A 144,179-nucleotide genomic window follows, 5' to 3' on the forward strand; every position below is an offset into this window, starting at 1 on the left:
TTTAGCGGCGTACAGTAATTTATTTATTTTTTGTTTTTTAGTATACACTATAGGACTATAACAGACCTGGGACACCTTTGGGCACTCCAAAGAGAATAGTAATGTGGCGTACATAGTGCCCCCGCACCCTCCTGTCAAGATCTGTTCTGAACCACATTCCTGTCTGAATAATGTGTCTGGGTTTCAGGTAGACTGAAACTCATACACATGATTCAAAACCCGGACTGTCCGGGTGAATCCTGGACAGAGGAGGCCTTAAAGTGGTGTTGCCACCAAAAAATATTTTTTTTTTTAAATTCTTAAAAAAAAAATGTTACTCACCTCACCAATACCTGTTGCTAGGGGGTCCCTCGTAGTCTGCCTTCTTCCTTGGTGACGTCACTTCCCCTCGCACGGCACAGTCATCTGGGACCTGTCACGTGTCCCAGGTGACTGCGCGGCGTATCACGGCGCCCTGCGCCGTTCGCGCTTGCGCAGTGGGTGCCTGGCTGTGAAGCCACAGCTGGGTGCCCACAGTACGAATGACGGCACCACGAGCGGAGCGGGGAACGAGGGGGGGGCTTCGTTCCCCCGCATTGCTGGACCCTAGGACAGGTAAGTGTCCGATTATTAAAAATCAGCAGCTGCAGTATTTGTAGCTGCTGACTTTTAATATTTTTTTTTTTAGGGGCACCCCACTTTAAAGTGAAACTTCCCTTTTGGGTGGAGCTCCACTTTAATATTAATATATATATATATATATATATATATATATATATATATACATATACATATACACCTGAGTATATGTGTACAATTCCACCAGGACTCTCGAGCTCGTTGCTGATGTTTTTACCTTGGATGTATTGACTGATATGGATTATTAATCTTTTCTGATATAAAGCTTGTATTATTTCCATACTGGTGTGCATCTATATACCTATGGTTCATGTTATATGCTGGTTGCAGTAGTTCCTCTGTTCCTGATTACTTTAATAGGATGACTGGTTGGTTTCCTTGGATGGGAATCCCCTCTGCTCACACCTGTCCTGGGTGGAGGCACTGCCCACTAAGTACCGGTTCACACAGGGGTGACACGACTCACAGACGTGACCTGCACACGACTTCAGCAGCGACTTGCAAAACAACTTCTGTATAGAAGTCAATGCAAGTCACCTGAAGTCGCCCTAAAAAATAGTACAGGAACCTTTTTCTAAGTCGGAGCGACTTGAGTCGCTCCTATTAGAACGGTTCCATAGTACAGAACGGAGCGCGACTTGTCAGGCGGCTAAGTCACCTGACAAGTCGCTCCTGTGTGAACCGACACTAAGGATGAGCTCCGGCGTGTTCGCATACAGCACGTGCAGAGCCCGCCAGGAAGTCGGCACTGCGCTAATCATGAGACATTGCCCGCTGGGCGGCTGCAGGGATCAGGACAATGTCTCACTGCCTGTGATTAGCACAGTGCCAACTTCCTGGCGGGCTCTGAACATGCAGTATGTGAACACGTCTGAGCTCATCCTTACTGCCCACTTTATTATCAATCCCACTCTTGCACATAGTAAAGGTTCTGGCTCTTTTATTTGCCTACTGGTTTAGTGCAATATCCCCAACCCCCCAGAAGAGGGCTACACCTACAATGCCCTCAGCTGAACCTCTGAGAATAATAAAGCTAGGAAGGGCCAGGCAACTAGCATAGTCAGAAGGAACTCAGCCATTCCCTCCACATCAGCCGGACAGCCAGGCACTCTGCATTTCCCTTCTCCTTCCAGCACCTCGGGCTTCTCAGGAGTTAAAAAGTTTGTTTGGAAGAATCACATGACCGGCTGGCCCCTCCCCCGCACCTCAGGTGATGATACGGAGTGACGTGTGGCGGGGTGTGGCTACGCAGTGCGGCTCCGTCTCCCCAGCAAGATACAGGCTGTCGCCGTCATGTCTGACAACAATAACGGGGAAGAGCCCGCGTTGCACGGTGAGTTGGACGCGCCACCCGCCCGCTCCGCCGCCTCCGGTAATGGCGGCTGTGTGAGGCGGAGGCGCGAAATTCTTTTCCGTTTGGCCTCCGTGCGGGAGCGAGACGGGGCGGGGCGTCTGAGACAAACATCGCTTTGTGCCAATCGGGGGTTGAGTGACAAACGTGTGGGCGGGGATTGGAGAAAGAATGTAACGTGCTAACCAATCAGCTGGCGGGGAGGGTGCTGTGGGTTTGGCTGTGTTTTTAGAAGGAGGCACACAGTATTGTTATTGTCATATAGAGGGACTGATACCCGTCTAGAGCAGGGGTGGGCAATCTGCGGCCCTCCAGCTGTTGTGGAACTACATTTCACATGAGGTATTGCAAGGCTGGAAGTTAGAATTACTCCCAGAGGCATGATGGGACTTGTAGTTCTGCAACAGCTGGAGGGCCCCAGGTTACCAACCCCATCCATAGATCACAGGATAGGGAAATGTCCCCCCCCATAGAGGAGCCTGATAGACTGTACCTCATATATTACACCCACCATAGAGGTCCCCATAGACTGTATACTATGGATTATAGGGTAGGGAGGTCCCCATGGAAGACTGCATGCTATGGATTATAGGGTAGGGAGACCCCCATAGACTTCATGCTATGGATTATAGGGTAGGGAGACCCCCCATAGACTGCATGCTATGGATTATAGGGTAGGGAGACCCCCATAGACTTCATGCTATGGATTATAGGGTAGGGAGACCCCCATAGACTGCATGCTATGGATTATAGGGTAGGGAGACCCCCATAGACTGCATGCTATGGATTATAGGGTAGGGAGACCCCCATAGACTTCATGCTATGGATTATAGGGTAGGGAGTAGAGATGCGCATCTTCACTGATCTCACGATTCAATTTGATTGTCTGGTCAACGATTCGATTCCGCGATGCATCACGATTACTGACAATGTTTTCCATCCAAAAAAAAAAATCAAACATGTAGAAGATCTCCTCATATTTTTTTTTTTTTTTTTTTTAAAGCAGATAAAAAAAAAAAGACACCCCCTGTATATAGCGGGGCAAGAACATGGAAGAGTCCAGGATATGAGGGAGGGGTAGAAACTGAAGGATGGAAGAATCCATGAATAAGAAAGGAAGGATGAAAGAGTCTGGGGATGGAGGAATCCATGGATAGAGAATGGAAGGCCAGGGGAGTCTGGAGATGGGAACTGAAGGATGGAGATGGAGGAGTCAATGGATAGGATCAGAAGTATGGAAGAGTTCAAAGATAAAAATGGGGGGGGGGGGGGACTGAATGATGGAAGTATCAAAGGGAGGATGTTAAGATGGTCATCATGAATTCCTGCAGGTGAGGAACATCAGAGGTAGAGGATCCCCTGTGCTGTGTACATGGCAGGGTTATGGGGGGGGGGGGTCTCCTCCTGGAGTACAGGGTTGGGGATGTCATTGTGCTTTCTGTATAAACATATTTTATAAAAGTGGAATTCCACCCAAATGTGAAACTTCCGCTGTAAGGAGTTCTGACCCCATTACATGCCACAACTGGCATATTATTTTTTTGGGAGGGTGGTTTACCTAGTTTTGACAGGTATCCAGTTCCCACTTCCACTTGGGCGCCTCCCTGCAATCTTCTGGGACACATCACAGGTCCCAGAAGATTGGCCGGACAGCGCAGTAAGACACGCATACCCGGCTGGGAAGCTGCAAGCTGCCACAGCCGGATGCCCACAGTAGTATTGCCAGCGCCGTGGACAGGTGGGGAAGAGAAGGGGGGGTTTGGATGGCCACTTCGCTGGACCATGGGACAGGTGAGTGTCATTTTAGTAAAAGTCTGAAGATACGCTTTTTGTAGCTGCTGACTTTTAATTTACAATAAATTGACTGGAACTCCGCGTTGAATTAAAAATCTCACTCCAGTAATCTGGTGCACTACACCGTACAGGCATTCACACACACACTGCTGACAAACAGCCCTGCGAAGTTCCTTGTACTGTCTCTGCTGATAGTTCCCTGGCTTCCTCGTTTGCACCTTCCAGCACACTAGGAGTTAACACAGTGGAATGTCCAAATGGGGAAGCCGGGGAACTGTCGGCACGGAGCGTGTACCAGGTGTAATTCGAGTACAAACACATTTCTACTCTATTTACTGCTTTTAAAATACCTTTGTCTTAATGAATCCCGATTTACAATCCATTAAGCATTAAGTGCCCCGCCGTATGCGTTTTTTTTTTTTTTTTTTTTTTATAAATATGAAGCTTCGTACCGCATTTCTCAGTGTGCATACATGCTGCTTATGTGACTGCCCGGGCCCACATCTCTGCTGACGTCAGTGGGGAATTCTCAGCCCCACCCACCTCTCATCTGTTAGCTACAGCCAGCGGGCGGGGCTGAGAATTCCCAACTGACGTCAGGCTCATCCACCTTACCAACTGCTCAGTGTCTGCTACCCCTCTCTGCCAATCCCTCCACTGGTTGCCACTCGCCCAACAAATTTAATTCAAAATACTGGAAGCAAAGCTATCCGCAGCTCTTCTCTGAGCTACATCACTAATCTGGTCTCAAATACCAACCAAACCATCCCCTCCGTTCCTCCTAAGCCCTCCTGCTCTCTAGTTCCCTCATCACTTCCTCTCATGCTCGCCTCCAGGACTTCCCCAGAAATTCTCCCATTCTATGGAACTCCTTACCCAAATCTGTCCAACTATCTCCCACTCTATCCACCTTTAGGCAATCCTTGAGTACCCAACTGTTTAAGCTGGCCATACATTACACAATTTTCTTATTCAGTTTACTTTAGATTTACCTTTTGACTTGTAGTGAAAAAAACCTGCCTGATTTGCATCTAAATTGAAAGTGTTAAGGTTTGACCTCATATTATATGGTTTTGGTAAATCTAGAAGAAAATTTGTATAATGTATGGCCAGCCTTCAAGAAGCCTATCCTGCCTCTACCCAGTAAGTGAACTTTTATTTCCTCCGTTGCTGAAGGCTCTTACAGCTGCTGTGCTATAAAATCGACCTACTGTACATGACTTCTAGGGATGGACATACCTTTTCTCTTCTCTCCTGGGAGAGATGGCAATGTTAAAACAGGAATGTCATTATACCAACACCAGTATTTGTTCTATCAACAATCATGTGGGTAATGTTGCGCTTTCTTATAATGAAGCCCAGCATTGTTTGTAAACGGAATGCCTTGGATGAAGATTATATATTTGGTAGATAAAAATGAGTTCTAAACAACTGCAGGTAACCGAGCTCTAATTGCTGCGGCTCAAGTTGCAGGAACAAAAAAAAAAAAATAGTTCCTGCACTACTTTTCTGCATCTTCCTTGCAATATGAATGCCATGGACTGCAATTATAAAATCACAAATGTTACAAGGAAGTCGTTTCTTTGCTTTGTGACTTTGGCTGTGGTTTATAAGAGTTTTGCAAGTTAAATAATGTGTCACAATCTATATTGTTATAACTGGCCAAAGTCACAAAAATTAAAGTCGCACAACTTTGGGGTTGCAGCAGTGTAAAACCAAGCCTTGAAGCGGTGCTCTCCCCCCCCCCCCCCCCAGTCAGCAGCTACACATACTGTAGCTGGTGACTTTTAATATTAGGACACTTGCCTGTCCTGAAATCCGGCGATGTTGGCACCCCAGCCGATGGTTTCCATCAGGTCTTGGGTGATGCTGCAGCCATAGCCTGTAAGGGAAACCAGCAGTGAAGCATTGTGGCTTCAGTCGATTCCCTACTGTGCGCGAAGCGCGCTGAGCTTTCTGACTGTCCAGGCAGCAAGGAAGGACGAGGCGGGCTGAATATCTGACATACCTTGCCGCGGCGAGGTCCGACGGAAAGCGAGTACTTTTCTGAAGGTAAGGGTTGCATTTAGCGGTGAACGGTTATCGTAACATTGGGACCACAGGCAAATCATATCTATGCAGGGCAAAGTGACAGAATGTGTGTAAAGCGTATTCAGCCAGTACTTCTGGTTATGAGGGGACCTACCATGATGCAAGCACTGTTGGGCCCCATTCACACCTGAGCGTTTTTTAGTTTGAAGCCTAAAGCTACAAAACGCTGGAGGGAAAAAAAATCTATTCTCAATGGAGATGGTTCACATCTCCACTCCAAGTCACCTGAAGCTCAAACAAGTTCTGGACCCTTTCTTGTCACTCGAATCAGGCAGATTTGGGTGTTTTTCCTCTTTTTACATTGGTGGCCTTTTTCCCTGCACAAAATTGTGGTAAAACGCAGCAAAATCGTGCGATTTTCTGCCTGAAAACGCTATGCTCAGGTGTGAATGGGGCCTTACAGTATGGAGGGGGGAGATTCGTATGGTTCCCAATATTGACTGATAACTGATGACACCGGGTGTGTTGATGGTGGCTGCGATGGAGAAGGAGAAATAGGGGAGCACTAGAGAGGGAAGTATCAGTGGTTTTGGGGGGAACCTTTACACAGACACTAAAATGTTGCCCTGAATGTGGAAATTTACAGAGTTTCCAATGCACCATGGTATAGTAAACCCCAGGTCCCCGATGCACTGCTCTTTGCTGTGAATGGCCCTAGAAGCCCATTGATTTCCTACCTTGAAATGCCGCAATCAGCACTTTCCTGAAAAATCTGCTGTGTGTGGTTGTGAGCAGGAAATAAATGCTCATTGTGTCCAATTATGTAATCCCTGTGTGTTTATACAGCTTGCTTTGTAGGTGCTGCTATCTGTGTATATTTGGATGTATGCTTTCTAGGAGCGGTGCTTGGCTTGTAGCATGTAATAAAGAAAGGTGAATGGCCTCATGTGTAGGCGTTGGGAGGTGGGAGGTTTGTGTATTAGGAGTGGACTGAAAATCCCTATCGGGGGGCCAGTTTATTGGAGGCATATAAATTAATGAGAAGCCAAATCTTTATTCTTTGTTTAGTACAAAGTGGTAAAGGGTTAAATCCCTTTTTGGGTTTTTATTGCTGCCTACATCCCTGATGGGGAGTTCCAGTTTAAGTGCATTTTTGAGTCCCTTATCTGTATTCTTATTTGACAAGAAATCCCAGACCCCCTGAAGCTGGCTATATACATATTCCTCCATCCACACAATGGAGGGTGATGGATGCAGCTGATTGGGACATTTTGCAGCATGACCCTTCGTCGGGAAGGGGACGTGTGGTTTATCATATAGATAGTGTCAGCTTTGGTTGGTGGTTCCTGGCGCTTTTAGGCTTAATGTACACGGGACGTTTTTACAACCTCTCCTGAACGATTTAAGTTGACAGATAGTAACCCACGTTTAAAACATCTGTTTTGCCGCGTTTACATGCCACGTTTGCATTTTGGAAGCATTTGAAGAAAAAAAATATTTTTTAAATAGCCAAAAATGAAAAAATGCCTGTAAACGAAGCACGGCTAAATGAAAGTTACCGCGTAGCGCTTGGCGCTAGAAATGCCTCTAGACTCAGCGTCTGAACTCATTTTTTATTTTTTTTTGCCTTCCAAAAAAGGCCTCTAAACTCAACTGCCTAGAAACAACCCTGTGTACATGTACTGATAAGATAACAGAGGAGTGTTCAGGGGCAGCTGAAAAAAATGCCCAACTACTCCTAAATGTCAGTTTTTCAGCAGCAGTGTACATGATGCCTTAAAGTGCTGTGTTTTTTTTTTGTTGTTTTTGTTTTAACTTTATTGAAATATCACAATATGACATTTTCATTAAAGCGTTACTAAGAACCTGCATTCACTATATCTGGTCTCCCACATTACAAAGAACATGGAAATGCAATTATTTTAGTAACTATAAAAAGCAGTCCTGTGATTTCTATCAGTTCCTGGTGAAGCTTGTAGGAGGAGATTTCATAATGCACTGGCTGCAGGGCTCCTGACCCTGTGTCTGGACAGTGCTGATTGGCCCTGTGCTGATCACATGCACCCTCCCCAAGAAAAAAACAAACATCTCTAGCAATATACACCGAACTGAGCATGTGCAGCCTGACTACAAAGGCTCTGTTTTATCAGGACTTGTCCAGGGGGACAGTGCAGGCAGGGGGAGATCTGTACATACAAGATCAAGCAGCCTTTTTACACCATGCAGAGGTTTAACCCCTTAGGTTCAACAGTGAGTATAACGAGCATTTTTTATGCATACACAGACTGATTTTACTGTTGTGGGTTTAGTAACACTTTCATTTTCATGCACCTCAGCTGAGCTGCTGTGTATATAAAAACGCAGCCTTCTGCTGAGCTTCAGTGCAGGACAGATAAATGCAGATGTTGCAGATTTTCATACCGCACCGCAGCTCATCGAAGGCTGCATTTAAATGTACAAAGGGCACCAGTTTTTATCTGTGTGCCCTTGTGGAGGTCAGCGTTTACTTGTACTCCATAGTACGAACGAACCTTGAGGCAAATTTACAGTGGGGACGGAAAGTATTCAGACCCCCTTAGTTTTCACTCTTTGTTATATTGCAGCCATTTGCTAAAATCATTTACTTGAATTTTTTTTCCTCATTAATGTACACACAGCACCCCATATTGACAGAAAAAACACAGAATTGTTGACATTTCTGCAGATTTATTAAAAAAGAAAAACTGAAATGACATGTTGTGAAGCCACTGCTTCGTTATTTTAGCTGTGTGCTTAGGGTCATTGTCTTGTTGGAAGGTAAACCTTGGCTCAGTCTGAGGTCCTGAGCACTCTGGAGAAGGTTTTCGTCCAGGATATCCCTGTACTTGGCCGCATTCATCTTTTGATTGCAACCAGTCGTCCTGTCCCTGCAGCTGAAAAACACCCCCACAGCATGATGCTGCCACCACCATGTTTCACTGTTGGGACTGTATTGGACAGGTGATGAGCAGTGCCTGGTTTTCTCCACACATACCGCTTATAATTAAGGCCAAAAAGTTCTATCTTGGTCTCGTCGGACAAGAGAATCTTATTTTTCACCATCTTGGAGTCCTTCAGGTGTTATTTAGCAAACTCCATGTGGGCTTTCATGTGTCTTGCACTGAGGAGAGGCTTCCGTCGAGCCATAAAACTCCGACTGGTGGAGGGCTGCAGTGATGGTTGACTTTCTACAATTTTCTCCCATCTCTTAACTGTATCTCTGGAACTCCGCCACAGTGATCTTTGGGTTCTTCTTTACCTCTCTCACCAAGGCTCTTCTCCCCCGATAGCTCAGTTTGGCCAGACAGCCAGCTCTAGGAAGGGTTCTGGTTGTCCCAAAAGTCTTCTATTTAAGGATTATGGAGGCCACTGTGCTCTTAGGAACCTTTAAGTACAGCAGAATTTTTTCTGTAACCTTGGCCAGATCTGTGCCTTGCCACAATTCTGTCTCTGAGCTCTTCAGGCAGTTCCTTTGACCTCATGATTCTCATTTGCTCTGACATGCACTGTGAGCTGTAAGGTCTTATATAGACAGGTGTGTGGCTTTCCTAATCAAGTCCAATCAGTATAATCAAACACAGCTGGACTCAAATGAAGGTGTAGAACCATCTCAAGGATGATCAGAAGAAATGGACAGCACCTGAGTTAAATATGAGTGGCACAGCAAAGGGTCTGAATACTTAGGCCCATGTGATATTTCAGTTTTTCTTTTTTAATAAATCTGAAAAAATGTCAACAATTCTGTGTTTTTCTGTCAATATGGGGTGCTATGTGTACATTAAGGCCCCTTTCACACATGCGGACATTATGTCCGTATTTCATCCATCCGTTTGCGGATGAAATACGGACATGCATGCATTCCTATGGGATAGCGGGTTTCTGCGGATGAACATCTGCAGACACCCGCTATCATCCGCCTCCGCAATTGTCCGATTCTGCAGACGGAGGAAAATCCTATATTTTTTTTTTTTATCCGTCTGCAGAGCGGATCGGATGAACACGGACAGACGGTCTGTGTTCATCCGATCCCCCATAGAGGAGAGCGGAGAGCTGACCGGGTCGGTCCCTGCACAGTGTGCTGGGACCGCCCTGTTATCCACCGGCTCAGCGGAGGCAACGGAGCGATCCCCGCTGAGCAAGCGGATCATCACGGGGCGGATCATTACTGACCCGTCCCATGTGAAAGGGGCCTAATGAGGAAAAAAATGAACTTAAAGGAGTTATAATGGTAAAAGTTGTTTCACCTTAATGCATTAATTGACAATACCGGCTCCCCCAGCCCCCCCCATTTTTACTTACCTGACCCCTCGAAAGTCCCGCGCTCGCCCCCAACATCCTCTTTGCTGGTCACCCTGGCCGTTATTCATATCCAATGACACGGTGCGCCGGGGCCAAGTGATACAGTGAGTGGCTACGGCCACCAGCTGTATCACGGGAGCGCGCCCGCAAGCACTCCACATCATGCGAGGGAGCTCGCATGAAGTTGTGGAGTCCTTGTGGGAGAGAGCCGAGACAGCTGCCGAGGGACCGCAGAAGAGCAGGTTCGGGGCCACGCTGCAAAACGAGCTGTAGTTTTACAGCACCACATATGAACAGGTCACACAGTTCTCTGCAATGATCGCAGCATATGTGTGGTTGTGTGCTAGAAATTACACCTCAAAGGGACATGGTGTGAATAACCCCCCGAACTAGTGCGGAAAACTAATGTGTTGTGTGCATTTCCCGCACTACGTTCAAAATGCATGAGGTTGCAATCTGCAGCAGGTGTCAATGTTAAGTTAAGGTCACCTAAAATGCAGTGCGTTTGCCTGCCCTGGATCGCTTGGTACAAAAGTACCGTGAGATCTGGTTGTAGTGTGTTTTCACAAGTAGTGCATTCTCTACTTTTTGGTGTAATGCAGTGCGATTTAAACCCATTCAAAAGGAATGGACTTGAATCGCACTGCACTGAATAACATGTAAATTTATTCCTGTGCAATTCATAATGTGAACCAGGCCTTGAGCCAATTCACACTATAGTCAAGCATTTCAGCATCTGCGCTGAGACGTGTTGAAGTGCGTTATTCCACGTTGATGTGTTACATTTCTGATGCATTTTCAGAGTGTCTTTACTTTTTTTTGAGCTGTGATATCTTGTGACGTGTTGCACTTCCTGTGACATAACTTCCTTCATGATTGCTGGTAGTGTAGAAAAAACATAAAGGGGTGTGTGTGATTGTGTATATATACATATACAATTTTTAATAATATTTTTATTGGTATATAAACAGATAAATGCAGAGATGGCACAAAGCTGGTCAATGGCAACACTCACAGATATTGCAGTGTCAAAGGTCAGACAATATGCCATCTAATAATCAGGACCTTCTGGAATGTCAACTGACAACTCTGTACCATCAGAAACAATGACGTAGCAAGTGTACCTATCACTCATGTCTGATGGAAGCAGTGACATTACTGGTCTAGGAGGCTCTTTGTAGCCTCTGTATTGATGTAAAACTCCTTTTACGTCGGCTTTGTTTGGGTTCTAAATATGAATGGCTGGCATTTTGTGTAAAACTGACCCCCTTTTTTTTTCGTGGCACTTTAAGCTGCTTTCGCTTACGTCTGTGTTTTTCCTTTGTATCTGCTGCTGGTTGCTTGGTAAACGTGTCTCATTATTAAAGCGTTTTGTAGATCCCAGCGGGTCCCATGGCTTGTACAATGAGCTCCTGGGTCTGGTACATTAATGAGCGGATTAGGAGAGGTTGTGGGGTGGGTGTCACCAGGTTAGCGGTGTGCGTGCTGCTCTGCACGATGGATCAGCTGGATGTAGCTCTGTACACACCCCGAGGTCTCTGCAGGCTGCCCTCTCCCCCTCCTTCTCTCATCCATTCACAGCAGAGGAATGGCAGTCTGGGAGTATTTCAGGACAGAGATTTACATGGAAAAGCAGGACAGATTATGTGGAAATAGCTTCTGTCTGGAAGTCAAGGAATGGTTGACGGCTGACCTAGGGCTCATGGCTGTTGCTGAGCGGATGGAGACAAGTGATGGGAAGTGTTTACCATCAAGGGGGGGAAAAATTTTATGTAAATTATAGTTAACAATTTTCACACTGAATTTAATTTACAAATCCTGGTACGATGTCTCCACTGTGACCTGCAGTTAGGCCCCTGCTGGAGTTCCGTATAATTTGTTTTATATAAAGTCACATGCAAAGCTTACTTATATTAAATCCCTATAGACACAAGATGAAATTTCAAACCAGGCTGACAGTTAAGATGTTTCTTATTACCCATGTAATGTTCAGGTACCAGGCATGGGAGATGGGTGCAGGATCTTCATAGGTAAATGCATATAGTTGGAGTATCTTTCCTTGGGCAGTGATGTATAGAGAGGGTACTTAAATCAAGCAATCACACTAGGGCATGGTAAATGTAATATTTGACAGTGCATCCAGAAAGTATTCACAGCGCTTCACCTTTTCCACATTTTTGTTATGTTCCAGCCTCTTCCAAAATGGATTAAATTCATTATTTTCCTCCAAAATTCTACAAACAATACCCCTTAATGAAAACGTGAAAGAAGTTTGTTTTGAAATCTTTGCACATTAATTTGAAACAAATCACATGTACATAAGTATTCACAGCCTTTGCTCAATACTTTGCTTAAGCACCGTTGGCATCAATTGCAGCTTCAAGTCTTTTTCAGTTTGATGCTACAAGCTTGGCACACCTATTTTTGGGCAGTTTCTCCCATTCTTCTTTGCAGGACCTCTCGCACTCCATCAGGTTGGATGGGGGGTGTTCATGGACAGCCATTTTCAGATCTCTCCAGTGATCACATATTAGCACCTGAAGAAGCCAGTAACCACCACCTGCATATGGATACTTTGACCAGTATTAATGATTATACGTTTACTCTTTGTTTTTTATGCACCCATGATTGTTTTGTCATATTATCCATGTAATAAAATTTGTATTTTTTTTCAAGTATAATTGTATCTCTAAATGTACTTGGGAACCGTTACAATCCTGAATTCCAATCTCCTTATATCTACTCTACCTATACAAGGATGATGTGCCAGATCTCTTGAGGTTACTCAACCCACACCCTACCACAATCTCTCCAGAGATGTTCAATCAGGTCCAAGTCTGGGCTCTGGCATGGCCACTCGTGGACATTCACAGATTCATCTTATTGTTATCTTGGCTGTGTGCTTAGGATCGTTGTCCTGTTGGAAGATGAACCTTTGCCCCAGTCTGAGGTCCAGAGCGCTCTGGAGCAGGTTTTCATCAAGGATGTCTCTGTAAATTACTGCATTCATCTTTTCCTCAATCCTGACTTGTCTTCCAGTTCCTACTGCTGAAAACCATCCCCACAGCATAATGTTGTCACCACCATGCTTCACTGTAGGGTTGGTATTGGCCAGGTAATGACTAGTGCCTGGTTTCCACCACACAATACGCTTGCCGTTCAGGCCAGAGTCCAACCTTTGTTTCATAAGACCAGAGAATTTTGTTTCTCGTGGCCTGAGAGTCCTTCAGGTGCCTCTTGGCAAACTGCAGGCGGGCTGTTATGTGCCTTCTACTGATGAATGACTTCCATCTGGCCACTCTACCATACAGGCCTGATTGGTGAAGTACTGCAGAGATGGTTGTTTTTCTGGAAGGTTCTCCTCTCTCCACAGATGAATGATGGAACTCTGTCAGAGTGACCACTGGATTCTTGGTCACCTCCCTGACCGCTCACTTTGACTGGGAAGAGTCCTAGTGGATCCAAACTCCTTCCATTTATGGATGATGGCAACCACTGTGCTCATTGGGACCTTCAATTCTGCAGATGTTTTTCTGTACCCTTCCCCAGATCTGTGTCTCAAGAAAAATCTGTCTTGGTGGTCTGCAGACAATTCCTTGCACTTTGTGGCTTGGTTTGTGCTCTGACATGCATTGTTAACTGTGGGATCTTATATAGACGGGTGTGTGCCTTTCAAAATCACGTCCAATCAACTGAATTTACCACAGGTGGACTCCAATCAAGTTGTAGAAACATCTCAAGGATGATCAGTGGAAACAGGATGCACCTGAGCTCAATTTTGTGTGTCATGGCAAAGGCTGTGAATACTTGTATGTGTGATTATTATTTTTTCCTTCTTTATATATATATATATATATATATATAATATAATATAATATAATGTTTTTTTTTTTTTTTTTTTTCTTCATACGGCTACTTTCCCACTGAGTTGCTTTACAGATACATTGCTAAAAATAGCTCCTGCATAGCGTCTGTAAAGAGTCTCTCCAGTGTGAAAGCCTGAGTGCTTTCACACTGGAGTGGTGTCCTTGCAGGACATTAAAAAAAAAGGCCTGCAAGCAGCATCTTTGCAGCGCTGTAGGAGCGGTGTATACATCAATGGGGTAGCCCTGGCACAGTGCTTTTCAGGGAGTGGTTTTAACCCTTTTTTCGGCTGCTAGAGGGGGTTAAAACCACCCCGCTAGCAGCCGAATGGCGCCGCTAACACGATGGTAAAGCGGCGCTAAAAATAGTGCCGCTTTGCCTCCGACACCTGCCCCTGTATGCAAGTAGCCTAAATTTGCAAGGATTTCATACAAACTTTTTTCACCATTGTCATTCTGGGGTATTAATTTAAAAATAGGTGCGCTAATTAATATTTGAAATAGTGCAAAAAGTACATACTGTCCTCAAACCTAAATGAAGGTATAAATGTTTTTTTAATTTATATGAATTTTTATCACTAGTATTTATACCTTCATTTAGGTTTGAGGACAGTATGCGTACTTTTTTGCACTGTTCCAAATATTATTGATTAGTGCACATACTTTTAAATTATCGGGCCCGGACCTTTTTGGTTGCAGCATTTATTTGATTAATAGCAAGTCAAAGTCACTATTTTTTATTCAGTTTGCCCCTCCTAGGTCATAGGATAAGTGCAGGATTTTCCCTTAAGACTCATTCTCTACCTTGTGGTGACAGAGCTGGAATCTTGAACAGCCATGCATTCTGCACCAGCGCTGTCATGTTTGAAGTAGGGGAAGGGACACACTGCATCCTTCACCCATATATACCAGACATTTTCTTCACTCCTGGCAGATGAACAAAGTAGATTTGTTCACGTGTGGCTAGGGGACAGTAAAACCAGACAGGTGAGCTGTGGTTTTACCACCCCTCAATCACCTGCTTGAACCTGGTCATGCAACCACTCAGGGCTGTATATATGTGCTAGCCACATTTGGCAAGTCTTCCTGCCAAATGTAACCAATGCAAGCCTGTGGGTTCCGCACTGTGACCACCCTGCATTGCACACAATTCTGCACGGTAGTGCAGCAATTATAGGGTTAAATTTAAGCCGTGAGCAGTCAACATAATGCCTCTTCACCATCTAGCAAATGTCCTCTAAAGGGCAGTCTTTCGAGTCAGTCTTCAGAATGCACGGCATGTTGAATGAGCCTTAAAGTGGTGTTCCAGGGGAAAAAAAATTTAAAATTAAAAGCCAGCAGCTACACATACTGCAGCTGGCTTTTAATAAATGGACACTTACCTGTCCTGCAGTCCCTCGATGTCAGCACCGCAGCTGATGTTTCTATCAGCTGTCGGGTGCTGCCACCGCCATTGCGTGTAAGGGAACCTGGCAGTGTAGCCTTTTGGCTTCACGCCGGGAACCCTACTGCGCATGTGCGAGGCCCCGCTCCTCTCTCCTATTAGCCCGGCGGCCAGGGGAGGAAGAGGAGGGAGCCCCACGGTGACGTTGCGGTCGGACTCCCGGAAGTGAGAAAGGATACCTGTCAGACAGATATCCTGTCCCCCCTCCCCCCCCCCCCCCCCCCCCGAAAGGTGCCAATTGTGACACCGGAGGGGGGGGGGGGGAGAGGAATCCAATTAGCGAAAGTTCAATTTTTAGGGTGGAGCTCCGCTTTAAAGTGGTTGTAAACCCTTCCATATACCCAGTGAATGGACTATCTCGGGTGATACAGAGATGAAACAAATCCTCCTACATAAGTTGTACCTATTTTATCTGCAGTCTTCTCTTCTCTATATCCTTTAAAAATGCTGACATTAAAAGCTTGTCTTCAGAGTTCAGAAAAAAGGGGACAGAGCTGAAGTTACACTCTGCAGAGCTCAGTGAGGAGAGTTCTGAGAGATGATTGGAGGGAAGAGACACTCCCCTCCACACAGCATACAGGGACAGAGCTGAGTTGGAGGTCCCTCCCCTGTGTCCATTTTTCTAGGTGTCAGGAAAACTTGTCAGCAGTGATTCATGCTAATGGCAGAAGAAAGAAGCCACAGACAGAAATTACACTTAGTGCTCTGAATTGAGACAACTGCACATAAAGGTATTAATATGCTTTGTTCATATTTCATGAGGGAGCAAAGGAAAGGTATGTGGAGCTGCTGGGGCCTTATTGAACAGCATCTTTTGCATTGTATTTTATGAACAATACAAAGACTTGCATTGAGTGGTAAGGCCCTTTCACTTGTGGGCTCTCTGCTCTTCAGCAGAGGATTTTCTCACAGATCTGCCTAATGGAAAGAATGTGTGACATTTGTGGTGTTCCGTTTTTTGTTTGTGTTTTGACAGCAGACTGGTGGACTCGCGATGACTCCATGGGCTGCCGGATGTAAACGGATATCCATTTATATCGGGCTACCGCCTATCCATTATCTTTAGGTGCAGAAAATCTTTTTCTTGACCTTTTTAGTAGGTGGATGTAAACTGACAAGTCTGGCAGACCTGATGGTAAAGCCTGTGTAAAAGGGGCATTAGGGGTGATTTACAATAGCAGATGAAATGCTGCCTAGATTTACTATTTACACTGGATGTCAGCATCAGGAGCCAAAAGCTATCTGTACTGAAAACGGATGTATCATGGAAAAACTATTACAGCTGTGCTGACATCTGTGTTCAGTCTTTCATTCATGTGTTTGTAGTTACCATCATCTAAGCATATCCTGTTCAATGCATGCTTTGGTGTTTGTAATGGGTTTGTTACAGGCTGAAAACAAGTGGCAGATGCAGACTGTAAAGATTGCACCTACATATGATGAGTAAATAAAATGATTGCTGGCAAAGAAAGTCGATAGCTGTGAGAGGTGGGAAAATGGCAGGATGGATCAGGAGGTGAGGACATGAAGGCCCCTTTCCCACTTGTGCAACCTGAAAGTAGCACGACTTTCATGCAATGCGTGTGTAATCCTGAGGTCTATGGACCTCAAGTGACTTCAAAGTCGGACCAAAGCAGTGCAGGAATTACTTTGAAGACGCACAGATATGAACAGTACCCATTGGAAATCATGGGGTACAACATGTCACGTGACTTTGCAGTCCCAAGTTGCACAAGTGTGAAAGGGGCTTGAGTGTGAAATCGTGCGAGTTCAGCTGAACACATGGAAGGGCAATGTACATCACAAACAAAAGATTTCCCAGGACCATTGCCTGCCAGCCTGAAAAACAAACAATTTATGCTACAAACAGAGGGTTTTGTTTGCACACATTTGAAAATATATGCGTAAGCCGCAGTGCCTACTCCAAGGGACCTCAGTTATATCGGGGTGGTTGCCACTTTTTTGTACAGTTGGATTAATTGGGGGCAGGGGCACACTGAATGCCTTCGCTGCCATTGTGCTCTTGCTGGGTGTCACATGTGTCCCTGTGCCTTTTTAAGGAGAGGTGGGCTCCCTTCATGCCTTTAATCTATCCATTATTATATGTGTTCCTACTATGGAGGCTCTGAAAATGTTAGCATTAGGACTGTAGCATATACATATACAAGGGGCATTCAAGTCAAACTGGGACTTTTAATTTTCCAGGTATAAAAAGAGCTGCTAACATGGCGGTACTACATGCAGTAGTAAGTAGCAAATGTGTCCTATTACTGATAATAGGCAGCGCACATGTCACGGGCCAGGCCAGAGACTGGTAATCAAGATGGCATGGTGATAAAGTTTCTTGTGCAAGAAGGCATAAAACATAAGTAAAGTGATGGCAAGTGTTTTCTGGGACAAACGTGGCATTATTTATGTGGATTTTCTACTCCGTGGTGCCACTATCAACAGTGAATATTGCTGTCATGTTCTGAGTGATGTGCATACACGCCTGTGTAAAGAATGGCCTGGTTTGATCTCTAAGGGCTTCCTGTTTCTTCAGGACAACGCGCAAGCTCATACTGCTCATTACACTATGTGCGCATTACAGAAAGTTGACTGGGAGGTATTGCCACATTACAGCCCCGACCTCGCTCCGAGAAATTTCTACCTGTTTGGACCCCTAAGAGTTCCTCGGAGTCATCATTTTGGCACTGATGACAAAGCGAAGCAGGCTGTCCTAGGATTGTTCAGGCGTAATGAAAAATCTTTCCAGGCATTAGTTCAACGCTGGGATAAGTGTATAAATGTAGCAGGGGAGTATGTAGAAAAATGCATTTTCCACTTTTCTTATTATATAAACTCAAAATTCTCAGTTTGACTTGAACACCCTCGTATTTGCAAACGTGTTTTGAACAGGGCCAATTTTCTTGTCATTCAGGCAGGCTGGTAAGTGGACGGGGAAATCTTTTGTTTGTGATTCACCTAAACCATTGTGTTAAAACTGAGTTGCACCCCTCTGAAACGTGGGCACTTTGTGTGGATGGGGGAATCTATTAAAAAAAATTATATTCAACCCGCTGGCTGAACAAAAAAAAAAAAAAAGTTACTGCCATGGGCAGCCTAATTCTCCCATTCCCCCCCCCCCCCCCCGTTTACTCTTAAAAGGGTTGTGTTTTTTCACCTGATGAAACACATGTCCGTGACCGCCCACCCCCAACCCCCGTTTTTCTTACTACCTGAACCCTCGAACTTGTCCCACGTGGACGCGCTCTCTTTCTGCCCGGGGGTTCTCGGCTCTTGATCACTGCCGACACGAGGGCGGGACCGAGTCCTGCATTCGGCCTCTATGGATGTCGAAAATGCTGGATTCGGGAGTGCGTCTGCAAGGTAACCCCCCTGGGAGAGCGCTTCTCCTAGGGGGTTATCGGATGTGGGGAGGAGCCTCTGGATCCTCTGAACACTGCCTGACTTGTATAATAATGAATAGGTTCAGTTTGCCAGGTTTAATGAGCTGTAACCAGCTGGAAAATGAGGACATACAAATAGCATAAATGTTACAAAGAACTCTTCCTGTTCATACAAGGAACTTGCCTGTGTGCTATTATTATTATTATATTTGCGCTTTTAGGATATAATTGTATCTGTACATTCTTCCTGTCATGTGTCTTGGGATTGTTTGCATTATCCATCTGACATCCTTCCAAGGGTAAATAGACGGATCCTTTCACTTCACATCTATGCCTGGAGGGTGTGGATGTAGAACACAGCCAAGGTATACAAAGTCAAGCATCCCATGCTGGTGTATGTATTCAAACCAGCCTGGTAGAGTTTTTTTTTTTTTTTTTTCATTTATTTAACCACTACGTCGCAATGTACTTCCTGGTTTTTGGGCATGCATGCGTGCACCCCCTGCTGACTTGTGCTGTTATTGGACATAGCATGAGTTTGTCAACAGGTTACAGCGAATGGTTATGGCTGTATACCTGCTGATCAGCTATGGCCAATCACAGAACAGACCTCCTGTGTTTGTAAACAGACTTTGGCTGGATATCTCCCTGCCATTCAAAAACGAAAGCAAGGAGAGAAACCCAACCAGATCTGTGAGTGAAAGCAGCGTTCAATAATACTACTTAGGCACATGATGGATTGCCCTCCTGATCACCCCTTTCACCCAGCCAGTGCCATTAGTACAGTGTCAGTGTACTGTATTATCACTGTATTAGTGACACTAGCCATGCCAGTGTCACTTGGCTCCAGATTACCTGCCACACTATGACAGTCACACTAGAAGTCGCTGTCATTTCTATTATAGTGTCTGTACGGATCAGTATCTTAATTAGAACTATACCCCCAATAGTATGGTGTCCTCAAATGTTTTATAATCGAAAAAAATAATAGTTTTACAGGAGCCGGCCGGCAAGTGGTTAACTGTATAATGCTTTACTGTATAATGAAAAAAAAAAACAGTGGTGAGAAAATGCCACCAAAAGAAAGCTCTATTTGTGTTTTAAAAAAATAGTTTAAACTTCATTTACCTACCATGTTGCATGACCGTGAAATTGCCAGTTAACCACTTGCCGGCCGGCTCCTGTACTTATGTCGGCAGAATGGCATGGCTGGCCAAAGTAACGTACCTGTATGTTACTTTGAATTTCCCGCCTTAAACGCGTGCGGCCCGTTGGCACGAGCTCCATGCCTGTGGGACCCACGGACTCTGTCCACCAGGTGCCTGCGATCGTGTCACGGAGCTGAAGAAGGGTGAGATGGCGATGTAAACACAGCATCTCTCCATTCTGCCTAGTGACAGGACGTCTGCGCCCTGTCATTGGGAGCAGCAATCGGTGTTGTGTCATTGCTAGCCCATCACCCCCCACAGTTAGAATCACTCCCCAGGACACACTTAACCCCTCCCCATCCCCCTAGTGGTTGACCCCTTCACTGCCAGTGACATTTTTACAGTAATCAATGCAATTTTATTGCATTGCCCGCTGTATTAATGCCAGTGGTCCCATAAAATGTGTCAAAATTGTCCGATGTGTCCACCATAATGTCGCTGTCATGATAAAAATCGCTGATCGTCGCCATTACTAGTAAAAAAAATTATAAAAATGCCATAAATGTATCCCATTTGTTGTAAACGCTATAACTTGCGCAAATCAATCAGTAAGCGCTTATTGCGATTTTTTGGTTAAAAAAAAAAAAAAAAAAAATGTTGCAGAATATGTATTGGCTTAAACTGAGGAGAATTTTTTTTATAATAAATATATATATATATATATAATATAATTTTTGGTGATATTTATTATAGTAAAAAATAATGCTTTTTTTTTTCAAAATTTTCGGTGTTCTTTGTTTATAGCGCAAAAAATAAATACTGCAGGGGTGATCAAATATCACCAAAAGAAAGCTCTATTTGTGGGGGGAAAAAGGACATCAATTTTGTTTGGGAGCCACGTCGCACGACCGCGCAATTGTCAGTTAAAGCGACACAGTGCCGAATCACAAACAGTGCTCTGGTCTTTGGCCAGCAAAATGGTCCTAGGCTTAAGTGGTTAAAGTAGTGCAGTGCTGAGTTGCAAAAATGGTCAGGTAATGAAAGGGGTAATTGCATCCGCGATCAGCAGATCATGGGTGCAAAGCAGAGCTCTTGCAGACAGTCTGTGTAAGCTGTCTGCTCATACCTCATATGATCAGGCAGTTGCACACCAACAGGAAGCATCAGTGAACTACCTTGAGCGCTCAACAGCAACCTGGTAGTTCATTGAGAACTACAAGCTGACAGCCACAAAGGTTGTCAGTGTCTAGTTTTCACATTCATAAAACGCGGTCAATTAAAGACATAGCCAGGTGGGTGAAGCCCTGCACGGCCGTGTTTCCTTTAAATTGTGACAGTGAGCAGGGGGAGATGATCTCCTGCTTGCTGTCAAAATGGGGGATTGGGGGTGGTGCATGCGGAGGCTGCTGCACCTGTAAAATGTTACTTGTTACATCCTGACTATGGGTGTAATAATGTTACGAAAGTTGAATTTGTCTTTTTTAAGTGCTAGGTATTCCAGCACTTAAAATGTGTATCTAAAGGCAAATGCCTTTTTATATTGTGGAGGGTTTAATAATACTTTAATCGTATTTTTATACTTTATTCTTATAAAAGCTTAAATATGTTAATGTTGTTTCCAAACTATTTTCAATCTGAAACTTTTTATAAAAAAAAATACCTGGTGATCCTTCTATGAAGGTCCTTATTTAGCATCTTCATATTATGGAGTTACAAGTTGCATCCTCACTCTGTCACATAAGCCCCTGCAGGAAACTTCAAGAGTCCGTGCGTACACACGCTGTGCAGGCACAGCCCAACCGTATCACCATCAGGAAACCAGTCCAGAGCGATGATGTGCGGCTCACACGAATGCTAGTAGATGGGAAGTGGCTTAAAGGGGCAGCAGTAGATTAGTAGCACCGAGATAAAAAAAAAGGGGGGTAAAAACAGTACTTTCCATTGAGCTGTAGTTTAACAGCCCCCAGACTGTCCACCTGAAGAAGTGGATACAGCTGCTCAGAGCTGTACCCATGCCACAGCAAAAATATAAAAATGCCTGTAGCCAAATGCAACCACTCCATAATTCACTCGGTTGTGGTGTGGTGGTTCGGCCTGTTGACATATTTCCTCCACACGTCTGTGAAACGCTCTCTAAAAAGCAGTCTGACACAGGTCGCTTTTCATAGAGGTGAGAAGGGCTGCCACATGTGAGGACACGCCCCTAAAGTTTATCATGCACTGCTGTCCTCTGCACTTAACTTCTCTTATCTGCCAAGTATGATTTTCTGGCATGTTTGGAAACTCAGTTTGTGCAGCGTTTTCCATTTCTGATGGCTTTTGTACATCAAATGAACTTAATGATCATGTGTTGTATTCTGAATCTTTGTTGATTCTGGGAAAAAGTGTGTGTGTGTGTGTGTGTGTGTGTGTGTATATATATATATATATATATATATATATATATATATATATATATATATATATATATATATATATATATATATATATATATATATATATATAATTAGGGCTGCAACTAACGATTATTTTCATAATTGATTTGTTTTCCGATTTATTATTTTGATTAATAACCTTTGAAAAAGTGTTGTTTATAATTTTAGTTTAATATGTAATGTTTAAAAAATAAAAATAAAAAATAAATAAAAAAAGAAGCAATTTATTCTTAAATATTTGTATGCAGTGGCAAATATAAATAACCAACTATTCCCCTCTGAGAATTACAGACAGAAGAGATGTACTGTATATACTATTAGGAGGATGAATCTGGTAAATATCATCAGACTCGGGGATCAAATGTTTTTATTTACAGAAACAAAGTTGAAGACTGTTTTTTGCAGATTTTCAAACAGAACTGTAACATATTATATGCTGGCCATACAAAAACAATTTCTTCCTTCAAAAAAAATATAATTTTAAGACCCCTTTCACACTAGAGGCGTTTTTCAGGCGCTACAGCGCTAAAAATAGTGTCTGCATAACTCCTGAAAAAAGCCTCAGCTGCAAACCCAGTGTGAAAGCCCGAGTGCTTTCACACTGGGGTGCTGCGCTGGTAGGGCATCACAAAGTCCTGCCAGCAGCTTCTTTGCAGCGGTGAATACACCACTCCTCCCACTGCTTCTTCCCATTGAAAACAATGGGGCAGCGCTGCTATACCGCTGGCAAAGTGCCGCTGCTGCGACGTTTTGCGGGCAGATTTAACCCTTTTTCAGCTGCTAGCGGGGGTTAAAACCTCCAGAGAGCGGCGCTAAGACGATGGTAACGAGGTGCTAAAAATAGTGCCGCTTTACCGCCAACGCCCAGGTGCTTTCAGTGTAGAAGCACTCTTCGAACGTTCGTTCGATTTTCTAATTGTTAGTGGTGTCAAATTGACTTTCGTTTTCAACCACAGTAAAGGGAAAATTTAGAAATGATAGAAAACTTTGCAGTAGCACCGTGTTTTCCATGAAGGTTGTACTGGTCAGCAACAAAGTTTAGGTAGGTGCAATATGTCAAGTAACATCCACAAGAAAGGCAGGGCCCAAGGTTTCCCTGCAAGACATTGCCCAAAGCATTAGACCGTACCAGGCCACCTTCTTCCATGGCTCTGTGGTCCATTTTTGATGCTCCTATACCCATTCTAGGCACTTTTGACTGTGGACATGGGTCAGCATGAGCACCCTGATTGGTCTGTGGCTACGCAGCCCCATGCACAACAAACTGGGATGCCCATTTTTTTTTTTCTGCTTTCAACTTCAATGACAGCATGTATACTTGCTGCCTAATATATCCCACTGACTTTCACATGCCGTTTGTAATGAGTTAATCAATGTTGTTCACTTAACCTGCCAGTGGTTATAAAGTTAAGGATCGGTGTGTGTGTGTATGTGTATGTGTGTGTATATGTCAAAAGTATTGGGACATCCCAGTCTTAGTTCATAGGGTTCAATTTGGTGTCGGTTCACCCTTTGCCACTATAACAGCTTCAACTCTTCTGGGAAGGCTTTCCACAAGGATTAGGGGTGTGTTTATGGGATTGTTTGACCATTCTTCCAGAAGCGCATTTGTGAGGTCAGGCACTGATGTTGGACGAGAAGGCCTGGCTCGCAGTCTCCGTTCTAATTCATCCCAAAAGGTGTTCTATTGGGTTGGAGGTCAGGACTCTTTGCAGGTCAGTCAAGTTCCTTCACCCCAAACTCACTCATCCATGACTTTATAGACCTTGCTTTGTGCACTGGGCCAAATCATTTGATGGAGGGGGAGTTGTGGGGTTGTTTTTTGTATTCTGCTGGAAGGGAAGGCAGAATACAATGAACAGTATTCCTGGTTTCTAGCCAGTGGTACTGATCATTCTGAAAAAACCCGGAGGGGCTGATTGTACACAAGTTGATCAATGGATCAACTTGTTTACAAACAGCTAGCCTATACATACACTCTATTACCAAAAGTATTGTGATGCCTGCCTTTACATGAACTTTAATGGCATCCCAGTCTTAGTCCGTAGGGTTCACTATTGATTTGGCGCAGCTTCAACTCTTCCGGGAAGGCTGTCCACAAGATTTAGGAGTGTGTCTATGGAAATGTTTGACCAGTTCCTCCACCCCAAACTCGCTTATCCATGTCTTTATGGCCCTTGTTTGTACACTGGTGCTCAGTCATGTTGGAACAGGGAAGGGCCTTCCCCAAACTGTTTCCACAAAGTCGGTGGCATGAAATTGTCCTAAATGTCTTGGTATGCCGATGCCCTAAGGGTTCCCTTCACTGAAACTAAGGGGCCAAGCCCAACCCCTGAAAAACAGGCCCACACCATAATCCCCCCCTCCGCCAAATGATTTGGACCAGTACACAAAGCAAGGTCCATAAAGGTATGGATGAGTGAGTTTGGGGTGAAGGAACTTGACTGACCTGCAAAGAGTCCTGACCTCCAACCCAATAGAACACCTTTTGGGATGAATTAGAACGGAGACTGCGAGCCAGGCCTTCTCGTCCAACATCAGTGCCTGACCTCACAAATGCGCTTCTGGAAGAATGGTAAAACAATCCCATAAACACACCCCTAATTTTTGTGGACAGCCTTCCCAGAAGAGTTGAAGCTGTTATAGTGGCAAAGGGTGAACCGATGCCAAATTGAACCCTATGGACTAAGACTGGGATGCCATTAACGTTTATGTGCGTGTAAATGCAGGTGTCCCAATACTTTTGACATGTGTGTGTATAATTATAGTGTGTGTCAACATAAATTTGACTATGGCTAATTCTCAAAATAACAACATCATTTGGTAATGCTGCCTTGTGTGCTCTTTAATCCTGTAAAGTGTGAATTTAAGTGATCGGTGTACTTTAAATAGCACATCACTTTTCTCGGGTGTTGTGCTTCCCCTGGGCCTGACTTGTGAGGGTTAAATCATACATGTCACTTTGCCATGTCATGTGCTGGATAGGTGAAGCACGGTTCCTGTAAGCAATAAGTGTTGAATTTGATGATGTAAGTAATTGTTGGTTTCCTTCTGAGGATCATTCCATTGTGTGGCACTCATACACGTGTGCCTGTGGTGTGGGCTTGTCCTAGATGTGTCACAGGACTGAGCTGCTAAGCGGAGGATCTTGTGAGTTTGTTACTGGGCGCTCGTACAAAAAGGTTTCATCTGTCACGTAATCCGTGTGCTGTGGGCTGTTTATCTGGCACCCAGGCTGGCTCTCTCCTCTCTGTTCTGTCTGATTAGGTTGTGAGGACACTTCTCAGTTTCATCCTGGCTAACGAGTGCAGTTCACTTCTTCTAACAGGTTCCTGGGTGGAGCTTCAAATGAACAGCAACGGGAATAATGTAGACAGCAACAGGAATGGAGGCCTGGAACATGTGCCATCCTCCTCCTCTATCCACAATGGAGACATGGAGAAGATCCTCCTGGATGCCCAGCATGAGTCCGGACAGAGCAGTTCTCGAAGCAGCTCACAGTGTGAAAGGTGAGACTTTGTGAAGAACTTTACTTATGTTATTAAAGGGCTCCTGTATCCTGTAGCAAAGTTTCCTTTAGAGGAACATTGTACTGTAGACTGTCATTGCTGATCTCTTCTTGTCACTAGTTGCCTGGCTGTCATTCTAATCCAGCAGCTATAATGCCAAAGTTTGCCTTTACACTGATGGGAAATTTGGCTATTTTGGCAGGGACCTGATGAATTTCAATTGGTGTGTGTCCATTTCTACTTCTATTGAAGGGGCATGCTGGAGAACTTTTCTGGATCAGTGGCTGCAACCACTGATCAGTGTATTCTGACAGCAATGGGTCCCGCTGTCAGAATACAAAGTCCCGGCTGGGGTGATTTCTCCATCCACTTATTTTTTATTTATTTTTTCTCTCCCTTAGGGGGTATTGTTGGATTTTTCTCTCATACACAAGCTGCGTATGGTTAGGTTTACTTTAAAGTGTTAGTTCACCCTTACAGAAAAAATGTAAAGGTGAACTAACACCGTACACCCTCCTGATCTCCACTAGGTCTCCGCTGTACTTACCTCTGGTGAGTTAGCCATATATGGCTTGATTGTTATTTATTTAGCCTAGGATTCCCTCATCCCTCAAACAGTGTGAACAGTGGAATCTCCACTCACAGCCATGCCTGCCTGAATACAGTGGTACTACCGAACAATGACTTCATCTGTTAAGATGCAGTCGCTGTTTGGCTGAAAAATTTTAACCTGGCTGAATCCAATTTTTGAATCAACTTTTGTGAGTTGTCAGGTAGTGCTTGCAGGGCCACCCACATCCCTAATTTCAGCTGATCCAGTAGGAATCTGCTGAAATTCAAGCCATCTTTGGCCAGTCCAACCGGTTTGTGTGGGGAAACCTTAGAAGCCTTAGAAATGGTTGCTATATAAGTTCAGATAGTCAGTCATTGTGTAATGGGATTTTTCCTTTTGTCTATGAAGATTAATGACAAATTGGGCCAACCTGGCTGGTGATTGACCAGTGTGTGTCTGTCTTAAAGCATATCTAAATCCTAAAACAAAATGTTTGACCCTTCTTCCAGAAGAGCATTTGTGAGGTCAGGCACGGGCGTTGGATGAAAAGGCCTGGCTCGCAGCCTCTCCGCTTGAATTCATCCCAAATGTGTTGTATCGGAGGTCGGCACTCTGTGCAGGTCAGACAAGGTCCTCCACCCCAAGCCTGCTCATCCATTTCTTTATGGACCATGCTTTATGCACTGGTGTGCAGCCATGTTGTAATGGGCCATCCCCAAACTGTTCCCACAAAGTTGGGTGCATGAAATTGTCTAAAACGTCTTGGTATGCTGATCCCTTGACTGAAACTAAGGGGCCAAGCCCAACCCCTAAAAAAACAAACAAAACAAAAAAAAACCTACACCATAATCCCCCCCTCCACCATATGATTTGGACCAGTGCACAAAGCAAGGCACATAGACATGGATGAGGGAGTTTGGGGTGGAAATTAATAAAAGCTGAGCAATGTAGGCACCCCTGTCAATGTTAAATGTTGTTTTTTTCTCAACCCTCTAACTGCCTCTTTTGCTGGAGAAGCTTGGTCTGTTATAGGAAGTTAAAAAATAACAGACAAACTGGGCGGATCACCAGGTGAAAAAAAGATGATAAAATGCCTAAATAAAGAAACAAAATGTAACTGTCATTTTTTAGGGGTCGATAACCTGCCGTATAGCACATTTTTGCGTTTGGGTTTATTTACGTATCTCCCTTTGTGCTGGGAGCGTGCCACATGAAGCATTCCCAGCACCGAAACCTGGGTTACATTGAGAGCCCTGGGGCCCCATACTAGCGGTCAGGATCCGGAGCTCCCAATTCCATGTCACCTGATTGCTGTGATGGCCTCTGAACCACATGTCATTTTTAAAACTAAGAACACTGGGGAGCTAACAAAGTTGTAAATGTCAGTCTGGCCTATTTCATCCTGGTCATATGATATGTTTTGTGACTGATTAACTCTCTTGCTGCCAGTCTTTTTTTTTTTTTTTTTTTTTTGTACACATGGTAAAATGCACATTTTTAAAACCTAAAGATTACCTAAAAACACACACACACACACACACACACACACACACACACACACACACACACACACACACGTGTGTAACATAGGTTACATACCCTGGCAGAATTTGATTTCTTGGCCATTTTTCAGAGGTTATGAATGATAACACAAAAACATTTCTTTCACTCATTGTTATTGTTTGGCTGAAGCCATTTATTTTCAATCAACTGTATTTACTCCTTTTTAAATCATAATGGCAAAATACCTTGGTGATTTTGGCCTGATAACATGAACCTAAGTTGACACAAAGGGATTTGAATGGCTATTAAAGGTAACCATCCTTACTTGTGATCCGTTTACTTGTAATTACTTAGTGCGTGTGTATAAAAGGTCAATGCGTTTTTGGGCTCCTGACAGACCCTTGCATCTAGTGCTGCACTAATGTTTCTGGATTCTGAGTCATGGGGAAAGCAAAAGCATGGTCAAAGAATCTGTGGGAAAAGGTAGTTGAACTGTATAAAAGGAGAAAGGGATCTAAAAAGTTATCCAAGGAATAGGGGCAGCAAAGTGGTGTAGTGGGTAGCACTCTCACCTAGCTGGTTCGAATCCCAGCCACAACACTACCTGCCTGGAGTTTGCATGTTCTCCCTGTGCCTGCGTGGGTTTCCTCTAAGTACTCCGGTTTCCTCCCACACTCCAAAGACATGCAGGTAGGTTAATTGGCTTCTGTCCAAAATTGGCGCTAATATATGAATGGGGACCTTGGATTGTGGGCTCCTTGAGGGTAGGGACTGATGTGAGTGTGCAATGTACAAGGGTAGGAACAATTGTAGGCACTCACTCGGGTTGAACTGGATGGACTGGTGTCTTTATTCAACCTTACTAACTAGGTAACTATGAATTATGAATGCCGATCAGCAGTGTTCAAACTAATCAAGAAGTGGAAAATGAGGGGTTCTGTTGAAACCAAACCACGGTCAGGTAGACCAACTAAAATTTCAGCCACAACTGCCAGTAAAATTGTGCAAGATGTAAAGAAAAACCCACAAATAACTTCAGGTGAAATACAGGACTCTGAAAACATGTGGTGTGGCTATTTCAAGATTCACAATAAGGAGGCACTTAAAGAAAGATGGGCTACATGGTCGAGTCACTAGAAGAAAGCCATTACTACGCAAATGCCACAAAGTATCCTGCTTACAATCCGCCTAATGGCACAGAGACAATCCTCAAACCTTCTAGCATAAAGTAATTTGGAGTGATGAGACCAAAATTTAGCTTTTTGGCCACAACCATACCATACACTACATTTGGAGAGGAGTCAACAAGACCTATGATGAAAGGTACACCATTCCTACTGTGAAACACGGAGGTGGATCGCTGATGTTTTGGGGATGTGTGAGCTACAAAGGCACAGGAAATTGGTAAAAATTGATGGCAAGATAAATGCAGTATGTTTTCAAAAGATACTGGATGAATATTTGCATCCATCAGCCAGGAAGCTGCGCATGGGATGTACTTGGATATTCCAACATGATAATGATCTAAAACACAAGGCCAAGTCGACCTGTCATTGGCCACAGCAGAATAAAGTGACGGTTCTGGAGTGGCCATCTCAGTCTCCTGACCTCAATATCATTGAGCCACTCTGGGGAGATCTCCAACGTGCCGTTCATGCAGCACAAGAATTTACAGGAACTGGAGGCCTTTTGCCAAGGGGAATGGGCAGCTTTACCATCTGAGAAGATGAAGAGCATCATCCAAAAATACCACAAAAGACTTAAAGCTGTCATTGAAGTTAAAGGGGGCAATACACAGTATTAAGAACGGGGTATGTAAACTTTTGATCAGGGTCATTTGGGTAGTTTCTGTTGTGATTATGATTTAAAAAGAGTAAACACAGTTGATTGATAATAAATGGCTTCAGCAAAACACTAACCATGAGTGAAAGAAAAGTTTTTGTGTTATCATTCATATTCTCTGAAAAGTGGCCAAGATATCATAAATTTTGCCAGGGTATGTACACTTATGAGCACAACTGTATATTTTCTCAAAATGGAGGCCCGAAAGAATGTCACATGATAATTGTGCTACTTTTTACCAAAACGATATTTTCAGTAAAAAATACATTTGAATGAATTTTTGTGCACACAACACAATAAAATCAAAACTTTTATGAGAAATTTACGCTCATGGCTGCTATTACTTACATACCACTGCTGCAACCAATATATTAGTTATGTTTGTGTGTGACAGTAAAAGGGTTAAAGGCAGAATCCACCAAAAAAACAGCATTTCTGTTATAAATGGTGGTGGGCTGTATTTTTCACTAGAAAGCCCTAGTGCAGGGATATGCAATTAACGGACCTCCAGCTGTTGCAAAACTACAAGTCCCATCACGCCTCTGCCTCTGGGTGTCATGCTTGTGGCTGTCAGAGTCTTGCTATGCCTCATGGGACTCGTAGTTCTGCAACAGCTGGAGGTCCGCTAATTGCATATCCCTGACGTAGTGGTTAAGCGTCCCAGGTTTCTTTACAGCTTATTTATAACGTTATCCACTTGCTGACCCTCCTCAGTACATATACTGCGTCGGGTCGGCATGTGCAGGCACAATCATGTACATGTATGTCATTGTGCCTGCTCCAGTTTCCTGCGTCTGGTTCGTCACAGCAGATTGCGGATCCCGGTACTCGGGCCTGGTGATCATAATGTCAACAAAGCTGTTATGAATGAATTCATAACAGCTGTGTTTCCTATACTGTGATTGGCCCACCACTATCACATGGTATCTGGCCCAATCACAGCACTCTGTACCATGTGATTAGTTGTAGCCAATCACAGATCACTAGTGATACCACCTTTTTATGAATGGTTAACCCAATGATCTTCATTGTAACAGCAAAGTGTAAAATAAATCCCTAATCACCCCCTCAGAGTAGTACAGAGTTACTATGGTGACACTGAACTACTCTGATTAAAGTATGTAAAAAAAATGAAAGGGAAAAAAGTGTGTGTGGTGTGGTGTGTTTTTTTTTTTTTTTTATTTTTTTTTTTTCTCTTTTCTTTTTTTTTTTTTGAGGACATAAACTTCCTCCGCTGATATTTACCTATAGATAAGCCTACAATGAGGCTTTATAGGTAGTGTAAATATCTCCTAAATGTATACCATTTTTAGGAGATATTTACTGTAGATGGAGCCAGTGACATCAATGGTGCATGCACTCTGAAGGAACGGCCACCGGTGCCAGTGGCCAGTTAAAGTAGCGCAGTGCTGAATAGCAAAAATGGCCTGGTCATGAAGGGGGTAAAACCTTCTGGAGCTGAGGTGATTAAAGGAAACCCATATTTAGAAACCTATGGTGGCTGCAGTTGCTGATCACCTCCTGAAAATGCTACTGCTGCACGATACAGACTTTGTGAACTTATCAGACTTGTATACTGTATATACTAAGCTATATTTACTTGAATAATGCCCTATATCATTACATAGCATTTTTGATGGCAATTATGGGATTTTATGTACTTGCTCTGATGAAATACAGAATTCATCATGCCAGAATGGCCACCTTCTTCTTTTTTTTTTTTGTCATCAGGAGGTGGTTGACCCTTCCTGGTTCTTGGGACGGGCCTTGTAAAGACGCACTGCCTGGACTGCACTGTGCTGTATAACATGATTTAGGGGAACAGGATTTTATTTTTATTTTTTTTTAATTTATTTTTTTGGGTTAACAAACACTTTGACATGTTTGTTCTTTAGCACTGATATTGCAAACAGGAAAGCTGACTTTGTATACAAAAATGTCCTGTATTCCTCAGGATAACATAGGCACATTATAGCTATTGTATACATTACAGAGACCCCCTCTAAATTGCTCTGGTAGGGGGATGGAACTGGGAGCTCAGACTCGGACATTATTCCTGGTCTCTACTAATAGATCAGTTTTCATATGAACTTCATTTCCCCAGTAATCCAAGGGCCTAGAAGCTATCGGTGCTCTATTCCTAGATTGGCGGTTTCTTCCTGCAGAAAGAGCTGGAGAGGAAGAGATGAGTATATTTGTGTCCTCTTGTGTCAGAAAATGGGTTACAGGAAAGATAAGACTGGACAACCGGCAGAGGATGAGTGTATATGACAAGGGTGGCTGGTAGGGTAGGAGTTAAGCAGCTACTATCCGATAAATATACCAACAAGTACAGAATTTTTCATTAAAACAGACATCCTAATAGGGTAGTTGTCTCTTTGCTATGTAAATCCTAAATGTTGCATAGTGTCATTATCTGGACAAGGGTGCTTTAAAGTGATTCTACAGGAAAGTTGTTGTTTGTTTTTAAAAAAAAAAATAAAAAAAAATGTTCTACTTCCCTGATCTCTGCAAAAGACACTGGCGCTCCTGGCCTTTATCCCTTCTGACTATGAGGGCACTCGAGCAGGCTCGCTCCCAAGCCGAGTTCTGTGTCTATTCATACACTGAGCATGGCTTGGCCTCGCCCCTGTGCTTTCTCCTCATTGGCTCATTGTCTGTGATTGACAGCAGCAGAAGCCAATGGTTCTTGCTGCTGTGTGAACCAATGAGGAGAGAGAGACCCAGGAGAGATGATGGTCTCATTAACATCGCTGGATTGAGATGGAGCCCAGGTAAGTATTGGGGGGGGGGGGGGTGTCCCCAGAATAGTAGTAGATCAGAATGTTTCCAATGGGACGCTAGTTCTGGTGACCTGTGGGTCCCCAGGGGATTCCCGTAATTTGCAGGGATTTCCTTATACTTCCTGTTTTGGCTCTGTGACAGGAAGTGAAGGGAATTCTTCCTATTGGGACACAGATGGGAAAGATATAAACCGTTTTATAAACATCCCATACTCTATCCAAAATTTAAAAAAAGGTTTGCCTATAGTTCTACTTTAATTCCAGTGTTTCATGCCTCCGTGTTTCATGGTCGGACCTAATTGATTATTATTCTCCAGCGTCTTTCTGTCATTGTTTGTGTCTATTTTTCAGGCAGGCAATTAATCAGTTTTTTTGTTTGAACTTTGTCATGCAGCCCCTCACCTGAAGAAGGACAAATCACCTTTGATGTCGAGATGCACACAAGTAAAGACAGCTTCCAGGTATTTGTCTTTCATAAAACTCACAGAACGATGTAAACACAGCAACACATGTCACTGAGAAGCAAGATCTAAATCTAGGTCTGAGCACAGGATGTACTCGCTCGTCATTGTCATCACTCTCCTAATTAGTAATATATATATAGAAGTGTAGAGTCTGGCGGGGCAACCAAGGTTTATGTCTATACTTGTGTTTGACAGCCCTTGCCAAGCAGATTTAAGTACACTACTTTATGGTGGCCATAGAGATTACATGACAACCCACTGATCTGTATGGGCCACCTGCCAACAGTGCCGGCTATGGTTCATATGGTGGTATAACTGCCTTACAGGTTAAAGAAACTTGAATTATTGCAATATTTTTAATTGGTAAGTCAGCGTTGGATATGTTGGCAGTTCACCCCTCTTCGTAGTCCTTTTATCTATCATACGCCGCGATACGCCAACCATTTTATGCAGCTCTTTACATACACTCACTGGCCACTTTATTAGGTACACCTGGTTAGTACCGGGTTGGACCCCATTTTTGTCTTCAGAACTGCCATAATTCTTCTTGGCATAGATTCAACGAGGTGTTGGAAACATTCCTCAGAGATTTTGGTCCATGGTGACATGATAGCATCACGCAGTTCCTGTAGATTTGTTGACTGCACATCCATGATGCACATCTCCTGTTCCACCACATCCCCAAAGGTGCTCTATTGGATTGAGATCTGGTGACTGTGGAGATCATTGGAGTACAGTGACCTCATTGTCATGTTCAAGAAACCAGTGGTGCGATTATTTGAGCTTTGTGACATGGTGCATTATCCTGCTGGAAGGAGCCATCAGAAGATGGGTACACTGTAGACATAAAAGGATGGACATGGTCAGCAACAATACTCAGGTAGGCCGTGGCATTTAAATGATGCACACTTGGTACTAAGGGGCCCAAAGTGTGCCAAGAAAATAACACGATTACACCACCACCACCATCCTGAACTGTTGATACAAGGCAGGATGGATCCATGCTTTTATGTTTATGCCAAATTCTGACCCTACCATCTGAATGTCACAGCTGAAATCAACTCATCAGACCAGGCAACGGTTTTCCAACCTTCAACCTTGTTCAATTTTGGTGAGCCTGTGCAAACTGTAGCCTCAGTTTTCTGTCCTTAACTGGCAGGAGTGGCACGAGGTGTCTTCTGCTGCTGTAGCCCATCTGCTTCAAGGTTTGATGTTGGTATTCTGCATAACTTGGCTGTAATGAGTGGTTATTTAAGTTACTGTTGCCTTTCTATAATCTCAAACCAGTCTGCCCATTCTCCTCTGACATTAACAAGGCATTTTTCTCCACACAACTGCCACTCACTGGATATTCTCTTTTTCTGACCATTCTCTGTAAATCCTAGAGATGGTTGTGTGTGAAAAGCCCAGTAGATCAGCAGTTTTTGAAATATAAATGCCACTTTCAAAGTCGCTTAAATCCCCATTCTGATGCTCAGTTTCGACTTCAGCAAGTGATCTTCCCCCATGTCTAGATGCCTGATTGCATTAAGTTGCTAACATGTAATTGGCTGATTAGCAATTTGTGTTACCAAGCAAGTGAAAATGTGTACCTAATAAAGTGGCCGGTGAGTGTATAATACATTCACATCAGTCCCTGCCTTCAAGGCGCTTACAATCTAGGTCCCTAGCTCACATTCATATATACACATACTAGGGCCAATTTAGACAGGAGCTAATTAACCTACCAGCGTGTCTTTGGAGTGTGGGAGGAAACCAGAGTACACGGAGGAAACCCACACAGACACAGGGAGAAGATTTAAACTCCAGGCAGGTAGTGCCATGGTTGGGATTTGAACGGACGACCCTCGTGCTGCAAGTACTAACCACGTAGCCACTGTGCTACCTAGATGTGTATGATGACCCCATATGAACATTCTTGTTTAGATTTATCCTGGTCTGTGGGCAGCAAGATCACATCTGCACCACCCCAGCCTGTAGTTTCTTGGGCAAGTGTAATGGTCTTTAGAACGACAGGCTTGTTTAACTCCTTCCCACCTGCCCTGTAGCCAAATGACAGCTACTTGCTGGGAGGGCGTCTTTATTTATTTTTTTAATTTTTTTTTTCAAAATTTTCTAACTTTTTGTTTAACCACTTCAGCCCCGGACCATTTTGCTGGCTTAAGACCAGACCACTTTTTGCGATTCGGCACTGCATCGATTTAACTGACACTTACGCGGACGTGCGATGTGGCTCCCAAACATAATGAGGTCCCTTTTTCCCCACAAATAGAGCTTTCTTTTGGTGATATTTGATCACCCCTGCGGCTTTTATTTTTTGCGCTATAAACAAAAAATAGAGCGACAATTTAGAAAAAAACACATTATTTTTTACTTTTTGCTATAATAAATACCCCCCAAAAATATATAAAAAAAACATTTTTTTTTCTTCAGCTTAGGCCGATACGTATTCTACATATTTTTGGTAAAAAAGGTTGGTTTGCGCGAAATGTGTTTACAAAATAGGGGATAGTTTTATGGCATTTTTATTAATGACTTTTTTTTTTACTAGTAATGGCAGTGATCAGCGATTTTTTTTTTTATTTTTTTATTTTTTTTTTTTTTTTATTTTTTTTTTTGTGACTGCAACATTATGGCGGACACATCGGATATTTTTGGGACCATTGTCATTTATACAGCAATCCGTGCTATACAAATGCACTGATTCCTGTGTAAATGACACTGGCAGTGAAAGGGTTAATCAGGAGGTGGCAGTGTAGGGGTTAAGTGTGTCTTAGGGGCGTGTTACTATCCGTGGGGGGCTGGGCTGTGTGTTAATGAACACTGATCTCTGCTCCAATCACTTGGAGCAGAGATCAGTGTCACTTGTTGCTAGGCAGAACGGGGAGATGCTGTTTACATCGTCATCTCCCCGTGAGACGATCGCGGGTATCCCCGCGGTGATCGAGTCCGCGGCACCCGCGACCAGACCCACGGAGGTCCCGACCAGCAAATGCGGCAGCGCGCACGTGATGGCAGGGCGGCAAATACAAATGGACGTACCTGTACGCCAGTTTGCCTGCCTGTGCCATTCTGCCGACGTACATCGTCGTGCGCTGGTCGGGAAGTGGTTAAGAAAAATTAAACTGTAATTTAAATACCACCAAAAAAAAAGCTCTATTCGTTTGAAAAAAATTATAAAATTTTAATTTGGGTATGTTGCATGACTGTGCAATTGTCAAAGTGTGACAGCGCTGAAAGCTGTAAATTGGCCTGGGCAGGAAGGGGGTAAAAGTGCCCAGTAGGCAAGTGGTTAATATGTGCACAGTGAGTATCTTGCACAAAGTGCTGTAACCCAATGCTTACTGATATAATTTGTCTGTGAGAGATGAATTCTGATTGGTTGAAAGGCATTTTCTTTATTTTACTCATGTTATATGCAATAGCATATCTTGTAGTTCACAAGCCAGTCACATCAGTCCCTCCATTGCCAAAAAGCTTATGGTGTATTTTTCCTACTAGTCACACGCAATCTGTAGTGAATTATGGGTGGAAGCCAATATGTTGTTGGAATGTGAAAGGAAACAATTGGCTCCTTTGTTGGAGTTAAACCCAGTCCTCCTGTGTTGCAGCGTACTAGTGCTAACCTAGCCCATGGGACACTTGCTTGTTGCCTTATGGATTTATCTGGATCGTGTTTGCGTATCAGGCTCAGGTTTGCGTCCAGAAATGAACTCCATAATTAACCACTTCAGGACCGCCGTATTGCCAATGTACCTCAGCACAATGGCACAGGCAGGCACAATCACGTAGATGTACGTGATTGCCTTCCAGCGGGTGGGGGTCCGATCGGGCCCCCTCCCGTTGGATACGACGGTCCGGTTCGCTCCAGGAGCGCTCCGTGATGAGGGGATGGCCGTTGGTTTTCGGCCACCCCTTCTGGATCGCTCCTGGCCAATGAGAAGCTTCCTCCCACTGTGTATTGTTTACACAGGAAGGAGGAAGTGATGTCATTCTCCTCGGGGCGGTCTTTTTGACCGGACTACGAGGAGAAGACTAATAGTAAGTGTGCACCAACACTACACTGACATGTAGGTACACACAGGCACACAAGCCCCCCCTCCCCCCCCAGTCACAGTGTCACTGATTGCATTGATCATTTCTTTACTGATCAATGCATTCAGTGTCAGTTGTGACAGTAAAAACTGTCAGGACAGTTAGTGTTAGGTCCAGGGTAGCCCCCTATCACCCCCCAATAAAGATTTAACCCCCTGATTGCCCCTAGAGTTAACCCTTTCATCCCCTTTTGCCAGTGTCACTAAGCGATCATTTTTCTGATCGCTGCATGTGTCGCTAGGTAGCTAGTTATTTTTTTAGGTTCACCGCCAGGTTTTTATAGCGCTAGGTACCCCGATATACTACCCAATAATGGTTTTAACCCCCTGATTGCCACTAGTTAACCCTTTCACCCCCTTTTGCCAGTGTCACTAAGCGATCATTTTTCTGATCGCTGCATCAGTGTCGCTAGTGTCGCTAGGTAGCTAGTTATTTTTTTAGATTCACCGCCAGGTTTTTATAGCGCTAGGTACCCCGATATACTACCCAATAATGGTTTTAACCCCCTGATTGCTGCTAGTTAACCCTTTCACCCCCTTTCACCAGCGATCACAGTATAAGTGTCACTGGTGACGCTGGTTAGCCAGTTAGTTATTTAGGTTCCCCGTCAGGTTTTTATATAGCGCCAGGGACCCCCATATACTACCTAATAAAAATTTGAACCCCCTGATTGCCCCTAGTTAACCCTTTCACCACTGATCACCGTATAAGTGTTACGGGTGACTCTGGTTAGTTTGTTTTTTATAGCATCAGGGCACCCACCATTTATTACCCAATAAAGGTTTAACCCCCTGATCACCCGGCGGGTGATATCAATTAGGTTTTAGGGTCAGGGTCTGCGTCGCCCCAGGCAGCGCTAGGTTAGTGCCAGTACCGCTAACACCCACACGCAAAGCATACACCTCCCGTAGTGCTATAGAATCTGTACAGATCAATATCTGATCTGATCAGATCTATACTAGCGTCCCCAGCAGTTTAGGGTTCCAAAAAAACGCATCGTTAGCGGGATCAGCCCAGATACCTGCTAGCACCTGCGTTTTGCCCCTCTGCCCAGCCCACCCAAGTGCAGTATCGATCGATCACTGTCACTTACAAAACACTAAACACATAACTGCAGCGATCGCAGAGTCAGGCCTGATCCCTGCCATCGCTAACAGGTTTTTTGGTAGCATTTTATATTTAAATCCGGAAGGCAGTGCTTGGTTTTCGGGGTCCCGTACGTGGCTAGGCTCCCAAAAAGTCCCCCACATGTGGTATCCCCGTACTCGGGAGAAGCAGCAGAATTTATTTTGGGGTGTAATTTGACTTCTGCCCATAGCATGTGTGAGCAATATATCATTTAGTGACAACTTTGTGCAAAAAAAAAAAAAGTTTGTAATATTCCCGCAACTTGTGGCAAAATATAAAATATTCCATGGACTCAACATGCCTCTCAGTAAATAGCTTGGGGTGTCTACTTTCCAAAATGGGGTCATTTTGGGGGGTTTTGTGCTATTTTGGCATTTTATGGCCTTCGAAACTGTGATAGGTAGTGAGGAGTTAAATCAAAAATTTGCACCCTTAGAAATCCTGAAGGTGGTGATTGGTTTTCGGGGTGCCGTGCGCGACTAGACTCCCAAAAAGTCCCACACATGTGGTATCCCCATACTCGGGAGAAGTAGCGGAATATATTTTGGGGTGCAATTCCACATATAACCATGGCATGTGTGAGCAATATATCATTTAGTGACAACTTTTTTGTAAAAAAAAATGTTTTTTTTTTTTTGTCATTATTCAATCCCTTAGGACAAAAAAAATAAATATTCAATGGGCTCAACATACCCATCAGCAATTTCCTTGGGGTGTCTACTTTCCAAAATGGGGTCATTTGGGGGGGATTTGTACTGCCCTGCCATTTTAGCACCTCAAGAAATGAGATAGGCAGTCATAAATTAAAAGCTGTGTAAATTCCAGAAAATGTACTCTAGTTTGTAGACGCTATAACTTTTGCGCAAACCAAAAAATATACGCTTATTGACATTTTTTTTACTAAAGACATGTGGCTGAATAAATTTTGCCCTCAATGTATGACTAAAATTTAGTTTATTCGATTTTTCTTATAACAAAAAGAAGAAAATATCTTTTTTTTTTTTCAAAATTTTCGCTCTTTTTCCATTTATATCGCAAAAAAAAAAAATCGCAGAGGCAATCAAATACCATCAAAAGAAAGCTCTTTTGTGGGAAGAAAAGGACGCAAATTTCGTTTGGGTGCAATATTGCATGACCGCGCAATTACCAGTTAAAGCAGCGCAGTGCGAAATTGGAAAAAGACCTCTGGTCCTTAAGGTGTTTATTGGTCCGGGGCTGAAGTGGTTAATAAAGCTCTGCTGCGCAGTACAGTTTGGTGTTGCTGAAGAAGAATTACAGGAGGCTGAGCTATTTATGAAATGTTTACTGGGTCAGGTCCTGGGTGGTGTTGCTCCCTTGCTTTACTTTGCAGCAGGACTGTAATGTGTTGCAATTCTCTGAAAGCAGTTTTCATAAGCTGGCCCTTTAATACCTGAAGGCAGTTATTTTTGTCTGCTATGACATCAATGCTCACTGAGCTGGACGATTATATGTATCTAGTTTGTAGGTTTTCACAAGCGAACAGGAACAGTGGTGTTTGTTATGTATGTACTGAGGCTCTTTAGTTTATGGCTAAAATTACCTTATGCATTCCTTAACCACTTTCGGACCGGCTCACAACGATGTACATTGGCACTTTGAAGAGGGATATCATTGTTATGGCAGCAGCTAGCTACTGTAACCCCAGTATCCCCTTCTTCAGTGAACAGTCCGGTTTCAGGTAAAAGTGGTCTCAGCGGCGGATTCACTGCAAGATCACTTGGCGGCGGGACAGGGTCATGTCTCTGTCCCCCCCCCCCAGGCTCAGGTGTCCTCTGCCCCTTACCGGAGGCGATCGCGTCGTTCTCCCTGTTAGGTATGGAGATGAGTGAGGGGATCAGACTTTTCAGAAAATGTAAATTCCCTAGCAGAGCACACATCGTAGCCCTTTCCTCTTTTGGGTGTGTCTAATTTTAATGTGTGCACTGACCCAGCTCCTCCCTACACCTCTCTATATAACTTTTTTTTTTGTAGCTGCCAGGGAGAAGTAAAGGGTAATACTATAGAATTTCACTTGAATATGAGTGACCGCTTTAAAAACTTGTACACACGATCAGATTCTGGGCCGAATTTTCGTCCGTTTTATTGTTGCATGCTAGTCTCATATCGAAAGTGAAGAGGTTACTAAACATACAAAAATTCTCGTACGACAGATTACAACTTCAGAAGTGATGTGATGTGTTGTTTTATATGTATTCTTTTGTTTCCAAGCATGAGCAGTTTTGCTCTTACGATTTTTTTTGCGGACGAAAACTGTACCAATTAAATGAAATTGGACGTTGTGTTCAGGTACGGTTTTAAAATTTTAATGTTTGCACAGCTTTTGTCGTCTGAAAATTCGAAATTGGCTGTCGAAAGCACCATCCTAACGATCTGAAAATCAGCAGATCGTTCATCGGACAAAATTTAACTTCCACATTTTTTTTTTTTTTTTATCACTTGTACGGGCCTTTAGTCTACTGGGCTACTGACATCGCATCCAAGATGACTGCTCTCAGCAGCAGTGTATATAAGGGAGGCTTTTACTAGTAAATTACATCCATAAAATGTTACATGCACACATAATCTTTGGGAAAATTTGTTTTGTTGTGGAATTGGAGATCTTTCTAAAGTCATAGACGCCAAACGGGCCTTTAAGGATGCTAAGGAATAATGCATTTGAAACCAACCAATATACTAAAATCTATGTTTTTCTTTATACAATAAATAATCAGATTAAATGTGATAAAAAGATTTACTACACAAAATAGGAAAAACAGAGACATTGTAAATAAACATCCATCCCTGTATCTCTTTCTCTAAATTACCACCATACTTTCTCAGATATCTAAAGCCTTTAAGAGGCTCATTTACATGAAGCTCCATGGTGGCGTGGGATCAGCATTCTCTCGATTGTCTTACTTCCTCAGAAGGGCAAGGGATGGTTAATCTCTAATAAGAAAATCGGGCGAACATTTTCGTACGAGAAACAATCAATTCTGACCTTCCGAATGAAAATTTTCAAAGGCACAAGCTGCAAAATTTCTTGTACATGAACAGAACTCCTTTTATGTTTTAATGTGTACTGTTTTCATACAAGAAAAATCAGATACAAAAGACTGCTGATGATCGAACACCATAAACAATATAATCTACGTACAATGTTCCTATGTCAAAACAAAAAATGCCTTTTATTGTACGGGATTTTCCATCCAATCAGTAGCACCCTTAGGTTCGACCAGCTGCAAACAATTGAGGAAAACCAGACGACCGCGTGTCCAATTTACTTATGGTGTGTACCCTATTTAAGAGGATTTTTTCCTTCCCACCACACTCAAAATGAAATGAGAGTTTTTTTGCTGCAGTTGGCCTTTAACCTCTTGGCGCCGACAGAATGCTGTATGCGGCCTCTGGGCGGGTGAGCCTCAACTCCAAGTGACCGCATATATGTGGCCCAGTGTAAACAACTTGCCATGTTGGGAGCGCGCCTCCTTGCACGCTTCTAGCACAGTAGGTGGTGGGGATCAGTAAGCATAGATATGGGTAGGCCCTGACAGCACAGCTCTCATTGACTCTTCGTTATAAAGCAGGGAAGACACCGACAACAAATTATTGTATCCGATTTATAAGATCAACTAGAAACGCCTCTTGTTTTGATGGATGGAAATGCTGAGTACTCTAGTTCAGTCCAGATTCAAGTATAAACCATATTAAAAATAATTAGGGCTAATGGATTTCAGCTCCTAATGCTTTTATAGACCAAGTTCAGAGACTGAGCGCAGGACCTGCCCTGTGAAACACAGTACAGTCACTTCCATAATACAGATGCGTAATTAAATTGGTGACTCCAAATATTTTCAAAGCCATTCTAATTATTGACCACTTTTACGCAGTAGTAGAACCTGCTCTGTGACACTTACTCAGCCCCAGGCTGCAATGAACCTTGTGTACTTCTTAATGCTAAATAGCATATTAACATATGCATCTTACAATCAGGTATGTGTGTGTATATAATATATATTACACCAATCAGACATAACATTATGACAACTGACAGGTTAACTGAATAACGTTGATTATCTTATTACAATGGCATCTGTAACTTGAGATATATTAGACAGAATGTAAACCTGTTGTTCCCTAAGTTGATGAGTTGAAAGCAGAAACAAATGGGAATCTGAGTTGATTTGTTGTGTAAGGGGCTGTGTGGGTGTTTTAAATTGTCATACAAATCTACAGTGGGGACGGAAAGTATTTAGACCCCTTTACATTTTTCACTCTTAAATGATTTTAGCAAATGGCTGCAATATAACTAAGTTAATTTTTTTTCCCCTAATTAATGTACACACAGCACCTCATATTGACAGAAAAACGAAGAATTGTTGACATTTTTGCAGCTTTATTAAAAAAGAAAAACTGAAATATCACATGGTCCTAAGTATTCAGACCCTTTGCTGTGACACTCATATATTTAACTCAGGTGCTGTCCATTTCTTCTGATCATCCTTGAGGCTGGGTTCACACTGAAGCGATGCGGGAACGCCGCAAAGCCGCGGCGTTTTCCCGCATCGCATGCCTCCCGCCGGCAGTTCACACTGCCCTATGCGGACTGCTGGGAGTGTCAGTGAAATGTTAATGACACCCCCAGATCAGTTTGCATATCGCAGTGCGATCTGCAAACTCGGACAGGAATCGGATCGCATGGTGTGAACACCCATGCGATCCGATTCTGCTGCGGACCAAAAAAAGGGTCCTGTGCGAGTTTGCGGCGGATGCGATGCGAATTCAGCCATACTATCTGTATGGCTGAACTCGCATCGCACAGAGATCGGATGTGATTTGCACTGCAGTGCGGTGCGAATCACATCCAGTTCTCGCTGCCGCAGCGGTGTGAACCCAGCCTGAGATGGTTCTACACCTTCATATGAGTCCAGCTGTGTTTGATTATACTGATTGGACTTGATTAGGAAAGCCACACACTTGTCTATATAAGACCTTACAGCTCACAGTGCATGTCAGAGCAAATGAGAAACGGGAGGTCAAAGGAACTGTGTGAAGAGCTCAGAGACAGAATTGTGGCAAGGCACAGATCTAGCCAAGGTTACAAAACAAATTCTGCTGCACTTAAGATTCCTAAGAGTACATTGGCCTCCATAATCCTTAAATGGAAGATGTTTGGGATGACCAGAACCCTTCCTAGAGCTGGCCGTCCATGGAAGAAAGTTGTAGAAAGTCAACCATCACTGCAGCCCTCCACCAGTCGGGACTTTATGGCAGAGTGGTCCGACGGAAGCCTCTCCTCAGTGCAAGGCACATGAAAGCCCACATGGAGTTTGCTAAAAAAAAAAAAAAAAAAAAACACCTGAAGGACTCCAAGATGGTGGACTCAGTCTGGCGCCCCTCTGTTTCCATTTCTCCAAGATGGTGATAAATAAGATTCTCTGGTCTGTTGAGACCAAGATAGAACTTTTTGGCCTTAATTCTAAGCAGTATGTGTGGAGAAAACCAGGCAATGCTCATCACCTGTCCAATACTGTCCCAACAGTGAAGCATGGTGGTGGCAGCATCATGCTGTGGGGGTGTTTTTCAGCTGCAGGGACAGGGCGACTGGTTGCAATCAAGGGAAAGATGAATGCTGCCAAGTAAAAGGATATCCTGGATGAAAACCTCCAGAGTGCTCAGGACCTCAGACTGCGCCAAAGGTTTACCTTCCATCAAGACAATGACCCTAAGCACACAGCTAAAATAACGAAGGTGTGGCTTCACAAAAACTCAGTGACTGTTCTTGAATGGCCCAGCCACAGCCCTGACTTAAACGCAATTGAGCATCTCTGGAGAGACCTAAAAATGGCTGTCCACCAACGTTTACCATCCAACCTGACAGAACTGGAGAGGATCTGTAAGGAGGAATGGCAGAGGATCCCCAAATCCAGTTGTGAAAAACATGTTTCATCTTTCCCAAAAAGACTCATGGCTGTATTAGATCAAAAGGGTCCTTCTAATAAATACTGAGCAAAAGGTCTGAGTACTTAGGACCATGTAATATTTCAGTTTTTCTTTTTTAATAAAGCTGCAAAAATGTCAACAATTCTGTGTTTTTCTGTCAATATGGGGTGCTGTGTGAACATTAATGAGGAAAAAAATGAACTTAAATTATTTTAGCAAATGGCTGCAATATAACAGAGTGAAAAATGTAAGTGGGTCTGAATACTTTCCGTCTACACTGTATATTTTAAATCAAATCTTTATTTTTTAGGCAATTACATGGTGTGGCAATCACGGGCTGTGTCACACCCCTCCAGCCTGTGTCTTAGAATAAGAGGGAGGCGAAGCCTACATTAATCTACATCTAATATCCCACCCCCATAGTGGGCATAGAGGGAGGGAGTGAGCTGTCATTTAGCACTGTGTATACGCCCACATGTGACTCACATGGGATGCTCAGATGTTATAGGGAGGAATTGTTTAGCATAGAAACTCACTGAAAACCCTGAGCATGTGCAGCTGCAAAATCCCTAGCTGAATTGGGGACTTGGACAGAAGGAGGAGATGGAGAACATGAAAAAATATTGTTTTTGCGAAATACAGAAAACAAATATCATAGTGACTATGAACTGCATGTAATACACCATTTATTATTAGGTTTTTTTTTTCATTTATTTTTTATATGTGGCTTTAGTGACAAACTTAACCACTTCTAGTCCAGGGCAATTCTGACATTCCTCTCCTACATGCAAAAAAACATCCTTTTTTTTTTTTTTGCTAGAAAACTCCCCCAAGTATCCCCCAAACATTAAATATAAGAGACCCTAGAGAGTAAAATGGTGGGCATTGCATATTTGTATGTGTCAGAATATTTGTGCAGCGGTTTTCCAAATGCAAATAAAAAAAAAAAAAAATACACTTTGAATTTTAACCACTTGCCGACCGCCTCACGCCGATGTACGTCGGCAGAATGGCACGGGCAGGCATAAGCACGTAGATGTACGTGATTTGCCTCCCGCGGGTCGGGGGCCCGATCGGGCCCCCGCCCGGTGCCTGCGGCGGTCGGTTTTCGTTCGGGAGCGATCCCGGACGAGGGGACGGCCATTCATTCATGGCCACCCCCTCGCGATCGCTCCCGACGAATGGAAATCCCCGGTGACATCACTTCCTCTCCTGTAATGTAAACACAGGAGAGGAAGTGATGTATTCTCTCCTCCGTGTCGGTATTTTTCGTTCCGACACGGAGGAGAGCGGATCAGTGAGTTGCACCAACACATCCCACACACAGTAGAACATGCCAGGCACACTCACACCCCCCCTTTACCCCCCGATCACCCCCCCAATTACCCCTGCCCCCCAGTCACAGTGACACCAATGTCATTTTTTTTTTTTTTTTTTTTTTTTTGCATTGGTGTCATTTGTGACTGTAATAACTGTTAGGGCAGTTAGGGTTAGCCCCCTTTAGTTCTAATGTACCCCCCTAACCCCCCCAATAAAGGTTTAACCCCGTGATCACCCCCCGTCGCCAGTGTCACTAAGGCTGGGTTCACATTGCAGCGGTTTATGAGAACGAATGTGATTCGCACCGCACTGCAGTGCAAATCACATCCGATCTCTGTGCGATTCGAGTTCAGCCATTCGCCGCACCCGCCGCACCCGCCACACCCGCCGCACCCGCCGCAAATTCGCACGGGACCCTTTTTTTGGCCCGCAGCAGAATCGGATCGCATGGGTGTTCACACCATGCGATCCGAGTTTGCAGATCGCACTGCGATATGCGAACTGATCTGGGGGTGTCAGTAACATTTCACTGACACTCCCAGCAGTTCGCATAGGGCAGTGTGAACTGCCGCCGGGAGGCATGCGATGCGGGAACCCGCCGCGGATTCGCGGCGTTTCCGCATCGCTCCAGTGTGAACCCAGCCTAATAAGCGATCATTTTTCTGATCGCCGTATTAGTGTCACAGGTGACGCTAGTTAGGCAGGTAGGTATTTAGGTTCGCCGCAGCTTTTTATAGCGCTAGGGACCCCCATATACTACCGCATAAAGCCCCCTGATTGCCCCCTAGTTAACCCTTTCACCAGTGATCACCATATAACTGTTACAGGTGACGCTGGTTGGTTAGTTATTTTTTTATAGTTTCAGGGCACCCGCCATTTATTACCTAATAAAGGTTTAACCCCCTGATCACCCGGCAGGTGTCATTTGTGACTAATAACTGTTAGGGCAGTTAGGGTTAGCCCCCTTTAGTTCTAAGGTACCCCCCTAACCCCCCCAATAAAGGTTTAACCCCGTGATCACCCCCCGTCGCCAGTGTCACTAAGGCTGGGTTCACATTGCAGCGGTTTATGAGAACGGATGTGATTCGCACCGCACTGCAGTGCAAATCACATCCGATCTCTGTGCGATTCGAGTTCAGCTATACAGATAGTATGGCTGAATTCGTGTCGCACCCGCCGCACCCGCCGCAAACTCGCACGGGACCCTTTTTTTGGTCCGCAGCAGAATCGGATCGCATGGGTGTTCACACCATGCGATCCAAGTTTGCAGATCGCACTGCGATATGCGAACTGATCTGGGGGTGTCATTAACATTTCACTGACACTCCCAGCAGTTCGCATAGGGCAGTGTGAACTGCCGCCGGGAGGCATGCGATGCGGGAACCCGCCGCGCATTCGTGGCGTTCCCGCATCGCTCCAGTGTGAACCCAGCCTAATAAGCGATCGTTTTTCTGATCGCTGTATTAGTGTCACAGGTGACGCTAGTTAGGCAGGTAGGTATTTAGGTTCGCCGCAGCTTTTTATAGCGCCAGGGACCCCCATATACTACCGCATAAAGCCCCCTGATTGCCCCCTAGTTAACCCTTTCACCAGTGATCACCATATAACTGTTACAGGTGACGCTGGTTGGTTAGTTATTTTTTTATAGTTTCAGGGCACCCGCCATTTATTACCTAGTCTCACTAGTGTACCCCTAAATTTAGGGGTGTCTACTTTCTAAAATGGGGTCATTTGGGGGGGGGGGTTTGTGCCATCTTGGCATTTTATGGCCTTCAAAACTGTAACGCCCTTAGAAAGCCTGAAGGCGGTGCTTGGTTTTTGGGGCCCCGTACGCGGCTAGGCTCCCAAAAAGTCCCACATATGTGGTATCCCCGTACTCAGGAGAAGCAGCAGAATTTATTTTGGGGTGTCATTTCACATATGCCCATGGCATGCGTGAGCAATATATCATTTAGTGACAACTTTGTGAAAAAAAAAAAAAGTTTGTAATTTTCCCGCAACTTGTGGCAAAATATAAAATATTCCATGGACTCAACATGCCTCTCAGCAAATAGCTTGGGGTGTCTACTTTCTAAAATGGGGTCATTTGTGGGGGTTTTGTGCCATCTTGGCATTTTATGGCCTTCAAAACTGTAATAGGTAGTGAGAAGTGAACTCAAAAAATTACGCCCTTAGAAAGCCTGAAGGCGGTGCTTGGTTTTCGGGGCCCCGTACGCGGCTAGGCTCCCAAAAAGTCCCACATATGTGGTATCCCCGTACTCAGGAGAAGCAGCAGAATTTATTTTGGGGTGTCATTTCACATATGCCCATGGCATGCATGAGCAATATATCATTTAGTGACAACTTTGTGAAAAAAAAAAAAAAAAAAAAAAAGTTTGTAATTTTCCCGCAACTTGTGGCAAAATATAAAATATTCCATGGACTCAACATGCCTCTCAGCAAATAGCTTGGGGTGTCTACTTTCTAAAATGGGGTCATTTGTGGGGGTTTTGTGCCATCTTGGCATTTTATGGCCTTCAAAACTGTAATAGGTAGTGAGGCGTGAAATCAAAAATTTACGCCCTTAGAAAGCCTGAAGGCGGTGCTTGGTTTTCGGGGCCCTGTACGCGGCTAGGCTCCCAAAAAGTCCCACATATGTGGTATCCCCGTACTCAGGAGAAGCAGCAGAATTTATTTTGGGGTGTCATTTCACATACGCCCATAGCATGTGTGAGCAATATATCATTTAGTGACAACTTTGTGTAAAAAAAAAAAAAAAAATTTTTTTTTTGTCATTATTCAATCGCTTGAGGCAAAAAAATAAAATATTCAATGGGCTCAACATGCCTCTTATCAATTTCCTTAGGGGGTCTACTTTCCAAAATGGGGTCATTTGGGGGGGTTTTGTACTGCCCTGTCATTTTAGCACCTCAAGAAATGAGATAGGCAGTCGTAAACTAAAAGCTGCGTAAATTCCAGAAAACGTACCTTAGTTTGTAGATGTGACAACTTTTGCGCAAACCAATAAATATACAATTATTGACTTTTTTTTTACCAAAGACATGTGGCTGAATACATTTTGTCCTAAATGTATGACTAAAATTGAGTTTATTGGATTTTTCTAATAACAAAAAGTAGAAAATATCATTTTTTTTCAAAATTTGCGGTCTTTTTACGTTTATATCGCAAAAAATAAAAATCGCAGAGGCAATCAAATACCATCAAAAGAAAGCTCTATTTGTGGGAAGAAAAGGACGCAAATTTTGTTTGGGTACAACATTGCATGACCGCGCAATTACCAGTTAAAGCAGCGCAGTGCCAAAGTGTAAAAAGACCTCTGGTCATTTACCAGCAAAATGGTCCGGTCTGAAAGTGGTTAATGCACAAACACAATATAATACCCAATTATTTGGTAAAATATAAAAGATGATGATATGTCAAGTAAACGGATCTCAAACATGTCATGCTTTAAAATTGCACCTTCCATGGAACAGAGCAAAATTACGTTACCTAAAAATCTCCATAGGCAATACTTTAAAAGCCTTTACAGGTTACCAGTTTAGAGTTACACAGGAGGTCTGATACCTCACAGCCAGGTAAGCAAAGAACCAAATGTGATGAAATGCTCATCGCGTCCGGTTTCTGACATCATGCAGTGAGAGGAACAACATCCATTCTTCTCACTGTGTGCCCAGAGCCAGATGCCACCGGTCGCATTCTTACTGTGCTCCCAGATCGCATGGCCTCGGACCCCCTCCACCACTCGTAACAGCTACGATTACTTTTACTACTTTGGGTGTCACCGGCCCTAAAAAATAAATAATATATCTAGAGCAGCCTTTCTCAACCTTTTCAACACAGAGGAACCCTTGAAATAGTTCTCCGATCTCGGGGAAACCCCTGCTAAAAATTAGAAGTCTACAACTCATGATACATTAGTGTGATGGTCACTGGGAAGAATTACCCCCTTACAGATGGCTAAAAAGATCAATGGTGTCAGTGGGAACTTATCTGAGAGACAGAAATTGCCCAATGCTGAAGGAACCCTGGAGTTCCACGGAACCCTGGTTGAGAATCACTGCTCTAGAGCATTGCTGCAGCTCGGACCTTTCCATCCGAGGATGTTTTTAAACAAGCAGCGCACAGGAAGTGGTTAAGGATCTGCTACTGTCAGCTTGGTGCCAGATACTGTGTACCCTCAGAGGTCCCCTTTATTACCCCTAGATGTTAACCCCTTCCCAGCCAGTGTCATTAGTACAGTGACAGTGTGTAATATTAGCACTGATCACTGTATAAATGTCTCTATTGATGTTAGTGTACCCCCCAGCCAGCATCCGCTAGTGTCAAATTGCCACCACACTATCACAGTCCCACTACAAGTTGCTGATCACCGCCATTATCAGCATAAAAAAATGAAATTAAAATTCCAGTATCTACACCAGACACTATAACTTTCATGCAAACCAAATTGCCTACTTACTGGGATATTATTTTTTCTAGCAAAGCCATGTAGCAGAATACATTGTTGTTTTTTTATGTATTTATTTTTAAACGTGTTGCATACGTTTTATAGCAGAACATTGAATATTTTTTAAAATTTTCGTTCTTTTTATTTATTTATTTTGTCACAAAAAATTAAACCCAGTGGTGATCAAATCCCACCAGAAGTCAAGTGGTTAATCTGATGTAAGGTCATTGCATTTTTCAGTTAGCAATCCCATTAGATTTATATTTTGATTTCTGGATTGCAGTAACAAAAGCATGATGAAATCCTCTTAGCTTGTTGCTCTAGTGTTTTTCTGTCCAGGACTAGAACACCTTTTCACAATGATTCAGCAACTAGAGCCTGTTTATTGTTTTCATGCATGGACAAGGAATGCAGATGGTTTCCCAAAAAGGTATTACAGCACAAATCTGAACCAATGTGATGTACACTAGCTGTGTCTATTCATTTCATCATGCAGCATTTATCTAAACATACCTTCTTCTTTTTTTTTTTTTTCACTAATTACACAACTAGAACATGTCCCAGAATTTTTTGTGTCCTTTTTAGCCATTTCCTGTAGCAAAATCAGCCTCTTATTACACCCTGTGACCGTACCAGGCTTGTAAAGCTCTTGCAGCTGTTCAGAGCTCAGTTGCTATTGATGTAGGCAGGTCTCCAGAACTACACCTCCCAAGAGCGGCCCCTGGGAGTCAAGGCAGCAGGATTGTTTTACAGTGAGAAAAACCAATGCATGCTTCTAGAGCAGGACGGAAAGGCGTAGGTGTTAGAATTTGGTAGTCTAGCAGGCAACAAAGCTGGCTGGGATTTCATTGCAGCAAAAGCACTATGTTGCAGGCTCAGACAGGAAGTTATTGGGACTAGATTTCTGGCAGATTAACAGGCATTTTCTGTAATTTGCAGCATTTTTACACAATAAAACGTGTTTGTGTGTGTGTGTGCTGCAGAGATTATTTTTTATTTTATTTTTTTTATCCATTTCACTCTGACATACACATTAAAGTGGTTGTAAACCCCTACCTATACCAAGTGACTAACCTCGGGTGATACACAGAGATGAAACAAATCCTCCTACATAAGTTGTACATGTTTATCTATTTTTAGCATTTTTTTTTTTCTGTGCATCTTTTTAAAACTTGGATATGAAAAGGATTTTTCAGCCTCACAAAGCAGGGGTTGGGGAGCTGCAGTTACACACTGCACAAGATTGCTGGGAGCTGATTGGGGGGAAGGGACAACTTCACACAGCACACATTGAGGTTCTCAATCATCAGCTGTGTGCTGGAGATCCCACCTATGTCACCTTTTTACCTCTTGGTGTCAGGAAAACTCATCAGAAGTGACTCATGCTGATAAGAGGAAATAGATAGAGATAAATTACATTTAGTGCTTTGGAAAGAGGCAAGCAAGCACTATAGGTAGAGCGAGCGGGCACTCCAAAATTAGGTGTACCGATGAGCTAATCCTCCACTGTGCAGCTATTTTATTTATAAAAAAAAAAGCTTCTTGGGGTCCCCGTGTTCAGTGGGTCGCAGTCCCAGGCAGTGTTAATTTCGTCACAAACGTTTTCGTCAAAGATTTCATCAGTGGCATTTTTACAGTGATGAAAATGAAACTAAGTCCCCTTTCACACTGGAGGCGTTTTTCATGCGCTTTAGCGCTAAAAATATCGCCTGGAAAAAAAGCCTCATCTGAAAACCAAATCATTACCAATGACTAAGCACACGTGAAACGCGTCTGCCCAGCATTCTGATTCTTGTAGTTTTGAGATATCCTAATAAAAAGGATTTTGATCTCCAGTGGTGTGCGGCCATTTCTTCTATTCACAGTATAGAGGCACGTGGCATAATCTTGTGCTAACCTAACCCATCATTTCTAGACTCCCACCCGAACTTCCTGGATGACCACAGTCTTTCAGGGCATTATGGAAATAGTGCTCCTGATAAGCTGACTAGTTTTTATTTTGTAAGAATTGTCAACCCAACCTGACTAAAGGCTGGTACACACTACAGGTTGAAAAAAAAAAAAACTGGCGGCTCTGAACCGCAGTACTAGCGATCCACTGAGCTGTTGTGATGGGTTGACTGTCAGCCGGATTTTATTGAACCAGTTGATGTCTCCTGACATTTGGCCCATATGTACTAGGCATAAGACAGTCCAGTTTTTGGATGATTGGCCAAGCATGTGTACAGCTAAATCTGTTCAGATCTGTAAGTTTGGCACAATAACTGAACTAATGGATTGTGCACAAGACCCGAAGCATAGTTGGATGAGGACTGTACAGAGTCATAAGCTGTAAGCGTAGGTCAGTCAGTCAAGAGTTTTCTGTAATCATTTGTGTCCTGATAATCAACACATTGAGGCAAATCAAACTCTGGGGGCCTAATCTGGAGCAGCTGTGTATGGCAACCAATCGACTTCCATCTTTTTGATATATAGATAGAAGCTGATTGGTTGCCATCAGAGCTCCTCTAGAGTCTGTCTACTCCAGTTTTGATAAATTCCCCTCATTTTATCTAAAATTGCATATTATACTAAATGTCCTTGTTTGGACTTCTGAGCAGATCTCTAGGATTCTATTTGCTCTCTGACCTATTTATGTCCGTTTTTTATTTTTTTTATTTTTTTTAGTCAGAGGAAGAAGATGAAGATGTAGAAAAAGAAGAGGAAGCTCTAAAGAAAAGTGCAGACTGGGTATCTGACTGGTCAAGTAGACCTGAAAATATTCCTCCCAAGTAAGTTGTGTTTTTTTTGACAGTTCTCAGACTCCTGGGATGTATGACATAATTTTCCTAGGCACAAATCCAAGAAGTGACTGAAGAAATATGAAAAAAGGTTTAAAACTGAAAATGTGATCTACTTTCCTATCCATTTGCTAATGCTAAAATCATGAGGATTAAATGATCCACAATGTTGATTGAGAGAGTGAAGTTCCACTTTAAAAAAAGTATATGGGTAAATGAATGTGTGATTCAGTTTTAGCTAAATCTAACATTAACGTGGAGGTTAAAATGAACATGTGCTCTAGAATTTGTGAGCTGAGCTGCTGAGAGTGCTGTCGTAAAGCTGAATTGGGCCTTTTCTTTAAAAAAGGTCTTCCAGTAGATAAAGGTCTCCTCCACATGAGCCATGTTTGCCCACAAGTAGATGCCACAGGTCTTCTGTGTATCACCTTGTAGGTAGTCCCATTCATGTCAAATGGAATGTTGTGGCTGCACAGACACAGGCGCTGCCCCCAATATGACAGTCGTGCGGGTACACTGCCCCAAACGCACACTGCCCAGATGGGTGTCAAATTGAGGACCAGCCTGTGTCTGTGCATCCTGACAAGGATTGCCTACAGGGGGATGCAGGGAACACTCGTGCATCCCTGTGTGGGTAAGCACTACCCTCGCACAGGGCATGCTATAGTACACCCCTGTGAACAAGGCCTTATGCCATATTGTACTAGTATGCTCAGCATATTAGCACATTATGGTAGACTTGCCTTCTTACTCTCGGCTATCACAGGTGCTTCCTCTTCTCTGAGTCTTTCTTCTAGGTTACTCTTGCGCATGAGAGTCAAATCCTCATGGCTCAGAGCGGTTCTGTAAATGCATGCTCAGTATACCTTAATGCTGACAGGCAAGTGGAAGGAGTTAAAGGGTAAGTTCAGCTTTTACAAAAAAAATCTGTAAGGTGAACTTACACAAGAAAGCCCCCAGTCCTGCTGACCTGGATCTCGCTGATCTCCCATTCTGAGCCCCGGTATAGCCATGTCAGGGGTCCGGGTCTTGGAATTCCCCACAGCAGAATCTCCAAAACATACCCTGTCAGGAGGGACATTTCAGAGCATTCTAATTGGTCAGAGCCAACCAATCAGAACCCGCGTAGCCCGTCCTGTCAGTGGGGAAGATGTGTGAATGCCGAGAAGGATTTCTTAGCCCTGGTCCTGTGGCACGGCCATAGCTCCAAGTCAGGGGGGGGGGGGGTTGAGGAGGGGTCCTGTGTAAGTTCAATTTACAGATTTTTCTGTAAAGGTGAACTTACACTTTAAAAAACTCCATTCAGCATTTTTTAATTCCACTTTTTAATTACTTGAGTACTTCTGCTGTGATCTTTGCTCTTTCTTGATGCACAGTGTCTGTGTCTACAGAGGTCAGTGAGGGCTGTAAATCTCAATTCCTTTAATGTCCCTCATCTGGGCCAGAGATTCAGTTGAAAAAATATCAGGGCATGAGCCTGGACAGAAAGGTTTTGACTAGCAATTCTGCACTTTAGTCAGCGATATCTCGCTGGATAAGGACGGGGGGGGGGGGGGGGGCAGTGATATAGATGTGGAGTTACACTTTTAGAACTCTCCCACACCTGTATACTAGAGCTATTTTTACATTTCAACTTTGGGCCCATTAATAAGGCAAAAACTTTGTCAATGCTGAAGTATTACATATATATCATTTTTGGCACTAGCAGCAAATTTGAAAAAATAAATAAAATAAGTTGACCCTTGTTTTATTTTTTTTTATTTTTTTAACCACTTTCAATACAGGGCACTTTCACCCCCTTCCTGCCCAGGCCAATTTTCACCTTTCAGCATTTTGTATGACAATTGCGCGGTCATGCGACGCAATACCCGTAAAACTTTTATCATTTTTTTCCCTACAAATAGTTTTCATTTGGTGGTATTTAACCGCCACTGGGTTTTTTATTTGTTGTTAAACAATTAAAAAAAGACAGACGATTTTGAAAAAAAACGTTTTTTTTTCTTTTTTGTTTTGGTTATAAAATTTTGGAAATATGTTTTCTACTTCACTGACGGCACTGATGAGGTGGCACTGGTTAGGAGACACTAATATGCAGTGCTGTTAGACGGCAACGACGAGCACTGATATCCCTGGTGGGCAGTAGTTGGCATCAGGGCCGGACTGGGAATAAAAACCAGCCCTGGAAACAATTTCATACCAGCCCCACAGCATTATTATTCCAGCCCAACAGCATAACGTCATTATTTCCTTGTTCATGAAAACAAAAACCATACATTTTACAGCACATTTGATAAAGAGTGTATTATATATAGATATTAAATCCCACAGGGCTTTTATAATATATATATATATATATATATATATATATATATATATATATATATATATATATATATATATATATATATATATATATAATATATTTATGCAAATTCCAGTTAAAAGTGGTAAGTGGTCAATCATCCTGGGGGGACCCCAAGAACTCAGAACGTGGGGGGAGACCACCTTCCACAGAAAGAATACACTAAGGTAAGGGGGAAACCCTTTATATCAGTGCCCCCTTACATTATCGTATTCACCCCCCCTCAGACTGGCCTGGCGGTGCTGTCAGTCGGCTCCAGCTTGGTGGCTATGGTTTTATCCTATAGTCTCCCCTCCACAGACCACACAAGTCTGACTTCTCCCATGACCCCCATCCTGGCAGCACTCCTACTCTTGACTCCTCTCCAGAATCCCTCAGAGACTGCAGACATGATACAGGAGATGGTCAGAGACTGCAGACTTGATGCAAGAGCTCAATGCAGCCTCGCCAGTGCCCATCAATGCAGCCTCATTTTGCCCACCAAATGCAGATTTACTCTGCCCTTGAATGTAGTCTCACTGTGCCCACAAATGCGGCCTCGCTGTGCCCACCATTGCAGACTCGCTGTGCCCACCATTGCAGACTCGCTGTGCCCACCAATGAAGCCTCACTGTGCCCATCAAATGCAGCTTTACTGTGCCATGAATGCAGTCTCACTGTGCCCATGTCCCAGTCTGCAGTCCCTGTCTGTGGGAAGGTGTGTTGTTGATGCTCGGTACGGTACCTTGCATGCCAGCAGGATATCCATGATGGCCAGCAGCAGGCAGGGTCTGTTCTTGTTTTGGATGGGGACGGTGCTCCTTCCAGAGGATCTGTTTGCTGTGAGATGGAGTGGTCCCTGGCCACCTGCACCTTCAGCCGTCCTCATTTTCCGGCCCCAGTCAGCCTGTCCTCTGGTCCTGGGGAAGTGGAGAGCACTGGGTGGGAGCTGGAGAGAAGGGGGAGTAGAGAGTACTGGCGGGGTTGGAGAACACATGGGTGGGGAGCTCTGGGGGGAACTTGCGAGCACTGGGGGGGGGGGGCAAAAAGATCATAGAGAGCACGGTAGGCTGAGAGCACTGGGGGGGGGCTAAAAGTGTGGGGTGGCGAAGAACACTGGGGGGGGGGGCAGAAAAACAGGGTTGGAGAGTACTGGGGGGGGGGGGGGTAAAAAGAGCGGGGGGGAGCGGAGAGCAATGGGGGGGGGAGCTTGAGAGCCCCAGTGGGGGCAAGAAAGAACAGGGGTGGAAAGAATGGGGGACTGGAGAGCACTATGGGGGGTGGAGAACACTGGCAGTGTTGGAGAGCACATGGGTGGGGGCAAAATGCAGGGGGGAGTTGAGAGTAAAGGGGTGGGGAGTGGAGAGTGCTGGGGGGAGCCAAAAAGAACAGGGGTGGAGAGCACGGGGGGGGGGGGGGGCAGGAGAGCGATGGGTGGGGCTTGAGAGCACCAGGGGGCCAGAAAGAACATAACAGGTGTGGGGAGAATGGGGGCCTGGAGAGCACTGGGGTGGGGGCTGGAGAGTAATGGGGAGAGCTGGAGAGCACTGGGAGTGAGAGAGAACACGGGGGAGAGCACTGGGGGGGGGGGGTGGAGAGCACTGGGGGGAGAGAGCACTAGGGGGGAGGGTGGCAGAGCACGGGGGGGAAGAGCACTGAGAGGAGAGCAGGGGTGGCAGGAGAGTGTGGTGGGGGAGCAGAGCACGGGGGGGCAGGGAGCACAAGGTGAACTGGGGGGCAGTAAAATAAGTTGGATAGGAGGATCGAGGGGGTGGGGGCTGCATATAGAGGAAATGATCTTTCTATATTCCTCCATGCAGCCGCTGAATGCTTGATTCTCTTCCTCTCCCTCCTGCAAAAATTCAGCGGCTGCATGGAGGAATATAGAAAGATCATTTCCTCTATATGCAGCCCCCCTCGATCCTCCTATCCAGGCACACAGAGTGGGCTGTACAGGCGGCATCTCCTCCTATGGATAACAGGGCGGGCTGGCTGTGTGTTCGGCCGCCGCGATGTAATACAGTCCTGCCCCCCCCAGATCTGCTCGTGTGATGGGTGTTGATTCTATCTACTATCACACGAGTAGGTCTGGGGGGGCAGAACTGTGTTACATCACGGCGGCCGAACACACAGCCAGCCCGCACTGTGTTATCCATATAGGAGGAGAGTGGGGAGCAATGCAGCCGCAAACAAAAGCGGCCCCAGGGCAGGCGGCCTACCGGGAAATCTCCCGGTAGGCCAGTCCGGCCCTGGTTGGCATCCTTGATGGGTCTGCACTGATAATCTATGCGCTGATTATCAGCACAGACCCCCCCTGTCAGAAGAGCTGCAGATCGGCTCTCCTCGACCCGCACCCTGTCAGCGCGAATAGAGGAAAAGCAGATAAATGGCCTGTCCTGGTTATGATGTGACCTAGTAAAGAGCCTACGTCAAAGGCTCTTTACCGAGATTGGAGATGCGGTGTGTCAGAGCGACACACTGCACTACCAATCGCTGTACTGTACGCCCTCGGGGTGAGCGCAAGCGACTTATCTTGCTAGACATCATATGAAGCCCAGTCAGGATAACTGATCCCCCGCCCCGCCGTCATTCTGCTATAAGCCGGGTGGGATGTGGTTAAACAATACATTTTTCTTTTATATAAAACGTGCACACATTAGTCTGCCTTTTAACCCCTTAATAATGGCACTATAGTTATGCATGAAGTTTGTGTAACAATGTGTTTTTTTTTTTTTTTTTTTTTTTTTTTTCTTTCTCCTATTTCTCTATTAGGGAATTTAATTTCCGCCACCCCAAGCGCTCAGTGTCTTTGAGCATGAGAAAGACTGGCGCCATGAAGAAAGGGGGCATTTTCTCTGCAGAGTTCCTGAAAGTGTTTATACCTTCTTTATTCATCTCTCATATTCTGGCTCTGGGCCTGGGGTAAGTCCGAGAGACTAAATTGTGTTCTAAATATCTGTGTCATAGAGCTTTAGGCTTACAGCAATAGGCAAATGCAGCTTTGATTTGACATCAGTGTAAAGCATTTTCTGAGATCATTCTTTACAGGTGCACTTGACCTCCTTCTTACCTACTTCAAGCTGCTTTTGTATTTTCTTATAGTCTTAGATGGATAGAGAAGTAGTACTGAGGTGAACAAAAGTCTGCCAATATTGGCCATAGCTTGTCAATAATGAATGAATAGTGTTAAGATTATTACTATATTTGTATAAGAAACACTGATTCGTAATGTGTTACCATTCATACTGCAGTGTAAATGTTGTTTAACCACCTCCTCCCGGCCTATAATAATATGGCCAGACAGGATCACAATTTTCCTAAGAGCATGTCATATGAGGTCTTTCCATTGTTGCACACCCTGCACACACTAGGGGCCGCACAGCGACGTAATCTGTGGTGAGCACAGCACAAGACAGATCATTGTACTGGGTCGGTGTGTTGTTTTCAGTGAAGTTTATATTGGCTAGCAGTTTAAACCTCCTACTGATTCATGCATACATAATTTCTACCCTATGTTCATCCCTGTTGGGTGATGAGAAAATAAGTGATCATAAAGAATGATAAACAGTTTAACCATTTTCAGACCGGACCATTTTGCTGGTCAAAGACCAGACCACTTTTTGCGATTCGGGGCACTGCGTCGCTTTAACTGACAATTGCGCGGTCGTGTGACGTGGCTCCCAAACAAAATTGACGTCCTTTTTTTTCCCACAAATAGAGCTTCTTTTGGTGGTATTTGTCACCCCTGCGGATTTTATTTTTTGCGTATAAACAAAAATAGAGCGACAATTTTGAAAATAACGCATTATTTTTTACTTTTTGTTATAATATCCCCCAAAAATATATAAAAAACATTTTTTTCCCTCAGTTTAGGCCGATACGTATTCTTCTACATATTTTTGGTAAAAAAAATCGCAATAAGCGTTTATTGATTGGTTTGCGCAAAAGTTATAGCGTTTACAAAATAGGGATAGTTTTATAGCATTTTTATTAATAATTTTTTATTATTTTTTTTTTTTTACTAGTAATGCGGCGTTCAGCGTTTTTTTTTTTTTTTTTTTTTTTTTTTTATTGTGACTGCGACATTGTGGGGGACCCATCGGACATTTTTGGGACCATTGTCATTTATACAGTAATCACTGCTATATAAATGCAGTGATTCCTGTGTAAATGACACTGGCAGTGAAAGGGTTAACCAGTGGGTGGCAGTGTAGGGGTCAAGTGTTCCTAGGGGTGTGGTTACTAACTGTGGGGGGGTTGGGCTTTCATTTAGTGAACACTGATCTCTGTTCCAATCACATGGAGCAGAGATCAGCGTCACTAGTTGCTAAGCAGAATGGGCAAATGCTGTTTTACAACGGCATTTCTCCGTTCAGCCACCCCGTGAAACGATCGTGGGTATGCCCGCGGCGATCGAGTCCGCGGTACCCGCGACCAGACTCACGGGGGGCCCGACCGGCATGCAATCTTGCCGCCGGCGGCGCGCTCCCGATGGCAGGGCGGCATTGAAGATTGATGTACATGTACACCAATATGCCTGCCCGTGCCATTCGTCGACGTACATCGTCGTGCGCTGGTCGGGAAGTGGGTTAAGCTTAAATTTAAAATTGTACAATAAAGATGTTAGGTCTTATGTACTAGCTTACCCTTTCGTTCATTTAGTTTTAGTAGTAACATTTGTAGAAGTGCACAGTTGGGGGTTCTCACTTTGTGCAACCTTTGCCATTATTCTCTGAGTTGGTGGCGTATTATTACCTTTTTAGCTTTGTTCATAAAATTTGAAAAAATGTATGCTCTTTTTGCTCTAAATAGCCAATCAGAAGAATATTCTTATACCAATACTGTTGGGAAAAGAATGGTGGAATTCAGTACTTCCTATGTGCAAAAGGCTGTAGTATAATTTGCTGCTATATTGAAACCATCACTTAGAGCTACTGATAGTAATGTGATCATTGACTGTCATTGATCACGGACATTCATGTAATTCATTGGTAAATCAATTTCTTAACATGTATTTAAAAACCAAAAATCTAATATATTGCAGCTTACCATTCCTTTAAGTGGATAGTTTCCTTTATTTATTTTATTCCCTTTTGCTTTCATTCAATGATCCTGCCAGTAACACACTTGCTGTCCTAGTATGATAGACACTGCTAATGGTACTGAATCTATGGGACAGCATTGTCACCCTAGGACAGGAATTGTGTAAAAGACTACATAACACCTCCTCCTCCCCTCATATCTATAACATGGCAGTTCAGAGGTGAACTTGGCAGTAACTATAGACCTGTTCATTTAACGTCTACAGTTGAGAAGATACTGGATAGTTTAGTAAAAGACCACATAGATGGGTTCTTGCTAGAAATAGACATTAAGCAACAGGCAGCATGGATTCATGAAAGACAGAAGTTGTCAGACAAATCTGATTTCTTTTTATGAAGAGGTAAGTAAAACCTTAGATAAGAGAGGTGGATGTGGACGTGGTATACTTAGATTTTGCAAATGCACTTGGCACAGTTCCCCACACATATCGTGTAAGTTAAAGATTGTAATTGGTTAGAAAACTGGCTAAAAGACCAAATTCAGAGTAGTAGTTAAAGTGGTTGTAAACCCTTACAAACCACTTTGACCTACAGGTAAGCCTAGATTAAGGCTTACCTGTAGGTCCAAGAAATATCTCCTAAACCTATACGGTTTAGGAGATATTTACAAAAAGACAGCCACCGCTGTCTTACGGCGCATGTGCCGTAGACAGCGGAGCGCAGGCGCACTGGGCAGGCCGCAGATCGCAGCGGTATGCCCCGAGTGTCGGCTCCCGTGCGCATTTGCGGAAGTGACGCCATCGCTGCTCCGGCGAATCACAGTGCAGGAGCAGCGAGACCCAGAAGTCACTCTGGGATCCATGGCAGCGGCGGACATAAAGACAGAGGACCGCTTCAGGGGCTTCATTCTCAGGTAAGTTATTCATAATGAGCTAGTATGCTATGCATACTAGCTCATTATGCCTTTGCCGTGCAGGTTGCTTTTTTTTTCCCCATGGGTTTACAACCAATTTTATGATTCTTACTCTGACTGGCCTAAGGTTATCAGTGGTGTGCCCACAAGGTTCAGTGTTAGGACCCTTTCAGTCTTTGCCGATGACACCGAGTTATGCAGTGGAATAACGTCCTTACAGAATTTCTCCAACTTTTGCCGACCTCAATGCACTGTTTAATAGGGCAACTATGTTGCAAATGATGTTTAAAGTGGTGCTAAAGGCAGTTTTTTTTATTTTATTTTTTATTTTAATGCATTCTAAGCATTAAATAAAAAATCTTCTGTATGCAGCTGCCCCAATAATACTTGCCTGAGCCCCATATCAATCCAGCGATGTTGCAAGAGGGCCACGAAGTCCGAAGACTCCCCCTCTTCATTGGCTGAGACAGCAGCAGGCACCATTGGCTCCTGCTGATGTCAATCAAAGTCAGTAAGCCAATGAGAAGAGGGGGTGTGGCTGAGACCTGTCTCCATGTCTGAATGGACGCACGCAACAGCGGTTCGCCTTGGGTGCCCCCATAGCAAGCTGTTTGCTGTGGGGGCAGGAGGGAGGGGCCAGGAGTGCCAGCAAGGGACCTGAGGAGGATCCTGTGAGCCGTCATAGCTATACATCGGCTCCTTTTAATCAGGATAGCAGGCACGCAGCCGCTGCTCGGGAGTGCCGATGCTCATGACCGGCTGTCTCGATGACCGCCGGCATGAGAGACAGAACAGGGAAGTTTGTGTGTAAACACTCAAATCCCTGTTTTGTTCTGCGAAGAGATGCAGATAGTGAGTTCCTAATAGCTAGGAACCACGGTCATCTGTCATCTCCTATAGCCAGTCCCCTCCCCCTACAGTTAGAACACACAGTCAGGGAACACAGTTAACCCCTTGATCTCCCCTTAGTCTTAACACCTTCCCTGCCAGAGACATTTATACAGTAATCAGTGCATTTTTATAGCACTGTTTGCTGTATAATTGTCAATCGTCACCAAAAATGTGTGAAATGTGTCTGCCATAATGTAGCAGTCATGATAAAAATCGCAGATTGCCGTCATTACTAGTAAAGAAATAATAATAAAAATGCCATGAATCTATCCCCTATTTTGTAGACGCTCTAACTTTTGCACAATCCAATCAATATACGCTTATTGCGTTTTTTTTTTATTACCAAAAATATGTAGAAGGATACATATTGGACTAAACTGAGAGAAAAAAATTTCCCTTTTTTTTTTTTCTAAAAAAAAAAAAATGGGGATATTTATTATAGCAAAAAGTACAAAATGGTGTGTGTGTGTGTGTGTGTGTGTGTGTTTTTTTTTTTTTAATTGTCGCTCTTTTTTTGTTTATGGCGCAAAAAATAAAAACCGCAGAGATAAAATACCACCAAAAGAAAGTTCAGTTTGTGGGAAAAAAGGGCGTCAATTTTGTTTGGGTACAGCGTTGCATGACCGTGCAATTGTCAGTTAAAGCGATGCAGTGCTGTATCGCAAAAAGTGCTCTGGTCATTGAGCAGCCAAATCTTCCGGGGCTGAAGTGGTTAATATCACTTTAATGTTGATAAATGTAAAGTGATGTACTTGGGGGCTAAGAATATGCATGCATCATACATACTAGGGGGAGTACAACTGGGAGAATCCATGGTGGAGAAGGATCTAGGTGTTCTGGTAGATAATCTTAATAATGGCATTGCATGCCAAGCTGTGGTTTCCAAAGCAAGCAAAATTATTTCTTGTATTGTGAGGTATGGACTCCAGAGAGAGAGATAATTTTGCCCCTGTACAAATCCATTAGTAAGACCTCATCTGGAATATGCAGTTCAGTTTTGGGCACCAGTCCACAAAAAGGATATCGGAACTGGAGAAAGTGCAGAGAAGGGCAACCAAACTGATCAGAGGCATGGAGGAGCTCATCTATGATGACAGATAGGAGGAACTGAATTTATTCTCTCTTGAGAAGAGATGGGGGGGGGGGGGGGGGGATGATATGATCAACATGTACATAAGGCAGGGCTCGACAAAACCCGGGCGCCCGGTCGCATTTGCGACTAGAATTCCAGACCTGGCGCCTGGGGCAGCACAGCTGGGGGTATGCTGTCTCCGCGGCCCCCCCCCCCGGCGCGATCGCGTCGGGCCGCGCCGCCGCCGGCCGGTAATTTAGCCCCCGGCTTTGAGGCCTTCTACGATCCTATGGTTCCTTCTGTAATCTGGTGCCCTCTTGTGGTGGCCGTTGGAATTACAACCAGCAATGCTAATGGATGCAATGCTAATTTTCCCTGCCTGCCAGCCTATCTTCCTTCCCTTTACTCAGAACCCCTAAAAATTATATATATATTTTATTCTAACACCCTAGAGAATAAAATGGTGGTCGTTGCAATACTGTCTGTCACACCGTATTTGCACAGCGGACTTACAAGCGCACTTTTTTGGGGAAAATGTATTTAATAAAAAAAAAAAATAAGACAACAGTAAAGTTAGCCCAATTTTTTTTAATATTGTGAAAGATAATGTTGCGTAGAGTAAATCGATACCAAACATGTCATGCTTCAAAATTGTGCCCGCTCATCGAATGGCGACAAACTTTTACCCTTTAAAATCTCCATAGGCGACATTTAAAAAATTCTACAGGTTGCACTTTTTAAGTTACAGAGGAGGTCTCTTTTTTTATTTTTTTATTTTTTTTTTTAACTTTTATTTTTATTTTTTTCACTGTTCTTTAAAAAAAAAAAAATGTGTCACTTTTGTTCCTATTACAAGGAATGTAAAAATCCCTTGTAATAGAAAAAAGCATGACAGGTCCTCTTGTATATGAGATCTGGGGGTCAGAGAGACCTCACATCTCAATTTACACTAAAATGCAATTTAAAAAAAAAATTGTCATTTGAAAAAAATAAATAAAATGTCCCTCTAAGAGCTATGGGGGGCAATGACTTGGAGACAGGTGGGGGGCTGGGGGCGCTATCTTCCCCTCACTTGTCTCCATGTCAGGCCAGGGACAGGTCCAGATCGCCGTCACGGACCCGGCTCCTAACTTTTTTAGCTGGCTCCTAGATTCCAAGCAAATTTGTCAACCCCTGACATAAGGGGTCCATATAGTGAACTTGGTTTTGAGTTCTTCACCTTAAGGTCATCACAGAGGACAAGGGGGCACTCTTAATACAGAAATAATGTATAAATGTATAATGAATAATAATATATAATGCGTGTATGTTTGTGTGTGTTTGTTTTTTCTATGTTAGTTGAACTGGATGGACTTGTGTCTCTAACCAGATTAACTATATAACTATGGTTTACACTTTAAATACTTTATCAGACTGATTTGTATATTTTATTTTTGGATTATCATAATGAAATAAAGTTTTTTTTTTTTTTAGTTTTAATAGGTCTTCAAAGTCTCTTGTGATTTGAGAGATTGAGATTTAGAGATTGAGTACATTCTTGCTTCAGTTAGGGCCAGTTCACACCAGTGCATTGTTATGCCGTGTACACATGGTCAAATATTCGGAAAATATTCGTTGGGAGCATTTTGTCGGAAATTCTGACCGTGTGTAGGCTCCATCGGACATTTTCCATCAGAGTTTCCAACACACAAAATTTGTGATCTGGATCTCAAATTTTCAGACAACAATATCCGTTGTGGGAATTTCCCACATCGTGTGTACACATTTCCAACTCACAAAGTTCTATGCATGCTTGGAATCAAGCAGAAGTGCCGCACTGGCTATTGAACTTTTCTTGGCTCGTCGTCCGAACGGTTTTCCCAATTGTAGTCTGTCGGAAATTAGTCTGTCGGAAATTAGTCTGTCGGATAGATGTGAAAAATTTTCTTTCTAGGTCAGTCGGATTTATTATTTATGAAAAACGATCAGAATAGCCCACACACGATCAGATTGTCCGTCGAATAAATCCCTTCGGACCTAGTCTGCCGGAAAGTCCGGACGTGTGTACGTGGCATTGGTGTTTTAAAGCATTGTCTTAAAATGTAAAACCACACACGTGCTTTTTGCATACGTTTTCATCCCTGGTCATCTGGAGGAAAAACTGAAATGTGGCTCTAAAAAGGTGTGGTGCATATTTAGTGCTTTTCCATTGACTGAAATACGCACCAAAAATCCAGATTATTTAAAACGTACCACAGAGATGTAAACAGATAGAACTTAACCACTAGAGATCCGCGCTATAGCCGAATGACGGCTACAGCGCGGACCTGCTTTGCCGGGACTACGTCTATTGACGTCGTCCATTGCATGAGTGGCCTGCGCGCCCCCTGTGATCGGCGAGTCTGAGACTCGCCTGATCACGGATCTGAGCAAGGGGTCGATCCCGACCCCTTACCATGTGATCATTTGTCAGCCAATGACATCTAATCATGTGACAAAACAGAGCCGGTAATCTGCTATTTTTCCTCCTCGCGCTGACAGCGCGAGGAGAGAAAAAAAGAGCCGATCACCGGCCGCTGTGATCGGGACATTAGTCCCGATCACGGCCAACTTATCAGTGCCCCCCTGCCAGTACCAGCCAGTTATTAATAAAAGTGCCACCCAGCAGTGCCACCCATCAGTGCCCCTAGTGCCATACATCAGTGCCACCTATCAGTACCCATAATCTGCCTCAACAACAGTGCTGCACCTCAGTGCCACCTATCAGTGCCCATCAGTCCCATCTATCAGTGGTACCTATCAGTGCCTCTTAGTGCCACATATCAGTGCCAACTTATCTGTGCCGCCTTATCTGTGCCCATCAGTGCCGCCTTATCTGTGCCCATCAGTACTGCCTTATCTGTGCCTATTAGTGTCGCCTTAACCACTTGCCGACCACCGCACGACGTTGTACGTCCTATTTTTGAAGAGGGATATCTCGGTAACGGCAGCAGCTGCTGCCACAACCGAGATATCCATCTCTTCAGGCGGCGGTCGGCTGTACGATAATGGTGGTCTCTGCGGCGGATTCGCTGCGAGATCACCCCTATCGGCGGCGGGAGAGGTGCCACCCCCCCTCCCGCCGCCCTCCCGCACCTTCCGCCGCTTACCGGAGCTGTCGGTAGCGGCTGAGGCCATCGGGTCCTTTCATCTGCTGGGCATAGAGACAAGTGAGGCTAAGATGGCCCCCACTCGTCTCTATACCATAGGAGGGCGGAAGCCGCCCATACCTCTTAAAGGTATCTTTTTTTTAAATGTCAGATTTTCTTTTTTTTTTTTTTTTGCATTTTAGCCCAAATATGAGATCTGAGGACTTTTTGACCCCAGATCTCATATTTAAGAGGACCTGTCATGCTTTTTTCTATTACAAGGGATGTTTACATTCCTTGTAATAGGAATAAAAGTGATCCATTTTTTTTTTTTTTTAAAACAGTGTAAAAATAAATAAAATCAATTAAAATAAATAAGAAAAAAATAATTTTTTTTAAAAAACACCCCGTCGCGACGAGCTTGCGCACAGAAGCGAGCGCATACGTGAGTAGCGCCCGCCTATGAAAACGGTGGTCAAACCACACATGTGAGGTATCGCCGCGATTGGTAGAGCGAGAGCAATAATTCTAGCCCTAGACCTCCTCTGTAACGCAAAAAATGCAACCTGTAGAATTTTTTAAATGTCGCTTATGGAGATTTTTGAGGCTAAAAGTTTGACGCCATTCCACGAGCGGGCGCAATTTTGAAGCGTGACATGTTGGGTATCAATTTACTCGGCGTACCATTATCTTTCACAATATAAAAAAAAATGGGCTAATTTTACTGTTGTCTTATTTTTTTTATTCAAAAAAGTGAATTTTTTCCAAAAAAAGTGCGCTTGTAAGACCGCTGCGCAAATACGGTGTGAAAAAAAGTATTTCAATGACCGCCATTTTATTCTCTAAGGTGTTAGAAAAAAAACAATATAAAATGTTTGGGGGGTTCTAAGTAATTTTCTAGCAAAAAAAACTGTTTTAAACATGTAAACACCAAGTCTGAAAAAGAGGCCTGGTCCTTAAGTGGTTAACTGTGCCTATCAGTGCCCACCAGTGCCACCTATCAGTGCCCACCAGTGCCGCCTCATCAGTGCATTTCAAGGAGAAAAATGACCTGTTTGCAAAATTTTATAACAAACTATTAAACATGATTTTTTTATTTTATTTTTATTTTGCATCTTTTTTTGTTTGTTTAGCAAAAAATAAAACTCCCAGCTGTAATTAAATACCACCAAAAAGCTCTATTTGTGGGAAAAAAATGATAAAAATTTCATTTGGGTACAGTGTTGTATTGCCGCGCAATTGTCATTTAAAGTGCATCAGCGCTGAAAATTGGTCTAGGCAGGAGGGGGGTTTAAGTGCCCAGTAAGCAAGTGGTTAAAGGTGCTTTTTAGTACGGCAAACACACACCAGTTATGAAACAAGCCATTGGTATTAAATGCTGATGTGTTTTTTAAGTTATTCTTATTGTGTAACTAATTTTATGTTTTATATATTTTTAGTATATACATTGGAAAGAGGCTGACCCTCCCATCTGCCAGTTCCTATTGATGGAGCATGATGTGGAATTGAACCTGTGACCCTGTGAAGATGTGTTCCTGTCACATTTGTGCATTCGAACTTTGCACCATGTTAAGCATGACTCAAAGCACCCTCTTCCTTTCACCCATCTTTCAAACCGGGGGGGAAACTTTTTTTTTTTTTTTTTTTTTTTTTTTTTTTTTTAGCCATCTTGTAGGTTCAGAGCACCAGTCCATAATGTGAAGATCCCAACAGAGAATAACTTGTTTCCTGATACTTCTCTGCAGAGCCAAAAACACAGCTTTCCCTGGGGAGAAAAAAAAATGGTTCTGATTCAGGCCAGCAAAGATTTTTTCTGTCCATACCTGGATGAATACAACAGAGATTCTGCAGTTCGTGTTTGGATGAAGCTAGCAGTTCTCTTGCCGTTGCCATCTGAATCCTACAGAGCTTTCACTCTTACTGTTTAGGTGATGATCAGAAGCACTAATTGTCATTGGATGGATAAGGCTGTCTGTGCCCTCCCTGCCCTAGCTTGGAGTAATTCAATTTCTGGTGTCTTAGTGTGGGCAGCAGTGCTCTAAGGTTGCAGGCCGCCAACGTTGCTTGAGGTCTATGACTGAATGAAGCCACCAGAGTTTTTGCTTGATGTCACTGTCTGGATGACAACACCAGTGCTTGACGTAACTGTGCCGATTAAGTTTGTCTTTTCCTTGTCATTAGATGAAGCTGGTCACTGGGGAGCTGGTGGTAGTTGTGTGGATGAAGATTAAAGTGCTTTCCCTGACATTAGGTGAAGCCACCCAACTTAAAAATGTACACATCCCTTTGTTGGAGAGTAAATGCATGGCCTTTGCCACATACAGGAGCTCTGGATCTACAAATAACAACCCACTAACTTTCTAATTGAGAAAATCCATGAATACCTTCAGCCTGCTGAAGGTTGAGCATTCATCCAGTCCCACCTCCACGTGGTGCAAAAAGTAGTCCAGTGGTAAACCATATTAGGGACTGTATTGTGGAGACTTTGAAAAATATATACTTGCTACCGATTATTTTTTTTTTATTTTTTTTTTTTTTATTTTTTTTAGATTCCATCTCAGTATTGCCACAAAAATATTTGGGATTTGATACAGAGAAGGTTTTACAACAATGGTATCTCCATTTGAAAGATTTAGCGCCAGATATAAAATGCATCTTTATGTAATCCAGGTATTACATCCTAGTGAACTGTACTGAACGTGAGCATCTCATGCCTGATAGAATCCATTACCTCTTCGGGTTTAGTACAGTACCCATGCACTGCCCTCTGTGTACATAATGATGTATACCACCATTGTAGTATGTGAAGATTATAATCAAATGTAGCATATCCTTGATATCGGAATCCGCTGGGATCGTCTCCCTGTAACATGAATAACAGCACCTCGTTAAACAGAGGACTCTTAACACTCTTTAAGAAGAACATTAATTCAGGCTGTGGACCTGAACAGAACACTGCACAATCCATCACTGACTTGTCCTTGCATTATGAGCTCAAGGACAGAGTATTACCTTAACACGATCTATACTATCCTCATCACTCCTCTGCCTGTCTCCAAGCTGGAAATCTGCCCAATTTCCTCTTTATGTCTGTATTTTTTTTTTTTTAGTTTGTTTGTGTCTTAATGTAAAATGTGAATTTGTAATGCTATAAGATCCTGAAGAGCCTTCAATGCTAGGATATCCATCTTTTCAGGATCATATCTACTGCTTATGACACAGATGTCAATTTTTTTTTTCTATGGGAATGGATATCAAGTGTGCATATAATGCATGCTTGCAAGTGAGACCCCTATGTACATGTCATAAACAAAAAAATGGAGGTTCAAAGAGAAGCTGAAGACCTCAACATATGTTTTGGAGAACTGCATATCTGGCCTGGGCTAATTTTATAAATGCTTGAAGAAGATTAAATACTGAAAGCGGCACAGGTGCTGGTAAGAATGGGCTAGTCAAAAAGCTTATGGAAGGCTTCATCGTGAAGGTGCTTGGTGTACTTGTGTCTATATGATCCGCTTAATAAATTAGGCCCTTTAGAACTATCAAAACTAAACATAAATGTTTGGCTAGGGAGTTAGAATAATAATAATAAAAAATAAATAAAATAAAGAACAAGAGCACTTATAATCTACTTTTGTGGGCTTAATGAGTTTAAGTTTATGCTGCCTAAGCATATCCAAATAGTAGAAAAGTTGGTTTAGAATTGGCCAGCCTTTTAATGCCCCAAAACCTTGTATTCTACACCAAGTTCTCGCTCCTGTCCACCTTAGCATGTATGAGAAGGTAGGATCTTTTGTCAGGCCAATAAATTTCCATGATGATGTAAAAAAAGTCACCCTGTAACCAATCTGTTACTGTAGCAGAAAGATGTATTCACAACATGCTTTGGCCAGGTGTAGACTGGCCAAATCTAACTAGTTTTTCTGCTGTGTGAGGTGCTTTGATATGTGCTGTAAATAATTAAGCCCCCAACGTGTAAGTGCACTTATTGCAAATATTATTTGCAAAAATCAGTTGCTTTTAAAGGGGATGTTTTGGACATCCCTCCCTTTATCTGTAATATCAGAGAGGGTCCATACCTTACACAGCTTCTGGACTTTAATTGCAGTAATAAGGGTATGTTCACACCGGCTGATGTGCGGTCTGGCCAATATCAGCACAGTGATGATGCGCTGATCTTGGCACAGCCCACTATTCCTTCCTTCTTTTTTTTTTTTTTTTTTTGCTGGCCGCGTGGTGTGAGGCAGTGGATTGCCTTGCACTTTACTATGCTAAAAAAAAGTACTGCACGCAGTACGTGTTTTCACCGCCGCACACCACTGCAAGGCAGTCATGTGAACTGGGCAGATAGAGACAAGGAAATTTTCTTCGTCATGTGGTCATACTGCACTAGAAATAGCTACCCAACGCAGTCCTACTACATATGGTGTGAATGTACCCCAAGACTTGAGTACATGGGCATTTATTTATAATAGAATGACTTTTCTCCCCTTACTATGAGAATACAGCTTGAAACAACTCACAAAGAAGGCAGAATAGCCGCACAAGGAACTTGTAAGGTTCTCAGAAAAGTCTGAAGTCGCAATACACCTCATAGTGTGCTGTTTGGTGATTTACAAAAGCCCATATGTAGATTCAGCCTTTTGGGGAAATTGGGTATCACAATGCGGCCACATAGTAAGATGTGTGTTAGAACTGCTGTATTTTTAGTTTTATTTTCTGGCTTAATGAGCCAAGAGCTGCAAGCAAAAGCAGAATCTGGGCTTCTCAGTTTTGTATTCCCCCTATGTCTAACGGAGGAGCTCAGCGTCAATGCCTAAGGCTATAAACATTTATTTCTAAGTTGTCACTTGAACCAGGTATACAATACATTTTTTGACAAGACTGTCCAGGTAATGTGCAGTTAATAGAACTTTCCAGGTTTTTTTTATAGAGAACATAGAAACCAAGAAGAGCAGAAAAAGACCAAGAGGTTCATCAAGTCGGCCCCCTTTTTAAATACAGTACAGATTTTTTTTTTTTTTTTTTTTTTTAACTTTTTGTCTGAGAAAAGATTTTTTCCCAATTGTTTTTAAATTCACTTGCCGTTTACTGACTCCCCGTCTGTTCCAAGCATCAGCTACTGTTTTAGGCCAGGTTCACACTGGTACAACACGACTGTTGTACAACTGTCGATCCTACTTTGCCCTGCGATATTGGTCCTCCTTCCATCCAACTTGAATTAACAGGATACAATTTTGCTCTGACTTTGAGATAGTCTGACTTGTCCTTTTTGATCAAGTAAAACAATCTCAGTGTGACATAAATGTATTTTCCTGCTGCTGTAATCACCATGTCTGATGTCACAAGTCTGCTGGTTAGGACAAGTATCCAACTTTGATCCGACTTCAATGATACCATTGATACCAATGGAACCATTTGATTTGTACTCGTGATGCAACATGTGCTCCCAAAGTTGGCATGTATGTTGCACCAGTGTGAACCAGACTTTAGTAGAATAATTCTTTGCAAGTTTAGTGTTTAGGTTGTTGAAATGGCAACCAAGGAGCTGAGATCGCTAATTACTAAACCCTAAGGAAGAAATGGGGTAGATTTACTAAAACTAGAGCACACTGAATCTGGTGCAACTGTGACTAGTAACCAATCGGCTTCTTATTTCAGCTTGTTCAGTTAAGCTTTGATAATGAAACCTGGCAGCTGATTGGTTACTAGTCACAGCTGCACCAGATTCTGTGTGCAGCAGTTTTAGTAAATCTCTCCCATTGAGTTCTGTACCGTGGTAATTATTTAGGGATTGCTTACACCAAAACCAAGAAACAGTTTCACTGGAAGAAAGTAAATGAAAGAAACTTTGATTCTGCTTTTTATTTTATTGCTTGGCATGCGCTGAGACTGTCAGAAAATGTGTGCTCAACTAAAGATGTTAGTTATAGATTTATCATCTTAAAATCATCCACAAACCGAAAATGTTAATTTTTGGTGGTGGTATTTAAAAATTGTTTTCCACGCTGGGGTTCTTCAGATTCCTGCTTGTTGCAGCGAGGAGGGGGTTTGTCACCCTGCACTGCCTTTGTTTTACTGTGTGCAGAGTGTACCTGTGAGCACAATTTGTCAACTCCTATGTATTGTTAGTAAGACCATTTGAGCAGCGGCAGAACCATTGTTACAGGCAAGCTCTAAAGTCTCATGCAGGGTTCACACAAACAACTTCTTTAAATTGTAATACATAGACTTTTACTATCATTATATAGAATGCTAAAACAGAAGAGAAAGTAATTTTCAGTCTTTGATATTGAGCTGGAGGAAATGATCAGAATATACCCATTTATAAGTTGTTGGTAAGTCTTTTATACACTGTTAAATACCTTTTTATATAGGATAGGTTGTTATGCAGTAGAGGACCATTCGACACATTCCAGCCCATATACAACAAAGCTCACCATACGATTTACGCTTTACACCCTGCAGTAATGATATCAGGTCATACCAACATTTTGTAGTGTTATAAAATAGTTTTAAACCTTCTGGGGACTCTGAGGTTCTCCGTATCCTTTAATGGTAATCCAAAACACATCAGACCTGTTAAAGAATTACCTGTTAACAGGATTAGGCTCCCTTGGTTTGCCAGCAGCCCACTCCATTGTGTGGCATGCGTTTACAACAGACCATCTCCTGCTTTGTGGCCATATTCTGGGGGTTGTGGACTGTCTGTCAACAAATGACGCTCAGTCTCGGTAAGAGGCGCTAATTTAGTAGATCTAATAGCGAGAAGCGAAGCAACACAAGACTCCCAGAGGATTTAGGATTGAGCTTCATTCTTAATAGAGAGCAGCGAAGGAACTCAAGATCCCCAGAGGATTTAGGATTGAGCTTCATTCTATAGTGACTAATATGATGAGTCGCAATAATTGTAACCCTTTCACTGTAATTGACTCTCGGGTACAAATGCAGATGGTCCTCATCATGTAGGTTCATAACCCAGTGTTATATTTATAAGTGCTTATGTGTTCTATATTTGCAGGAAACCGTAACACATGTTTACATGCAAGAAATAAAGGGGCCTCATGTATCTAAGTTTCCCAGATATTATCTGGGTTGCCTACAGAAACCAGTCAGCTTGTCTTTTGACTTACTAACCTGCCCCACAAACAATGAAAAGCTGATTGGTCGCATGCAGGCAACAACGCGCTTCTTTTCTCAGACACTTCCAACATGTGGCCCAAAATGGCTGCTACAAGGATGCGCAGAAGTTTACCTTCCTCAGCAGCCCACTGATGTGGAAGCAGAAGATTTTGATGTTGACAGCACTCTCTTATAATTTCAATGTTTTACAGTGGCAAATGTAATGATATTTAGTTATGTAAAAGAGCACCTGTTCCCTAAACCTTGTGATGGTGTCATTTTGTGGGCTAGAACAATATGAGAATGCATTCTATCAGTTAAATAATAGTGCTGGCTGTGGTTCTACATAAGCTGATACGACTGCATTCCTGGGAGTATTGTGTTAGGCCTTAAAGTTGCCACCTCCTCTAAGACAACAAGTGCTCTGTATATGAACCAGTGTGATGGCGCATACTCTAAAGTAGCCCTAAAACCCAGTTACCGGGAAATGCCTAAATTGTAGCTGTTAATCATTTTGTACCATTAAAACTCTCACTAAAGCCATGGCTCGGTTTGATTTTATTTCAAAGACAATACATTGGGAAGAGCTGTATATTATTATATATAATATTGTTAGACCCTAGTTCTTTTAACCCCACCCCCCCCCCCCCCCCCACCACTCTGGTCCTCGGGAGTCAAAACCTGTGTAAGCTTCAGGTTGGACAATGTTCGAGCTTACCCAGGGTTGATGACGACAACCCCTCCCTTATCGCAGACTCTTTGGGTCTGGTAATTGACTGCAAAGGCCTGAACACTGCGTCTTGGAGGTGGGCCATACCTAGAAGCATTGGGTTTTTCACGAAGGCTTTTACAGGGCAGTGGGAAATGCAAGGAAGCAGAGTATAGGTATGGTAGGAGCTAGAAATAGTGAATTTAAAAAAATGGCACAGGATTACCTAGGGTTTTAGTTCACTCAGGCTTGAAACACATCTAAAGGCCCGTACACATGATACAAAAGTTGGAATTAAAATTGATGGTGCTTTTGACAGCCAATTCCGGCTTTTCAGACAAAAGCTGGATGTGCAGACTATAATATTTTTGTCGTACGTGAACTCGATGTCTGATTTTTGTTTTAATTAGTACGGTTTTCGTATGAAAAAAATCGTAAGCGCAAGACTACGCATGCTCAGAAACTAAAGAACCCATACAAAACTAGTCATTACGTCACTTCTGAAGTTGTATTCTGTTGTGAATTTTCATATAGTGAGTAACCTCTTCACTTTCAACATGATACTAGCATGTAACAAAAAACGATGAACGGTCATTCGGACATCTGATTGTGTGTTTGAGGTTTTAATGCATTTTTCCATGGAAATAAATGAAAGCACGTTGTATCACATGACTATGCACAATGACGTGTGTTGACATGCAGTGAAAGTTCAATTTACTCACTGATCAATTGCCATAACTAAATTCTATAGAGTGTTTTTTGTTTTTTAGCACAAACTTCAAACAAACCTATTGATATGAACTTCTGATTTATTTTATTTTTTTAATCTTTATATTTGTTCTAGGTAAGAATGCATTACTAACCCTGGGCTAATATGTTGGTTTAGCCCAGGGTTTTTCAACTAGGGTTACTCCAGAGGTTGCTAGGGGTTCCTTGAGCAGTGGGCAATTTCTGCCTCTCAGATAAGTTCCCACTGACACCATTGGTCTTTTTAGCGATCTGTAAGGGGGTAATTCTTCTCTATGACCACAAGTGTAAGGAGCATTCTTCCCACTGACCATCATCCTAATGTAAAATGAGTTGTAGATATAGCAATTTTAGCAGGCGTTCCTTCTGACTGGAATACTATTTCAGGCAGGGCAAAAGGGCCAGCTGCCCTGGGCCCCATCATTTTTGGGGGGCCCAAAGCAACTGCCTCATACTTGCCATCTATAACAGTTTAAATTCCCTTGTCCCAGGAAGTTCTAGTCCCTTTCTGTGTCCCGATATCTTAGTATGAAGTTCTGTTACTAATGCTGCGCTTTTGCCATGTACCGATGACTCACCTGCAGACCCTGTGTTTACATGTAAATAACATGCATTGATATGTAAATAGTGGCTGCATTAGTATGTAAATAGCTGCAGAGCGGTGGCATTCATATGTATATCATGCCCCCTGTGGTCAAATCCACAATCACCTCTGCTTGAATGCTGCCCACTGGGGAGGGAAAGGGGCATGCTTGAAAGTCCTACCTACAACTGTGGTCATTAGCCCTAACATCAACCTGTTCTGCAAAGGTAAGCAAATTGGAGGTGGAACCCTTTTTCAAAATAACATGGTGCCACAGCCTTGTGAATTTTGGTGCATGTGAATACACATATCTCAGCAGATGTGCAAGGGTGTTATTAACAATGGCACTGCTGTGTATCTGCTAAAGGGCAGCATGTTTCTGTGGTGTCAGGAAAGCGATTTTGCATGCATTCCCAACACACATAAATGTGTCGGTTACCTTGGTGGTCAGTGTAAATCTCATTACATTGGGGCTTGGTGTACAATTCTTACATTCACACTAGTGGCCAGTGTGAAGGTCCCCCTTACATTGGTGGTCAGTGAAAATCTCTCCTTGCATTAATGACCTGTTCTTTTGTGGCTAGGTTTTTGGCTCTTAGGGCTGATTTAATTACCATAATCATGCAAGACTTTATGGCTGCAAACTACTAGGTTATTTACTGACTCTGGCTGCAGAGGACACCACTAGGTTATTTACTGACTGGCTGCAAAGGACACCTGCATACTTCTGTGACCTCTCCTGCAGATTCAGACATTTTGCAACAGCAAAACCACTTCTAAACCAGAGACACTTATTCTGAGTCCCCCCTGCCCTTGACGGATAAGCTTGCCTCAGAGGAGTCACAGTTAACTGCTGTTATTCCCAAACTAAAAAATTGATTGGCTGTTGATGCAGTGTGCACCATTCTGAAACCAGAGCATCAGCTTGTTGCCTCTACCAGTGCTATCTCCAGCCTTTGCATCTGCTTTTCTAACTATCTCTCAATGGAGTTGGGAAACATCTGAGTAATTTGCTCTCCATAAGCACTTGGTAACCTTATATCCTTTTGGTAAAGATTCTGTGCACAGGGGTCTTTTTTTCCGCCTGTGGATCCAGCTGTTCTACATCTTAAAATGCTTACTGTACTAGTTGAGGATGCTATGTTTTTCAAGATCCAACCGATATGCAGTTGGAAGCTTATTCTAGAGGAGTGGTCTCCAAACTGCAGCCCTTTGTTTGCCTTTATTCAAGCCTTGGGGCACTATTCCATCCACTGACACCAACAATGGGGCATAATTTCTCTCTCTGACACCAATAATCAGACATTACTTCTCCCACTGACACTGATAGAGCACAAGTCCTTCTATTGATACCGACGATGGGGCACAGTTCCTCCCACTGTCACCAACAAAGGGACACAGTTCCTCCCACTGACACTAACGATGGAGCAGAATTCCTTCCATTAATACCAACGATGGGCACTATTCCTCTAATGACACCAACAATGGGGCACGAGTCCTCCAACTAACACCAAAGACATGGCATTGTTTACTCCTAGTAGGTGCCAGGACATCATCTACTCCCACTGGCCCTAGTCCGGACCCCCTAAGCTCTGGGGGACAGTACACTGGCCTTTTGTTTAAAAAGTTTGGAGAGCCCTGGCAGGTCTTGCTTATTCTGGCTGTACTTTACTTTGTCAAACAATGTCTGATCCCTTCAAGTGAGTGTAAAGTCTTGTTTTAAAAAAAAACAAACATGTTATACTTACCTCCTCTGTGCAGTTGGTTTTGCACAGAGCAGCCCAAATCCTCTACTCTGGTCCTATTTTGCTGCTACCTCCTATCAAGTGCCCCCACAGTCAGCAGCTTCCTATGGGGCACCTTAGCCGAGTCACAGCTCTGTGTGTCCATTCAGACACGGAGCCCTGCCCCCTGTCTCCCCTAAATGGCTGACTGCCTTTGATAGCCGCGGGAGCTAATGGCGCTGCTGCTGTGTCTCAGCCAATCAGGAGGAGTGTCCTGGATGGCTTCGACATGTAAGGTAAGTAATTAGGGGTTGCTGGGGAGGCTGATACACACAAAAGGTTTTTTTATCTTAATGCATAGAATGCATTAAGATTAGGGTTGAGCGGACACCTGGATGTTCGCGTTCTACCGAACTTCGCAAAAAAGTCTGAGTTCGGGACCCGAACTTGACACCCGAACCCCATTGAAGTCAATGGGGACCCAAACTTTTGAGGACTAAAATGGCTCTAAAAAAGTAATGGAACGGGATAGAGGGCTGAAAATGGCAGCAAAATGTTGTTAAGAGCATGGCAAGTGTTCTGCAAACAAATGTGGATAGGGAAATGACTTAAAATAACATAAAATACATAAAAATTAAAAATAATATGCTGGAGTCCCCCTTCTCAGAAGAAGAGGTACAGGAAGTCATTAATAACCTCAAATCAGGTTCTGCTCCAGGCCCCAATGATCTCCCTAACCCCTATTACAAGACATTTACCACCACTCTGACTCCACATTTGACACAATTTTTTAAAGCAAAGACACAGGGAACTCCACTTGATCCTCACCTAAACACAGCCTACATTGCAGTAAGACCGAAACTGAATAAAAACCTGGAAGAAATCAGTAATTATAGACCCATCTCCCTCATCAATAGCGACTTAAAAATCCTTACCAAACTCCTTGGAAATCGTCTAGCTTCCTTTATTAAACGATATGTTCATAAGGATCAAGTGGGGTTCATCCCGGGCAGACAGGGCCCTGCTCAAATCAGAAGAGCCATAGACATAGTCTCCATCCTCCAGAAAAACTAGCCAGGAGGTCCAAAACAATCAGGCATGCTTTTATCACTGGAACTTCAAAAGGCCTTTGATTCGGTGTCTCTTGGCCATACATCTTTACAATCCTTGAATGTTGGAACTTTGGCGACAAGTTTATGGGCCTGATCCGAACTATTTCTTCAAATCCTAAAGCCTATATTAGGCTTCAAGGCTACTTCTCCAAACCAATACATATAGCCAAAGGCACCAGACAAGGCTGTCCTTTATCTCCACTAATCTTTGCAATAGCAATTGAGACACTCGCCATTTCCATTCACCCGGACCCCAACATACAAGGAGTTCAATGTGGCTCTCAGGTTCACAAATGTGGCCTGTTTGCAGATGACAAAGACTGATGCCTAGTCACGGATTCCTATCTTGGGGGGAAAAAGACACATGGTCATTTCCGTCCCTCTCCTTACATTCACACCTAGGGGTTGGTGGTTAAGTTCCTCCTCTCGGGCACAGCTAGCTCCCATTGGGGGTGTCCAGGGAGGAGGTACACCTCCGACTATTAACAGGAATACCAACCCTTTACTCTAACACTACCATGTCTGTCAAATGATTTTACGTTTTACATCTCTGACGTGTTACACTCGATTCATCTTGTTGGGCTGCCTGTAACCTTTCTATGTTTTGACTGAATCGATATTCTGAATGTCACTTTCAAATGTATTAGTTGAAGGCTGGCCGCAGTGTATTTGTAGGAGGAGCCTGAGAGGGCTATTTAAACCTCCTCCTCTGTCAGGGCCAGTGTCAGTAGGTTTTTCTGGGTTCCTTCATCCCTGGGTCCACTGGCTTGTGGAGGCCACCCTGCCGTCGGCAGTTGCTTCTCCCGGGGCTTCAGGCACTGAAGACTCGTCAGATCAATGCCCTTTACACAGGCTCTCCTGAGATATTTTCCATTGCCATTGTATTGTGGAAATCTCCCCTTACTTTAGGACTCCTTGCATTTAGCTCCACGAGGGAGCCTCCCACCTGGGGATCGCCCGCCAGCTGCATCATTCCCACAAGGGGCCCGCACGCCTGGTGGGTCTCGGTATACACTGGCTGATGGAAGATTTGGTGATTTGTGGGATGCAGCACTGTAGGAGTTTTTCTCCCGTTGTGGGGAGAGGGGGGTCGGCTGGCTCCGCCCGCCGATTCTCCTGGTGAGGGGAGGTGGAGATAGTCGGCCGCCGCCGGCTCCCCCTCTCCCATCGCAGGTACGGAGCACCCGCTGTTTCTCCTCGTGGGGGGAGGGGGAGGTAATCAGCCGCGCCGACTCCCCCTCCCCCCTCACATATGCGGTGTACCCGCCGATTCTCCTGGCAGGGGGAGGGGGAGGTAATCGGCCACGCCGGCTCCCCCTCCCCCCCTCACATATGCGGTGTACCCACCGATTCTCCTGGCGGGGGGAGGGGGAGGTAATCGGCCACGCCGGCTCCCCCTCCCCCCCCCTCACATATGCAGTGTACCCGCCGATTCTCCGGCTATACAATGGAAAATCAAATAGTGCGCTGTTCCAGTAAACGTACCAATGTTCTGTGTGGCTACAAGGAATGACATCTACTGCCTAGCCATTGGTATTTCTGAGTGGGTTTGTGAAACAGGCAACAATGCTGCTTTCCAAAGGTGCCACCTGTGCTCTTTTATCTACAGTGTTACTGGCCAACATTTATACAGCTCTGTGTCATTTTCCAGGAGCAAAACAGCTCAGGAACAGATCATGACGCTACATAATCCTGATGTAACGTGTCCTCCTTATTACTCCACTTACAGGCAGCTTCTTAAAATTGCAGCTGTGACATTTTGTTGCGCCAATAATGAGGGTATATGGTTGGGCTGTTCCAGTAATGGTGGGATTATTTGCAATACCATGATAGTCCCATAGTCTACAACGAAATCATACTTCTAAAAGCAGCTATCGCTCGAGACACGATACAGTGTGTTGATTTTGTGAGCCATCAACGGTCTGATATGCAGTATATAAAGAGACTGTTCTTTTGTAATTAAAAAATATGGAGGTATGCAATGATGACCGTTTTCTTAACCGCTTGCTTACTGGGCACTGTTACCCCCTCCCCTTGGGCCACATGGTGGGTCACCCCCCTTCCCCGAGTTCCACGTGGTGGGTCCCCCCCCCTTCTGAGCTCCATGTGGTGGGCCTCCTGAGCTCCACGTGGTGGGCCTCCCCCCGCCTGTGCTCCACGTGGTGGGCCTCTCCACCCGCCTGAGCTCCATGTGGTGGGCCTCCCCACCCGCCTGAACTCCACGTGGCGGGTTGCCCCACCCACCTGAGCTCCATGTGGCGGGTCTCCCCACCCGCCTGAGCTCCACGTGGCGGGTCTCCCCACCCGCCTGAGCTCCACGTGACATTTCTGTCACATCGCTCAGTCTAGCATTTTTGTCGCAGGGTTTCTGTCGCAGCGTTTCTGTTTCAGCATTCTGTCTCAGCGTATCTGTCTCAGCGTTCTATCCAGCTTTTCCGTCACAGCGTTCTGTGCGGCATTTCCGTCACCGGCGTCCTGTGCGGCATTTCCGTCACGGCGTTCTGCGCGGCATTTCCGTCACAGCGTTCTGCGCTGCATTTCCGTCACAGCGTTCTGTGCAGCATCTCCTGTCAGCGGTCTGTCCAGCAGGTTTCCTCCTCCCCCCCCCCCTCCTGAGCACCACGTAGTGTGCCTCCTGAGCTCCACGTGGTAGGTCCCCCCCCGCCTGTGCTCCACGTGGCGGGTTTCCTCCTCCCCACCCCCCGGAGCTCCACGTGGCGGGTCTCCCCACCCGCCTGAGCTCCACGTGGCGGGTCTCCCCACCCGCCTGAGCTCCACGTGGCGGGTCTCCCCACCCGCCTGAGCTCCACGTGGCGGGTCCCCCCCGCCTTAGCTCCACGTGACATTTCTGTCGCAGCGCTCAGTCTAGCATTTCTGTCACGGCGTTCTGTCGCAGTGTTTCTGTCGCAGCGTTCTGTCTCAGCGTTCTGCGCTGCATTTCCGTCACAGCGTTTCTGTGCAGCATCTCCTGTCAGCGGTCATTTCTGTCATAGCTGTCTGTCCAGCTTTTCAGTCATAGCGTTTCTGTTCAGCATGTCTGGCATAGCGTTTCTGCCCCTGGATACCTGTGATAGCGTTCTGCCCCGGCATGTCTGTCGTAGCTTTTTGCCCCAGGACTTCCGTCATAGCGTTCTGCCCTTGGACTTCTGTCTGCCCCTGGACTGCTGTCATAGCGTTTTGCCCCTGGACTGCTGTGGCGTTTTTGAACCAGGATTTCTGTCTGTGCATTCTGTCTCAGTGTGTTTTCGGGCTTTGCATTTCTGGCCAGGATTCTGCTGTTGCGTCGCTGTCGCAGGTTTTCTGTTATAGCATCTCTGGCCCAGGATTTCTGTCATTTCATTTATGCCTCAGCGTTTCAGTCTTGGTTGTAGCTGTCATTGCGTTTTGCCTGTTTCTGTCACTACGTTTCTGCTTCAGCATTAAGTTTCAGCGTTTTTCTGTCATGGTGTTTTTATCATGGCATGTTGTGTTCTGTCTCAGCGTTTTTCTGTCTCAGCGTTTTTCTGTCTTTGTGTTGCTGCCAGCATGCCTGTCATGGTATTTCAGACTTGGTGTTCAGTCTCAGAGTTTCTCAGAGGGGCGTTGTTCACTCATGGCATACTCTGGTAGTCGTTCGTCTTTGTTGATTGTCATGTCCCATCGTGTCTGTGTCATGTTTGTACTTGGGTCAGGTAGCTAGGGCTCACACGTCAGGATCTGTCACGTCTACAGATCCATACGGGCTGAGGTTTCGTTTATTAATTGATTGTTGTCCTCAATCTTCTCGCCCGTTTACCATACGTCATACGTTGCATGTTCATTCACCATACGACTACCCACCACGGCCTGTGGGTACACTAGCCCTGAGTTTTCAGTTAATTACCTACCTCTGCACTGCAGGTTACTCGGGCTCACTTACCACTTACATGTTGGGTGGGGGGGGTCCGTCCGTCAGGTTCTTTTAAGTGCGGTGGTCTTGACTTTTTCTGCTCATGTTTCATTCTTAGTTAGGCAGGGGGTATTGTTGATCTCATATCTGGTTGTCTGCCATTTCTCTAGTTTGTGTTTCAGGTTGGGCCGTCTTGGCATCTATACTGATATCCATGCTTGCTATCACTTCCTTCAGCCCCGCCGTTGGGGGCTAGTTGATTGGTGCTGGTGTCTTTTCACCACTGGGCTCACCCTTGGGTCAGAAGCAGTCAATAATTTTTTCCTTCAGTTGATGTCCTGTTGTGTTGAGGCCCTGGTTACCGCCCAGGGATGTATAGTCTCTCTCAGGGTATTTGCTAAGCCACGTCCCCGTGACGGTCCTTGGGGGTAGGTTGGGCAAATGTCACAATGGTTTTGGATTCCACTCTTGGCTCTGATCTTGTTTGAACTTATTGCCTGGAGTTTCACTTAGGGACATCAGTCCAGTCGTCTGTTCCGATCCCCAGCTTGTTCCAAGTAGGGGGGGCTTGGGCATGTCTGTATCATGCCATGGGGACTATTTCCCTGGGAGGGAGTTTTGCCCTCCTTGGTTCAGGATTCTGTCCCAGCTGTTGGGTTCAGGCTGTAGCATGACCCGATTGTATCCGGTGGGACCGGGTCCTGCGTCCGGTATGGTTTCTCCAGGTTGACCGTATTATTGCCATGGTGCATGGGCCTTATCCTCTTACTCCGTCACATCCATCAGGTTTCCAGCTTTTCACACTCCTGCTAGTGGTCTTTTTGCCACTCACCCTCTTGGGGGGGGGGGTGTATGTCTCTGGGCTATTGCACTAATGCTCATTGGGGTATTTCGCGATCTTTTGCAGGGGTTTCCTCGGACCAGGCCTTGTTCCATTCCCCTCTCGTATCCTCTCATTTCACAAGCAGTTCATTCTCGGGTCTGGGTGTCGCGGGCATCTGGCTCAATTCAATCTTTCAGGGGATGTTCAGTTGGGTTTAGGGTAGTGTCACAGGTTCGATAGGGGGTTCCTTCTCATCGCCAAGTCAGGAGTCGGTGTGTTCTTTTGCCATTGCGAACACTTTCCAGTTACTTGCTGGATACGTACTGCTGCCGTCCGAGAGCACACCTTTATCCGTGATGGTTCTTTACCTTCCCTTCTTCACCTAAATTTGTGTCTTTTTGCCCTCTTCTCAGGCATACTGACCAGCTAGGCCAAGGCACACCTCAGGCCTTGGTTCTTAGGAGTATCACATTTCCCGCTTGAAGACTCTGACTACAAGTTGAAGGCTGGCCTGCCTGTATTTGTAGGAGGAGCCTGAGAGGGCTATTTAAACCTCCTCCTCTGTCAGGGCCAGTGTCGGTAGGTTTTTCTGGGTTCCCACCCACCCGTTCCCCAGTTTCATACATTCTCATAGTATTTTGTTCTTATTCTTACATTCAGGGTATGCCCTCTTCTCAGGCATACTGACCAGCTAGGCCAAGGCACACCTCAGGCCTTGGTTCTTAGGAGTATCGCATTTCCCGCTTGAAGACTCTGACTACAATTCTTGTTGTGATACAAAATAAAATACTTTGAAATAAAAAAAAATAAAAAATAATCTAGGACCTCCTAGGTCCATATGGAGTAGGAGGTTGAGATGACGGTGGATGTGGCGGTGTAGGTGGAAGCAGCGGTGGAGGAGAACGAGGTAGCCAACACTGGTTTTTAATTTAATTTTTTTTTTTTAATTGGGGGTACGGTACACCCCAAAAGAGTGAGAAAGATCAAAAATACAACAATGGCTGGGTAAGGCCGGTATACATGTCTATTCTGCACAAGGTACGGACAAGTCCTGTGAGATCCATGCTTGGTTCATTTTAATAAATGTGAGCTTGTCCACACTGGCTCTGGACATGCGGCTGCGCTTGTCTGTGATAACGCCCCCGCCGTGCTAAATACACGTTGAGATAATACACTGTTTGCAGGGCAGGCCAGCACCTCCGAGGCGTAAAGGGCAAGCTCAGGCCATGTGCCCAATTTGGAGACCCAGACATTGAAGGGGGCAGACCTGTCATTCAGTACGTGTAGGCGTGTGCACACATACTGCTCCACCATGTTGGTGAAATGCTGCCTCCTGCTAACACGTTCCATATCAGCTGGTGGTGCTGGTTCTTGTGTTGTGCTGACAAAGCTTTTCCACAACCCTGCCTTCTGAGGTGCTGGTGGTGCCCCAGCTGCGTTGGCGACCTCTTCCTCCTCCTCTGCCTTCGCCTTGTGCTTCTACTGTGCCCCCGCTGTCAGGTGGGAATGCCACCAGCAGCACGTCTACCAGTATCCACTTGTACTCGCGCATATTACGATCACGCTCCAGTGAGGGAATTGAGGACGGTACGTTGTCGTTGTGACGGGGATCCTGCAGCGGGGCCACCCAGTAATCAGCACCAGTTATAATGTGGGCAACTCGGTCGTTGCGGAGACACTGCAGCATGTAATCGCTCATGTGTGCCAGGCTGCCCAGAGGCAACGAAAAGCTGTCCTCTGTGGGAGGTGTATCATCTGTGTCCTCTGTATCACCCCAGCCACGTACCAGTGATGGACAAGAGCTGGTCTGGGTGCCACCCTGCTGTGAACATGGTTCCTCCATCTCCTCCTCCTCACCCTCCACCTCGTCATCCTCCAGAACTGTGCCCTTGTTGGACAATTGTGTACCTGGTGTTGTGTTGTGCGTCAAACCGGATAGGCCCAGAGCTGCTATGATATTTCGCTCCATTATCACACACCACCAGGCCGGGCTTGAAGCTCACTGCCACCAACCACTCATCAGTCTGTTGTTCCATGTCCCTCCACAAATACTGCGCGGTGTGTTTTTTTTCCCCCAAACGGGAACGTTTTAAAACTGCCTGCTGTCGTTTACCCCTGGCTATGCTGAAGTTGGTGGTGAAGGTGTTATGCTGACCGGAGGAGGAGGCGGTAGAGGATGAGGAAGTGGAGTAGGAGGAGTTAGCAACAGGAGGCAAATGCCCTGCATTCCTCGGTGGTGGAAGGACATGCGCCAAACTGCTATCCGCCTCAGGCCCAGACACCATTGCATTTACCCAGTGTGCTGTTAGGAAGATATAGCTTCCCTGACTGCTTTCTGGTCCACGCATCCGTAGTTAGGTGGACCTTGCCACAGATGGCGTTGCGCAGTGCACACCTGATTTTGTCCTCCACTTGGCTGTCCAGGGAAGGGATGGCTCGCCTGGAAAAGTAGTGGCGGCTGGGCACGGTGTACTGTGGGACAGTCAATGCCATCAGGCTTTTAAAACTTTATGTCTCCACCAGACGGAATGACAGCATTTCAAAGGCCAGGAATTTTGAAATGATGGCATTCAGGGCCAGGGATCGCGGGTGGGTCGGAGTGTACTTCCTCTTCCGCTTCAGTGTTTGGGAGATAGAGAGCTGAACACTTCCATGGGACATTGTGGAGATGGTTGGTGACCCACGTGGTAGTGTTGCTGGCAGATCCTCTGTTTTCGGCTTGGCAGGTGCCACTGTCACTACAGAGGTGGATGAAGAGGCCGAGACTGCAGCAGAAGAGGAAGCAGGAAGAGCCAGAGACCTTTCTTGGTTTTTGAGGTGTCTACTCCACTGCAGCTCGTGCTTTGCACTTAGATGCCTGGTCATGCAGGTTGTGTTCAGGTTGAGAATGTTTATGCCTCGCTTCAGGCTCTGATTGCACAGTGTGCAAACCACTCGTGTCTTGTCATCAGCACATTGTCTGAAGAATTGCCATGCTAGGACCTGGACCTGGCTTTGGTGTGCTCTGTCCCTTGCTGCATTGGGCAGTAGCAGGCGTACTGTCTAGAGGCGATTCAGTTCGCATTGTGCGCTATACAAGTATTTCATTCATTCATTCATTCATTCATGTACACTCCGCTTTTGCACCCTGCTCCCTCTTTTGCTGTGCTGGTGGCTCTGCAACCACCGCCTCTTCCTCTGAACTACACAGGTCACCTGCATGACGTTGATTCCATGTGAGGTCGAGGACCTCATCGTCCTCCACATCATCTTCCACCCAGTCTTCACCTCTGTCCTCCTTGTCGGTCTGCACAATTGCGAAAGCAGCAGCAGTTGGCACCTGTGTTTCATCATCATCCGAGACGTGTTGCGTGTACTCATCTTCAAACATAAGTGGTTGGGCATCAGTGCACTCAATCTCTTCCACTTCTGGGGCAGGGCTAGGTGGATGGCCCTGGGAAACCCTGTTAACAGAGTCATCAAAAGCAGCAGAGACTGCTGCATGATTTGGGGCTGAGACTGCTTTGCTGATTTACAAGGGGGTGAGGTGAAAGACTGATGGACATCGGCTGCAGGTGCCAACTCTGATCTTTCAGCAGTAGACTGGGCGGGAGACAATGTGAATGAACTGGAAGCACTGTCAGCAACCCAATCTACTATTGCCTGTACTTGTCCTGGCCTCAACATTCGTAGAGCCGCATTAGGCCTGACCAAATACCGCTGCAGGCTCTGTCGCCTACTCGCACCTGAGGAAGGTGTTTCACTTGTGCGTGTAGCTGGCACAGATCAACCACGTCCTCTCCCTGCAACAGGAGCTCCACCAGCCGCACCACGACCGGGGCCACATCCGTTATTTGACGTTCTCATATTTCTCAAATTTAGGATCTTGCCCTAAATGGGTGTTTTTTGAATAGCAGAATAGAAGAACAGTATCTAAAGGGCATACACATATTAAGAAAATGCTATTCCAAAAAAATTATTTTGTCCTAAATGTTTTTTTTTGGAATAGCAGAATAGATGAACAGTATCAAAAGTGTGTATCTCACACGTACAGATATGCTGGAAACACTGCAAAATATCAGTTTTTGCCATAAATGGGTGATTTTAGAATAGCAGAATAGAGCAACAGTAGCTAAACGGTGTCTCTCACACGTACAGATATGCAGAAAATGCACCGCAGCCCCATCAGCTGCACACCAATGCAGCCTCATCAGCTGCACACCAACGCAGCCTCATCAGCTGCACACCAGCGCCGCCTCATCAGAATAAAAATAATACTTATTTGAAATTTTTTATAACAGACATTAATTACCACCAAAAGAAAGCTCTATCTGTCTCATGACAATTGTCGTTCAAAGGGTGACAGCTCTGAAAATTAAAAAATTGGCCTGGGCACGAAAGGGGTGAAAGTGTCTGATATTAAATTGGATAAAGCAACAATAAGCTCTCCCATTAGGATCTATGTTCAACATTTACAAACTGGAGTTGAATGGTACTTTAGTTTGCTGAAAGCTCTGCAAATGTGTTGTAAAATCTTGCTGTGCACAGTGCTCTTATACAAGCTGAAGCCCATGTGAAAAAAGCCTAAATGACATGCCTTTTTATGTAAGTGTATGAAGGATGCAAGAAGCACCACACCTAAAACTGGACAGGTGTGAACGGGGCCTAAGGAATGAATTCGGGGGAGCAAATGAATGACAGGATCCTCACCGTCTTGCCACTATGCACTGTGCTTTGTGAATGAATAGTAGTAGTACAAGGTCTTTGAATGGCAAATGGGGCAAGTGAATGGTGCAACTCTTCACTCAAGCAGTGCCTGTTGTAAAGCCATAGCAGCAGTGTGCAGGAAATTAGTTTTATTTTCATTACTCTCACAAGTGGGCTGACGATCCACTGTATGGAGTAACAGGTACTCTTTATAGAGGCATCGGGGTCTAGTATATTGCAATGTCGCCTCTGCTTCCTACAGCCAGTATATATAAAAGTACACATAGCACATGCTGCTCTGGTCATGATTTTACAACTTGGAACCCAGACATACCCTGAGGACTTCCAGGTTCATTCAGCCAAGCAATGTTCTGGATTCCCTGCAGCCAGGGCAGCCATCAGAAATTTTGGACCCCTTATACAACTTTAGGCCAGACATGTTGCTTTATCATTTTGTACTTTAAAGTGCGCCTGTTCGCATGTTCAGTTAATGACTTTTCCAGTGCACCAATTAAGACAAATTGGTTTGTTAAAAGAAGTTTAAACATATTTAAACAGATTTACTGGCTGGATCACCATATGAAAATAAAGGCAAAAAAGCCTAAATGAAGAAAATGAATGTAGCCACCAAATCTAGAAATAAATAACAACATGAAACAATAAATACTACAAGGACCACACTTTACTCTGACAGCTGACTCAATTTAACATGATGCAATTACAATAACATCACAAACGGCTCGTAGTGGAGGAAGGACACCACTAGTGGAATACTAGGAGCCTGTTTACACCCCACTATATGCTACTGACCCCAGGAGGGACTAAGATTAAATCGTCCATACCAGGCAGTGAAATACTTTAATACACGCCTTTCACCCCTGCAGGTGTAAGGCATTCTGGTGAGTGCAAATATGAGAGGGGAGCATGGAAAAGTCACTTATATACCTCTGGCACTAGAATTCATGATAGACTGTCACCATTTTTTGAGTTTGCACCAGTCACTTTTGGAAGTTAATTTTTGATATATGGACACTAACTATTTTATTATTTTTATTGTATAGTCTTTGGACTTTTTTACTCATCAACTAAAAAATTTCTTATGCAAAATAATTTTTTTATCCACTTACATACTTTTTACTACTGTTATATATTTTTTACTGTTTTTTGCTTGATACGTTATAGCCAATTTATATAATATAATATTTATATTATATAATTTATAATATATTTATATTTGTTCCCCTGAACTACCTGGGATACTTCCACCACCGCCAATTTACATTTTATGATAGTTTGGCTTCATAGAAGAGCACCACTTTCCATTTCTTTGATTTTATATATTGCTGAGAAGCACAGTACAAATCACACAAGGGGTGCAAATACACATAGTAGCCAGAGGTGACAGTAAAGAGCTCGATGTCTGAGCTCAGTGACACGAGAACAGCAGAAGCTGTGAAATAGTTTCTGTAATGCAGAGCACGGCTCCCCTTCACCCGCCCTGCCTTCTTCTGGCCTGGGCCGGTCGCTTACAGTTGTGACGGCTGTACCCCCCTGAGGGCGTCCCTGCATGCAGCCATGCTAGGCTCACAGAGGAGCCACTAGGGAGAATTGGGAGGGGGCTCTGCAGTGTTCTCCCTATAGGATCCTTGCTGGGTTACCATCAAAAGCATCTGATTAGAGTGTTGTGTAAAGGCCCCTAGGGACCTGGTGCTCATCCTCTGGCCCAGGTGCCTCTGCAGTCTCTTACCAACTCCTGTACCATGTCTGCAGTCCCTGATCATTTCCTGTATCATGTCTGCAGTCTCTGACCATCTCCCATATCATGTCTGCAGTCTCTGACCATCTCCCATATCATGTCTGCAGTCTCTGACCATCTCCCATATCATGTCTGCAGTCTCTGACCATCTCCCATATCATGTCTGCAGTCTCTGACCATCTCCCATATCATGTCTGCAGTCTCTGACCATCTCCTTTATCATGTCTGCAGTCTCTGACCATCTCCTTTATCATGTCTGCAGTCTCTACCCATCTCCCGTATCATGTCTGCAGTCTCTCACCATCTCCCGTATCATGTCTGCAGTCCCTGACCATCTACTCCAATACATTTAAATTATCTGACCGTCTTCTTTTGCACAAAGAATGTTATGTGTAGCCCTTTGTCGCTATCAGGGGCCACAGATGAGAACCTTTATACCTACTATTAGTTGTTGTAGGACACCAATGCTCTTGTCTGGTACAAAATTTCTTCATTACCTCATAATTGTTGCAAGCTCCAAGGCCCAGAGTGTTGTTCTTCACTTGTACTTTGATGTGTTCTGTGGATCCTTGTTCCTGAGCTCCGAGACCCTTGAATAAAACATCGGCATTAGTTAAACAGATCATCACTTGATAAGACGGCTGTACCCCAAAAGGAATCCTGTCATTGGAAACAGCCGGAGTGATACCAGCCGACTGTAAAATCATCCGTTCTAGACTATTCCTGAATAATACAGCTGGCCTGGCCAGAGATGTTACCAACTGTGTCTACAGTTCCCCTATGGGAATCACCCCTTCCTTCTCTTCGCAGAGGCAGAAGGGGATTGACAGACACCCATAAAACAGGAAGTGAGAAGAAATCTCCCACATGGGGGTCACCAACAGGAAGAAAACCCTTTGCTGCACTATGTAAAACAAATAGGATGGACTGGAGACAGATTTCAACTCTATAAAAGGCATAATGGGGGGAGGGGGGGAGGGAATGGGGGTGAAGTTGACGCTTGATATCTGGCCTCCTCTGACATATTACTCTCACCTTGCCCTTGGACCAACCCATCTTCTCCAGCATCTTCTGCCCGAACTTGGAGTCGTCATTGGTCCAGGTGCTGTTCCTGGGGTCCACCGACCACTTCTGCTTCCTGCGGGCTGGAGAGAGAACTAAGACTATCAGACACTATGTGTGTATGAGAATATATATAATTATATTATTTTTTATATATATATATATATATATATATATATATATATATATATATATATATATATATATATATATATATATTCTGATATATGTATATGTTTGTTTTAATTTTTATCTTTGGCACATTTTATTAATTGCATATGTCTATAACAGCTGCTGTTGTGCATTGAACTTATTTTGTCCATTAGAGTGCTTGGATCAGTGAAACTTGGTGCTACTGATACACATTATATATATATAATGTGTATCAGTAGTACCAAGTTTCACTGATCCAAGCACTCTAATGGACAAAATAAGTTCAATGCACAACAGCAGCTGTTATAGACATATGCAATTAATAAAATGTGGCAAAGATAAAAATCAAAACACACACACACACACACACACACACACACACACACACACACACACACACACACACACACACACACACACACACACACACTAAAACCTTGGCTTGAGAGTGTTTTGCAAGACAAGAATATTTTTTAATACATTTTGACTTGATATACAAGCGATGTCTTGATACAGGTAGCGTCATGGCACAACTGAGTATAAAACAGAGGCACCCCTAAGTGTAGCAATACGGTTACATTTAATGAAGGTACAACATTTAGCAACTCGCATGGTTGATAATTAAATCAAGCACATCTAAGTATGCAGGCATCCGGGGTAAAGCTGTTCACCATCACCGTTACCCTTCCACCCTGCACTCCATGAGCGCAGATTGCCCTATTGCAGGGTATTCTTCCCGGTCATGATTGCAGACTGACAGCGGTGAGAGCCGGTGATGTGGAAAGCAGTTTATGTGGACAGCTTTACCCCGGATGCCTGCATACTTAGATGTGCCTCTTTTAATCATCAACCATGTGAGTTGCTAAATGTTGTTAATCTTCATTAAGTGTAACCATATTACTACACTTAGAGGTGCCTCGCTTCTCTTTTATACTCTGTAGCTCCTGCTAAATTTTACTTCTAATCCCCTTGTGGAGGCTTTCATTTTGTGTATGGACATTTTATGGTTACACAACCTATCACATTGCTATATTTTTATTATATGGACTATAAACTGAAGGACTCATGAATAAATGGTCGTGGAACTAATTATCTGAGTTCCCATTATTTCTTATGGGGAAATTTGCTTTGATATACAAGTGCTGAAGATTACAAGCTGAATTATGATCTAGATATATATAGCTTAGCTGTAAAATAGATGAGCTGTAAATAATATTTTTCCTGGGTTTCTATGAGTGGTGTTAAGCATCTGTCCAAAAATTATGAGATAGGTAGAGTAATAGAATCTGTACTAGACACTATAGTGCGCCCAAGTGGATTTAAGGGATCTTTGTGTATTTTAGGTAATATGTATATAATAGGGGTCACGGGATGTTCAGGTATTAGATACTTTTTAGTGTCATGATCAATAATTTGTTCTTTTACAGCACGTGATTACCTTTTTAATCCTATCTTGAATAAGTAAGACAGGGTTGTTATGTGATTGGACATAAGTTTTAGTATCTGTCAACTGTCTCAATATTTCTCTCTCATACAGTTGTGCTCATAAGTTTACATACCCTGGCAGAATTTGTGATTTCTTGGCCATTTTTCAGAGAACATGAATGATAACACAAAAACCTTTCATTCACTCACGGTTAGTGTTTGGCTGAAGCCATTTTCTATCAATCAACTCTGTTTACTCTTTTTAAATCATAATGGCAACAGAAACTACCCAAATGACCCTGATCAAAACTTTACATACCCTAGTACTTAAAGTGGTTGTAAACCCTCAAGTTAAACTTTAGCTCATTGTAATCTTCATTGCTAATGCTACTGATCACTGCCTGTGAAAGTTGACTTACTTGTATCATCTTGTGATAATCCGCCCTGCAATCTTTTATGATGTCACAGGCACATGCTCAGTTCAGCATTTGATTAACGGCGTGCTATGTGTGCCGTTTCTGTAACAGCATGCCAGGTCTGTCATTTCCCCTGAAAACGGCACAGCTAGGAGGGATCGCGATACTCTGCATTCCTCAGCTTCCTGGTTCTCCCCCCTTGTGACTGTGAGACGTCACACAGGGGGAGTGAACCAGTGTATCTTGTATCTCAGCTCATACAGGAAAGCATCTGCAGCTGTTATACTGAGAGGAAGGGCGGAAATGATATCCACAGCAGAGACAGGAATCCATACCTGGCGCAGCCGATACTATATAATTTATAAAACGTAAAAAAGGAAATTGCAAAGCAGCTTTTACTAAGATTACAATGTGAAAGGCATGTTAATACTTTGTTCTATGATAATAATCTAACAAAAATAAAAATAAAGCCAAGTTTACTTCCTCTTTAATACCATGTATTACCCCCCTTAATATCAATGACAGATTGAAGTCTTTTGTGGTCTTTGTGGATGAGGCTCTTTATTTTGTATGAACTGCACATTTGAGATCTCCCCAAAGTGGCTAAATGATATTGAGGTCAGGAGAATGAGATGACAACTCCAGAACCTTCACTTTATTCTGCTGTAGCCAATGACAGGTCGACTTGGCCTTGTGTTCTGGATCAATGTAATGTCATCAATGTCCAAATACGTCCCATGGCTGATGAATGCAAATGTTTCTCCAGTATTTTTTGACATATTCCATTCATCTTACCAACAATTTTTACTAAATTTCCTGTACCTTTGTAGTTCACACATCACCAAAACATCAGCGATCCACCTCCGTGTTTCACAGTAGGAATGGTGTACCTTTCATCATAGGCCTTGTTGATTCCTCTCCAAATGAAGCATTTATGGTTGTGGCCAAAAAGCTCAATTTTGGTCTCATCACTCCAAATGACTTTGTGCCAGAAGGTTTGAGGCTTGTCTCTGTGCAGTTTGGCGTATTGTAAGCGGGATACTTTGTGGCATTTATATGGTGATGGCTTTCTTCTGGCAACTTGACCATGCAGCCCATCTTTCTTCAAGTGCCTTCTTATTGTGCATCTTGAAACAGCCACACCACATGTTTTCAGAGAGTCCTGTATTTCACCTGAAGTTATTTATGGGTTTTTCTTTGCATCCCGAACAATTTTGGAAGGGGCTCTGTAGTTTGGAAATCCTTCAGAGTCTTGGGTGGGACAGGATCTCCAACCCTGTGTCTGGGTCTTGTGGACAGCCAGCCACCCTGTGTACATGGCATAACTTTTTTGTGGGAGGTGATTTCACCACTACAGTTAAAAAAAAGATCATATATGCCGGAGCATGGGGGCAGCAGGGGCGGAGGAGCGATTTTGCTCCTAATGCCACGTACATACGGTCGAAATTCCGACGGAGGGCTTGCCCGTGGAAAAGTTTGACCGTGTGTAGGTGGCATAACTTTTTTGTGGGAGGATGCCCCCATGCTTCGGCATATATAAATGGTGCATGTATGCCCATCATTAGAAGTGGGTGGATGAAGGGAGGTATTCTAATGGTGGGCATACCCGCCGATCAATCTCTTTTTGACACACATTGTGGGAAAAATAATTGTATTTTATTTTTTGCACAAAGTTGTCACTAAATGATATATTGCTCAAACATGCCATGGGCATATGTGGTATTACACCCCTAAATACATTCTGTTGCTTCTCCTGAGTATGGGGATACTACATGTGTTGGACTTTTTGGGAGCCAACTGCGTATGGGACCCCAAAAACCAAGCACCACCTTCATGCTTTCTAAGGGTGTAAATTTTTTATTTCACTCCTCACTGCCAATCAGTTTTGGAGGCCATGGAATGCCCACATGGCACAAACCCCCTCCCAAATGACCCCATTTTGGAAAGTAGATATATGGCTCACACATGCAAAATATTCAATGGGCTCAACATGCCCCTCAGCAAATAGCTTGGGGTATCTACTTTCCAAAATGGGGTCATTTGGGGGGGTTTTGTGCTATTTTGGTATTTTATGGCCTTCGAAACTGTGATAGGTAGTAAGGAGTGAAATCAAAAATGTTCACCCTTAGAAATCCTGAAGGCGGTGCTTGGTTTTCGGGGTGCCGTACGCAGCTAGGCTACCAAAAAGTCCCACACATGTGGTATCCCTGTACTCAAGAGAAGCAGCAAAATGTATTTTGGGGTGCAATTCCACATATAACCATGGCATGTTTGAGCAATATATCATTTAGTGACAACTTTTTGTAAAAAAATTATTTTTATTTTTTGTCATTATTCAATCCCTTGGGACAAAAAAAAATATTCAATGGGCTCAACATGCCCCTCAGCAATTTCCTTGGGGTGTCTACTTTCCAAAAATGGGGTAATTTGGGGGGTTTTGTACTGCCCAGCCATTTTAGCACCTCAAGAAATGAGATAGACAGTCATAAATTAAAAGCTGTGTAAATTCCAGAAAATGTACTCTAGTTTGTAGACGCTATAACTTTTGCGCAAACCAATAAATATAGGCTTATTGACATTTTTTTTTACTAAAGACATGAGGCTGAATACATTTTGGCCTCAATGTATGACTAAAATTGAGTTTATTCGATTTTTCTTATAACAAAAAGTAGAAAATATCTTTTTTTTTCTTGAAATTTTTGGTCTTTTTCCATTTATATCGCAAAAAATAAGTCGCAGAGGCAATCAAATACCATCAAAAGAAAGCTCTATTTGTGGGAAGAAAAGGACGCAAATTTAGTTTGGGTACAACATTACATGACCGCGCAATTACCAGTTAAAGCAGTGCCGTGCGAAATTGTAATAAGACCTCTGGTCCTTAGGCTGACAATTGGTCTGGGTCTTAAGTGGTTAAGATGACGATCTTGCCTAGAATCTTGTATTATTTCCAAACACTACCCATTCTAATACCCACAAATTTCTTTTGCTCGCTACATGCCTTACATAGAAACTTTTTATGGGCATCCAAAAAAACACGTATAAGTTTAACTCTACTCACCAGAGACAAACACAATTGGGGAATGGGATTTCCCAACTTTAAAAATTATTACATGGCCACGCACCTTACCAGAATTATAGACTGGACCTGTCATGCAAACAATAAAGACTGGGTAGCATTAGAAAACAGCGTTGACAATGTACCAGTGTCACACTCACCATGGATCCCATGGGATTAATGGCCCTAAACGGATAAAACAACATCCTCTTATAGGGACGACTCTTAAAATCCTACAGACAGTGATCCAAACAACGAGCCTGACAACCTCTCCTAGCCCGTTAACGCCAATAACGGCTAACCCTGATTTTCCACCCGGCATAAATGCACTAGCTCATCATTTCACATATAGAAACTTACCACTATTAGCGGTACACTGTCTTGCAAACAAAAAAATTAAATCAATCACAAGCTTACAAGAGGAATTAGGCACACCATCCTTAGACCACTGGTCATACCGACAAATACATGACTACATCATGAGCCCACGGAGACATAAAAATTTTGCAACACCTTTAACATCATCTGAGACTATCTGCTTCTTGGCTAACACAAATACGAAAAATACTTCCCTAACATATACTTGGTTGCAGGCCTCAAACCTCCAAGAACCAAATAAAAATAAGATATTCTGGGAAACAGCTGTAAACATTTCCTTTACGAAGGATCAGTGGCTGCAGGCATGTATATTTGCTCATAAGTGTGCAATTAGTACACGCTTACAAGAAACATCGTTCAAGCTATTAACAAATTGGTACAATACACCAACCAAATTACATAAATGGTACCCCACTGTTCCGGATCTTTGCTGGCGTTGTAACCAAGACAAGGGCACATTACAATACATTTGGTGGGACTGCAATCTAATCCAACCTTTCTGGAATCAAGTAATTAAACATACAAAACAAATTACAGACATCCGGATTCAATTAACCGCAGCATGTTGTTCATTACATGTCACCAACTGTGCGATGAAGTGCCACTGCCCCTTCAACCAAAGAAAGACTAACAGAGGTACACCATCTTTACAAGATGGAAGAGATTAGGGCAATAGCGCATGAAAATATAGACAAGTTCAAAAATACCTGGCAACCTTGGATCATTTTCAGGTATTCTTCAACATTTGACTCTCTAATACAGACCTAAAGAAGGACCAAACATAGGTACCCAACCTATTACTGGCTCTCTTCCACTCTCCTGACCCTACCCCCCCCCCCCCCCCCCCACCCTTTATTTTTTCTCTTTCTCAATGTGTCATCCTTTAAAGGGTTGACACTCTATCTCTATCTTTCACCTCTATTACTGGTTCTATAGGGCTACTTAGGCTCACTTAAAGCATTTATAGATGATATTCTAAATATATGATTGATCACTAGTAGTTATATTGGGAAACATCCCATAAGGTGAGACATCCACCATTGAAACCTTCATAGTACAAATTGTTTTGTTTTATACTAATGATACATATATTCTGTAAGGTTTATACAAATGCTTTATGGATTGTATCCATGCTTACTTTTGAAATGAACTTTTAAATGTTAAAAAATTTTTTTTATGTCAAACAAGGGGTCCGCTAGCAGGCGGAACAGACGCATTAGTCTTCCCAGGGGATCAGTTCTCACTGATTTATGCATTTCCTCCAGCTCTGCTACTTCCGCGCCTTCTCCGCAGGATTAAGCAGGAACAGAATGAGGTGATTCTGGTGGCCCCAGCGGGTCCCAGAAGATCTGAATTTATAGAGATCATAAGGAGGGCAGTTGAAGTCCTTTGGCCATTATAGCCACACCTTCTTGCATAGGGTCTGGTATTTTATCCTACTTTACGGAAAAGGCGTTTAGAAGGTTTGACTGTTGAATCCCACTCTATAAAAGGTCGTGGGTGATCTCCTTCAGTAGTGTCTACTTTGACTAATGCCAGGAAGCCGGCTTCCAGAATCACTTACTATAGAATCTGGAAGGCATAGGTTTCTTGGTATGGATCCAGGGGTTGGTACCCCAGGAGGTATGTCAATAGGCAGGATTCCTGCATATGGCATCTGAAATGAAGCTGGCCTTGATTTTTATCAAGAGCCAGATCCAGGCCGATGTCGATGTCTTTTCCTACAGCCTCTTGCTTCCCACTCTTGGTGCATAGCTTATTCAGGGGGTAACGAGGTTTATTCTCCCTATCAGGGCACCTCTAAATCCTTAGGATTTAAGATTGGTCTTGTTGACTTTGTTAAATCAGCCGTTTGAACCTTACGAGAAATTCTCTTGGTTCTTTGACGAGAAAGATCTTTTGCTTGCCATTTCTTCTGCTAGAAGAGTATTGGAACTAACGGCTCTGTCTTGAGCCATATTTCATTGTGTATAAGGACAAGGTGATTTGATGTCCTCATGCTGAATTCTTACCAAAAGGGGTAACCGGTTTTCATTTAAACCAAGATATTATTCTTCCTCCTTTCTCCCCAGAAGCCTTAATCTGGGGAAGAGAAAGCACTACAGTCTCTTGATATAGTAAGAGCGATCAGAATCTATTTAAGGGCGTCTCCCCATCCCAATTCCCTCCCACGTCCTCAGTACCCATCAGCGTAAGATCCTGCAATTTATCTGGGGATCGTCTCGCCCTCGTATTAATAAACAAGTCCTGTTCGCCAACAAGAGTGATGGGGGCCTCTCGGTCCCGAATATAAGGGACTACTACGTGGCTGCTGCCATTGCTCCGCTCTCTCACCTCCACGAGACGTATCAACTCCCGCTCTGGGCGACTATTGATCTGCTAGAGACTGACCCCGTCCCAATCTCTTCATTACCGTGGCTCCCACCTATACATCGCCCTAAGATTACAGGGCCTTGTCTGATTCATACGCTACGTGTGTGGGACTCGGTGAAGTACTCGGCGGGGCTGGCTTCTCCCCATCTTCCGCTGTTGCGACTTTTACGTTGTCCACTTTTCCCTCCGGGCCTTGATGACTCAGCGCAATTCAAGTGGTGGACCATGAATGGCTTCAGCGACGTACACTCCTTGCTTACTCCCACTAAGATCTTACCGTATGCTGTTTTGCGCTCATCACATGACATACCTCTAAGAGAACATTTCAGGTATCTACAGATCCGTCATTTTCTCCAAAGTCTCCTTAAATCTCAGGACGCCCCATACAGGTTGACGCCTTTTGAGAGCATCTGCAGATCCAGACCCCACTCTCCTGGTCTGATATCTATGATATACTCCGCTCTAATATCTAAGAGAAGGCCCCCAGTGCGGTCTTATCATTTGCAGTGGGAGAGAGAGTTGGGGAAGAAGCTGGATCCGGAGGATTGGCAGGTAATGACCCTAGCCTTATCCAACTGCTCGCGCAACGTAGTGATTCTGGAAAATGCTTATAAGGTGTTATACCGGTGGTATTATACCCCGACGCGCCTGGCTCGCTTTGTCCCTACCTGTTCCCCTCTTTGTTTTAGGGAATGTGCCCAAGAGGGCACTATGGCCCATATTTGGTGGACGTGCCCTCGGGTGTGCAGACTATGGGTCAGGGTGTATGCATTGCTCCGTAGCCTACTTAGAGTAAATCTTAAAAAAGACCCGTTTGAGGCACTCCTTGGCAAACCAATTACTGCGCTGTTACGCCCGGAGCGCCAATTGGCGCAACATCTCTTTACTGCAACTAAGTTGACAATAGCCAGAGCATGGAGAACCCCAGCCCTGAGTTTCGAGGCAGTCAAGAATCGACTGAATGATGTTATGGTCAATGAAAAATTGTCTTCTGTTCTTACTGACACTCATACTAAGTTCCTACGTGTCTGGCAGCCCTGGGTCGCATATCATTATTCTCCTAGATTTGATGTCGCTCTATTGTCCATGTAAGGACCGGTGGTGCACACCCTGCGAACCTATTCTCTTCCCCCCATCCCCTCCCTCTTCTTCATCCCCCTTTCCTCCCCCCCTTTTTTCTTTCTTTGACCCTCACTACTTCTCCCCTGCTTCTCATTCTTCAACCTCTCTTAATCTACTCTTGATTCTTAGTATATCTTCCTCTCTTCTTCTTTCTTTTGTCTTACCATTTAACAGTGGATGATTACCATGGGCTGTCAATGCATTATACGACACGCTTCTGTTGCAGTCATGTGAACGCCCGGGTCCACCCGGACACAGTATATGTTGGCATCACTTGGGCAACAGCCTGCTTTACTCATTATTATATTGTAACGCACCTGAACTGTAATTTGTATAAAGCCTATTGTATTGAAATGTACACTTGTTAATTAATAATAATAAAAACTTTTGTAAAAGAATCTATTTAAGGGCGACCGCTCAGGTCCGCAAAACACAGGCTTTGTTTGTACTGCCAGAGGGTCCAAGATATGGACAGGCAGCGTCAAGATCCACTATTTTCCAAATGGATTTGTCAGGTGGTTGATCAAGCTTCAGCTTAAAGAAGAAGATTCTTCCTTCTCATATTAGGGGCACACTCATCCAGAGCGATTAGTGCCTCTTGGGTGGTACATCATCAGGCCTCTATGGCTCTATGGATCTGTAAGACCGCAACATTGGTCTTTGGTTCAGATGTTTATCTGATTATTATTTTTTTTTATCAATATTAAAAGTCATGAGGAGATTGCCTTTGGGCACAGCACACACTGCAGGCTGCAGTATGAGTTCTCTGGCCTCCTCTTTCCTTGATTCTGTCTCCCCCTTCAGTTGCCATTGCTATGGGACATCCCCCATAGTTATTACTATGGCGCTGTGTCCCCTGATGTAAGAAAAGAAAATAGGATTTTTAAAACAGCTTACCTGTAAAATCCTTTTCTTTGATGCACATCAGGGGACACAGAGGTTCCTCCCTTCTTCTTATACACATTGATTGCTTGGCTACAAAACTGAGGACTCCCAGTAATGGGAGGGGTTATATGGGGAAAGTTCATGCCTTAAGGGGTGTGCCAGTGTCCAGCACCTGATGTTCTGATATAACTATGGTGCTGTGTCCCCTGATGTACATCAAAGAAAAGGATTTTACAGGTAAACTATTTTTGTATGTCTTGCACAATGCTCTCACTGTGCACACAGCACTAATAATGTTTTCATTATATGCTTACATTCTTTTGAGTCCTGATTAGAATTAGTCTGCCTATGTTACGCCCCTTGTTACCATAAAAGTCCAATTTTAATACTAATGTGATACCTACATAATCATGTGTATAAAAACCTTCAATTGCATCATAATAAGTAGAACAGTTATTTGGAAAGATGTAGAGTGTATCTTTTGTGTCTGTTTCCTACTGCAGTAGTTATTAATTTGGAACCACTAATCAATATGCGGATAGGAGTTGCCTATCTATAAAATGTCCAGAAGGGAAGAAGAACGGTGATTCTATGACAATCAGTGCCACATCCAGTATTGAGAACAGAGAAAAAGATCTCCCCTAAGGTGGACTTTAAAGGCACATAGAGATATAGTTAAAAGAGTGTATTTGTAGTACAAATATATTAAGGTTTAGGCATGAGCACTAAAAATGGTACATATACAAATATAAAGCAATGGAATGTTTAAACAATTTTGGATGTTGTCAACATGTTTACAACGCATATGAAGTCCTCTTTGCAAGCAATGCGTTTCGGGGTATAATCTTTTTCCTTCAGGGGTGTGTGAACAGGAAAATTTATCTATAAAGTAGTTAAAGAGGGAGTCCGCCGGGAGTCCGCGTTTTTTTTTTTTTTTTAAAGTCAGCAACTACAAATACTGCAGCTGCTGACTTTTAAAATAGTGACACTTACCTGTCCAGCGCGCCCGCGATGTCGGCACCCGAAGCCGATCTCTCGATCATCTCTCGGGTGCTGCCGCCGCCATCTTGGGTATGGGAATCAGGAAGTGGAGCCTTTCGGCTTCATTTACCGGTTCCCTACTGCGCATGCACGAGTCGCGCTGCGCAATAAGGATGGACCCGCTGCCTCTGGGATCTGTGTGTTTCCCAGCAGGCAGCGGGTGACTTTCGGAAAGGGGCGTACTCTACGCCCCTTTCCGCAGAGAGCTATCCCGGAAGTGGGTGCAGATACCTGTACTGTACAGGTACCTGCACCCCCCTCCCCCCTGAAAGGTGACAATTGTGGCGCCGGAGGGGGGGGAGGATTCCAATGAGTGGAAAGTCCACTTTAGGGTGGACCTCCGCTTTAAGGAACAATAAACTGTAAAGTGCTGGCCTGGGTCCCCTCTGGTCTGCCAGATAATGCAGCCTGTCATAGTACCACAGCCTGGGGACATAAATGTCATCTGCAGCTCCTGAGCTCAGGCAAATCTGGACCTTCCCACGCTCCCTCAGATATGTACTCCTCATGATCCCAATTTTGGCCTTCAAATAGGTGATGTCTGCCGTAGGGACCACAGGCTTCACAAAAGCAAGCAGTTTCTTCAGCGCTGCCTTCCTCTTTCTTAGGTTCTTATAAAAGGGGTGGTTCACCTGCCACAGGCAGGGCAGCTCCCTGAACAGATCAATGAAGATGGGGACAAATTCATGGTCTTTGAAGGGATCCATATGTCAGGCTAAACTCCCTTCTCTTTTGGCGCAGTAGGGAGAGCACATGGCGGAGACGCAGCAGGTGCATGCTAATTACAGCAACGAGGAGGACAGGGAAAGCCCGGAGCCAGAAACTTCCCGATCCCGGAGGAGAAGATTTAAGGCCTCAAATATGTCTTTTGTAGACAAGTTGGAGATGGTGGACATATTGAAGAGGAACGACTATGATGGGAAGTATGGGCCTTCCCCAAACCCAAATATCAGAAAGGCCAAGATCATGGCTAAAGTTGTGAAGAGTCTGCAGAAGAATTTTGGGGTACGACGAGCCAAGGATCAACTGAGAAAACCATGGTCAGACCTGAAACTGAGGGAGCACGATTAGTACAGAAAGATCAAGCGAGTTCTTCAAAAAAGTAAGTATTTTTCGTGTGTTCATATTATTATTATTGCTTGCAATACTGCTCCATGTGCTTTTCTTTACTGAAAGAAAAACTTCAATTGTTCATCGTAAACATCATTCGTTCGCCCACTTCAAATACGATGTTTTGGAAAGTTGTAGTTAACTACATTTTGTTTATGCCTATTTCTAGTCAAAGGAAGTTTGTTGTGTAGATGTGTTTGTAACTAGAATGAAATGCAAACTTGATTCAGTGTAAAGGAGAGGACACTCATAGCTGTTTACACATCTGTACTCAGGAGCACTAGTGTGGGACACCAGAGCACCCTTTTTATTAGGGTGTCCCCACACACATGCTCCAGTGGATACTATAGGGGTGTCTCCATCTGTGAAACTTGCACAAAACAGGTAAGTATTCCAGCTTTAGAAAGTCTTGAGTCAAAAATAATGTTTTCAGCTTTGAACTCTGCAAAAAAAAAAAACAATTGTACGACACTTCCAAGCAATGTTTCATATTCCTATTTCTGCTCTCAAATATCAGTGTGCTAAGTATTCCTTTTTTACATTCTTATAGGGGAGAGAAGACACGGGACGTCTCGGGACTAAGGATGAGCCGAACACCCCCCCCCCCCATCCTCCCATACGGTTTGCACCAGAACATGTGAACAGGCAAAAAACACTGTTAAAGTCTATGGGACACGAACATGAATAATCAAAAGTGCTAATTTTAAAGGCTTATATGCATGGTATTGTCATAAATATAAGTCGCGAAGACCCAAAATTGTTTGCTGTTTGGCGAACAGCCAATCTTCGACTCGAACATGAGTTCAACTCCAACATAAAACTCATCCCTGCTTAGGACACCAGGGACCCCTCACCTCCCAAAGAAGGGGAAATACCAACACCAGAAGCAGAGGAGGAGGAGGAGGAAAGAGAGGTTGTTGAAATTGGCATCACAACAGGTGAGTGTCTGAGACCACAGCTTCAGGTAATAGATGGATGCCTGCATTTTTATAATACCTGATGTGTTTTTTGGTTTATTTTTAGGTGATGTGGATGTTGTGGAAGAACCACATTTTACCAGTGAATGTGCCCAGATCCTCATCGGGGAGATAATGGGATGCAATTGCGATTTAGATAATCTCAAGAAAAACATCAATAAGGTTCAACAAAAAATGAAGAACATCATTGATGTTTAGGGAGAATCTGAAACACACAAAACTAGCATAAATTTTATCTTTTAAAAAACAGTTTTATATTTTGACAAAAGCCAAATTTAGAAGATGCACACAGTGCATCAACATGTGCTATCTCCCATCATGGGGTATCAATGTATGCGTTTTGTAGGTGCAACCCCTTCCTCGCTATCAAAGTGGCTGAGATGAAGGGGTTGCACCCCCAAAACACGTACATTGATCCCCCATGATAGGAGATCACACAATCCCAATTTGTGTGCATCTTCCAAATTTGGCTTTTACAGGGGTGACACCCCATCTGATGAAGGCAATATCAACACAGTTTGGACCTACTCAAGTCTGATAATTGTCTTCACGTTTCAAAGTTGAACTTTGTAAGTTCATGAGTTCTGTATGTTATGCTTTGAAACATGCCTGTTTTCTAAAAAATGGATAGTTATGTTAATGTTAACAAAAATTATGTTATACACCAAATATGTTGGTTTGTTGTAAAACCCTTTATAAACGCACATGTGAATGTGCTTTGAGTAAAAAAAGTTTTATTATCATTAACAATGTGTGGCTTCCTTTTTCAATGTGCAAAAGCAGTTTTTGTAGTAAAGTCGTTTTCTGTGACAATGGGTGTTATTTACTAAAGGCCAATCCACTTTGCACTCCAAGTGCAGTTTCAAATGCACTTTTGCAGTGCACTTGTAGTGCATAGTGAATTGGCCTTTAGTAAATAACACCCACAGTGCTTTATAATTTGCCCCAATCACGCCATTTTTAGGACTCCACACATTTCTGTCCTGGTGATAAAAAAGGGGAATATTTATGTCAGTAATGCACTACATACGCTAACAACAAAAACAAGGTGTGTGTGTAGCAGACACACAACATAATAATATTATCTGAAGAAGACTGTCACCTTATATTGCCCAGAAATTTGTTTTGCACTGTTGAAGAAAAATGCCCAAAAAAAATAAAAATAAAAACCTAGGAGACACCTAAAACAAACCCAAGCAGTAAATGATAACAAATATTATTGCAGTTTGAAAGATATATTTATAAAAGAATGCCAGACATTGTTTGGCATATCAATGGCCCCCTACCCGCAAAGTACTCCATGTATCTGACCTCGCTGGCACTTTGGGGGGGCAAGCCAGGACGGTCTGCTTCAAGTGCCGTCAGGTTGGAAAGTTCAAGAAAGTCTGCCTCAGGCCCAAATGGGGCCGCATAGTTTGGTGAGCATTTTTAAATTGTGCAAAATGCAGCAGGAAAGCACTATATGGTTCAGTTTATATTCCGCTATGTGGCTGGGTGTCAAAAATAGGCGGAACTGGCTAGCCATTATCCCGAAAGTGTTCTCCACCACTCTTCTGGCTCTGGCCAGCCAGTAATTAAAAACCCTCTGGTCCGGGGTGAGGGTCCTCATAGGGAATGGCCACATAAGATGGTCCCCCAGCACAAACGCTTCATCCGCGACGAAGATAAAGGGGAGTCCTTACATATTCTCCTCTGGAGGTGGAAAGCGCTGAAGAACACATACTCTCCAAAATGCTTTCGCAATTTTGGCGAGAAAGGTACCAATCTGGTAATCTTGGTGGACATGTCTGATAGCTCAATGCTACTGGGCGAAAATATTCCGAATGGCCTCCACCCTCCTTAAAGAACCTCTTGACCCAGAACATGCTCTGGCGTTATTGAATCTCCTACCCAAAGACTGCACTAGGGCACAGAAACATTTGCTCCTCCAACTCATGACTGTGGCAAACCAAACATTGATACATAGTAAAATTGAAGACATCATCCTCAATAGCATCTGAAAATATGGCGGCCTTGGGTAGACCACTATCTACCACAAGATTTAAAAAAAATATTATCTGGAATTATAGTCCACCTTGTATCCATTAGAGATCTAAACAAAATGGTTTAGTTTATATTCCGCCATGTGGATGGGTGTCAAAAACAGGCGGAACCGGCTAGCCATTATCCCAAAAGCGTTCTCCACCACTCTTCTGGCTCTGGCCAGAATTAAGGTACAGTAGTGAACATTTAAATTTTGAACATATGATGATCACAGTCAACAGAGTACTATAAAACAAAGTTGCTCTTTGCAGTAACAAAGGAATATTCATCAAGAACTAAAGGCAGATGTGGATAAAGTGAACACCGTTTAGGGAGAAAGACATCTATGTTAACTATAACCAAACGGGCCTAGGCCCTTAACTTGTTTGGTATTCTATTAGGGTGGTACTCCGCGTAACAATACTGGCCTTCAGGGAAGCAAATGTCTGGAAGGCTTTGACTGTTTTATTTGGGGATTTTAAGTCCCATGACGTTGAGTGTCAGTGTGTTCAAGGGGGCCATGGGTGGGGTTGAGAAAGGTAGTAATGACCAGAGACAGGAACCTTGTTAGCCCACCGACTGAGAAAGGGAAAAAGAGAAGCAGAATATAGTAAGGATGAGGAGAAGGAGAGAGAGAGGATTCAGGATGTAGTGTGTAGGGCAAACCATTGAAGGCTGAAAGCCCACCAGGGCTATTCGTAAATGCCCGACTAGGTAGTGCACCAGCTTCCAGATCATCAAGCTAGGCAAGAGGTGGGTGGACTGTAGAGTGGGGGAGCAGGGACAGCTCCACGCTGCCGAGCAGGAGGATACAAGGAATCAACAACTCTAAATAGATCTTTCAATTCCTTTAAGGGCAATAAAAAACTCATAACGAATAATGATAGGATAACTAGCAAACATTTCAAACATCAACTTACAATGTCCAAATTTTCCAAATAGTTTAGAGGGGGATCTGGGGGGGGGGATGGGTAAAAGGGTGGAGGGGAAAAAGGAAGAGGAGGAATAGGGGAGGGTATGGAAGAGGGAGGAAGGGGGAAGGAAAAGAAGGGGGGAAATTGGGGGTAGGAGATATTAACATAAAGGGAGGGAAAGGGGAAGAGGAGGGAAAAAGGAAAAGAGGGAAAGGGAAAGAAGAAGAAAACTTAGGGGGACAGGCATGGATCGAGTCCTGCGGGAACGCATGGGAACGGAGTTCCTGTACTTTTTCCACAACAGGAACTCAGTTCCCGTTAGCAGCCGTGTCCTGCAAGACTTTGAAGTATGCGAGCTGTGTGGCAGGTGCTACCCCAGCAGCTGCTGACACAGCTCGCAATGGTAAGTGCCACACACCTGACCATTCAGGCATTGCCAGTAGGGGGCCCCATGACAGCTTCCGCTTCGATCTACCTGTCAATCACAGCTAGCTGATGGGTAGATCAGGTCCCTTCTGCTAAGAGATTGTATTTAGTCAGACCTCTCGTGATGTGCTCCTCCCCGCCGGCCCCTCCTGATTTTCTGTCTCCTCAACTTCCCCCCCCCCAGTCTCCTGCATACATGCTCTGTGTGTCCCGCTGAATCCCCCCCTCATCTATCTTCAGTGCCATATGATGAGAGAACCCAGAGGAGGAGCACAGCTCACAGGACATGCAGGGAGAGAGGTGAGTTGAGGGAGGAACATCAGTTTGGGGTGGTAAGCTGAGCACAATACCTGGCAAAGTTTAATGCCAGGAGGGAAGTTTATGTGGAAATATGTGAAGGGTTGGAATAGCAGCGAGTGTGTGTTGGAGCCCTGCAGAGTTTGCAGCCCCCCAAGCTAACATACATCTCCTAAGCAGGAACACATCCCTATCTCCCCAAGCATTTTGTCCAGATAATGTGCAGTTCATTTATGACCTTTCCATTTAACCCTGTGTTATCCAAACTCTGTTCAATGAAAAGTGTAAACTCACCACATAAACACTATATATACAAAATACAATTCCCCAATAAAGATCAGAACATGATGTTCACATTTGCATGGAAGCACAATTGAATGAATGCTGATTATTCAGAGAATTACCGTATTTATGTTTATTGAGGATTGTTTTTTTAATGTACTAATGATTAAGCTTCATACACACTATATGAAAATTGGATGAAAAATACCACTTTTGAAGCGTTGGTGCATATGAGCATATCATTTTTTATTTTTATTTTTTGGTGGGGGAGGTAGGTGGAGCATGTTAGCATGTTAAAGGCAGGTATACATCAGATTATATAGTTCAACCAAACAATTTCAACCCTTAGATGGGGTTCTAGGTTTGCAGGGATCAGGGTGGTAAGTACTGGGATGCAATAAACCAAGTCTCAGAGTGAGACAGAACTTAAAGCTGTAACCAATGTTCAAACAGCTTGTAATAGGTTGCGATCAGATTCCCATTGCAGGGACTGGAGATAAGAAAAAAAGGGGAGATATTGAGCTGTCAACGTGGCGGACGAGATTTGGGGCTGGAGAAGGCGTCCTCAGAGATACACAATGGAGTTCCTTTGCGGACCGATGACCGGCCCGGCAGTTTACACTTGGCATATGGGTGTTTGGCAGACCAGGCGGGAGTACGTGGTAGAGTGGTCTCAGATTGTTGGGTCAGGTGGAGAATCACAAGATGTTGGAGGGATTCAGGGTGGTGCAAGAATGCTGCGATGATAGGCATTTTGATCTGCCCAAGCCACTTGGTCCCTGTGGGGTACCCTCTACTCTGCCTTGTAGGATCGTGGATTCAATTCGGCATCACCTACTTGCTGCTATTGGGTTAGAGGCTTAGTCCCCACATGGAAAGTGACTGCGATCCACCTTACTAACATCTTTTTCCATTCCAGCATAATCGCTTCCCGGCCTTTTGGCCATGATCAAGTGTCATGTCAACTTTAGCCCTTAGGGGTGTCCCTGTTTCCCAGCTGGGACGTTGTTAGGCATTTTGATCTTCCCAAGCCACTTGGTCCCTGTGGGGTACCCTCTGCTCGGCCTTGTAGAATCGTCAATTCAATTTGGCTTCACATACTTGCTGCTATTGGATTAGAGGCTTAGTCCCCACATGGAACGAGACTGCAATCCACCCTACTAACATCTTTTTACATTCCAGCATTAACGCTTCTCGGCCTTTTGGCCATGATCAAGTGTCACGTCGAATTTGGCCCTTAGGGGTGTCCCTGTTTCCCAGCTGGGATGTTGATAGGCATTTTGATCTGCCCAAGCCGTTTTGTCCCTGTGGGGTACCCTCTGCTTGGCCTTGTAGGATCGTCGCTTCAATTCGGCTTCACCTACTTGCTGCTATTGGGTTAGAGGCTTAGTCCCCACATGGAACCTGATTGTGATCCAACCTACTAACATCTTTTTCCATTCCAGCATTATTGCTTCTCTGCCTTCTGGCCATGATCAAGTGTTGCATCAACGTTAGCCCTTAGGGGTGTCCCTTTTGCCCAGTTGGGACATTGATAGGCATTTTGATCTGCCCAAGCCACTTGGTCCCTATGGGGTACACTCTGCTCAGCCTTGTAGGACTGTCAATTAAATTCGGCATCACCTACTTGCTGCTATTGGGTTAGAGGCTTAGTCCCCACATGGAACGAGACTGCGATACACCCTACTAACATCTTTTTCTATTCCAGCATTATCGCTTCTCTGCCTTTTGGCCATGATCAAGTGTCGCATCGACCTTAGCCCTTAGGGGTGTCCCTGTTTCCCAGCTGGGATGTTGATAGGCATTTTGATCTGCCCAAGCCACTTGATCCCTGTGGGGTACCCTTTGCTTGGCATTGTAGTATCGCCGATTAAATTCGGCTTCATCTACTTGCTGCTATTGTGTTAGAGGCTTAGTCCCTACATGGAACGTGATTGTGATCCACCCTACTAACCTCTTTTTACATTCCAACATTAACGCTTCTCAGCCTTTTGGCCATGACCAAGTGTCATGTCGACTTTAGCCATTAGGGGTGTCCCTGTTTCCCAGCTGAGACGTTGATAGGCATTTTGATCTGCCCAAGTCACTTGGTCCCTGTGGGGTATACTTTGCTCGGCCTTGTAGGATCGTCAATTCAATTCGGCTTTACCTACTTGCTGCTATTGTGTTAGAGGCTTAGTCCCTACATGGAACGTGATTGTGATCCACCCTACTAACATCTTTTTCCATTCCAGCATTTTTCCTTCTCGGCCTTTTGGCCATGATCAAGTTTTATGTTGACTTAAGCCATTAGGGTTGTCCCTGTTTCCCAGCTGGGTTGTTGATAGGCATTTTGATTTGCCCAAGCCACTTGGTCCATGTGGGGTACCCTCTGCTCGGCTTTGTATGATCGTCGATTAAATTCGGCTTCACTTACTTGCTGCTCTTGGGTTAGAGGCTTAGTCCCCTCATGGAACAAGACTGCGATCCACCCTACTAACATCTTTTTCCATTCCAGCATTATCGCTTCTCGGCCATGGCTGGCTTAGCCCTTCCTCCTCTGGGCTGGCCGCTGTTATGGCTATTTTTATATCTCACTTAAATGATTAACGATACAAGAAATAAGTGATTAAACCTTTGTCTACATAAGAATAAAAAAATGAACGATAACAGTGCGAAAAGATAAACAATTACCTTTATTTATACAGAAAAGAAACTTTAGAATAATTAGAACTTATCATATAACTTAAGTGATGTTACAAGTACAGTGTGGCTTAGGCTGCCAAGATGATTTAGGTCATATGACTTACAACAGACATACACTTTCAATATATATATCAATATTTCAAGATAAGGCCTAAGAAAGAAATAATTTGATATAGAAAAGAGACATACGAAAGAAAGAAAGAAAGAAAGAGAGAGAGAGAGAGAGAGAGAGAGAGAGAGATACGTTACACGGATTTCCGGTCGCCCTCCATGGTCTAGAAAATCAAGAGAGATATAAGCTAATTCTTGCCCTATTTTATATGCATTCTCGGCCAATCAGAAGATGGAACGCACCCATTGGCTCTGAGTTTGCATCAACCTCTGATTGGCCGATTCTCAAGTCTACATGCTGATTGGTTCAGGATGGCTCACACTCTGATTGGTTATAATTTCAAGCCCAGTTAAGCATCAAACTTCCGATGCCTTTATGAGCAACTTCCTTTGATCTCTGACCCTGCCAGTTCCGACATAAGACCGGTTTAATTATCTCTGGATTTACAACCGTCAGCCCTCTTTGATACAACATAAATTAGCATTTCAAGGACTTGTGGCACAGGAAGAGGCACTATATCTGAAATGGCCATCTCTATGAACAATAGGGTAACTTAGATACTATACAAACAGCAGACCAACAGGTTTGTGTGTTTGAGATACCAAGAACAGTAAATATTCTAGTATACATGTTACACATATATATATATATCCAAAACAGGGCATAGTAAGTTAATTGGTCCTCACAATGGCTTTCTTTTAAGCTCTTTGATATAAATATTATATTTCAAAATCGCCCCCACAGTTCCCCCTGAAGTTCATTCTTGAAATGATATCCTCCTTCAGTGATTTTGTACCCATCCACAACAGCCCAGAAGCCCCAATCCTTCCCCACCACCACGGCCTCCTCTTTCTTTCTTGAACACGCCGGAACTCCTCCATGTAGGCTTGAAACAGCCAAAAGAAATCCTGGTGCCCTTGAGACTTCACATCCAAACCATGAGTGTCTGTACTGCAATGTTTCATCGCCCCTCTGCCTTGGAAGAGCGGAACTCCAACATTGAGAGCGGGATCCTGACATATCTGGTCCTGTAACAGTTTCTCCAATTGGATCGGACCACGAGACAGCACTTTTCAGCATGGTGAAGGGCAGTTCAGGAGAGTCCTATTTGTTGCACATTTGTCTCAAGAGATGACTTGTCTCAAGGTTGTCTTCCGGTGGTGGTTGGGCGAGCCTCCGGACAGTCGTGCATGAATGCAAAAAAACAACAAAAAAAGGTAGAATGTCAGTGTACAGATAGTGGAGGAATGCCAGACAGGAGAAGCGGGTTGGCCATTGAGACTTAATACTTATAAGGGGTGCAATGTGGACGAGTATAGTGGGCTCCCCACAGGGAACAGAGTCCAAGCAACAGCCAGTATCATCCATGGCCCTTGATGGTAGGGATAGTCAACACTGCCTGTTATTGACAGGTCCCTGGGTTCACCACACCTGCTCGCAGGGCTTCAGGTTAAAGCAGGAAGTAGAATTACATTAAAGAGGGATTCTGCCAAAAAAAAATATTAAAAGCCAGCAGCTATAAATACTACAGCTGCTGACTTTTAATAAATGGACACTCACCTGTCCCGGGTTCCAGCGATGCCGGCAGCCGAGGCCGATCGACCGCTCGGGCCTCGGCGGCTGCTGCCGCCATTCTAGGTGAGGGAATCAGGAAGTGAAGCAAATCGGCTTCACTTCCCGGTTCCCTACTGCGCATGCGCGAGCCGCGCCGCGCAATAGGAAATCTCCGCGCTGGCACTGGGACCCGTGTGTGTCCCAGCAGACAGAGCGGCAGGGCAGGAAATGGCGTAGACTCCCACGGGAGTCTATGCCCGGAAGTGGGTGAAAATACCTGTCTTTGACAGGTATCTCCACCCCCTCCCCCCTGAAAGGTGTCAATTGTGACACCGGAGGGGGGGGGGTTCCGATCAGCGGAGGTTCCACTTTAGGGTGGAATCACGCTTTAAGTAAGGCAGAAATGGTAAAGCCTTCCAATTCACAGCTCATCTCTGCTATTCAAACAAGAGTTCCAGAAGACTAATACATTTACTTTTAAAGATATAGAAGAACATTATCAGCTAATTGACTGGTACCATCACTGAAAGTAATTAAAGATAAGAATATGAAATAAAGAAAGTAGGAACAAGAAAGAAGAGGAAAAAAATAAAAGAAAAAAGAATAAAAAAAACACATACAGGTTTAATGCTACTTTAACCCAGATGTCAAAGAACATTGAATCTGCATTCATAAAAAAACAAACGAACAATATATAACTGTCCTGAAAAATTATTACAAAGTGCCCTGAAAAATGATACATTGCCGCTGTTACCGCAGCAACTTGGCAAAAAATTTAAAATAAAGAGGAACAAAAGAATAAAAAGAAGTAACTCCTCTCCCATATTAGTGATCAACAGGTGAACCGGATCACTGTCACTAAAAACTTACAAGTCGGGTACAAAAAATATTTAAAAAAAGAAGAAAATAAAACAATGGTTGCCAAAAAACTTTTAGAATTTAGTCAACCCGACTGCACTTTGTTGCTCAAATTTTCTTAGAGGCTTTTTCCCAAAATAACAAAAAGAGAAAAAATATAGTTCAAGGGTCCTCTTTTAAATGCGCACAATACTCTACATCGGTCTCTTAATAGCTACCCACATTAGGACAGCAACAGGGTGGAGTTTACTAAAAGCTGTGGCCCTAATAAACTTTTCCCATTAAGAAACCTTAGTTGGAGATATTTAAATTAACCTCTCTTGATTGTGAGCTCATCCAAATCGTCCACTTCACTCCTAAGAAATCCTGATTTCCAGCTCTCTTGTTACCTCCTCCCATGCTCAACATCAAGATCGCTCCAGAACCTCTGGAACTCCACCATCCCCATATGTCCAGTCAGCTCCTACCCTGAGCACCACTAGGTGATCCCTGAAAAAACTTTTATTACGGGAAACCTACCCCGCCTCCACCTAAAATGTTACCTCAGCCAGCTCCATATTCCCAGCCGCTATTTTTTGTACCACCCTCTTCTCCTTAGATCATAAACCCCTTGAGCAGGGCCCTTCTATTTAGGACCTGCACAGACTGTTGGCACTATCTAAATTCTGTTGCCCAAGCCACCCAACTACCCAACTTTTAACTCCTCCCGAATCCCAATGGACGTTTCAATAGGGGATGTCCGGTTTTTTTTTTTTTTTTATAAAAACCTTTTCTCTGGGGTAATAGGGGTTCGTCCTTGTGTCCCTGCTATATCTATTACCAGGACAGGGGAAGATGTGCAATAGACTTCCAGAGGTAGTGTACCATGCTGAGAACAGTTCAACCCATATAGCAGCATATAGGGCATCACTGGACATTCAATACCAGCACCAATACCCTTGTCTCAGGTCTCGATTATTTTTAACTTTGTTTAGGACCAGTTGGGACACTACCCCGGCCTCCATTGGACCTGATCCCCTCCTGTGCCAGTATTGTTGTCTTTTCCAAAACCATCAGAACAAGATGGACTCCAGGGTGTAACGCAGTAGAGTCTGATAGGATAGGACCCAGATTGACCACAATATCTGCCCAACGTTCCATCCCTGCCATTAGGGATGCGACCAGTGCAAGTTCGATTTTTTTGACGATCCTGGAACTGAGTCATCAACCAATTTATTACGACTCATAGGCAACCTGGAAACTACCCCCTGCCTGCCTATCCTTGCAAAGTGATGCTGGACAGAGCAAGTTGGTTTTCCTAACCCCTTCCCTGATATGTAGCACAAGACCTCCCAATGTGGTCCAGAGTATCTCCAGCTCCATAGTGTTGTAAGGTACCCAGTGCCCCACCTCCAACTCCAAAGGCAGTCTCCCTTAACCCTCTCTTTTATCCTAAGTATGGGAAATGTTCTGAGTACCCGAATTGAAACCACCTGCCAACAGGTACACCTTCTCCCTCCTTTATCAATGTGGTAATCAGACCATGTTATCCTTCACTGATACAAAAAAAACTGTCCACACTCTTTAGACCGGACTCCCATGAATGACAGTGGCACAGTGCAACATTGGGGGGGTGAAGCAGTCTTTAACACAAGTCTTGTGAGATAACATCTAATTGCCGACCCTTACCAGTTAAATCCATGGAACTACAAGTATCAACATGGCTAATCAGTGGTGCAAAGAAACTCGTTCATACCAGAGCTTCATACATGTTGGATCAGAACATACCACACACACTTAGGTAGTCCGAGACACAGCTGATTGGGCTAACAAATAGAAGCACCCACTAGATATTGTTGCTGAAACCAGGAAAAAGAAAAAAATTGTCTATGGTGATGGTGATATTCTTTGTTCTGTAAGCCAGGAAACCCAATTATTGAATCTGAGGGATAAAAACACCAATAAAATAAAACATTCAATTTTTCTCGCCTGAAAAAAAACTGGTTATATACCTGTGATAAGACATTAGCATGTGAAACCAATATACATCACATTACATTACAAAAATAGTGCACTTTTTTAAAATACCCAAAAAATTGTTGAGCTCAACTCATTAATATGTATTACTTAGTACATATTAATACCACGTGGATTTTTGTTTTATGGTATACCAATAATTCCCCCCAAAAAAATGTATTCACCATGGTGAGAGAGAAAAAAATTTGCAACTTGTAATAAACCTTTTCAGGGCACCATTTCGTCTCGCCGAACTGTCTTTTCTGGAAAAACAAACACAATTTAGTAAATGCACCTTTTCAATTCATTAGTACAAGTCTTGGCTCAGGTCATTTGCATGTCAATACAGTTTGCTTTACATTCTCACTGACCTGGTCAGAAAGAAGGGGGGTCATTTGGGTGGGCTGAGAACAAACTTCACAGGACACAATCTATATTGCATACTCCACACCCACACTCACACAATTAGGTCAAAGACGGCCTCTAGATATCACACCTATTAACATGTTTTCTATAATAACCTGTACTTCTTGTTAAACCCATAACATCTGTTTGGTAAGTTTGAAATTCTTTCAGAGATCCATCCCATTTCATTCGCCCCTTCTCCGCCTGTATGGGGGCAATAAAAACTCTTACCTTCCCGGGATTTATTCTTGCAGAAACACCAGGGATGAGCATTGTTGGTACATACCTTAAGTGTGGAGGATGTCCCCCTGAATTCAGACATACCCAAATCCCTTGCTCTGTTATCTCCTGGGCAGCTGAAGTCCTATGGCCGTGTCATCTTAGTGTTATGAGCACAGTACAGATCTTACCGTACATTAAGTTTCTTACAATACCTCTTTACAGTCCAACGATCCCAATCTTGCATATATAACCCAAGGCCCATATTTATCTATCCTCTCTTCCTTTGGGGTCACGTGATAGGGTTTCTTGGGCTCTGCGTACAGAGAACCCAGCGCTTTACCTTCAGAGCGGTTATAGTTTGCGCCTTTATCACTATAACCGGCCCCGCATCTCCGATTATTGTACACGGCCTGTGTGGGCTGCTAGTGTACTACTCCGAATGTACCCACGGTTAGACACCCTCTTTGAAGTGATTTGATTACCCATCCTTTATGGACGATGGACCTTGATTCCCCCAACCTTTTTACAAGTTGTCTTTACCCCAGAGGTAGCTAATCTCTGGCCAAGAATTGGGTTGACAGGCCCTGCCCCTGTCACCATTGCTGCTTTTTTTTTTCACTACTTGTCAGAACAGTTTTTTTTTTTTTTTCCTCTGGCTCTGCGTATAGAGAACCCGGCGCTTTATTTTTTTGGAGCGGTTATGGTTTGCGCCTTTATCACTATAACCGGCCCCGCATCTCCGATTATTGTACACGGCCTGTGTGGGCTGCTAGCGTACTACTCCGAATGTTCCCTGTTCTGACTATAGTCCTTCAAAAAAATTAGCCTGGAGATTTTCCCAACTATAGTAGTTCAATCTCCCCCGTGGACTTTTCTGAAGTATTCTAAAAGAAATGCTTAATGAAGGGCTATTACTTCTTTTATCTCAATGATTAATCAGAACCCTGATGCTTGTAGTACAGAAGGCCATCCACTGAGGCACACCTAATTTCAATACGAAGTGTAGCATTTACAATGTTTACAGGTCTAATTACAAAGCTTACCATCCACAGTTAGCAGTTTACAAAAAGACAGATTCATACAAGGGCTGAAACAACTAATCGACAACCAATCGGCCATGAAATCAATTGACCACTACCTTCACAAATCGATCAATCGGCCAGTAACTTAATGGGGTTAAAGAAACAAAATGAGTCCTCTATTGTACAAAAAAAACAACACTTTCACAACTCTACAGTAAAAATTAACCCCTTATAGTAGTGACTATCTTCTCCTCCTGCACCACAAAGGGCCGTCCCTAGCCTTCTCAACACCATTATGTTAACAAATGTCCTAGACCTGGCTAACACCCATGTCCCCTGTCCCTCTGGTGCTTCCTGCAGAAAAGCACCACCGTTCACCTACATGGCTTCCCATGAGACACATTCACATCTATGCTCTCTTCAGCCGCAGTATACCTGGAAAGGGTCAGGGAATCCTGCCTCAACGCAAAAAGGTGCCTTTTTGGTTCAACACACTTTAATGGAGAGGCTGCAGAAAAACATGCAATATGCCCCTGCAGCAACCCGTGTCCTCCAATCTGACCTACAACAAACTGGCTAAAAGAAAATGCAAATCGCAGCAAAATCGCATGAATGAAAATCAAAAACGCACAGCAAAAAGCACTGCAGAAACAGATCAAAAGCAAACTGCATAGGCCTGCACCAAGCTCCATGCTGGCCACACATATCAACTCTCAGGCGAGAAAACATTGACGAAAAATCCATGTACATTCGCTGAATGTTTGAAATTTAACGTGTTTTTAACATCCTGTTTTTAAAATCAACGTAATTTCTGAACGAAAACCACACACACCGCCAAAAAATTCCTTTGACCAAGAAGTTCCCTATTCTCTCCAAATCTTCCCATCACTGTAGTCGAAAACAAACATTGATCCGACCCCATCAACGGTCAAAACAAATTAAACGAACGCTCCCAAAATGACATCCTTCTTGAAAGAAGAATAAAAACAGTTCACACAGTAAACACAGTATACATCCTCTGTCTGCCATTCTGTTCCCTAACCATATAGATGGTTATTTACATTCACCACTGCATAGAAATATTTAAGAACAAACCGCCTCTTTCTTCAGACCCCACATATTAACCAAATCATACACCTTGCTTTCCCCAAGGCTATCAACCAATTAATCGAAAAAATAATCGCCCAACCAATCGATTATGAAAACAATCATCAGTTGCAGCCCCAATTTATACACACAAGATCATTCCGTGCGACTTAGGCTCTGTTTCCACTCATGCAACTGGCCATGCGACTTTGGACACAAAGTCGCATTACAAGTCGCAGCCCATTGATTTCAATAGCACTAGTCCCAATCAATGCGACCCAAAGCTGCAATGACTATGAAAAGGTACCTGCACCACTCCTATGCGACCCCGGATGCGACTCCGACCCAGAGTGTAAATTTGGATCAAAGTCGCATTCAAAGCCACACCAAAGTCGCACCGCACAGTCACACTCTAAATCATAAGACTTTGGAGTTGCACAAGTGGAAACACAGCTCTATGCCCACCGGTGTGTGTCTCCATTACAACGGTTGGCCTAATCTCATTCAAAGGGTCAACTGAAATTGCTTTCTGGCAGAGACACATATCCTTTTCTCAAAGATTCCAAATTTCACCATTATTCGCACGTACAATTTCATTTTATATATCCACATTATTCAAAATCAGTCTCATTAAAATATTAGTACAGACACAAGGTTATATAAATATAAACAATGTTCAAAAGAAGCTTGTTAGTTTGATGGTCCTACAGGGAAGACAGACATACAATGACATCAAATTCTTACCGTTTCTGGAGTTTGTCTTGTCCTCCACATACAAACGTTAAGCTTCCTCACACAGGGGGCACCATTTGTTATGGCTATTTTTATATCTCACTTAAATGATTAACGATACAAGAAATAAGTGATTAAACCTTTGTCTACATAAGAATAAAAATGAACGATAATAGTGCGAAAAGATAAACAATTACCTTTATTTATACAGAAAAGAAACTTTAGAATAATTAGAACTTATCATATAACTCAAGTGATGTTACAAGTACAGTGTTGCTTAGGCTGCCAAGATGATTTAGGTCATATGGTTACAACAGACATACACTTTCAATATATATATCAATATTTCAAGATAAGTCCTAAGAAAGAAATAATTTGATATAGAAAAGAGACATACGAAAGAAAGAAAGAGAGAGAGAGAGAGAGAGAGAGAGAGAGAGAGAGAGAGAGAGAGAGATACGTTACATGGATTTCCGGTCGTTCCCCCTGGTCTAGAACTCAAGAGAGATATAAGCTAATTCTTGCCCTATTTTATATGCATTCTCGGCCAATCAGAAGATGGAACGCACCCATTGGCTCTGAGTTTGCATCAACCTCTAATTGGCCGATTCTCAAGTCTACATGCTGATTGGTTCAGGATGGCTCACACTCTGATTGGTTATAATTTCAAGCCCAGTTAAGCATCAAACTTCCGATGCCTTTATGAGCAACTTCCTTTGATCTCTGACCCTGCCAGTTCCGACATAAGACTGGTTTAATTATCTCTGGATTTACAACCGTCAGCCCTCTTTGATACAACATAAATTAGCATTTCAAGGACTTGTGGCACAGGAAGAGGCACTATATCTGAAATGGCCATCTCTATGAACAATAGGGTAACTTAGATACTATACAAACAGCAGCCCAACAGGTTTGTGTGTTTGAGATACCAAGAACAGTAAATATTCTAGTATACATGTTACACATATATATATATCCAAACAGGGCATAGTAAGTTAATTGGTCCTCACAATGGCTTTCTTTTAAGCTCTTTGATATAAATATTATATTTCAAAATCTCCACCACACCGCTCAGCTATCGGCTAATTTCCAGCTCTCTTCTCTTTCTACAGTTACCAGCTGTTCCCGATGATGCTCCTCTGTCCTGCCTATTTAAAGCCTTCCAGCTCACTTTTTCTTTTGCCTTAGCATCATTCACATCACAAGGAACCATCTCCTGCTGTTGGTTTCAAAGACTGGCTTGCTGACATTCCTTCTGGCTTCTTATCCTGCTTGCGGTTGCTCTTCTTGGATCCCTGACTTCTGGCCTGGCTGATTACCCGATCTGGTTAATGAACTTTGGACTGGCTGACTACCCGATCTGGCTACTGGACTCTGGCTATGCTTGACTATGCTTTTTCCTATTTACCTTTTTGTTTTTATTTATAAACAAGTGTGATTTGATTGTACTTCTGTCTCAGTCTGTTTCATGGTTTCTGACACAAGTGTCACATCGACTTTAGCCTTTAGGGGTGTCCCTGTTTCCCAGCTGGAACATTGATAGGCATTTTGATCTGCCCAAGCCACTTGAACCCCATGGGGTACCCTCTGCTTGGCCTTAAAGGATCGTCAATTGGGCTTCACCTACTTGCTGCTATTGTGTTAGAGGCTTAGTCCCCACATGGAACGAGACTGTGATCTGCCCTACTAACATCTTTTTCCATTCCAGCATTATCGCTTCTCAGCCTTTTGGCCATGATCAAGTGCCTCTGACTGATATGACCAGAAAGGACGGTAACCCACAGAGTTGGTCTCCAGAGTCCATTAAGGCCTTTGAGACTCTCAAGGCTGCCTTTGTTTCTGCTCCTGTGTTGGCACATCCTGATCCTACTTTGCCTTTTATCCTAGAGGTTGCTTCTGAGACTGGAGTTGGCGCCCTTCTGCCTCAACGTCCTAACTCTGAGAGCGCTATGCATCCGTGTGGCTACTTTTCCAAGAAATTGTCACCTGCTGAGTCCAATTATGAGATTGGTGACAGAGAGCTGTTGGCGATCATTTTAGCCCTGAAAGAATGGAGACATCTCCTTGAAGGTACCACTGTGCCTGTTCTTATTCTTACTGACCATAAGAATCTTACATTCTTGTCTGAGGCTAAGCGACTCTCTGCCAGAAGGGCGCGATGGGCTCTTTTCTTGTCGAGCTTTAATTACATTGTCTCATTCTTACCCGGTACTAAGAATGTAAGGGCTGATGCCTTGTCACGACAATTTTCCTCCACTTCCAAGTCGGAGTCGGTTCCGGTTCCTATGATTCCTCCTGATCGTATCTTGGCTACGGTTCGCATCAGTCTTACTTCTCCTTTGGGTGACAAAATTCTTGCTGCTCAGGACCATGCTCCTCCTGATAAACCTTGTGACTGCTGCTTTGTCCCAGAGAGTCTCTGTACTGCAGTGCTCCAGACTTACCATTCTCACAAGGCAGCTGGCCATCCTGGGAAGAATCAACTCATTTGGGCCATCTCCCAACAATTCTGGTGTCCTAGTCTACGGTCTGATGTTACTGCCTTCGTAGCTGCCTGTCCTGTGTGTGCTCAGAGTAAGACACCACGACACCTTCCAGTGGGCCTCCTACAACCCATACCCAATGGAGAGAGGCCCTGGACTCACTTGTCTATGGATTTCATTGTGAATTGCCCAACTCCCAAGGCAACACTGTTATCCTTATGGTGGTTGACCGGTTCTCAAAGATGTGTCTTTGTATTCCACTTAAGAAGTTGCCCACCTCTAAGGAACTGGCTTCCATTTTTGCTCGGGAGATCTTTTGCTTACATGGGCTACCCAAGGTGATTGTCTCAGATAGGGGCAGTCAGTTTGTCTCCCGGTTCTGGCGAGCCTTTTGTGCACAGTTGGGAATCCAGCTTGGGTTCTCTTCTGCGTATCACCCGCAGTCTAATGGGGCCGCAGAACGAGCCAATCAGTCCTTGGAGCAATTCCTACGTTGCTATATTTCTGACCATCATAACAACTGGTCTGACCTATTACCTTGGGCAGAGTTTGCTCACAACAGTGCCTTGAATTCTGCCTCCCGATTGTCTCCATTTATGGCGAATTATGGTTTCCAACCTTCCATGTTGCCTGACTCGTTTGTTCCGCAGAGTATTCCTGCGTTAGAGGATCAGCTCCATGGTCTTCGTTCCACTTGGGTACAAGTCCAGGAGGCTTTGCGTCATGCTAATGATAGGTACAGACTCCATGCTGACCGCAGACGCCTGCCTGCACCTTCCTACCAGGTTGGGGACAGGGTCTGGCTGTCATCTCGCAACCTCCGGCTTCGTGTTCCCTCTCTGAAGTTTGCACCTCGGTTTTTTTGGGCCTTTCCGTATCCTTCGCAGAATTAACCCAGTAGCTTACACGTTGGACCTTCCTCCTAGTATGCGCATCTCAAATGTGTTTCATGTCTCCTTATTGAAATCGTTGGTCTGTAACCGATTTACCACCTCAGTGCCACGTCCTCACCCTATTCAGGTTGAGAACCATGAGGAGTATGAGGTACAATCCATTGTTGACTCCCGTAGGTTCCGTGGGTGCATACAGTACCTGGTGCATTGGAAGGGGTACGGTCCGGAGGAACACTCCTGGGTTTCATCCTCTGACGTACATGCCCCTGTCCTCCTCCGAGTTCCATAGATGGTTTCCCCTCAAGCCCGGTGGCCCTCCAAAGGGAGAGGGGTCATTGGGGGGGGGGGGGTACTGTCAGGGCTGGCTTAGCCCTTCCTCCTCTGAGATGACCGCTCAGCTGTCGGCTAATTTCCAGCTCTCTTCTCTTTCTACAGTTACCAGCTGTTCCGATGATGCTCATCTGTCCTGCCTATTTAAAGCCTTCCAGCCCACTTTTTCATTTGCCTTTGCGTCAGTCACATCACAAGGAACCATCTCCTGCTGTTTGTTTCAAAGACTGGCTTGCTGATATTCCTCCTGGCTTCTTATCCTGCTTGTGGTTGCTCTCCTTGGATCCCTGACTTCTGGCCTGGCTGATTACCCGATCTGGTTAATGAACTTTGGACTGGCTGACTACCCGATCTGGCTACTGGACTCTGGCTATGCTTGACTATGCTTTTTCCTATTTACCTTTTTGTTTTTATTTATAAACAAGTGTGATTTGATTGTACTTCTGTCTCAGTCTGTTTCATGGTTTCTGACACAAGTGTCACATCGACTTTAGCCTTTAGGGGTGTCCCTGTTTTCCAGCTGGAACATTGATAGGCATTTTGATCTGCCCAAGCCACTTGATCCCCATGGGGTACCCTCTGCTTGGCCTTAAAGGATCGTCAATTGGGCTTCACCTACTTGCTGCTATTGTGTTAGAGGCTTAGTCCCCACATGGAACGAGACTGTGATCTGCCCTACTAACATCTTTTTCCATTCCAGCATTATCGCTTCTCAGCCTTTTGGCCATGATCAAGTGTCACGTCGACCTAAGCCCTTAGGGGTGTCCCTCTTTCTCAGCTGGGACATTGATAGGCATTTTGATCTGCCCAAGCCACTTGGTCCCAGTGGGGTACCCTAGGCATTTTTAACTGCCCAAGCAGTTTGGTCCCTGTGGGGTACCCTCTGCTTCGCCTTGTAGGATCGTCGATTCAATTCGGCTTCACCTACTTGCTGCTATTGGTTTAGAGGCTTAGTCCCCACATGGAACGAGACTGCGATCCACCCTACTAACTTCTTTTTCCATTCCTGCCTTATCGCTTCTCAGCCTTTTGTCCATGATCAAGTGTCACGCCGACTTTAGCTCTTAGGGGTGTCCCTGTTTCATTTGATCTGCCAAAGCCACTTGATCCCTGTGGGGTACCCTCTGCTTGGCCTTGTAGGATCGTCAATTCAATTCAGCTTCACCTACTAGCTGCTGTTGTGTTAGAGGCTTAGTTCCCAAATGGAACATGATTGTGATCCAACCTACTAATATCTTTTTCCATTCCATCATTATCGCTTTGCGGCCTTTTGGCCATGATCAAGTGCCATGTCGACTTTAGTCCTTAAGGGTGTCCCTGTTTCCCAGCTGGGATGTTGATAGGTATTTTGATCTGCCCAAGCCACTTGGTCCCTGTGGGGTACCCTCTGCTTGGTCTTGTAGGATCTTTGATTTAAATTCAGCTTCACCTACTTGCTGCTATTGTGTTAGAGGCTTAGTCCCCGTATTGAACGAGACTACGATCCACCCTACTAACCTCTTTTTCCATTCCAGCATTATCGCTTCTCAGTCTTTTGGCCATTATCAAGTGTCACGTCGACTTTAGCCCTTAGGGGTGTCCCTGTTTCCCAGCTGTGATGTTGATAGGCATTTTGATCTGCCCAAGCCACTTGGTCCCTGTGGGGTACCCCCTGCTTGGCCTTGTAGGATCGTCAATTAAATTCGGCTTCACCTACTTGCTGCTTTTTGGTTAGAGGCTTAGTCCCCACATGGAACGAGACTGCAATCCACCCTACTAACATCTTTTTTCATTCCTGCATTATCGCTTTTCAGCCTTTTGGCTATGATCAAGTGTCACGTCGACTTTAGTCCTTAGGGGTGTCCCTGTTTCCCAGCTGGGATGGTGATAGGCATTATGATCTGCCCAAGCCACTTGGTCCCTGTGGGGTACCCCCTGCTTGGCCTTGTAGGATCGTCAATTAAATTCGGCTTCACCTACTTGCTGCTTTTTGGTTAGAGGCTTAGTCCCCATATGGAACGAGACTGCAATCCACCCTACTAACATCTTTTTTCATTCCTGCATTATCGCTTTTCAGCCTTTTGGCTATGATCAAGTGTCACGTCGACTTTAGTCCTTAGGGGTGTCCCTGTTTCCCAGCTGGGATGGTGATAGGCATTATGATCTGCCCTAGCCACTTGGTCCCTGTGGGGTACCCTCTGCTTGGCCTTGTAGGATCGTCAATTCAATTCGGCTTCACTTACTTGCTGCTATTGTGTTAGAGGCTTTGTCCCCACATGGAACGTGATTGTGATCCAACCTGCTAGCATCTTTTTCTATTCCAGCATTATTGCTTCTCAGGCCTTTTGGCCATGATCAAGTGTTGCATCGCCTTTAGCCCTTAGGGGTGCCCCTTTTGCCCAGTTGGGACATTGATAGGCATTTTGATCTGCCCAAGCCACTTGGTCCCTGTGGGGTACCCTCTGCTTGGCCTTATAGGATCGTCGATTCAATTCGGCTGCACCTACTGTCTGCTAATGGGTTAAAGGCTTACATCGACTTTAGCCCTTAGGGGTGTCCCTGTTTCCCAGATGGGTGTTAGTCTTGCGTACCTGACAGGTGAGCCCTGTAAAGAACGATAGCAAGATAGACTCCATTTTGTTCAAGATTTTATGTTTTACTATGAAAACTCTTAAATTCAAATTTGAGTTTAAGTTGAAACTCACACATGTTTAAACTGTTATCTATAGAAATGTTCTCAAGGTTATTTTTACATATATATTAAGACTGTGGAGTTTGACCTAGCTCAGGCTTGCATTTGTTTTAGATCAGATAACGACATCTGTTCAAGAATACATATATTCTGTAGTAAAAATTATGTGAATTTTGTCTTATGGCACCAGCTAATAAGCAAAATATTGACTGAAGCTATTTCTTCTGAATACGTGTAACACTTCAGAAACTCCTCCCTTGTTATCCCTAGATTGTATATAAGTGCAACCTTCGCCTTGTTTAAGCAGATATCTTTAAAGTGAACGATTGCAAACCTGTCTCCTGTGTCACTTATTGATATCTCCGGGCCTGGGGGTCTACAGAAGTCTTCCTGCATTACCTGAACCTACCTGGGTGGTCCTAGAAGCTGAATTTCCCTACAACTGGGGGCTCGTCGTCCGGGATAGAAAAATAAGCAAAAGTCAGCTGAGGGTAAGTTTTATTTGTCTTTATTGACAAAATATTCCTTGCCCCAGCTCTGATTTAAAGCTTTTTTAGACCCATAAATTAGTAGGGGATAGGATCACGCCAGAGGTTAATATTGGAGGGTTTTTGGGAAATCCACAAAGATAAGCAGTACTGCATACACATATATAGATACATTTCTTTTGGGAAGAAATATGAGGAGGTTAATGAGGAAATAGACTCCGGTGACCCCAAAATCTTTTTCTTTTTCTTTCTGTCGCTTAGAAGTTATAAGATAATCTGTTGTGTGGGTCAGAAGGCTGCGTGGTAAAACAGTCGGCTCCCACTGTCAATACGGGTCAGAAACAAGGTAAAGAAGATCCTCCCCCTCTTCCCAACCCAGGAGAAACATGTAAAGATTTTGTAGCCAGAATTTGTGGTACTAATTATGAATTTATAGTCCCATGGGTTTCAAATTTAGCGGGATGGACCGAAACCATACACAGTGTAGACCCCTTTTCCCAGAATGGTAACAATGATAATTTTCATATGGATATGATTAAAGGATTGTGTTTAGGAGATAAGAGAACTTTCCCTTGGTACCCTGGGGATCCTCAATGGGATATGGATTATATGGAAAAGGGAGGGGAGAACTGATTAAAATACGACCCATATTGGTTTCAGAGGGAAAATAAGAAACAGAAAAAGCCCACCAAATGTCTAAGTAAGGAAGATTATGACCAGAAACATAGAGAAGAAGCCGATAAAAAGAGAGTTTTCCCTGACCCAACAGCCCCATCCCTGCCAATAGTCAGTCATCCTCCACCGGCATATGTACATGTCTATCCAAGTTTAGCAAAGGAAGATATTGATCTTCTGGCTGGACATTATGCAACCAGACAACGACAGGTCCCTCCCGCACCACAACAGCAGATCTTTCCCGCTCCACAACAAGATAGACAGCACCCACAGAGGAGAGAAGCGAGAGCCCAAGTCGAGGTAGCTGAACCAGAAGATCAGGGAGCTATAGGAGAGGTAGTTTCACCACCTGGCCAAGAGCAGGAGGAAGAACAGGAAAACGCTGATAAGGATAAAATATTCAGTCCCCCTAAAACAAAGAGTGGAGCTGTATATTGTAACCCTAATCTTCAAGCGCCTTTCATGACCATTGGAAATGAAATGTTGAAAAAGGTAATAGACATTGAGGACATTGACAGGATAGTAAAACATTGCCCCAAACCCACTGCCTCTTCAGGAGGTACTTTAACTTACTTAAAAAAGGCCTGTAAGGGTAGAAATTACACACAGGAAGATACCGTATATACTCGAGTATAAGCCGAGATTTTCAGCCCCTTTTTTTAGGCTGAAAGTGCCCCCCTCGGCTTATACTCGAGTCACCGCCGTCTGCCTACCTGATCAGCATGTCGTGCAGACAGACGGCGGCCATTCCACTGTTCAAAAGCGGCGCCTCCCTGTCTGTGATAGGCGGAACACTCAATTTCCCAGCAGTCAGTGTTCCACCTATCACGGACATCCGCTCATCCTCATACTACGGACGAGGATGAGAGGATGTCCGTGATAGGTGGAACACTGACTGCTGGGAAATTGAGTGTTCCGCCTATCACAGACAGAGAGGCGCGGCTTTTTAACAGTGGAATGGTCGCCGTCTGTCACAGACGAGGAGGAGAATTGCGGCTTTTGAATCCTGGCATGTTTTTATGACATGCTGATAGATGCTGATTGGTGCAAAATGGCACACAATGGCACACGGAGCTGAGAAGGACACAGAGGCTGCAGAAGGACACAGAGGCTACAGAAGGACACAGAGGCTGCAGATTGGCACACAGAGGCATGCACAGGACACAGGTAGGCTACAATGGACACAGGGAGGTACACAGGGAGGTATGCAGCTGCAGATGGGCATTGTTGACCCTCTTTTCCACTCTTTTAAGCTGTAACAGTAGCTGCTGCATGTCTCATCTTCGGCTTATACACGAGTCAATAAGTTTTCCCAGTTTTTTTGTGGGAAATTAGGGGCCTCGGCTTATATTCGGATCGACCTATACTCGAGTATATACGGTATGCGTCTTATCATTGATGGCATCATAGGACACACCAGTTCCTGGAACTGGACAAATGTTGCAACTATAAACACTATTGACACTAGAAATGCGGGAACATATGGGTTAAACACAGTACCAGGTAGGAAGTAGAACACCATGTGGACGGAATTAGAGACTGAAATGATGAGAGTATTTAAAAATAAAAGTTCCCTCCCTACTGCCATAGCATGCAAACAAAAGTCAGGAGAGACTGTAGTTGAGTTCTGGAAAAGGTTTCATGAAAATTGGACAACAGAAGCTGGATTAGCTACAACTACTGATGTGGGAGCTTTGTTTATTCAAATTTATATGAATAATCTAAAACCCCAGTTCGCCTTGGTGGTCAAACAGATGATATCGGAATGGACCACACAGACGATTGACCAATTTCAGGAAACTTTAATACAGAAAGAAGCAGCAGGGTGTTTCGATGTAATAAAAGAGAAAGCAGTGAGTACCCATTATCAGGGTGGAGTGCAGGCCCAGCCTCCCCAAGTTAATGGTGGACAATGGGACAGTGGAAATAGAGGTAGAGGTAGAGGCAGAAGAAGAATAAGAGGGAAAGGACATGGTTTTTCCAGACCCCCCCAGCAGTCCCGCACATGTTGTTTTAACTGTGGACAGGAGGGGCACTGGAGAAATCAATGTCCTTATGAATGGAATAACCCAAATACTCAAGATCAAGATCAAATGCATACACAGGGACCCCAATCTAGCCAACAGAATCAAGTTGCCCCAAAACAACAGGGTCCCCGATTCCCTATACAGTGGAATCAACAACAACTGAAATGAAGCTGCCCAGAAGGTAGTATCCCAGCATTTCCCTTGATCTCACACTCTTACAATGAGCAACCGATTGTGACCTTATATGTTAAATATAGGCCTGTTCCATTTTTAACCGATTCAGGAGCGACTCGGAGCACCCTCAGTGAGGACTACTACAGAGGTGAGACCAAAATTGCTGAACCTTCTATGGCAATTAATGGGATACTTACCAAAACATACAAAACACCGCCTTTACCAGTAAGTGATGTTGAAGGGGGAGGTGCAACAGTCTTGCATCATTGTTTCAGGATTATACCAAAATGTCCCGTGAACCTCTTGGGAAGAGATTTGATGGGAAGATTGGGTATAACACTGAAAATGACCACTGAAGGAGGGGTCTTCGTACACTCCAAGGTAATACCAATATATTACACTGAGGATAGTGATCTCCCTCCACCAGATGATCTGGTATGGTCTAAAAGCTCCTTGGATGTAGGTCTTATTTCTTGTACCCCATACAAGGCAGCTTTAAAATCATGGGCACAGCCGGCTTATCACAAACAATACCCTATTTCAAAAGAAAAAGAGGAAGGAGTTGCTCCAATGGTAGAAAGGTTCCTGCAGCAAGGAATTCTTAAAGAGATACTCTCACCCTACAACACCCCCATTAACCCAGTAAAGAAGCCAGATGGCTCTTACAGGTTTGTACAAGACCTCAGAGCTATAAACAACCTAGTGATACCCATTGCTCCCATAGTGCCTGACGTGCCATCACTCCTAACCTCCATACCATCCGATGCAGAGTATTTTTCGGTCATTGACCTTTGTAATGCATTTTTTTCAGTTTCTGTTGACAAAGAGACACAACCTATCTTTTCATTCAATTTCAGAAATCGGCAAATGACGTGGTGTAGAATGCCCATGGGATATGTAGACTCCCTTGTAGTATATACAGTAGCCCTCCAAGCAACCCTGCGGTCCTGGGCACCCCGCCATGGTTCCGTCCTACTTTAATATGTTGATGATTTGTTGTTGTGTAGTCCAAGCCAGAAAGCATGTAAAAATGATGGTTTAGATCTGTTACATTGGTTAGCAGACAATGGTCACAAGGTTTCTAAGAAAAAGCTACAATGGTGTCAGGAAACTGTTGAATACCTTGGTTTTGTACTCTCCAAAGGAGAAAGGAAAATCAGTCACAAGAGAGCTGAGGCTCTTGTGGGTCTGCCCCGCCCACTTACTAAGAAGGACATGCTATCCTTTTTTGGTATGATTGGTTACTGCCGCCAATGGATACCTGATTGTTCCTACTATGATAATCTCCTGAGGCAAGCCACAGGTACTGACATGCCAGATTGTGTGAAATGGAATGATGAAATGTACAATGCTTTTGTGTATCTTAAAACTGCAATGGTCACAGCTCCTGGACTTGGACTACCTGAATATGGGAAAATGTTTCACTTGTTTGCAAGGGACAATTGGAAAACTTTGGTGGGGGTCCTGGCCCAGGAGCATGGGGGCAAACTCCGCCCTATTGTGTTTTTTCAAAGGTTGTGCCTATGCCAGTACATGCCGGCATGTCTCAGAGCTCTTGCATCCTGTGCGATGGTGGTGGAATTGGCTACATCATTCACTCTAGGACATGCCACCACACTGCATACTACTCACAATGTATCCATGCTACTAAAAAATATCCATACCCAGCACATGTCAGCCCAGAGGCTGAGCGGTTATGAAGTCATTTTACTTTCTAACCCAAAACTTGAGATAAAATATGCCTCTCCCACTTCTGGCCCAGCTCCAATCCTGAATGCCTTGCTAGGCTTGAAAGGGGAAGAAGATGAGGTAGTGCCTCAACATGAATGCATGGACCTTATCCACCAAGACACATCCGAGACCAGACATGTCTTCAACTGCTCTCCTTGGAGCACAGAATGTCTTTGTGGATGGGTCTTGTTCAAGACCAAATGATAATACATACCATGCAGTGTATGCTGTTGTTCAGCTGCCTGATAAAATACTGGAAGCAAACCCTGTCCCATTCCAATCAGCACAAGCTGCAGAACTTATAGCTCTTACTAGAGCATGTCAGCTTTTTGAAGGACAGGATGTAAACATTTACACAGACTCCAAGTACGCTTACGGCGTTGCACGCGATTTTGGAGTTATATGGAAAAGGCGGGGCTACATAGCAGCAGATGGTAAATCCATCTCACATTCCACGCTTGTCACAAGTCTGCTAGAAGCTATACAATTGCCAAGGTCCATAGCTATATTACACTGTAGGGCACATACAGGGCAACAGAATGACATAGCCAAAGGCAATGCCTTAGCTGACAAAGCAGCAAGAGAAGCAGCATCCACACAGCCTGCAAACACACAAATGCCATTACTCTCACCAGAAATTCCTCTTTTGGATCAAACATAGCGTGATCTCCAAGCATATGCCACAGACCAAGACATCCAGCAATGGAACTCAATAGGTGTGCAGACAAGCCCAGAAACTGACCTTGTCTGCCAAGAGGGGAGACCATGTATCCCTGTAGCCAGCGCACCCATTTTTATTTCACAATACCATGGGATAGGTCACAGAGGGTGGAAAGTCACATGTGAACTTTTGGATAAGGATTTTTACATTCCAGGTCTTCCCTCTCTTGTAAAGGCATATGTTTCCAGATGCATCACATGCATTCGGAATAACCCTAGGAACCCTCACAAAGTAAAATATGAACATCTGATATATCCATCTACACCATTCACTCATCTGCAGATAGATTTTACACACATGCCCAAACTAGGTAAAAGACAAGAATATTTGCTCCTAATAATGGACGTGTTCTCAAGATGGATAAAAATATTTGTAACTACAAAGGAAGATGCACAAACAGTAGTGAGGATTCTGATACAAGAAATTATTCCAAGGTGGGGTTGCCCACTACAAATCAACTCTGACAATGGTCCTGCATTTGTGGCCAAAGTTTGTCAAGACCTGGTAAAAACACTGAAAATAGAATGGAAGTTTCATATTCCTTACCACCCCCAGAGTTCAGGTATAGTGGAAAGGATGAACAGAACCATTAAAGATAAGATCAGGAAGGCCACTGGAGGTACGTATGCAAATTGGAAGAAGGTCCTCCCAGCTGTACTAGCCGAGGTAAGAATGACACCCTCTAAAAAGACAGGATACTCTCCTTTTGAAGTCTTAATGGGTAGGCCATTCCCCACCCCATGGGCCAGACAGCCACTTATGTTAGAAAGAGGGGACCTAGATCTTATTCAGGAAGAATATGTAAAAAAACTTATTGAAACTTTGGATCAAGTTGAAAGGAACGTTGCTCGCACCTCTCCTTCTTCTTCACAGGAACCTACACACCCTTTTCAGGTGGGTGACACCATGGTGGTCCAGCAATTGAAATGCACCAAGAAACAGGAGTATCCCTTTGGACCCCCAACCACAGTGATCGCAGTTACCCGCACAGCTATTCTGGTAGAGGGACAACAGGCCTGGATTCATGCAAGTCGTGTAAAGAAGGTCAATCAGGACCCTAAGAAGCAAGGCAAAGACAAAGATAAAGCACAGAGAAGTGAAGCAGATAGTCAAGACTCTGAACAAGATGACTTCACTTATTTCACCACTGACTTCTGGGAAGGCCTTGTGCCTCTTATGCTGGGCTGCCCTGATCGTGTTCCTGCCAACTTTGCTGATAACTAACTGTATTTATCACCCTGAAGATTTGGGACCCATAAAAAGTATTTGTGGAGCCTCTAACACTCTACAACAGAATAATATGAATAATACACATGACAGACACAAGAGAAATGAATACTCAGAAAGTTTTACCGATAAAATGTTATTATTGAAGTTTAAATATAGCTATGCCCAGAAATCTGGATTTGAAAAATGTTGGATATGTAGTAAACTCCATCCTAGCACTGCTAGGATCCCCTTAATGGCAGTACCTCTAAACTTCACCCCCCTCCTTAATGGCACTCCTCCTGTCGTCCTTACAAATGTCACAAGAACGCTTTCAAATAATACCCTTACTTTCCAAATTATTGGTAGAAGTCATTTCCCAGACTGGTGTTTTAGGTTGGGAAACTCCACAAACGGAGCTGAAGTTTGCCAACAAGCTAAAATTAACTTTTCAATGACATCAATTGAAAGTCCTTTCTTTCACACTTCAGAACCTGCCCTAAACACCACTCTGATAAACTTTCTTAGCTCCAGTTCCAGTTCCACAGTAGGAAAATTATTGTCGAGTTTAACCTTTTCCAGTCTTACTGATGAAATGATGACAATATTCAACAAACGATCCTTAGCTCTAGGAAACAGTATTTATATTTGTTGTGGAAAAATCTGTCACCCTTGGATCCCCATTGAACCCCAAGGATGGTGTTATCTTGCAGCCCTAGTCCCCATTATGGGCGTAGTAGGAGATAGCAAGGGAAGACACCTCCTTGAAGCTAACATGCATCCTAGGTACCCCCTCAAACACCGCAATAAAAGGGAGTTATTTCATGAAAAAGATATGGCATGGGCTTGGTTCCCCTCATGGACTGGGTGGGGAATAGACTTAATGAAAAGGTTGAATAATTACACTGGAATCATTGATGAAGTAATGGAAAAGAATTCTGAGGATATTACTAAATTAAATATAGAAACTAGGGCAATTAGAAAACAATTAGAACTACACGAGTTAGCCATAGAAAGCATGAGTGCTGCTTTAACAGGGATATGTGAAAACACAGAAGATTATGAGTGTTGTACCTGGTTTCATAACACAAGTATTGAGGTACCAGATTACTATGATATAATTGCACAACACCGGAAAGAAGTAAGCAAATTACAAGATGAAGCTAGAAACATTGCTAAGACATGGCATCCTTTTGCAAACCTAAGTTCTGGAATAGGAATACTTACATGGTTAAAAAGTGCTGCCATAACTATAACTATGATTATTCTTTTTGTTTTGTTCCTATATGCCTGTTATAAGCTTATAATGTGCATAATTGTTAAGGCATCCCGAACCCCTGATCCTGCTGCTGCGAATAGAGTTTATCTTAGTATGTATTATGAAAGAAGAAAGATTACATAACTGTGAAAGATAGTGAGTCATATAAATGTCTCAAAGAGGGGAACTGTAAAGAACGATAGCAAGATAGACTCCATTTTGTTCAAGATTTTATGTTTTACTATGAAAACTCTTAAATTCAAATATGAGTTTAAGTTGAAACTCACACATGTTTAAACTGTTATCTGTAGAAATGTTCTCGAGGTTATTTTTACATATATATTAAGACTGTGGAGTTTGACCTAGCTCAGGCTTGCATTTGTTTTAGATAAGATAACGACATCTGTTCAAGAATACATATATTCTGTAGTAAAAATGATGTGAATTTTGTCTTATGGCACCAGCTAATAAGCAAAATATTGACTGAAGCTATTTCTTCTGTATACGTGTAACACTTCAGAAACTCCTCCCTTGTTATGCCTAGATTGTATATAAGTGCAACTTTCGCCTTGTTTAAGTAGATATCTTTAAAGTGAACGATTGCAAACCTGTCTCCTGTGTCACTTATTGATATCTCCGTGCCTGGGGGTCTACGGAAGTCTTCCTGCATTACCTGAACCTACCTGGGTGGTCCTAGAAGCTGAATTTCCCTACAAGCCCGAGATAGCAGGGGAAGGTCTCCCTTACGGGTCCGATTCGCAGCCCCTGGTAGTATGGACAGGATGCATGGGAGCGCAGACGGGGATGAGAGCCTGGCGGGTTGGAGGCAGGAGAAGAGGTCCAACGGCCTGGTGCAGATGGGTAGGTAGTCTTCAGACAGCTGGATGCAGGCAGCAGATGCAGCGCAGGATCTGGTAAGGCAGGTCCGGTCACAGGTACGGTTGGCAGCTGGCGGGTGGTGCAGTGCAAAGGGTAAGGCAAGTTCAAAGTCCAGGTCACAAGCAGGGTGGCAACAGGCGGGCAGCGCAGTACAGAGGAACAGGCAGATTCGGGGTCACAGACAGGCCGTTGTCAAGGGCAGGCAGCAGGCAGGACGATCCAAGGAGCAAGCCGGGTAAACAGGACGTCAGGAATTCCAAGCAAGATCACGGTTACTAAGATACTGGGAGCTGCAGATCGGACAGCACCGAGCACACTGCGGGGGACACCTAAATAGGTCGTTTGGCGCCAAGCGTCATGCACGCACGCCAATGCGCACGCACACAAACGCCCGCACACCAGCATGCACAGGCGTGCGCCCGAGCACACCGGCACACCGCGGGGCGCCCAGTGGCATGTCCGTTACAGGCATTTCTCTGACAGTGCCCCCTCCTCAAGGGCAGCCTCTGGATGCAAATCTGGGCCAATCTATCCGCGTGGGTACTCTTAAAGGCACTGAGAAGTTCTTCCGCATATAAATTGCTTTCTGGTTCCCAGGAGTCATCTTCCATTCCATACCCCCTCCACTTGATTAAATACTGGACTTGGTTACCCCTCTTTTTACAGTCCAGTATCGCTTCCACTTCAAATTCCTCTTCATTGTTGATGATTACGGGTTTTTTTTTTTGAAAAATATGTTTATTAAAAGTTTCATAACAAACAACACTTATAACGACAGTGCTCACAGTATACAAGAGCCATTCAATGACACAGAAATATACAATGCAACATAATATTTCAGCATTTCACAAAAAAAAGCAAAAAGGGTGCTCCTCTGGCGGCCCCAATGCCCTCTGCCAGTATAAACGATCCCCCATCTGGTTCCATAAAAGAAAAGGACAGCTCCTAAGGGCACGAAGGGGGGAGGGGAGCAGAAATATAGCATAACAGAGCAAGCGTACCAATTCCCCCCCGCAACCACAGTCACCATCCCCATCTAAGCTGTTTCGGGGTCGATGATTACGGGTTTAGGTGGGCCCGTATTACGGCCAGTGAAAGGATTAGGGATGACGGGTTTCAACAGTGATACGTGAAAGACTGGATGAATCTTCAGCGAACCGGGTAAGTCCAGCTCATAAGTTACATCATTAATTTTCCTCCTGACAGCAAAGGGGCCCAAAAACGTAGGACCCAGCTTTCTTGAGGGGCAAGCCATCTTTAGATTAGCCGCAGAAAGCCAAACTTGATTGCCGGTACTAGGACGAGTTCTCTACGCTTCTTCCTATCAAACATCCTCTTGTTGTATTCCTGAGTTTTGGCCATAGTCTCTTGCAGCAATTTGTTGTTGGTCAGGAAAAAGTCCATTGTTTCGGACACTGCAGGAATGGCACACTCAGGTACCGAACCAGGCAGGAAGGATGGATGGTAACCGTAGTTTGCGAAGAATGGCGTCTGTTTGATAGCAGAATGCAGCGAGTTGTTGTAGGCAAACTCGGCAAGAGGCAGGAGAGAGACCCAGTCATTTTGTGAGAAGGCAAAGAAATAGCGGAGGTATTGTTCCAAAGTTTGATTAGTTCTCTCCGTCTGCCCCTTCGTCTGGGGGTGATAGGCAGACAAAAATGCCAACTCAATTTCGAGGGAACCGCAAAGAGCCTTCCAAAATCTGGAGGTGAATTGAACACCCCGGTCGGATACAATGCTTGATGGGACCCCATGCAACCTCACTACTTGAACACCTTTGCAGTTTGCAAGGCCGAAGGTGTGCCCTTTATAGGCAGGAAGTGAGCCATTTTAGACAGCCTGTCGACCACCACGAAAATAGTAGAGAAGCCTTCTGCCTGGGGCAACTCCACGATGAAATCCATTGAAATCATCTTCCAAGGACTTTCTGGAATTGGCAAGGGCCTTAGCAAACCCCAGGTTCTTGCCCGGCTAGTCTTGCTCTCTGCACAGGTGGTGCAAAACTCCACATACTTCTTGCAGTCATTAGTCAGCTGCGGCCACCAGAATGCACGCTGCACCAACTCCGCCGTTTTCAGAGTGCCAAAGTGACCGGCTAGCCTGTGGTCGTGGCAGAGCTACAAAATGGCCACCCTCGCATCCTCCTGAACCAGAATTTTGTCCTTTTACCAGAACATGCCATCTTGTGACCTTACATCATTTTCAACCGATGGGGTCCAACCCACAGAGGCTTGTTTAATTCGGGACAGTAGGTCCCCCTGGAGTAACAAGAAATTTCCAGCAGGAAGGATGGTATCAGGGAGCAAAGTATCTTCGGAATTATGAAACATGCGGGAAAGAGCATCCGGTTTGATATTTTTGGAACCAGGTCTGTACGTGATGTGAAAGTGAAATCTGGAGAAGAACAGGGCCCATCTCGCCTGCCGTGGTTTCAATCTTTTCGCTGTTCTCAGATACTTCAGGTTTTTGTGGTCGGTATAAACCAGGATTGGATGTGCAGCACCCTCTAGCAAGTAACGCCACTCCTCCAAAGCTGCCTTTATAGCCAGTAGCTCCCGGTCCCCCATGTCGTAATTCTTCTCCGCTGCGGAGAGCTTGCGTGAGTAGAAGGCCACATGGTAGAGGAGGGCCTTGGCACCTTCCCGCTGGGAAAGCACTGCTCCCACCGCAATTTCCGAAGCGTCCACCTCAAGGACAAAGGGTTCGGGGGCTTCAGAATGGTAGCGGAAGTAAATAGCTCTTTCAGTTTTTCTAAAGCGGCTTGGGCCTTAGGGGACCAACAGAAACGGTTCCGCTGCTTGGTGAGTTCAGTGATGAGGGCAATTATTGCAGAGAAGCCCCTAATGAATTTCCGGTAAAAATTGGCGAAGCCAATAAAACGCTGGACTCCATTTTTATCGGTAGGAGTGGGCCAGTCCAGGATAGCGGACACCTTCCGGGGATCCATTTTGATACCGTCAACAGAGATAACAAGGCCAAGAAACTGAATACACTGGAGCTCAAATTCACACTTTTCCAGCTTGGCGTAGAGTCTATGCTGCCTAAGGCGTGTCAGCACATTTCGGACGTGCCTGCGATGGTCTGTGACTGAGGAGGAAAAGATTAGGATGTGATCCAGGTATACTATGATGTACAAGTCCAGAAGATCACGGAAGATATCATTTATATAATGTTGGAATGTTGCTGGTGCATTGCATAGACCGAAGGGCATGACGAGATATTCAATTGCCCGAATCGTTTGTGGAAGGCAGTCTTCCGTTCGCCCCCCTCACGAATGCGGATCAAGTTGTAGGCACCACGGAGGTCAAACTTGGTGAACACGACAATCTTTGGAAGAGTTCGGGCACTAGGGGCAACGGGTAGCGATTATTGATGGTGATTTTATTTAGCTCCCGATAGTCGATACAGGGCCGTAGAGGGTGGTCCTTCTTTTCGACAAAAAAGATGCCAGCTCCAGCCGGAGAAGTAGACGGGCGAATAAAGCCTTTCTTGAGATTTTTGTCAATATAACCCTTTAGGGTTTCCAGCTCTTGCTCAGTTAATGGGAAGATTCCCCCGAAGGGAACTTCGGTTCCTGGTAGAAGCTCTATCGGGCAGTCGTAGGACCTATGCGGGGGTAAAGTTTCTGCCCCTTTCTTGCTAAATACGTCCATAAAATCCTGATAAGGTGCAGGAATCGCATGTAGTAACTCGGGGTCGTGTCCAGGCAAAGGAGCTGAGTAGATGTGGAAGGGACTTCATGCAAGCAGTGCTGCTGACAATATCCGGAAAGGAACTCGATTCTCCCTGTGGGCCAGTCGATGTTAGGGTTGTGGGCCTGTAACCAGGGCATTCCCAGGATAATGGGAAAAAGAGGTGATGAAATGGCGTCCAAGCTCAAGAGTTCATGGTGATTAGGACCCATCGTGGCCAGTAACGGGATGGTTTCCTGAGTGACAGGACCAGAACTGAGGATGGAGCCATAAGCAAGGTGCACCGCCAGGCTTTGAGTTTTCGGTCGGAGGGGAATGCGGTGGTTGGCAGCAAATGTCAGATCAATAAAACAGCTACAGGCACCGGAGACAATTATGACTGGAACTGGGATATCCTTGTCGGGAAGCTGTAGGACGACAGAGAGGGCAAGGGGAGAAGTAGACTTAGGCAAGGTAGATGCATGCTTGGAAGGAATCGGAAAGGACTGTCTTATTGGGACAAGATCTCACGTAGTGACCTGGTTCACCACAGTACATGCAAAGGTTACTGGCTCTTCAGCGTTGCCGTTCTTCCGGAGTGAGGGATGGACGGATGAGACCCAGCTGCATAGGTTCAGGGGAGTCAAGTCCTGGAGCTGGAGGAGTGAGAGCGGTCGGCCGAAAAGAGCTGAAAGCACTAGGGACCTTGGCGAGGACCCAAGTGGGCCGAAGCTGGCTGGAGGACTTCTCCGAACGATGTTCCCCGAGGCGTTGATCAATTTGGATGGAGATATTTATGAGCTCCTCCAAGGACTGAGGAATACCAACCCGTGCCAGCTTGTCCTTGAGCGAATCAGATAATCCCATGCGGAACTGGTAGTGCAGGGCAGCGTCATTCCATTCAGTGTCAGAACTCCAACGTCTGAACTCCACCACATAGTCTTCTACCGCCCTGCACCCCTGCTGCAAGGCGTGCAAGGCGGCCTCCGCAGTTGCTCTTAACTGGGGATCCTCATAGAGCTGGGACATAGCGGCAAAGAAGGTGTCCAAGTTATCAAGGGAGGTTGACTTCTGCTCCAAGAGGCAGTGGGCCCAGGTCTGAGGTTCTCCGGACAAAAGCAAAATTACAAAGCCCACTTTAGTCACTTCCAAGGAGAAGGTGCGGGGTTGTAAAGCAAAGTAAAGTTCCCAAGCGTTGCGGAAGGACCAGAACTTACTGCGGTCTCCAGAGAACCTCTCGGGGGTAGGAACCCTGGGCTCAGGAGGTAGCATTACTACAGAGGGTGCTGATGCTGGTCCGGCAGCAGAAACACCTGGTTGATGTGTGGGAGAAGACAGAACCTGGATTTGACTGTCCAGTCTGGTGTAGCCTTCTTGCAGGCTCTTCACGGCTTGTGTGAGACCCGCCAGGTGTCTGCACAATTCCTCCATGGGGGGCTCCCTGCTTGGGCTTAGACATGGCTGTCCGATACTGTCAGACTTGTGTACCTGACAGGTAAGCCCGAGATAGCAGGGGAAGGTCTCCCTTACGGGTCTGGTTCGCGGCCCCTGGTAGTATGGACAGGATGCATGTTAGCGCAGACGGGTATGAGAGCCTGGCGGGTTGGATGCAGGAGAAGAGGTTCAATGGCCTGGTGCAGATGGGTAGGTAGTCTCCAGACAGCTGGATGCAGGCAGCAGATGCAGAGCAGGAGCTGGTAAGGCAGGTCCGGTCACAGGCACGGTTGGCAGCTGGCAGGTGGTGCAGTGCAAAGGGTAAGGCAAGCTCAAAGTCCAGGTCACAAGCAGGGTGGCAACAGGCGGGCAGCGCAGTACAGAGGAGCAGGAAGATTCGGGGTCACAGACAGGCCGAGGTCAAGGGCAGGCAGCAGGCAGGACGATCCAAGGGGCAAGCCGGGTAAACAGGAGGTCAGGAATTCCAAGCAAGATCACGGGTAATAAGATACTGGGAGCTGCAGATCGGACAGCAACGAGCACACTGCGGGGGACACCTAAATAGGTCGTTTCCCAGCTGGAACATTGATAGGCATTTTGATCTGCCCAAGTCACTTGGTCCCTGTGGGGTACCTTCTGCTCGGCCTTGTAGGAACGTCAATTCAATTCGGCTTTACCTACTTGCTGCTATTGTGTTAGAGGCTTAGTCCCCACATGGAACGTGATTGTGATCCACCCTACTAACATCTTTTTACATTCCAACATTAACGCTTCTAGGCCTTTTGGTCATGATCAAGTGTCACGTCGACTTTAGCCCTTAGGGGTGTCCCTGATTCCCAGCTGGGATGTTGATAGGCATTTTGATCTGCCCAAGCCACTTGGTCCCTGTGGGGTACCCTCTGCTTGGCCTTGTAGGATCGTCAATTAAATTTGGCTTCACCTACTTGCTGCTGTTGGGCTAGAAGCTTAGTCCCCACATGGACCGAGACTGCCATCCACCCTACTAACATCTTTTTTCATTCTAGCATTATCGCTTCTCAGCCTTTTGGCCATGATCAAGTGTCATGTCGACTTTAGCCCTTAGGGGTGTCCCTCTTTCTCAGCTGGGATGTCGATAGGCATTTTGATCTAACCAAGCCACTTGATCCCTGTGGTGTACCCTTGTTTTGGACCCGAACTAGAAAAGCTTGGTACCTTGTTTCTGTCCCCCTGGCCAAATTAATCCTTAATATAAAAGTGTGCACACTCTTGAAGTCAGACACTGACACGTAGTTCAGTATATAAATACTTCTCCTTTTTATTTCCTGAACTCCGGCTGATATACAATGAGCTGGACATCTTACTATCAAATCAAAAATTAGATTAAAGACAGCGTGTACAAACCACAAATTATACATATTCATTATTGTGACGGGGTATAAGATTTTTAGCTGGGTTATGTCTAAAGAAGGTAAAAGCAGACTATCGTAGCTAAAATAGAGTCTTGTTTTCAGCCCCCTTCTTCTTGGGTGTAGTCTCATGGTTCCGAAAACAGGCGCAATCTTCTTTTTAACTTTGCTCTTTTTAACCCTTGCAATTTCGTTCCACATGGAGGGAGAAGCTGGCAGACATCTTAATTATGATTAAATGAGTATGATTAAGGTTGATAACTGATAATGAAAGATAAGCACTTATATCTATAAGAGTACCAGAAATAAGCATTTCACTTATAACACTCATGATCACATCCATTACAGTTCCCCCCTTGAAGAGCTTATTTCACAAAACTGTCTCTCACACTAAAAGACCACCTATGACCGGCTCATTCCCCTCTGCAACTCTTTTAAGCTGTATATAGGGAAAGGGCAGTGACTAGCTCACCACCCCCCCGATACAGCTGGTGAAATGTAGCCAGGTGCTGTCTATCCCTATGGCCCTACAGTGTTGCATCTCGGGGAGGGTGACTGTAACGGAGCGTAACACATAACTGTCATCATAGGCATCATCAAGTCTTACATAAACATCATCGTCATCGTCTGGGGTTTCTTGGTGCACCAATGTAGGGGTAGCTTGATCAACAGCCTTTTCCACACACTTCCTGATGCAGGGGAGAATGCAGCAGATTATAGCTGCCATTACCAGGATAGCTATTCCTATCTGGGTCAACAATCCCTGCCATCCCCCCTTTATCCAAGTAAAATACTGATCCCAGGGATTGGTGAGCCCTGAATTCTGTTTTAGCTCTCTGGACAAGTCCTCAAGTTTCTGGATGGCTAATGTCTGAGAAACCAGTTTCTGTAGCCATAGTATCCTTAGGGTTCGCTATGGCTACCATGTCCCCTATTGTTCGCATATGGGGCCTCAGGGGGTTAGAGTTAGGTGCAAACTGGGAACCTGTCCACTCTGGATTGTTGAACATGTCTTTTAGTTGGAAAGGTTTCCTATCGCTGTAATACCCACTTCCCCACCATATACCGAAAACATAGGTCTCGCTGTCACCTGGGCTGGGGTTTTCAATGGTCAGTCTAAACTCCTTTTCCGTCCTTGTTGTTTAATTGTCATTCTGTCTAGAAGTGATTTCCTATTCTTGTCTTTCCTATTTTTGGCGGTTTCGGGCTCGTATCCCCATTTTGTATCTCCAGTGTTTCAACCCACTGCTCCCCAATAATCACAGTTGTCACCCCAGTGTGCAAACCTATGCCATTAAGAGGTAGGAACCTCCCTTCCTTGTTACAGCGCTCTCCACCAGGGCTGTTGGTATCTCCTGGACATTCCGACATCAGGAGTCTGTTTCTCAAGTCTGCAATGTGGCGTCCTGATCGTCTATGCACACATTTACTAAGTTCTATTGAGTTGAGCTGTCTGCAACTTCTGATGCTAGTTCTGGCCACAAAGTGTCGCAGGCTGCTTTTTAGGACTCTCAGGCATCCCCTGAGGTGATTCGGAGTGTTGGTATGTTGTCCTGGGTTTCTTCTCCATTGGTTAGTTGGCTCACCCTCATTGGGTCACTGCTTTGAGACATCCCTGTTTGGTAATGGATAAAGAAGGAGCTGTTTCCATCAATGAATGTAAGGGAAAACTGGATTTTTTGTTACTCGCCATAAAATCCCTTTTTCTGAGTCCATTAACAGACACAGCACCTACCCCTCTATAGAAATTCTCCTTTAACACTGCTTGTGACTGACTGGATGCCTCTAGCAGAGAGTTTTATGCCCAGAGAGGACTACCCATAGGAGCATAGGAGGTGCCAAGTCCTTTTTTTTGCCTTATGTCCTACACCTGTGGGTGGGAGCTATAAAACCCTGTTTGGTAATGGATAAAGAAGAAGCTGTGTCCGTCAATGAACTCGGAGAAAGAGATTTTATGGTAAGTAAAAAAAAAAAAAAAAAAAATACAGTTTTTGCTTTACCTTAAACATTGCACACCAAATTGTATCACAAAACGTAAAACAAAAATGAGAAACCATAAGCATAACAACATTGAAAAATAAGTCACTAAAATATCACAGATAATAAACGCCCCTTTGTGCCCAAATCTCCAAAAAGTAGTCCCACAGCTTCACAAAATGAGATGTGCCACTTCACCATGTGCCATGTGAGACTGCTCACCTCTCATATGGTCTCCTTCAGGTCCCACCACCTACAGTGATCTTCCTCCACATACCACATCGAGATGATAAACATAGGGCAGAGATGAAACTTATAGTATTCAATAATAGCACAGAAAATAGCTTGGCAATAAAACATATCCGCCGTATTCCTCATTCCAGTTTATCCCCAGCTCATAGGTAAAAAGCATGATGGCATCAGTGGAGAGTAGCCTTTTTTGTTGATGCCATCAGAAATACAGACTAAAGCTCAATAATGTCAGCAAATATTTAGTAATAAAATAAGACTGCAGTCCTCCCTGAAATATAATTAATACAAAGGATCAAAAATCACTATTGATGATGTATCTCAGACCACTAATTTTATGCAAGTCTGTACCCCAACTTTACATATTAACTATCGCGTTACCTGGCACACACCAGTTGAAGTGTATCTAAATTCAAAACTTTTTTTTTAGTACTGGATAGAGTAGAGAAGGATTAGATCCCCTGTCAGGTTTATTGCTGTCTGTCTCCCCACTGAGATTACCCCTCTGTTTTTGTTCTGGTGACCATGTTACTGGAGCTGAAAGTGATGTATAATACTAAATTGAAGGGAAATCTCTTTGATGGGGCTCATATATGGCAGACAATAAAAAATGTGTTTTAACCATTCCCTGCTCTATCCAAAATGGAAAAACCCTTTTGGCCTTAGATATACCTTAAGGCTTAAGTGAAGTGATATTAGGTATAGATTACTGTGTTCTATTTATAGTGGAAGATGCATTGCTCAGTAATTCCAAAATTCATTATTTTACAGTGATTATTAGCTACCACCACAAGATGGCGCAGTATGGTCAGTTTTATAATTTTGTCATAAAAATTAACATTTGGCTCTCTGTTAATGTGGGTACCATACCTTGTATGATTACAGTAGGCAACATTGTTGGGCATCAACAGTTAAAAAGCTGGTTTGGCTCCAGTACTGTTTTCTGATTGCCTCTAATAGGTTACACTGTTTATTGAGCAAGCCTGTGTATACCATGTGTTCACAATCCTGCTGCTCACATACAACAAGCAACTGAACTTTACACTTGCCTGCACTCCTTCACAACAATTTCCAGTTCATTGTTTTAAAATATAGGTTGCTCCTATTCTTTTTGGCATAAATCAATTTTCTAAAAAACAAAAAAAAAAAAAACAAACAAAAAAAAAACAAGAGAAATGTTATTTGTAATTCCCTAAGTATCCTATTTCTGCTGTCAGCGTAGTGCACTCTTATCTGCTGTGTTTGTTCAACAGTTTCCATGCTGTAAATATAAAGTCCCCAACTGGATAGTTTTATATTTATGAGTATTTACTTATACAGCCAAATTTGAGTAACGCCTACTTTATATTTGTTACATGTCCCCAGTCACATAGCATAACTTAAAATTGCAGCTTATTTTTTACATGTTCTATTATTGACCCTCTAGCAAGAAAAAATCCTGGCTGCTTGCTCGGATAAGGGCGTGGTATGGATTTTGGGGGGATCCCATGCCAATTTTTAAAACATTTTTGGCGTGGAGTTCCCCTTAAAATCGATGCCTGACCAAAAAGGCCTGGTATAGACTTGGGGGGGGGGGGACCCCACACTGTGCCTGCACTGTATATATATTCTATACTGACTGCACTGTATGTTTTATATATATATATATATATAATATATATACCGTATATATTAGAGCTGCACGATTCTGGCTAAAATGAGAATCACAATTTTTTTGCTTAGAAGATAGATCATGATTTCCTGACGATTCTCGCAGTGTAACATCATCTTTCACATTAAAACAAAAAAAATTGGGCTAACTTTAGTGTACTTTTTTCCCAAAAAATTGCATTTGAAAGACCGCTGGGCAAATACAGTCTGACATAAAATCTTGCAGCAATTGCAATTTTATTCCCTAGGGTCTCTGCTAAAATATAATAATAATATAATATTTGGGGGTTCCAAGTAATTTTCTATCAAAAAATATTGATTTTAACTTAAGAAAGAAGTGTCAGATTTTTTTTTAGACTTTAAACAGTTAAACTTTCTGCATTTACACTTTGTTGAAAACTTGGCAGACTGC

The 144,179-nt window shown here is 44.0% G+C and overlaps 1 protein-coding gene across 2 annotated transcripts; it reads left to right on the forward strand.

Annotated features, from left to right (window-relative positions):
• Window positions 1–1,819: 1,819 nt before the first annotated feature.
• BNIP3L (BCL2 interacting protein 3 like) lies at window positions 1,820–119,189 on the forward strand. Of its 2 annotated transcripts, none has more exons than XM_077469766.1 (6): window positions 1,820–1,951; window positions 25,719–25,899; window positions 32,975–33,041; window positions 52,645–52,748; window positions 57,871–58,020; window positions 118,975–119,189. In XM_077469766.1, the coding sequence occupies exons 1-6, from the start codon at window positions 1,912–1,914 to the stop codon at window positions 119,048–119,050; spliced, it is 618 nt and encodes a 205-aa protein (XP_077325892.1). In that variant the 5' UTR covers window positions 1,820–1,911; the 3' UTR covers window positions 119,051–119,189. The 2 variants fall into 2 exon arrangements, with proteins under 2 accessions (XP_077325892.1, XP_077325893.1); XM_077469767.1 differs by lacking the exon at window positions 118,975–119,189 and adding an exon at window positions 67,563–73,784 and having other exon boundaries at window positions 1,821–1,951.
• Window positions 119,190–144,179: the final 24,990 nt, after the last annotated feature.

This window comes from Lithobates pipiens, unplaced genomic scaffold, assembly GCF_037356315.1.
Source record: "Lithobates pipiens isolate NorthernLeopardFrog02 unplaced genomic scaffold, aLitPip1_a1.2 Scaffold_8, whole genome shotgun sequence".
Taxonomy (NCBI): Eukaryota; Metazoa; Chordata; class Amphibia; order Anura; family Ranidae; genus Lithobates; species Lithobates pipiens.

What these genes read in the sequence shown, in the direction of transcription:
- BNIP3L (XM_077469766.1), top strand. Translation starts at nt 1,912, where the DNA reads ATGTCTGACAACAATAACGGGGAAGAGCCCGCGTTGCACG. An exon ending in AGCAGCTCACAGTGTGAAAG is followed by an intron (nt 25,900 to 32,974) that starts GTGAGACTTTGT and finishes TTTGTCATGCAG; the next exon opens with CCCCTCACCTGAAGAAGGAC. An exon ending in CAAGTAAAGACAGCTTCCAG is followed by an intron (nt 33,042 to 52,644) that starts GTATTTGTCTTT and finishes TATTTTTTTTAG; the next exon opens with TCAGAGGAAGAAGATGAAGA.